The sequence below is a fragment of the Bombina bombina genome, chromosome 6 (genome assembly GCF_027579735.1).
Source record: "Bombina bombina isolate aBomBom1 chromosome 6, aBomBom1.pri, whole genome shotgun sequence".
Lineage (NCBI taxonomy): Eukaryota > Metazoa > Chordata > Amphibia > Anura > Bombinatoridae > Bombina > Bombina bombina.
The window spans coordinates 756,452,740-756,596,918 of NC_069504.1; positions in this window are offsets into that span (position 1 = coordinate 756,452,740).

The following is a 144,179-nucleotide window of genomic DNA, read 5'->3' on the forward strand; positions in this document are numbered from 1 at the left end:
CTATCAATAAATTCAATAAACACAATTGCTACAAATAAATACAATTAAATAAACTAGCTAAAGTACAAAAAATAAAAAAGAACTAAGTTACAGAAAATAAAAAAATATTTACAAACATAAGAAAAATATTACAACAATTTTAAACTAATTACACCTACTCTAAGCCCCCTAATAAAATAACAAAGCCCCCCAAAATAAAAAATTCCCTACCCTATTCTAAATTAAAAAAGTTACAAGCTCTTTTACCTTACCAGCCCTGAACAGGGCCCTTTGCGGGGCATGCCCCAAGAATTTCAGCTCTTTTGCCTGTAAAAGAATAAATACAATACCCCCCCCCCAACATTACAACCCACCACCCACATACCCCTAATCTAACCCAAACCCCCCTTAAATAAACCTAACACTAAGCCCCTGAAGATCTTCCTACCTTGTCTTCACCATCCAGGTATCACCGATCGGTCCTGGCTCCGATATCTTCATCCAACCCAAGCGGGGGCTAGACATCCACTGAAGAAGTCCAGAAGAGGGTCCAAAGTCTTCCTCCTATCCGGCAAGAAGAGGACATCCGGACCGGCAAACATCTTCTCCAAGCGGCATCTTCGATCTTCTTCCATCCGGAGCGAAGCGGCAGGATCCTGAAGACCCCCAGCGCGGAACATCCATCCGGACCGACGACTGAACGACGAATGACGGTTCCTTTAAATGACGTCATCCAAGATGGCGTCCCTCGAATTCCGATTGGCTGATAGGATTCTATCAGCCAATCGGAATTAAGGTAGGAATTTTCTGATTGGCTGATGGAATCAGCCAATCAGAATCTAGTTCAATCCGATTGGCTGATCCAATCAGCCAATCAGATTGAGATCGCATTCTATTGGCTGATCGGAACAGCCAATAGAATGCGAGCTCAATCTGATTGGCTGATTGGATCAGCCAATCGGATTGAACTAGATTCTGATTGGCTGATTCCATCAGCCAATCAGAAAATTCCTACCTTAATTCCGATTGGCTGATAGAATCCTATCAGCCAATCGGAATTCGAGGGACGCCATCTTGGATGACGTCATTTAAAGGAACCGTCATTCGTCGTTCAGTCGTCGGTCCGGATGGATGTTCCGCGCTGGGGGTCTTCAGGATCCTGCCGCTTCGCTCCGGATGGAAGAAGATCGAAGATGCCGCTTGGAGAAGATGTTTGCCGGTCCGGATGTCCTCTTCTTGCCGGATAGGAGGAAGACTTTGGACCCTCTTCTGGACTTCTTCAGTGGATGTCTAGCCCCTGCTTGGGTTGGATGAAGATATCGGAGCCAGGACCGATCGGTGATACCTGGATGGTGAAGACAAGGTAGGAAGATCTTCAGGGGCTTAGTGTTAGGTTTATTTAAGGGGGGTTTGGGTTAGATTAGGGGTATGTGGGTGGTGGGTTGTAATGTTGGGGGGGGGTATTGTATTTATTCTTTTACAGGCAAAAGAGCTGAAATTCTTGGGGCATGCCCCGCAAAGGGCCCTGTTCAGGGCTGGTAAGGTAAAAGAGCTTGTAACTTTTTTAATTTAGAATAGGGTAGGGAATTTTTTATTTTGGGGGGCTTTGTTATTTTATTAGGGGGCTTAGAGTAGGTGTAATTAGTTTAAAATTGTTGTAATATTTTTCTTATGTTTGTAAATATTTTTTTATTTTCTGTAACTTAGTTCTTTTTTATTTTTTGTACTTTAGCTAGTTTATTTAATTGTATTTATTTGTAGCAATTGTGTTTATTGAATTTATTGATAGTGTAGTGTTAGGTTAATTGTAGGTAATTGTAGGTAGTTTATTTAATTATTTTATTGATAGGGTAGTGTTAGGTTTAATTATATCTTAGGTTAGGATTTATTTTACAGGTAAATTTGTAATTATTTTAACTAGGTAACTATTAAATAGTTCTTAACTATTTAATAGCTATTGTACCTAGTTAAAATAAATACCAAGTTGCCTGTAAAATAAATATTAATCCTAAAATAGCTATAATATAATTATAATTTATATTGTAGCTATATTAGGGTTTATTTTACAGGTAAGTATTTAGCTTTAAATAGGATTAATTTATTTAATAAGAGTTAATTTATTTCGTTAGATGTAAATTATATTTAAGTTAGGGGGGTGTTAGTGTTAGGGTTAGACTTAGCTTTAGGGGTTAATACATTTATTAGAATAGCGGTGAGCTCCGATCGGAAGATTAGGGGTTAATAATTGAAGGTAGGTGTCGGCGATGTTAGGGAGGGCAGATTAGGGGTTAATACTATTTATGATAGGGTTAGTGAGGCGGATTAGGGGTTAATAACTTTATTATAGTAGCGCTCAGGTCCGCTCGGCAGATTAGGGGTTAATAAGTGTAGGTAGGTGTCGGCGACGTTGTGGGGGGCAGATTAGGGGTTAATAAATATAACATAGGGGTCGGCGATGTTAGGGCAGCAGATTAGGGGTACATAGGGATAACGTAGGTTGCGGCGGTTTACGGAGCGGCAGATTAGGGGTTAAAAGTGTAATGCAGGGGTCAGCGATAGCGGGGGCGGCAGATTAGGGGTTAATAAGTGTAAGGTTAGGGGTGTTTAGACTCGGGGTACATGTTAGAGTGTTAGGTGCAGACGTAGGAAGTGTTTCCCCATAGCAAACAATGGGGCTGCGTTAGGAGCTGAATGCTGCTTTTTTGCAGGTGTTAGGTTTTTTTTCAGCTCAAACAGCCCCATTGTTTCCTATGGGGGAATCGTGCACGAGCACGTTTTTGATGCCGGCCGCGTCCGTAAGCAACTCTGGTATCGAGAGTTGCATTTGCGGTAAAAATGCTCTACGCTCCTTTTTTAGAGCCTAACGCAGCATTTGTTTGAACTCTCGATACCAGAGTTAAATTTATGGTGCGGCCAGAAAAAAGCCCGCGGAGCGTTAACAGCCCTTTTACCGCCGAACTCCAAATCTAGGCCTCAAAAAAGGGTCTAACGCTCACTTTTCAGCTGCGACTTTTCCATACCGCAGATCCCCTTGCGTCAATTTATCCTATCTTTTCAATGGGATTTTTCTAACTACGGTATTTAGAGTCGTGTCTGAAGTGAGCGTTAGAATTCTAACGACAAAACTCCAGCCGCAGAAAAAAGTCAGTAGTTAAGAGCTTTCTGGGCTAACGCCGGTTCATAAAGCTCTTAACTACTGTGCTCTAAAGTACACAAACACCCATAAACTACCTATGTACCCCTAAACCGAGGTCCCCCCACATCGCCGCCACTCGATTAAATTTTTTTAACCCCTAATCTGCCGACCGCCACCTACGTTATCCTTATGTACCCCTAATCTGCTGCCCCTAACACTGCCGACCCCTATATTATATTTATTAACCCCTAATCTGCCCCCCTCAACGTCGCCTCCACCTGCCTACACTTATTAACCCCTAATCTGCCGAGCGGACCGCACTGCTACTATAATAAAGTTATTAACCCCTAATCCGCCTCACTAACCCTATAATAAATAGTATGAACCCCTAATCTGCCCTCCCTAACATCGCCAACACCTAACTTCAATTATTAATCCCTAATCTGCCGACCGGAGCTCACCACTATTCTAATAAATGTATTAACCCCTAAAGCTAAGTCTAACACTAACACCCCCCTAACTTAAATATAATTTAAATCTAACGAAATTAATTAACTCTTATTAAATAAATTATTCCTATTTAAAGCTAAATACTTATCTGTAAAATAAATCCTAATATAGCTACAATATAAATTATAATTATATTATAGCTATTTTAGGATTAATATTTATTTTACAGGTAACTTTGTATTTATTTTAACCAGGTACAATAGCTATTAAATAGTTAAGAACTATTTAATAGCTAAAATAGTTAAAATAATTACAAAATTACCTGTAAAATAAATCCTAACCTAAGTTACAATTAAACCTAACACTATACTATCATTAAATTAATTAAATAGAATACCTACAAATAACTACAATGAAATAAACTAACTAAAGTACAAAAAATAAAAAAATATTTACAAACATAAGAAAAATATTACAACAATTTTAAACTAATTACACCTACTCTAAGCCCCCTAATAAAATAACAAAGCCCCCCAAAATAAAAAATGCCCTACCCTATTCTAAATTACTAAAGTTCAAAGCTCTTTTACCTTACCAGCCCTGAACAGGGCCCTTTGCGGGGCATGCCCCAAGAAGTTCAGCTCTTTTGCCTGTAAAAAAAAACATACAATACCCCCCCCAACATTACAACCCACCACCCACATACCCCTAATCTAACCCAAACCCCCCTTAAATAAACCTAACACTAATCCCCTGAAGATCATCCTACCTTGTCTTCACCTCACCGGGTATCACCGATCGGTCCTGGCTCCAAAATCTTCATCCAACCCAAGTGGGGGCTGGCGATCCATCATCCGGTGGCTGAAGAGGTCCAGAAGAGGCTCCAAAGTCTTCATCCTATCCGGGAAGAAGAGTAGATCCTGACCGGCAACCATCATCTTCCAAGCAGCATCTTCTATCTTCATCCGATGAGGACCGGCTCCATCCTGAAGACCTCCACCGCGGACCCATCTTCATCCGGCGACGTCCAACTGAAGAATGACGGTTCCTTTAAGGGACGTCATCCAAGATGGCGTCCCTCGAATTCAGATTGGCTGATAGGATTCTATCAGCCAATCGGAATTAAGGTAGGAATATTCTGATTGGCTGATGGAATCAGCCAATCAGAATCAAGTTCAATCCGATTGGCTGATCCAATCAGCCAATCAGATTGAGCTCGCATTCTATTGGCTGTTCCGATCAGCCAATAGAATGCGAGCTCAATCTGATTGGCTGATTGGTCCTCATCGGATGAAGATAGAAGATGCCGCTTGGAAGATGATGGTTGCCGGTCCGGATCTACTCTTCATCCCGGATAGGATGAAGACTTTGAAGCCTCTTCTGGACCTCTTCAGCCACCGGATGATGGATCGCCAGCCCCCGCTTGGGTTGGATGAAGATTTTGGAGCCAGGACAGATCGGTGATACCCGGTGAGGTGAAGACAAGGTAGGATGATCTTCAGGGGCTTAGTGTTAGGTTTATTTAAGGGGGGTTTGGGTTAGATTAGGGGTATGTGGGTGGTGGGTTGTAATGTTGGGGGGGGTATTGTATGTTTTTTTTTACAGGCAAAAGAGCTGAACTTCTTGGGGCATGCCCCACAAAGGGCCCTGTTCAGGGCTGGTAAGGTAAAAGAGCTTTGAACTTTAGTAATTTAGAATAGGGTAGGGCATTTTTTATTTTGGGGGCTTTGTTATTTTATTATGGGGCTTAGAGTAGGTGTAATTAGTTTAAAATTGTTGTAATATTTTTCTTATGTTTGTAAATATTTTTTTATTTTTTGTAACTTAGTTCTTTTTTATTTTTTGTACTTTAGTTAGTTTATTTCATTGTAGTTATTTGTAGGTATTGTATTTAATTAATGTATTGATAGTGTAGTGTTAGGTTTAATTGTAGGTAATTGTAGGTATTTTATTTAATTCATTTAATGATAGTATATGTAAAAAACAAGGTAACAGCACCACAGCACACAATCTTCTTTTAAAGGTGAAAAATCTTTATTTGAGGTTTAGCAACCAGTAAAAAGCGACGTTTCGGACCTACATAGTCCTTAATCATGCATAAGTTAAAATCAAACAAACAGACTTTAAAAAGGGTATCTGGACCAATCATGCTTCAATTCTCAGTGTTAATTGGTTTAACCCATACCTATCCAGGTTTGTAAATTTCAACAACACAGTGACCTCTAGTGGTACCAGAATATATTCCATCATTTAAAACCATTATAAAAACAAATACAAATCATAATCTCTATTCAGACCATATGGATGTAATGTGTTCAGACGTTTAATCCACCATACTTCTTTCTGTTTTAGTTTTAGTTCCCTATTACCCCCTCTTCTATGATGGGGGATATGGTCAATCACTTGAAAGCGAAACTGGCTTACTGTATGGCCCATATTTGTAAAATGTGCTGATACTGGAAGTGACATATCTTTTGATTTAATGGATGCTTTATGTTGACTAAACCTATCCCTGGCGGCTTGGGTGGTCTCGCCAATGTAACAAAGGCCACATGGGCATTTAAGTAGGTAGATTGCATAGTTAGTTTGGCATGTATATAACCCATTGATTGTATATTGCTTTCTTTTGTCATTTTGTGCTAAGAATTTCCCTTTAATAACTGAATTACATTGAGCACAGTGTAAGCAGGGGTAACAGCCTTTATTAGGGGTAGTTAAGTAATTTACATCAGACATTTTAGTTGTACCTATGTCAGCTTTTACTATGTGATCCCTAAGATTTTTTACCCTTCTACATGATGGCATAGGAGGGAGTTTAAATGATTCTATCTCTGGATTATATTTTGACAAAAGGTGCCAGTGTTTTCTTACTATTCTAAAGATGTCATTACTCTTGTCACTGTATTCCATTGAAAGCACTAATCTATCTGTTCCTTTCTCTGTTGGTTTTTTATCATGTATTCTATCCAAATCCTGAATGTTTTTAGCGATATTTTCTTTTGGATATCCTCTTTGGATAAATTTATTGCCCATAGACACTAGTCTTTCTGGCAATACTTTTTGATCTCTAACTATTCTTTTAGTACGCAAAAGTTGACTCCTGGGTATGGATTTAAAAACAGTATCAGGATGGAAACTTTCATATCGCAGCAGAGTATTTCTATCTGTGGGTTTTACATATAGATCTGTACTTAATGTATTTCCATGTCGATATACAGTTGTATCCAGAAAGTTAATCTTTTGGATAGAGTAAGTAAGGGTAAATCTTAGGCCTGTCATGGAGGCATTGATATCCTCAACAAACTGTACCAGGGACTTTAATGATAGTATAGTGTTAGGTTTAATTGTAACTTAGGTTAGGATTTATTTTACAGGTAATTTTGTAATTATTTTAACTATTTTAGCTATTAAATAGTTCTTAACTATTTAATAGCTATTGTACCTGGTTAAAATAAATACAAAGTTACCTGTAAAATAAATATTAATCCTAAAATAGCTATAATATAATTATAATTTATATTGTAGCTATATTAGGATTTATTTTACAGGTAAGTATTTAGCTTTAAATAGGAATAATTTATTTAATAAGAGTTAATTAATTTTGTTAGATTTAAATTATATTTAAGTTAGGGGGGTGTTAGTGTTAGGGTTAGACTTAGCTTTAGGGGTTAATACATTTATTAGAATAGCGGTGAGCTCCGGTCAGCAGATTAGGGGTTAATAATTGAAGTTAGGTGTCGGCGATGTTAGGGAGGGCAGATTAGGGGTTAATACTATTTATTATAGGGTTAGTGAGTCGGATTAGGGGTTAATGTCTTTATTATGATAGCGGTGCGGTCCGCTCGGCAGATTAGGGGTTAATAAGTGTAGGCAGGTGGAGGCGATGTTGTGGGGGGCAGATTAGGGGTTAATAAATATAATATAGGGGTCGGCGGTGTTAGGGGCAGCAGATTAGGGGTACATAAGGATAATGTAAGTGGCGGCGGTTTACGGAGCGGCAGATTAGGGGTTAAAAATAATATGCAGGGGTCAGCAATAGCGGGGGTGGCAGATTAGGGGTTAATAAGTGTAAGGTTAGGGGTGTTTAGACTCGGGGTACATGTTAAGTTGTTAGGTGCAGACGTAGGAAGTGTTTCCCCATAGCAAACAATGGGGCTGCGTTAGGAGCTGAACGCGGCTTTTTTGCAGGTGTTAGGTTTTTTTTCAGCTCAAACAGCCCCTTTGTTTCCTATGGGGGAATCGTGCACGAGCACGTTTTTGAGGCTGGCCGCGTCCGTAAGCAACTCTGGTATCGAGAGTTGAAGCTGCGTTAAATATGCTCTACGCTCCTTTTTTGGAGCCTAACGCAGCCTTTATATGGACTCTCAATACCAGAGTTATTTTTATGGTGCGGCCAGAAAAAAGCCAGTGTTAGCTACGCGGGTCCTTACCGACAAAACTCTAAATCTAGCCGTAAGTCTGCACCTAACACCCTAACATGTACCCAGAGTCTCTAAACACCCCTAATCTAACACTTATTAACCCCTAATCTGCCGCCCCCGCTATCGCTGACACCTGCATTATCTTATTAACCCCTAATCTGCCGACCGGATATCGCCGCCACTATAATAAATGTATTAACCCCTAAACTGCCGCACTCCCGCCTCGCAAACACTATAATAAATTTCATGAACCCCTAATCTGCCCCCCCCAACGTCGCCGCAATCTAACTACAAGTATTAACCCATAATCTGCCGACCGGACACCGCCACCACCTACATTATAGCTATTAACCCCTAATCTGCTGTCCGTAACATCGTCCGACCCCTACATTATAGTTATTAACCCCTAATCTGCCCCCCAACGTCGCCGCAATCCTAACTTCAAGTATTAACCCCTAATCTGCCGACCGGACATCGCCGCCACCTACATTATAGCTATTAACCCCTAATCTGCTGTCCCTAACATCGCTGACCCCTACATTATAGTTATTAACCCCTAATCTGCCCCCCCCAACGTCGCCGCAATCTAACTACAAGTATTAACCCCTAATCTGCCTACCGGACACCGCCGCCACCTACATTATAGCTATTAACCCCTAATCTGCTGTCCCTAACATCGCCGACCCCTACATTATAGTTATTGACCCCTAATCTGCCCCCCCCAATGTCGCCGCAATCTAACTACAAGTATTAAGCCCTAATCTGCCGACTGGACATCGCCGCCACTATAATAAATGTATTAACCCCTAAACCACCGCACTCCCGCCTCGCAAACACTATAATAAATGTTATTAACCCCTAATCTGCCCTCCCTAACATCGCCGCCACCTACCTACAATTATTAACCCCTAATCTCCCGCCCCCAACGTCGCCTCTGCTATAATAAGGTTATTAACCCCTAAACCTAAGTCTAACCCTAACACCCTCTAACTTAAATATAATTTAAATAAAACTAAATAAATTTACTATAATTAAATAAATGAATCCTATTTAAAACTAAATACTTACCTGTAAAATAAACCCTAATATAGCTACAATATAACTAATAGTTACATTGTAGCTATTTTAGGATTTATTTTTATTTTACAGGCAACTATGTATTTATTTTAACTAAGTACAATATTTATTAAATAGTTAATAACTATTTAATAACTACCTAGCTAAAATAAATACAAATTTACCTGTAAAATAAATCATAACCTAAGTTACAATTACACCTAACACTACACTATCATTAAATAAATAAATGAATCCTATTTAAAACTAAATACTTACCTGTAAAATAAACCCTAATATAGCTGCAATATAACTAATAGTTACATTGTAGCTATTTTAGGATTTATATTTATTTTACAGGTAACTTTGTATTTATTTTAACTAGGTAAAATAGCTATTAAATAGTTATTGACTATTTAATAGCTACCTAGTTAAAATAATTTCAAAATTACCTGTAAAATAAATCCTAACCTAAGTTACAATTAAACCTAACACTACACTATCATTAAATAAATTAATTACAAGTACCTACAATTATCTACAATTAAATAAACTAAATTAAAGTAAAAAACAAACACTAAATTACAAAAAAAAAAAAACACTAAATTACAAAAAAAAATAAAAATATTACAAGAATTTTAAACTAATTACACCTAATCTAAGCCCCCTAATAAAATAACAAAGCCCCCCAAAATAAAAAAATGCCCTACCCTATACTAAATTACAAAAGTTAACAGCTCTATTACCTTACCAGCCCTTAAAAGGGCCTTTTGCAGGGCATGCTCAAATAAAACAGCTCTTTTGCCTGTAAAAAAAAAAACACAATACCACCCCCAACATTATACAACCCACCACCCACATACCCCTACTCTAACCCAAACCCTCTTAAATAAACCTAACACTACCCCCCTGAAGATCTCCCTACCTTGAGTCGTGTTCACCCAGCCGGGCCGAAGTCTTCATCCGATGGGGCAGAAGAGGACATCCAGACCGGCAGAAGTCTTCATCCAAGCGGGGCAAGAAGAGGTCTTCCATCCATCAGAAAAGTACCAAAATACAAACAAACACTAAATTACCAAAAATAATAAAATATTACAAGAATTTTAAACTAATTACACCTAATCTAAGCCCCCTACTAGCTATTAATATAGCTACAATATAACTAATAGTTACATTGTAGCTATTTTAGGATTTATATTTATTTTACAGGCAACTTTGTATTTATTTTAACTAGGTACAATAGTTATTAAATAGTTAATAACTATTTAATAACTACCTAGCTAAAATAAATACAAATTTACCTGTAAAATAAATCCTAACCTAAGTTACAATTACACCTAACACTACACTATCATTAAATTAATTAAATAAATGAATCCTATTTAAAACTAAATACTTACCTGTAAAATAAACCCTAATATAGCTACAATATAACTAATAGTTACATTGTAGCTATTTTAGGATTTATATTTATTTTACAGGCAACTTTGTATTTATTTTAACTAGGTACAATAGCTATTAAATAGTTATTGACTATTTAATAGCTACCTAGTTAAAATAATTACAAAATTACCTGTAAAATAAATCCTAACCTAAGTTACAATTAAACCTAACACTACACTATCATTAAATAAATTAACTACAAGTACCTACAATTAAATACAATTAAATAAACTAAGCTAAAGTACAAAAAAAACCCCCACTAAATTACAAAAAATAAAAAAATATTACAAAAATGTTAAACTAATTACACCTAATCTAAGCCCCCTAATAAAATAACAAAGCCCCCAAAATAAAAAAAATGCCCTACCCTTTACTAAATTACAAAAGTTAACAGCTCTATTACCTTACCAGCCCTTAAAAGGGCCTTTTGCAGGGCATGCCCCAAAGAAAACAGCTCTTTTGCCTGTAAAAAAAACACAATACCCCCCCCCCCCACATTACAACCCACCACCCACATACCCCTACTCTAACCCAAACCCCCCTTAAATAAACCTAACACTACCCCCCTGAAGATCTCCCTACCTTGAGTCGTGTTCACCCAGCTGGGCCGAAGTCTTCATCCAATGGGGCAGAAGAGGACATCCAGACCGGCAGAAGTCTTCATCCAAGCGGGGCAAGAAGAGGTCTTCCATCCATCAGAAAAGTACCAAAAAACAAACAAACAAACACTAAATTACCAAAAATAATAAAATATTACAAGAATTTTAAACTAATTACACCTAATCTAAGCCCCCTACGAGCTATTAATATAGCTACAATATAACTAATAGTTACATTGTAGCTATTTTAGGATTTATATTTATTTTACAGGCAACTTTGTATTTATTTTAACTAGGTACAATAGTTATTAAATAGTTAATAACTATTTAATAACTACCTAGCTAAAATAAATACAAATTTACCTGTAAAATAAATCCTAACCTAAGTTACAATTACACCTAACACTACACTATCATTAAATTAATTCCAATTGGTTGATAGGATTCTATCAGCCAATCGGAATTAAGGTAGGAAAAATCTGATTGGCTGATGGAATCATCCAATCAGATTCAAGTTCAATCCGATTGGCTGATCCAATCAGCCAATCAGATTGACCTCGAATTCTATTGGCTGATCGGAACAGCCAATAGAATGCAAGGTCAATCTGATTGGCTGATTGGATCAACCAATCGGATTGAACTTGAATCGGATTGGCTGATTGAATCAGCCAATCAGATTTTCCTACCTTAATTCTGATTGGCTGATAGAATCCTATCAGCCAATCAGAATTCAAGGGACGCCATCTTGGATGACGTCACTTAAAGGTACAGTCATTTAGTCGTCGGATCAAGAAAGAAGAGGATGCTCCGCATCGGATGTATTCAGGATGCTGCCGCTCCGCTCCGGATGGATGAACATAGAAGATGCCGCCTGGATCAAGACTTCTGATGGATGGAAGACCTCTTCTTGCCCCGCTTGGATGAAGACTTCTGCCGGTCTGGATGTCCTCTTCTGCCCCATCGGATGAAGACTTCGGCCCGGCTGGGTGAACACGACTCAAGGTAGGGAGATCTTCAGGGGGGTAGTGTTAGGTTTATTTAAGGGGGGTTTGGGTTAGAGTAGGGGTATGTGGGTTGTAATGTGGGGGGGTATTTTGTTTTTTTTTACAGGCAAAAGTGCTGTTTTCTTTGGGGCATGCCCCGCAAAAAGCCCTTTTAAGGGCTGGTAAGGTAATAGAGCTGTTAACTTTTGTAATTTAGTATAGGGTAGGGCATTTTTTTATTTTGGGGGGCTTTGTTATTTTATTAGGGGGCTTAGATTAGGTGTACTTAGTTTAAAATTCTTGTAATATTTTTTTATTTTTTGTAATTTAGTGTTTGTTTTTTTGTACTTTAGTTTAGTTTATTTCATTGTATTTAATTGTAGGTACTTGTAGTTAATTTATTTAATTTATTTAATGATAGTGTAGTGTTAGGTTTAATTGTAACTTAGGTTAGGATTTATTTTACAGGTAATTTTTTTAATTATTTTAACTAGGTAGCTATTAAACAGTAAATATCTATTTAATAGCTATTTTACCTAGTTAAAATAAATACAAAGTTGCCTGTAAAATAAATATAAATCCTAAAATAGCTACAATGTAACTATTAGTTATATTGCAGCTATATTAGGGTTTATTTTACAGGTAAATATTTAGTTTTAAATAGGATTTATTTATTTAATTAATTTAATGATAGTTTAGTGTTAGGTGTAATTGTAACTTAGGTTAGGATTTATTTTACAGGTAAATTTGTATTTATTTTAGCTAGGTAGTTATTAAATAGTTATTAACTATTTAATAACTATTGTACCTAGTTAAAATAAATACAAAGTTGCCTGTAAAATAAATATAAATCCTAAAATAGCTACAATGTAACTATTAGTTATATTGTAGCTATATTAATAGCTAGTAGGGGGCTTAGATTAGTTGTAATTAGTTTAAAATTATTGTAATATTTTATTATTTTTGGTAATTTAGTGTTTGTTTGTTTTTTGGTACTTTTCTGATGGATGGAAGACCTCTTCTTGCCCCTCTTGGATGAAGACTTCTGCCGGTCTGGATGTCCTCTTCTGCCCCATCGGATGAAGACTTCGGCCCAGCTGGGTGAACACGACTCAAGGTAGGGAGATCTTCAGGGGGGTAGTGTTAGGTTTATTTAAGGGGGGTTTGGGTTAGAGTAGGGGTATGTGGGTGGTGGGTTGTAATGTTGGGGGGTGGTATTGTGTGTTTTTTTTACAGGCAAAAGAGCTGTTTTATTTGGGGCATGCCCCACAAAAGGCACTTTTAAGGGCTGGTAAGGTAATAGAGCTGTTAACTTTTGTAATTTAGTATAGGGTAGGGCATTTTTTTATTTTGGGGGGCTTTGTTATTTTATTAGGGGGTTTAGATTAGGTGTAATTAGTTTAAAATTCTTGTAATATTTTTTTATTTTTTGTAATTTAGTGTTTTTTTTTTTGTACTTTAGTTTATTTAATTGTAGATAATTGTAGGTACTTGTAGTTAATTTATTTAATGATAGTGTAGTGTTAGGTTTAATTGTAACTTAGGTTAGGATTTATTTTACAGGTAATTTTGTAATTATTTTAACTAGGTAGCTATTAAATAGTCAATAACTATTTAATAGCTATTGTACCTAGTTAAAATAAATACAAAGTTGCCTGTAAAATAAATATAAATCCAAAAATAGCTACAATGTAACTATTAGTTATATTGTAGCTATATTAGGGTTTATTTTACAGGTAAGTATTTAGTTTTAAATAGGATTCATTTATTTAATTAATTTAATGATAGTGTAGTGTTAGGTGTAATTGTAACTTAGGTTAGGATTTATTTAACAGGTAAATTTGTATTTATTTTAGCTAGGTAGTTATTAAATAGTTATTAACTATTTAATAACTATTGTACCTAGTTAAAATAAATACAAAGTTGCCTGTAAAATAAAAATAAACCCTAATATAGCTACAATGTAACTATTAGTTATATTGTAGCTATCTTAGGGTTTTTTTTATAGGTAAGTATTTAGTTTTAAATAGGATTCATTTATTTAATTATAGTAAATTTATTTCATTTTATTTAAAGTATATTTAAGTTAAGGGGTGTTAGGGTTAGGGTTAGACTTAGGTTTAGGGGTTAATAACCTTATTATAGTAGCGGCGACGTTGGGGGCGGGAGATTAGGGGTTAATAATTGTAGGTAGGTGGCGGCGATGTTAGGGAGGGCAGATTAGGGGTTAATAAAGTTTATTATAGTGTTTGCGAGGCGGGAGTGCGGCGATTTAGGGGTTAATACATTTATTATAGTGGCGGCGATGTCCGGTCGGCAGATTAGGGGTTAATACTTGTAGTTAGGTTGCGGCGACATTGGGGGGGGCAGATTAGGGGTTAATAACTATAATGTAGGGGTCGGCGATGTTAGGGACAGCAGATTAGGGGTTAATAGCTATAATGTAGGTGGCGGCGATGTCTGGTCGGCAGATTAGGGGTTAATACTTGTAGTTAGGATTGCGGCGAAACGTTGGGGGGGGGGCAGATTAGGGGTTAATAACTATAATGTAGGGGTCGGCGATGTTAGGGACAGCCGATTAGGGGTTAATAGCTATAATGTAGGTGGCGGCGATGTCGGGTCGGCAGATTAGGGGTTAAATAATTTTATTATAGGGTTTGCGATGTGGGGGGGCCTCGGTTTAGTGGTTCATAGGTTGTTTATGGGTGTTAGTATACTAAATGGGTGTTAGTGTACTAAAACATACCGAATTTCGGAACCAAATCGAACCAAATAGAACCGAATTCAGCCGAATTTATTCGAATCCGAATAAATACGAAACAAATTTATTCAAATTTTGCTGAATTTGATTCGATCCGATCCGAAATTGGAAAAGTCCGAATCGATCCGAACCGAATTTTTTAGCCATGCACATGTCTACTACAGATGTCAGCCGGAAGATCGTCATTATTATTGCGATTTTAAAGGGACGCGTACAATATTGACATCTCGCAAATCACTTATATACAATACTAGAGATGGCAGCCGGAAGATCTTCAGTATTATTGCATTTTTAAAGGGACGCGTACAATATTGACATCTCGCAAATCACTTATATATACAATACTACAATACTACATATACGTAAACGAGAGTTTGGAACATCATTATTATTGCGATTTTAAAGGGACGCGTACAATATTGACATCTCACCAATCACTTATATATACAATGCTACAGATGGCAGCTGTTGCTCTATTGTTTACAAACAATATTGCAGCAACATTGATCAATCAGATTCTACAGGGAGTGCAGAATTATTAGGCAAGTTGTATTTTTGAGGATTAATTTTATTATTGAACAACAACCATGTTCTCAATGAACCCAAAAAACTCATTAATATCAAAGCTGAATAGTTTTGGAAGTAGTTTTTAGTTTGTTTTTAGTTATAGCTATTTTAGGGGGATATCTGTGTGTGCAGGTGATTATTACTGTGCATAATTATTAGGCAACTTAACAAAAAACAAATATATACCCATTTCAATTATTTATTTTTACCAGTGAAACCAATATAACATCTCAACATTCACAAATATACATTTCTGACATTCAAAAACAAAACAAAAACAAATCAGTGACCAATATAGACACCTTTCTTTGCAAGGACACTCAAAAGCCTGCCATCCATGGATTCTGTCAGTGTTTTGATCTGTTCACCATCAACATTGCGTGCAGCAGCAACCACAGCCTCCCAGACACTGTTCAGAGAGGTGTACTGTTTCCATCCTTGTAAATCTCACATTTGATGATGGACCACAGGTTCTCAATGGGGTTCAGATCAGGTGAACAAGGAGGCCATGTCATTAGATTTTCTTCTTTTATACCCTTTCTTGCCAGCCACGCTGTGGAGTACTTGGATGCGTGTGATGGAGCATTGTCCTGCATGAAAATCATGTTTTTCTTGAAGGATGCAGACTTCTTCCTGTACCACTGCTTGAAGAACGTGTCTTCCAGAAACTGGCAGTAGGACTGGGAGTTGATCTTGACTCCATCCTCAACCCGAAAAGGCCCCACAAGCTCATCTTTGATGATACCAGCCCAAACCAGTACTCCACCTCCACCTTGCTGGTGTCTGAGTCGGACTGGAGCTCTCTGCCCTTTACCAATCCAGCCACGGGCCCATCCATCTGGCCCATCAAGACTCACTCTCATTTCATCAGTCCATAAAACCTTAGAAAAATCAGTCTTGAGATATTTCTTGGCCCAGTCTTGACGTTTCAGCTTGTGTGTCTTGTTCAGTGGTGGTCGTCTTTCAGCCTTTCTTACCTTGGCCATGTCTCTGAGTATTGCACACCTTGTGCTTTTGGGCACTCCAGTGATGTTGCAGCTCTGAAATATGGCCAAACTGGTGGCAAGTGGCATCTTGGCAGCTGCACGCTTGACTTTTCTCAGTTCATGGGCAGTTATTTTGCGCCTTGGTTTTTCCACACGCTTCTTGCGACCCTGTTGACTATTTTGAATGAAACGCTTGATTGTTAGATGATCACGCTTCAGAAGCTTTGCAATTTTAAGAGTGCTGCATCCCTCTGCAAGATATCTCACTATTTTTGACTTTTCTGAGCCTGTCAAGTCCTTCTTTTGACCCATTTTGCCAAAGGAAAGGAAGTTGCCTAATAATTATGCACACCTGATATAGGGTGTTGATGTCATTAGACCACACCCCTTCTCATTACAGAGATGCACATCACCTAATATGCTTAATTGGTAGTAGGCTTTCGAGCCTATACAGCTTGGAGTAAGACAACATGCATAAAGAGGATGATGTGGTCAAAATACTAATTTGCCTAATAATTCTGCACTCCCTGTATACCATTATACACAAGTATGCACTTTCATTCATGTTAGCGTGGACGTGTGCTTTTTACTATAAGATCGCGTTTAATAAGTATTTATTACGCATATGAACAAACATTACGAAGATGCACTGTATATGTCACATTTTACACTTTCACATTGCGATTCATTGGAAGAAAACTAAATTTCAGCAAACACCTAAAAAAAAAACGCCCACTTTGAAAGCATTCACGCTGCTCACATGCAAACAAGTGAATACAATCAGCAATCATTACGAACTCCCTACCATTGGACTAATTGCACTATAAATCCCACAAACAACATGGCCAAGACGTCCCTTGTGATCAACATTGTATCAATTTTCTTCTGTGTTTTTGCATACCTTGTTACTCCTTGTGTTGTGTTTGCTCTGCTGTTTGGCTTTGTGCTGCTTAGCTTGGCAAATATGGATGATGATTTGTTAGACGTTGCTGCTGGTGCTGCTGCACAAGTAGAGATTCAGAGAATCAGGCAGGCTTGGCGGCTCCGAGTGAGACAAAGGGCTCGTTTGGTTCAAGGTCCTCATGTTTACAGGGTGAGACCCACCTTGGAAAACATGAGTGACTACGAGGTTTATGACAAGTATGGGCTCAATCGCGAACAGCTCATTGGCCTTTACGATGTTCTTAGACCTCATCTGGAGCCACATATACGAATAAGGACTGCTGTCCCTGGCATCACCAAGATGCTAAGTTGTATATACGTCCTGGCCTCCGGGAGTTTTCAATCTGGAGAGATATACATTTATGGCCTGTCTCAAGGTACATTCTCGGTGGTTTTTGATAACTTTCTGGACGCCATGGTATGTGTTAGTAAGCGTTACATAGGATTCCCTCAGAATGATGGTGATTGGAGGCGCCTGAAGAGGGAATTATTTGCAATAGCTGAATTGCCCAATGTCTTGGGAGCAATAGATTTCACCCACATTGCGCTGCATGCTCCAGCTGATGACATGCCCTTTCCGAAATCGCAAAAATTTCCATAGCCTCAACGTGCAGTATGTTTGTGATGCACGGATGCGGATTATGCACGTGTGTGCGAATTTCGGCAGGGCTTGTCATGATGCCTGCATCCTCAGACAGTCGCCCCTGTGGTGGCCGTTTGAGAAAAGACAGTTTCCACCTGGGTGGCTCGTTGGTGAGTACTTGTGCACAACATGGTTAATTAGTTAGACAATTGCCACTGTAGTCTTAAAAAAACATTTCTTTCTCTTTCCACAAATGTCTAGTTTTACTTTAAAACAGATATGTAGCATGTCTTAGCTTAAATGGGCAGATAGAGAATGCAATTTAACCATGTCATTGTCTCTTTCCGCAAATGTCTAGTTTTACTTTTGAACAGATATGTAGCATGTATTAGCTTAAATGGCAGATAGAGAATGCAATTTAGCCATGTCATTGTCTATTTCCGCAAATGTCTAGTTTTACTTTAAAACAGATATGTAGCATGTCTTAGCTTAAATGGGCAGATAGAGAATGCAATTTAACCATTTTGTTTTTAGTTTAGCAAATGTCTGGTTTATGTGAAATACGCATATGTAGCATGTCTTAGCTTAAATGGGCAGATAGAGAATGCAATTTAACCATGTTATTGTCTCTTTCCGCAAATGTCTAGTTTTACTTTAAAACAGATATGTAGCATGTTTTAGCTTAAATGGGCAGATAGAGAATGCAATTTAACCATGTAATTGTCTCTTTACACAAATGTCTAGTTTTACTTTAAAACAGATATGTAGCATGTCTTAGCTTAAATGGCCATATCGAGAATGCAATTTAACCATTTTGTTTTTAGTTTAGCAAAGGTCTGGTTTATGCGAAATACGCATATGTAGCATGTCTTAGCTTAAATGCGCAGATAGAGAATGCAATTTAACCATGTCATTGTCTCTTTCCGCAAATGTCTAGTTTTACTTTAAAACAGATATGTAGCATGTCTTAGCTTAAATGGCCATATTGAAAATGCAATTTAACCATTTTGTTTTTAGTTTAGCAAAGGTCTGGTTTATGCGAAATACGCATATGTAGCATGTCTTAGCTTAAATGGCCATATAGAGAATGCAATTTAACCATGTCATTGTCTCTTTCCGCAAATGTCTAGTTTTAGCTCAAAACAGATATGTAGCATGACTTAGCTTAAATGGCCAGATCGAGAATGCGATTTAAACATATGAAAAGTATTTTAATATAATAATTATAAATAAATTATTAATATTTGTCATTTTGTTATGTTCATAATTTATAGGTGATTCTGGTTACATGAGCCGGCCTTGGCTCATTACGCCTATACGTAACCTCACTGATGAGGCCCAGGAGCGCTACAATAGGGTGCACAAGCGGACTAGGGCTGTAGTCGAGAGGATGTTTTGGCTCCTCAAAATGAGACTCCGATGCCTTGACAGGTCGGGAGGAGCCCTCCAATACAGCCCTAGTAAGGTGGCGAAGATTGTTATAGCCTGCAGCGTCATGCATATTATTGCAGAGCGGGCTGGGATGCTGCAGGCCGTCCAGGCACCCAACACCTCCTCAGAGATGAGGAGGACGAGCCTATTCTAGAGGGGCCATTCCAGCACGAGGGGCTCAATGTCAGAGCAGACATCATCAACCGCCACTTCAGACGGTAAATAATAGAAGTTAGATAGGAGTATTGCCAAAATATGTGAATTCTAGGGAAATGACAAGTAGAGAATTGTGCAAATATGTTAGGATTGTTCATCAAATGATTAAAATTTTTACATTTATTACTATAGGTGATGCTCTGGTCATTGGGTCCTGTAACGACTTTGCCACCTGGTTTTTAAAGACAACATCAGCTGGTAAGTATAAATAATGCATGCACTGTGGCTGGCGGGAATTTGGAACAAACAGACATCATATGTCATACATTTTACAAACTAGTATTTATTTTACACATTACTTGAATTTTGGATACTCAGAAAGGGATCCTCTAGCAAGACTGTGGTTCAAAGTCAGATTCAAAGTCACACATTAGAGGTTAGGTCTGCTCAATATATGACTCATCTTCACACTTGATTGATAGAACATAACACAAGATGCTACGCACGCTTAGTAAGCTAGTGACAGAAATCGTTTCAGAAATAGGGGGTGGGAGAGGGGTGCAGAAATAATTAACACACTTGTATTAATTGTTTGTGTCTCACTTTCTCTGCCATTAGGGAGATGACTTCATCTAAAGACTGAAAGTGAAGAATCCCAGACTGAAAGTGAAGAATCCCAGACTGAAAGTGAAGAATCCCAGACTGAAAGTGAAGAATTCCAGACTGAAAGTGAAGAATCCAAGATTGAAAGTGAAGAATCCAAGATTGAAAGTGAAGAATGTGATCATGTTTGGCATTGTCTTTCAAATGTGCTGACCTTGAAAACCATACAAAGACACGTTCACATGGTAAGTGGCAACAATTTGATGGACTAAGGCTGTGAATGCATCCTATTGGAGACACTTAGATGTTTTTTTTTAATTTTAGATGGTATTTCACAATCCTCTCATTTGAAAATGATGAATAAGACACCTAATAAGGATAAACTGTTATTTTCAAGATAATTGACTTTCAAAGACCATGCATACAGGTTGGTTTGCACAATGCATGCTTGTTACGAATCACAGGAGGAAGAATGTTAAGAATTAGGAATAGTTACATGTCCTAGATAAGAATATTTTAATTTTACATACATTACCCCTACTTTGTGCTACAGAGGAATCACATTCTGACCAATCAGACAAAGGAATATATTTTATAGTTGATATAGAGGTATTTTATTAGAAGGGACATGAAATATTACATTTATGTTCAGCATACTATATAAAAAATATTGAAAATGTTATATGCATTATTTTGTCTAATTTAAAATGCTGACATTTAAATGTAATATTGATGAGACAATATAATGGTATTTAAAATTATGGATAGGTATAGATGTAATGTATGAACCTTTTTTATTTTAAATATCTTGCAAAAAAAACATGTTAGAGCATAGACACAAGATGAAATTTAATTTGTTTTACTGAATATTTTAAGACATATGTTCATTAAATTTTTTTTATAAATAATCTGACAAGTAAAAAAAAAATTACTCCCATGACAGTTAGTTGTCTATTTGACAAGCACATGCCTGATCTAAAATTTTTCATCATGTATTGAATTAATAATATAAAAACAGCTTATTCAGATAATGTTAAAGTCAAGTATCTTTTAAAAATTAATTTGGAGTTAAATCCATTGATGTTTTTATTGTGTAATTTATAGATGTTAAAATTAGAAAATGTTTATGACGAGGATATGTAGTCTAAATTAGACAGAACAACTTTGTTCTTTTCACTTTTAAGAAAGGAAAGTGGTTAACTTACATTAAAGAGACAGTGTAGTTGAATGTAATTTTTTTTTGATAATATCATGTATCTTCCTTAGGTATCCAAAAACATTATTATAATAAATATAAATATAAATATATATATATATATATATATATATATATATATATATATATATATATATATATATATATTATATGTTTAAAATTGTTAGGAAATGTAAATTCATTTAATTTCATATTTAGACTAAGCTAGTTATTGTATGCCATATTGATGACTTTTCTGTTCTAGTGGAGTCATTTGAAGGCTCATTTAACTATAGCTAGCTCGTAATATAATTTCTAAAAATTATTCATCTTACCTCTTACATATCTATATGTATTTTCATTCCCCTTTAGTTTCTTTCTACAATGTTAAAGGGACACTAAACCCATTTTTTTCTTTTGTGATTTAGATAGAGCAGGCAATTTTAAGCAACTTTCTAATTTACTCCTATTATCATTTTTTCTTAGTTCTCTTGCTATCTTTATTTGAAAAATAAGGCATCTAAACTTTTTTTGGGTTCAGAAGTCTGGACAGCATTTTTTGATTATTGGATTAATTTATCCAACAATCAGCAAGGACAACCTAGGTTGTTCACCAAAAATGGGCCGGCATATAAACTTACAATCTTGCATTTCAACTAAAGATAGCAAGAGAATGAATACAATTTTATAATAGGAGTAAATTAGAAAGTTGATTAAAATGTCATGCTCTATCTGAATCACAAAAGAAACAATTGGGGTTCAGTGTCCCTTTAACTCCACATATCCCTAATGGTTTGGTCCTTAAAGGGACATTCCAAAAATATATCATTTAGTGAATTATAGACAATACAAATTTAATTGAAACAACATTTAAATGTATTATTAGTATCTAATTATATTCATTCTTTAAATATCCTTGGTTAACCCCCTTAAGGACCAAGGACGTACACCATACGTCCTAAAAAAAAGACACTTAACGACCAAGGACGTATGGCGTACGTCCTTGGTCTTGGAAAGCAATGGAAGCGATCCTTATCGCTTCCAGCCACTTTCCGGTTATTGCAGTGATGCCTCGATATCGAGGCATCCTGCAATAACACTGCTTGGCCATCCGATACAGAGAGAGCCACTCTGTGGCCCTCTCTGCACCGGACATCGATGGCCGGTATCGTTGGTGGGTGGGAGCCGACGTGGGAGGAGGGTGGGCGGCCATCGATGGGCCCAGTGACGTGGAGGGGCGGGATTGGGGGCGGGACAGACAGGGGCATGCACGGGAGTGGAAGAAAGGGGGGGTGGGAATATGCTCTAAATCATACGTTAGGGTACTTGGAGGGGGTGCGGGGTTTGGCGGGGGGAAGCTACACTACAGAAATTTTCTTTAAAAAAAAGAAAAAATATACATTTTATTCTAAACTGGGTATTGGCAGACAGCTGCCAGTACCCAAGATGGCATCAATGGATGGCCATCCATCCATTAAGGTAGAGGGGGACGGTTAGAGAGCTATTTGGGGGGGATCCTACAGGTTGGGGGCTAAAGGGGGATCTTACACAGCAGCATATGTAAATATGCTCAAAAAAAGCCACACAAAAAAAACAACTATACCTTTTATTTTAGTACTGGCAGACTTTCTGCCAGTACTTAAGATGGCGGGGACAATTGTGGGGTGGGGGAGGGAACAGAGCTGTTTGGGAGGGATCAGGGGGTCTGATGTGTCACGTAGGAGGCTGATCTCTACACTAAAGCTAAAATTAACCCTGCAAGCTCCCTACAAGCTACCTAATTAACCTCTTCACTGCTAGCTATAATACACGTGTGATGCGCAGCGGCATTTAGCAGCCTTCTAATTACCAAAAAGTAATGCTAAAGCCATATATGTCTGCTATTTCTGAACAAAGGGGATCCCAGAGAAGCATTTACAACCATTTGTGCCATAATTGCACAAGCTGTTTGTAAATAATATCAGTGAGAAACCTAAAGTTTGTGAAAAAGGAAACGATTTTGTTTTATTTGATCGCATTTGGCGGTGAAATGGTGTCATGAAATATACCAAAATGGGCCTAGATCAATACTTTGGGTTGTCTACTACACTACACTAAAGCTAAAATTACCCCAAAAAGCTCCCTACATGCTCCCTAATTAACCCCTTCACTGCTGGGCATAATACACGTGTGGTGCGCAGTGGCAATTAACGGCCTTCTAATTACCAAAAAGCAACCCCAAAGCTATATATTTCTGCTATTTCTGAACAAAGGGGATCTCAGAGAAGAATTTACAACCATTTATGCAATAATTGCACAAGCTGTTTGTAAATAATTTCAGTGAGAAACCTAAAGTTTGTGAAAAAATTTGTGAAAAAGTGAACTATTTTTTATTTGATCGCATTTGGCGGTGAAATTGTGGCATGAAATATATCAAAATGGGCCTAGTTCAATACTTTGGGATGTCTTCTAAAAAAAAAATATATACATGTCAAGGGATATTCAGGGATTCCTGAAAGATATCAGCGTAACAATGTAACTAGTGCTAATTTTGAAAAAAAGTTGTTTGGAAATAGCAAAGTGCTACTTGTATTTATTGCCCTATATCTTGCAAAAAAAGCAAAGAACATGTAAACATTGGGTATTTCTAAACTCAGGATAAAATTTAGAAACTATTTAGCATGAGTGTTTTGGGAGTCAAAGTTAGAAAAAGTGTGTTTTTTTCCATTTTTTCCTCATATTTTATAAAAAAAATTTATAGAAAATTATAAGATATGATAAAAATAATGGTATCTTTAGAAAGCCCATTTAATGGCGAGAAAAACGATATATAATATGTGTGGGTACAGTAAATGAGTAAGAGGAAAATTACAGCTAAACACAAACTCCGTAAAAATGTAAAAATAGCCTTGGTCCCAAACGGACAGAAAATGGAAAAGTGCTGTGGTCATTAAGGGGTTAAAGAAATATCAATGCACATGGCTTAGATAATGATATAAGGCATCTATGTGTAAACAACAATCAGCATCAAAAGAGCCTATCTAGCTATGCTTTTCAGCCAAGAATATAAATTTTGAAAAGATAGTGAGAGAATAAAAACAAATATAACGTTGTTTTAATATTCTATTATCCCTCGAAATCATTAAAAACATATAGCTTAATGTCCCTTTAAGGGGAAGATGGCTAAATACAGCCATTACAAGATATTTCAATCACAGTGGGGCAAACAATCCAGAAGTTTGAGAAAGGGAGGTGCATAGTTTTATGATCATCAAAGCATTATTTTGAAATATCTACTTAAAGGGACATGAAACTCTAATCTTTTCTTTTGTGATTTAAAAAGAGTATGCCATTTTTAAAAATCTTCAATTACTTCGATTATGTCATTATCTTAATTCTCTTGACATACTTTTCTTGAAAAGCATAGCTAGATAGGCTCAATAGTTGCTGATTGGTTGCTGCACATAGATGCCTTGTGTGATTGGCTCACCCATGTGCATTGCTATTTATTCAATAAAGGATATCTAAAGAATGATGCGAAATAGATAATAGAAGTCCATTTGAATGTTGTTTAAAATTGTCTTCTCTACTTGAATCATGAAAGAAAATATTTGTGTTTAGTGTCCCTTTAATTGTGGCTGGCCAACAATACATATTTACAATGTTTACACAGATTTATTTAGAGCAAGATTGCATATCAGCCCATGAAAGGGACGGAAAATTAAAAAGCTTTTATTTCTGGAATATGAAATAAAATATAATTTTAAACATTAACATTTAATTCTATCATCTATTTTAAATCATTATTTTGTGATTATTTGCTTTCAAAACATATCTAGATATGCTCAGTAGATGAAGATTGGGGGATGCACAGAGATGCCTTGTGTGATTTGCTCAACCATGTGCATTGCAATTTCATCTGTTAAGGATATCTAAATAAAAAGAAAAATTGAGTTATATTTCAAAGTCTAAAAATGTATTCTTTCTCCGGTTTAATTTTTGAAAATATTTTGGTGTAATGTCTCTTTACAAATAAAGACGCCATTGCACAATAACAAATTCAGACAAATACAAGCTCAATGTTTATTTACTAATAAGAAACAAACGTGTATTTTAACATTTATAAACAGATTATCCAAGTTACGGACATTAGAACCAGAAATTACGCATTTCAGAAATGTCGCGTGGGAAACGTATCTTGCAACACGAGAATGGCATCTTTAAACATTCTAGTCTAATGTCACGCAATAGCACACATTAAATGTGCATTAAAAATACATTTAATAGAGCAATGTCAATACTTCACAATAAGTCACAAAATTGATTTAATGAACAATAAATACATACAATTTAAAATTTGTATTACTAAAACGTATTTGTATTAAAGAAACAGAACGATATTAAATATAGAAATGTCTACAACATTTAATAATGTGACTGGATTAGATTTTTTGAAAATTCAAACATCAATATTTAATGGATCACGTATATTAAATCTGTGTTACACATATCCGCATAACAGCCCCATGAGTTACAAATAAGTCTACATGAAAAATGTAGTAACAGCACCCCCAGGAGGTATGTGTATGGAAGTTACTAAGATATGAAACATTAAGGAACGGCCAATCAGAGTTCATCACACAAACACAACTTGAGTATGGATGGTCTCACAGACATTATAACAATATTTCTATATTTTATCCAATCAGATGTACAGATACCATGTCCCATGATGCATCTCATGTTTACTTCACCATATAAAAGTCCATTACATGTTGCCATCTTTGTCAGTTCTCTAATGCCTGCTGGCAGATATATATATAGCTTTATATATTATTATATATTATAAGGACTAGCAGGCATGACACCTCCCAGGTTCACCAAGCTGGAGAGTGCTGCACTGGTCAACCCCATCCAGGACTTTGATCCGCAGCTGTTTGGGAACAAGAGGACGTCGACAGATGTGAAGGTTAAGAAGGCCCTCTGGGTGGCTATCACCAATGAAGTTCAATTGGTGTTGGGCGTCCAGAGGAGCCAGTATCAGATCATGCGGAGGTTTGGAGATATGAGGTTGTGACTGCACAAAAAAGTTTACCTCATAAGGGAGTGGGTACAAGCCTGTAAGAGAGATGGCAAGAAAACTAAGCGCAAATGGAAACTCTACCTACTCCCTTATGAGGTGACTTTATGCAAGCTCCTCAATATCCGGGTCCCCAAAAGATTTCGATCCTCTCCATCCTCAGCCTCCTCTTCTTCCCTCCCAGCTGCTGGATCACAAAGTCCGGACCCGGGGGCCAGTGCAGCTGCTTCTCTGTCCGGTGGCCTGGGAGGAGCAGAAGGAGAATCTGAATTAGGTAACTATCCAACTTCATATAATATATTAATATTTGATTAGACTTTTAAGAAATGTGTATATAGTCATATATTCAACCTATATAGATCTCGCAACATACGCTACATATGATGTTTAGATATATGAATTTAGATTACTCACACATGAAATAGGAGTGATGTTTTTTGCGCTCTCCAGAATATGCGTCAAAGAGCGAAAAGGGAATTGCGCATCCGTGAAATCACTATCATCCGCCATTTCATACATTGACTATCGAATCATAAACCAGTTATAAATATTATTTGTTATTGTTCAATATTACCAAATATACAATTTCAATCTCGTAATACACCCAATTGCAAATATATTTTAAGTCTTTATGAAATGATACTCATCACACTACTATATCCAAATTAATTCCGATTCACGGATGCGTAATTCCGCTTGGAATCATTGCGCAATGATCACGAAAAATAAAATTGCGCACACACGTGAACATGTGTTTCCTGTAACTGGCATCGCTTTACACATGTTGGTCAAATGTATATGTTAATTAGTATATATGTGAAGAATACAGTATCCTTATTTACAATCTTCTACATTCTAAAAACTATACTAGCAAGATCAAAATAAACAATGAACTATCTCCATCAATTGATGAGAATGCAAGAACACAACAAATGAATTAAAGCTGCAGCCAACAACATAACAGATTGAAAATAAGAGTACAGGATATATTTTTGAATACATTTATTGAGGAAACAATGAACTCATGTGAATAAAAATAGATTATTAGTTTGTCAATGTAAATTTTTACAAAATATCACCTAGATTTAGAGTTCTGCGTTAGCTGTCAAAAGCAGCGTTAAGGGGTCCTAACGCTGCTTTTTACCGCCCGCTGGTATTTAGAGTCAGCCAGGAAAGGGTCTACCGCTCACTTCCCTAACGCGATTCCAGGCTACCGCAGATCCCCTTACGCCGATTGCGTATCCTATCTTTTCTATGGGATCTGCCTAACACCAGTATTTGGAGTCTTGGGAGAAGTGAGCGGTAGAGCCTCTACCGACAAGACTCCTAACGCCAAAAAAAGTCAGTAGTTAAGAGCTTTATGGGCTAACGTGTGAATATAAAGCTCTTAACTACTGTGCTCTAAAGTACACTAACACCCATAAACTACCTATGTACCCCTAAACCGAGGCCCCCCCACATCGCCAGCACGATAAAAAAAATGTTTAACCCCTAATCTGCCGACCGGACACTGCCGCCACCTACATTATAGCTATGAACCCCTAATCTGCTGCCCCTAGCATCGCCGACCCCTATATTATATTTATTATATTTATTTATTAACCCCTAATCTGCCCCCCCAATGTCGCCGATACCTAACTACACTTATTAACCCCTAATCTGCCGACCAGACCTCGCCGCCACTATAATAAATGTATTAACCCCTAAACCGTCGCACTCCCACCTCGCAAACACTAGAATAAATAGTATTAACCTCTAATCTGCCCTCCCTAACATCGCCGCCACCTACCTTCAATTATTAACCCCTAATCTCCCGCCCGCACCATCACCGCTACTATAATAAAGTTATTAACCCCTAAACCTAACTCTAACCCTAACACCCCCCTAACATAAATATAATTTATATTAAACAAAATAATATTCCTAAAATTAACTAAATTATTCCTATTTAAAACTAAAAACTTACCTATAAAATAAACCCTAATATAGCTACAATATAATTAATAACTACATTGTAGCTATTTTAGGATTTATATTTATTTTACAGGCAACTTTGTATTTATTTTAACTAGGTACAATAGCTATTAAATAGTTAATAACTATTTAATAGCTACCTAGTTAAAATAAATACAAAATTACCTGTAAAATAAATCCTAACCTAAGTTACAATTAAACCTAACACTACACTATCATTAAATTAATTAAATATGGAGACTCCAACAAAAAAGACTAAGCAGTTAATTAGGAAGGTTAAAGCTCATGCAGAAGAGAAGATAGCACAGTCAGTAAAACATGGGGACAAAACATTCTTTAGATATATCAGTGAAAGAAGAAAAAATAAGGTAGGAATAGTAAAATTGAAATCAGTTGATGGTAGAAGAATAGAAGGAGATAAGCAGATTGCAGACTGTCTCAATGAGGTTTTGTTAGCATTATCAAAAATAAATGTTACAAAGGCAGTGGGTCCTGATAATATTCATCCAAGGGTTTTAAAAGAACTTCGATCAGTGCTAACTGTCCCATTAACTGATCTGTTTAATCAGTCACTATTAACAGGAGCTGTCCCAGATGATTGGAGAATAGCAAATGTAATACCTCTTCATAAAAAGGGCAGTAGAGAAGAATCTGGCAACTACAGGCCAGTTAGTTTAACTTCAGTAGTAGGGAAATGAATGGAAAGCCTCTTAAAGGAAAGAATTATGACTTACATAAAGACAAACAATTTAGAGGACCAAAATCAGCATGGTTTTACTTCAGGGAGATCATGTCAGACTAATCTAATTGACTTCTTTGATTATGTAACAAAAGTATTAGACAAGGGAGGAGCAGTTGATGTAGCATATCTAGATTTCAGCAAAGCATTTGACACCGTTCCACACAATAAACTTATTCACAAACTATATCTCCTTGGTCTAGATTCAAAAATTGTGAACTGGGTGGAATGCTGGCTTAAAGACATAAAACAAAGTGTCTTAGTAAATGGAGTTCATTCAGCAGAGGGGCCTGTTACTAGTGGTGTTCCTCAGGGGTCAGTTCTGGGGCCTGTTTTGTTTAACATATTTATCTGCGATATCAGCAAAGGGCTACAGGGGAAAGTATGTCTCTTTGCAGATGATACAAAAATTTGCAACAGAGTGGATGTTCCAGGGGGGTAGACAAAATGAGAAGTCATATACAACAATTGGAGGATTGGACAAACGACTGGGGGGTCGATCCGATATAAATCGTCGCCCGCAAAAGCCGGCGACGCCAATATTTGCGCGGGTTTGGTATCACATATACGGCGTAACCTAGAAGTTACGCCCGTATATTTCTGCCGTCGCCCGCAGTTTTTTGGGCCATAGGCAGGTATACCAAACCCGCGCAGTTTGGTATCCAATATGCAGCGTAAGGACTTACGTGGCGAAAATGGAGAAAACTTACTCCATTTTCACCTCGCCACAAAAAGCAGCCGTAAGAAGCCTTACGCTGACTATTGGAGCCCCGTAACTCCCTAAACTGGTTGCTAAAATAAACCTAACACCTAACGCATGCGCAATGTCTATCTCCCTGTCAACCGCGATCTGCTAAAATAAACCTAACACCTAACGCATGCGCAATGTCTATCTCCCTGTCAACCGCGATCCCCCCCCCCCCGAAATCCCTAATAAAGTTATTACCCCCTAAACCGCCGCTCCCGGACCCCGCCGCCATCTACATAAACTAACCCCCTACTGTGAGCCTCTAAAACCGCCGCCATCTACCTTATCTATCCCCTAATCTGACCCCTTACACCGCCGCCACCTATATAAAAATTATTAACCCCTAATCTAATCCCCCTATACCGCCGCCAGCTATATTAATATTATTAACCCCTAATGTAAGCCCCTTACACCGCCGCCATCTCTATTAAAATGATTAACCCCTAATTTAATCTACCTACCCCGCCGCCAGCTATATTATCTATATTAACCCTAAGTATATTATAGTTAATATAGGTATTACATTATATATATTAACTATATTAACCCTAATTATATTAGGGTTAATATAGTTAATATAGTTACTATAGTATTTATATTAACTATATTAACTCTATCTAACCCTAACACCCCTAACTAAATTTATATTAAATTAATCTAATTCATTTATAAACTAAAATATTCCTATTTAAATCTAAATACTTACCTATAAAATAAACCCTAAGATAGCTACAATATAATTAATAATTACATTGTAGCTATGTTAGGGTTAATATTTATTTTACAGGTAAATTGTTAATTATTTTAACTAGGTATAATAGATATTAAATAGTTATTAACTATTTAATATCTACCTAGTTAAAATAATTACCCAATTACCTGTAAAATAAATCCTAACCTAAGTTACAAATACACCTACACTATCAATAAATTTAATAAACTACAAACATCTATCTAAAAATACAATTAAATTAACTAAACTAAATTACAAAAAAAAACAAACACTAAATTACAAAAAATAAAAAAAAGATTACAAGATATTTAAGCTAATTACACCTATTCTAAGCCCCCTAATAAAATAATAAACCCCCAAAATAAAAAAAATTCCCTGCCCTATTCTAAATTAAACAAATTTCAAAGCTCTTTACCTTACCAGCCCTTAAAAGATTGGCTGTTCGGATCAGCCAATCGGATTGAACTTGAATCTGATTGGCTGATTCAATCAGCCAATCAGATTTTTCTAACTTAATTCCGATTGGCTGATAGAATCCTAGCAGCCAATCGGAATTCGGCGGACGCCATCTTGGATGACGTCATTTAAAGGTACCTCATTCCAAGTACAGCAGTCGGCCAGGATGGATGCTCCGCGGCGGCGGAGCGAAGAAAGAAGATTGAAGATGCCGCCGGAAGAATGAAGACTTTGCTGCCGCTTGGAGGAAGACGTCGCCGGAGGAAGAATTCTTCTTTGCCGCTTGGAGGAAGACATCGCCGGAGGAAGAATTCTTCTTTGCCGCTTGGAGGAAGACATCGCCCGGATCGGATCAGGAGTTCGGCCCGGTGTGGTGAAGACAAGGTAGGGAGATCTTCAGGGGGGTAGTGTTAGGCTTTTTTAAGGGGGGTTTGGGTGGTTTTAGAATAGGGGTATGTGGGTGGTGGGTTGTAATGTGGGGGGGGGATTGTATTTGTTGTATGCAAAAGAGCTGAATTCTTTGGGGCATGCCCCACAAAAGGCCCTTTTAAGGGCTGGTAAGGTAAAGAGCTTTGAAATTTGTTTAATTTAGAATAGGGCAGGGAATTTTTTTTATTTTGGGGGTTTATTATTTTATTAGGGGGCTTAGAATAGGTGTAATTAGCTTAAATATCTTGTAATCTTTTTTTATTTTTTGTAATTTAGTGGGTTTTTTTTTTTGTAATTTAGTTTAGTTAATTTAATTGTATTTTTAGATAGATGTTTGTAGTTTATTAAATTTATTGATAGTGTAGGTGTATTTGTAACTTAGGTTAGGATTTATTTTACAGGTAATTGGGTAATTATTTTAACTAGGTAGATATTAAATAGTTAATAACTATTTAATATCTATTATACCTAGTTAAAATAATTAACAATTTACCTGTAAAATAAATATTAACCCTAACATAGCTACAATGTAATTATTAATTATATTGTAGCTATCTTAGGGTTTATTTTATAGGTAAGTATTTAGATTTAAATAGGAATATTTTAATTTATAAATGAATTAGATTAATTTAATATAAATTTAGTTAGGGGTGTTAGGGTTAGATAGAGTTAATATAGTTAATATAAATACTATAGTAACTATATTAACTATATTAACCCTAATATAATTAGGGTTAATATAGTTAATATATATATAATGTAATACCTATATTAACTATAATATACTTAGGGTTAATATAGATAATATAGCTGGCGGCGGGGTAGGTAGATTAAATTAGGGGTTAATCATTTTAATAGAGATGGCGGCGGTGTAAGGGGCTTACATTAGGGGTTAATAATTTTAATATAGATGGCGGCGGTGTTAGGGGCTCACTTTAGGGGGTTATAGATATAATATAGCTGGCGGCGGGGTACGGGAGCGGCGGTTTAGGGGTTAATAACTTTATTAGGTTGCGGCGGGGTACGGGAGCGGCGGTTTAGGGGTTAATAGCTTTTTTATTGTTAGGATAGTGAGGGGGGATAGCGGATAGAGGGTTAGACAGTGCGGGCTATGTTAGGGAGGTGTGTTAGACAGTGCGGGCTATGTTAGGGAGGCGTGTTAGACAGTGCGGGTGTTTTAGACTTTAGTCAGGTTTTATAGGCGCCGGCAGATTCTAACGTGCCGCAAGTCACTGGCGACGCCAGAAATTTGTACTTACGCAGATTTCTGGACATCGCTGGTTTGTCAGACTTACGGCACGTTAGCATCTGACGGCGACCTATATGGGATAGCTCGAGTTGCGAGCTGAAACTGCGGGCGACGCCGGTTCCCTCGCTTGCGCCGCAAACTGCGATCTATATCGGATCGCGCCCTGGGATCTAAAGTTAAACACAGCAAAGTGTAAAATAATGCATTTAGGGAAGAAAAATCCAAATGTTAATTACAGACTCAATGACACTTTACTGACTGTTACAGACGAGGAACAGGACTTGGGAATTATTATTTCAGATGATTTAAAACTTAGTAAACAATGTAGTAAGGCAGCGAGTAAGGCTAGCAGAATGCTTGGATGTATTGGTAGAGGTATTTGCAGCAGAAATAGTAAGGTTCTTATGCCACTTTATAGATCATTAGTTAGGCCTCATCTTGAGTATTGTGTGCAGTTCTGGAGGCCATATCTTCAGAAGGATATTAACAAATTTGAATCTGTGCAAAGGAGGGCTACCAAAATGGTACATGGTCTAAAAAATAAAACTTACCAAGATAGGCTCAATGACCTAAATATGTATAGCTTAGAGGAGAGAAGGGAAAGAGGTGATATGATAGCAACTTTCAAGTACATTAAAGGGTTTAGTAAAACTGAGGCTGTGGGTATTTTACATAAAATGGAAAATTCAAGAACAAGGGGTCATGAGCTCAAGCTAAAGGGTAGTAGATTCAGGAGTAATTTGAGGAAGCACTTCTTTACAGAAAGAGTGATTGATTTATGGAATAAACTTCCTCAAGAGGTAGTAGCAACAAACACTGTGGGGGACTTTAAAAATGCATGGGACAAGCATAGGGCTATCCTACGAACTAGATAAGTTTATACTGTTAGGTAAGGTGGGGCAGACTTGCTGGGCCTATGGCTCTTATCTGCCGTCAATATCTATGTTTCTATGTTTCTAAATAAATTACCTACAATTACCTAAAATAAAATACAATAAAATAAACTATTCTATAATACAAAATAAAAAATTCCCTACCCTATTCTAAAATACAAAAGTAATCAGCTCTTTTACCAGCCCTTAAAATGGCTTTTTGCGGGGCCTTGCCCCAAAGTAATCAACTCTTTTGCCTTAAAATAAAATACAATACCCGCCAACATTACAACCCACCCCCACATACCCCTACTCTAACCCACCCAAACCCCCCTTAAAAAAACCTATCAGTAACCCCCTGAAGATCATCCTACCTTGAGTCGTCTTCACTCAGCCGAGCCGAATTCTTCATCCAAGGTGCGCAGAGGAGGTCCATCATCCGGTAGAAGTCTTCATCCAAGCGGGGCAAGAAGAGGTCCTTCATCCGGTAGAAGTCTTCATCCAAGCGGGGCAAGAAGAGGTCCTTCATCCTGTAGAAATGTTCATCCAGACCGCATCTTCAATCTTCATCCATCCGGAGCGGAGCCATCTTCAATGGAGCCGACGCGGAGCCATCCTCTCCTACTGACGGACTAACAACGAATGAAGGTTCCTTTAAGGGACGTCATCCAAGATTGAATTGAACTCGCATTCTATTTGCTGATCGGAACAGCCAATAGAATGCAAGTTCAATACGATTGGCTGATTGGATCAGCCAATCGGATTGAACTTCAATCTGATTGGCTGATTGCATCAGCCAATCAGATTTTTTCTACCTTAATTCCGATTGGCTGATAGAATTCTATCAGCCAATCGGAATTGAAGGGACTCCATCTTGGATGACGTCCCTTAAAGGAACCTTCATTCGTCGTTAGTCTGTCGGTAGAAGAGGATGGCTCCACGTCGGCTCCTTTGAAGACGGCTCCGCTCCGGATGGATGAAGATTGAAGATGCCGTCTGGATGAACACTTCTACCGGATGAAGGACCTCTTCTTGCCCCGCTTGGATGAAGACTTCTACCGGATGATGGGCCTCCTCTGCGCACTTTGGATGAAAAATTCAGTTTGGCTGAGTGAAGACGACTCAAGGTAGGATGATCTTCAGGGGGTTACTGATAGGTTTTTTAAGGGGGGTTTGGGTGGGTTATAGTAGGGGTATGTGGGTGGTGGGTTGTAATGTTGGGGGGGTATTGTATTTTATTTTCAGGCAAAAGAGCTGATTACTTTGGGGCAAAGCCACGCAAAAAGCCCTTTTAAGGGCTGGTAAAAGAGCTGATTACTTTTGTATTTTAGAATAGGGTAGGGAATTTTAAATTTTGGGGGGCTTTTTTATTTTATTAGGGGGCTTAGATTAGGTGTAATTAGTTTAAACTGCTTGTAATTCTTTTTTATTTTTTGTAATTTAGTGTTTGTTTTTTTTGTATTATAGAATAGTTTATTTTATTGTATTTTATTTTAGGTAATTGTAGGTAATTTATTTATTTAATGATAGTGCAGTGTTAGGTTTAATTGTAACTTAGGTTAGGATTTATTTTACAGGTAATTTTGTATTTATTTTAACTAGGTAGCTATTAAATAGTTATTAACTATTTAATAGCTATTGTACCTAGTTAAAATAAATACAATGTTGCCTGTAAAATAAATATAAATCCTAAAATAGCTACAATGTAATTATTAATTATATTGTAGCTATATTAGGGTTTATTTTATAGGTAAGTATTTAGTTTTAAATAGGAATAATATAGTTAATTTTAGGAATATTTTTTCGTTTAATATAAATTATATTTATGTTAGGGGGGTGTTAGTGTTAGGGTTAGAGTTAGGTTTAGGGGTTTATAACTTTATTATAGTAGCAGCGATGGTGCGGGCGGGAGATTAGGGGTTAATAATTGTAGGTAGTAGGTGGCGGCGATGTTAGGGAGGGCAGATTAGGGGTTAATACTATTTATTCTAGTGTTTGCGAGGAGAGAGTGCGGCGGTTTAGGGGTTAATACATTTATTATAGTGGCGGCGAGGTCCGTTCGGAAGATTAGGGGTTAATAAGTGTAGGTAAGGTAGCGGCGACATTGGGGGGGCAGATTAGGGGTTAATAAATATAATATAGGGGTCGGCCGTTTTAGGGGCAGTAGATTAGGGGTTCATAGCTATAATGTAGGTTGCAGCGGTGTCCAGAGATGCAGATTAGGGGTTAAAAGTATAATGCAGGTGTCATCGATAGCGGGGGCAGCAGATTAGGGGTTAATAAGTGTAAGGTTAGGGTGTTAGGTGCAGACTTAGAAAGTGTTTCCCCATAGGAAACAATGGGACTGCGTTAGGAGCTGAACGCTGCTTTTTTGCAGATGTTCGTTTTTTTTCAGCCAGTTTTTTTTTTGACAACAATCACACATTTTTGTATATGTTTCGATTTTAAAAATATACATTACATACATTTTTTGTTTCTAGTCATTTAAGGGACATGAAAACTAACTTTTAAATTTACTGATTTAGACACGTGATTTGCAGGAATTTTTTAAACATTTGATTAGCTAAATTTCTTCAGTCTATTGTTATCATTATTCTAAAATCATATCTAGGTCGGTTTAGGTTAAGCAATGCATTACTGGGATTAACCGGCTATTTTTTTTATGCAGAAATTTGCCTATTTTCATAGGTTCAACTCATGTGTTCAGATAACAGTAGTACATAGTTGCTCCTTTAAAAATAAAATATAACACAATGAAGCAAAAAAGTCCAAAATAAGTCTATTATCAATTTTGGATAAATCACAGGCTTGATTTTAATTAAAAAATAATCCAATTACACATTTTGAGCTTCATATCCCTTTAAGAGAGGATAATTAAAGAATCTTGATGACATCCTTAAATAACATATTAGAGTGTAATTGCATGCTCCATCCCATTCATTACATCAACATGGACTCGACAATTCATTAACAGCGACATTGTCAAATCCAGATATTTTAATATTAAAGGGACACTGACAACAAATTATTTCTTTTGTCATTCAGATAGAGCATACAATATTAATCAACTTTATAATTGACTCCTATAATCATATTTTCTTTATTCAATTGGTATCTTTATTTGAAAAGCAAGAATGTAAAGTGATGTCGCGAATTTTTCGCCGGTGAATAGTTCCCGGCGAACATAGCATGTTCGCATTCACCACGGCGGGCGAACATATGCGATGTTCGATCCGCCCCCTATTCGTCATCATTGAGTAATACTTTGACCCTGTACCTCACAGTCAGCAGGCACATTCCAGCCAATCAGCAGCAGACCCTCCCTCCCAGACCCTCCTACCTCCTGGACAGCATCCATTTTAGATTCATACGGAAGCTACATTGTTAGTGAGAGGAGGGACAGTGTATCTGCTGCTGATTTAGTAGGGAAATCTATAGCTAGGCTAGTGTATTCAGTGTCTACTACAGTCCTGAAGGACTCATCTGATCTCTGCTGTAAGGACAGCACCCCAAAAAGACCTTTTTAGGGCTGCTTTTTTTTTTTCCTTTGTAATCTAATTGCAGTTGCCTGCCTGCCAGCGTGTGTGTCAGGCTCATAGCGTATACTGTGCCCACTTGCCCAGTACCACCACTCATATCTGGTGTAACAGTAGGGTAGATTTAAAAAAAACAACACTTTTTTGACTGTGTTAAATAATAGCAGTCAGTTTCCTTCACACATGTGCGTTTAAGTGCCTGCCTGCCAGGGCACAGTGTCACCCCACTGCAACTCATATCTGGTGTTAACAGTAGTGTAGATTTAAAAAAAACAACACTTTTTTGACTGTGTTAAATAATAGCAGTCAGTTTCCTTCACACGTGTGCGTTTAAGTGCCGGCCTGCCAGGGCACAGTGTCACCCCAGTGCAACTCATATCTGGTGTAACAGTAGTGTAGATTTAAAAAAAACAACACTTTTTTGACTGTGTTAAATAATAGCAGTCAGTTTCCTTCACATGTGTGCGTTTAAGTGACTGCCTGCCAGGGCACAGTGTCACCCCAGTGCAACTCATATCTGGTGTAACAGTAGTGTAGATTTAAAAAAAACAACACTTTTTTGACTGTGTTAAATAATAGCAGTCAGTTTCCTTCACACGTGTGCGTTTCAGTGCCTGCCTGCAAGGGCACAGTGTCACCCCAGTGCAACTCATATCTGGTGTAACAGTAGTGTAGATTTAAAAAAATGGGGAGTTTGCGGTTGTGCAAATGGACTGTTTGCGATTGTTTGCGGTGCGTTAAAGGGACAGTCTAGGCCAAAATAAACTTTCAGGATTCAGATAGAGCATGTAATTTTAAACAATTTTCCAATTTACTTTTATCACCAATTTTGCTTTGTTCTCTTTGTATTCTTAGTTGAAAGCTTAACCTAGGAGGTTCATATGCTAATTTCTTAGACCTTGAAGCCCACCTCTTTCAGATTGCATTTTAACAGTTTTTCACCACTAGAGGGTGTTAGTTCACGTATTTCATATAGATAACACTGTGCTTGTGCACGAGAAGTTATCTGGGAGCAGGCACTGATTGGCTAGACTGCAAGTCTGTCAAAAGAACTGAAAAAGGGGCAGTTTGCAGAGGCTTAGATACAAGATAATCACAGAGGTTAAAAGTATATTATTATAAATGTGTTAGTTATGCAGAACTGGGAAATGGGTAATAAAGGGATTATCTATCTTTTAAAACAATACAAATTCTGGTGTAGACTGTCCCTTTAAATGGGGAGTTTGGTCTGTCACTGTGAAGCGGGCGTAACCCTTACACTACCTGATCGATACAACATCATACCTGATGTTTTAAAGCACGTTGTTCCAAACAATTTAGCAATGTTAGGTGATTTATGCCCTTTATGGATTAAAACCAGACTCTGCATCAACTATGTAATTTTCCATGGGAGTTTTGCCATGGATACTCCTCCGGCATGCCACAGTCCAGGTGATAGTACCCTTGAAACAACTTTTCCATCATTATTGTGGCCAGAAAGAGTCCCTGTGGATTTTAAAATTTACTTGCCTATTGAAGTCTATGGCGGTTCCCTGGTTCGCCCGTTCGCGAACAGTTGTGGAAGTTCGCATCCGCCGTTCGCAAACGCCAAATCTTAGGTTCACGACATCACTAAAGTTTAGCTGCAGGTCCATTTTTGGGGACCAACCTGGGTTGTTCTTACTGATTGGTGGATACCTTCAACAACCAATATTTATTGCTAAAAAGAATTGCTTAGCTGCCTTTAAAAAAAAAAATAATTAAAATTAAAAAAAAAATTATAATAGGAGTCAATGTAAAATGCTAATAAAATTTTTTTTACAAGTGAAATCAATGATTTCTAAAATTGATGTCAGTGTCCTTTTAATAAGCAATAGATTCATTCATCTTTACATTGTTTGGATGAAACAATATTGATATATATATCACATATTCACTCTTGGACTTACTCTTACTCTAACAGCACCATGATTACATATTTTGAATAATACTTCTGTTTGGTATTGTGATCAATATGTGTTGTGTCCTAAACAAGATTACTGTACATTGCACAAATGGATCAATGTGTCACATGGCTTTGTTTAGATTTGTCACCAGTTGTTATTCCAAATGTTGTTTGTGTGTATTCTTTTCAAAACATTGATCAATGGGTATATTTAGATATGCAATAGAATCATATGAGATGAATTGTCTGTCTAATATAGTCAGAAATTAAACATATGTTAAAGACATCTTTTTATTCAGAATCACCTTGATTCACTCATGCATTTATTCTTCAGATTAGTGCTCTATTCTTCAAATTTCTAAGTATATTATTCTTAAAAATCGATACTGATGTGATTTAGTGATGTCCAAACTGTGTTCACTAATATATATCTATATAATTCATAAATATAGTTGTTGTGGGGAGCCCAGAGGGATCCAGCACCGACACTAAGCTGCCTTTGCAGTCTTCTGGTAAGTCCATTGACTCATTCATATGTCATTGAAGGTGTATTTGTAATCAATATTATGATCATGATTCTGATGAAGCATTACATTTGACTAAAACATATAATTTACTCCTCTGATTATATATCGATTTTATTTTAATATTGAAAGATTAAGATCTCAAAGCTTCTTAGTCTACACCTTTGTTCTTCAGAAGATGGATAGCATATGTTTGTTTTGATTTTCAATTTTTGACAACAATAATCAAGTGATACACACATGAGAACTCTTAAATGTTCCATGTACTCTGCTTTTGTGATTTCAAAAATAATACAGACACTAAAATGAAATTCTTACTCATTGAGAATAACAAATCTAATGTCATTTGTATGCTCCATCAAAATGATGTAAATCATAACTTTGGCTGTGTATATCTTTAATGCATCATTGATGTGTGTCTTTGAGCAACAGTAACATATGTTATAATATCTGATCTTAACGTGTACACAACATGTTATGTTTTACAGAGAATAATGTAACATGTGGGACGGAGGAGGAAGAGGCTCTTTTGGAGTCTGATGGTATGTGAAATATATCTAACATGTATCCAACATGTATTTTTTTTTGTAAACATTCTCTGGAAGAAAATCACAGTCTACAGCCTTGGCACTTTAAAAAAGTATTATTCTGTTTCTTTTAGAATGCACTACTGCCCCCTTTCTATATCACAGCATGAACATATGCTTGGATTATTCTTTCATTTATGTATGATTTGTAATTCATGACATCATGATGTCACATGCATATTCCAGGCCAAACCACAATAATCATTTTCTTATTGTACAGACAGTCATTGCTATTCATCTGAGTGCCTATATGCATACCATATCCTTATGTCATCATTGTTTATAAATTCAAAACCCCTTCTAAGTATATCTAAAACATAATCATGTTGAAATGCCTTGATTTGATTTCATGATGTATGAGATGTTAATATAGTTTTATTATATATTTCAGATGGAACCTCCACTTCTGGGCCTCATTTTCCCACCCCTGCCCAGGCCCCTCCCCAGGCCCCTGCCCAGACAGAAGACCCTCCACAGGCCCAAGACCCTCCCCAGACAGAAGACCCTCCCGGCCCTTCCCATTCCTCCTGTCCTGTCCCTCAAAAAAAATGCCCCTTAGCCCCCCTTCGCCACTCTCCCCGTCTTTTGACCCGTACAGCTCCCCCACCTGCCCAGCCCCCAACTCACCAGGCCCCTGACTCCCCAGCTGTATGGGCTACCCCAGAGCGGCAGCCCATCCCTCCCCAGCCCAATCCCATCCCTCCTCCCTGTCCCAACCTTCATTGTCCTGGGTGTCGGATTGTCCTTCCCAGGCACAGCTGTAAGTATCATTCTAAATCAACATTATAAGATATTTAAAGGGACACTGAAGGCAAATTGTTTCTATTGTGATTCAAATAGAGCATGCAATGTTAAGCAACTTTATAATTTACTCCTCTTATCAATTTTTATTCGTTCTCTTGCTATCTTTATTTAAAAAAAGAAAGGCATCTAATTTTTAAAACTATTCTGAACTCTGGACATAACTTTTTTATTGGTGGATGAATTTATCCACCAATCAGCAGAAACAACCAAGGTTGATCACCAAAAATGGGCTGCCATATAAACTTACATTCTTGCATTTCAAATAAAGATACCAAGAGAATTAATTAAATTTGATAATAGGAGTACATTATAAAGTTGATTAAAATACCATGCTCTATCTGAATCACAAAAGAAAATATTTGGGTTCAGTATTTTAATTCATTCAATTTAATTTACTTTAATATCATATCACTCCATATACCAATCACCACTACTTGGATACAACAATTGGAAAAAAAAAATGTCATACCTTATCTCTTCTATAACCCAGTGGGAGTGTAATTTCTTCTGCTTGATGTGTTTACACAGCTTGGCCTCAAGGCCAAAAGGTTTAAGGATAGGTGTGGATACCACAGGATAAATAAACTATTTAAATTGCCAATGTAAGGACAATGGAAATCCTTTTACAAAATTTTATACACTCAAGCTGGAAAAGTGGATCATTGAAAACCAATTAAAGGGGAGAACATGTTTGACTAAACTGTCCCTTTAATGGTTATGTCTGAAGAACATATTTAATGTGTAAATAATCAATCTCGAAAATTTAATTTTAAGAATGATTTGTCTTTATTATTACAATGTATCTTTGCTCAATTTTTATTATGTTGTGTAATTATCATTAATATTTTTTAATTTATTTATTTTAGGTTGTGACTCAACATGGCTCATGCTAGAAGCTCTAGCACATATAGAGCAGGCCATGTTGAGGAACATGCTGTTCCTGGGAAGGATGCAGGACACCATGCATGCCCAGCTACAGGTTCAGTGTTCAACTCTACAATGTATGATGCGTGTAGAGTCAACTCTTGAATCTGGAGCTGGACATGCACAGGACGATGAAGGTGATGCCCAATAAGTGGAGGATCTGGAGATGCTCCAAGGGCGCAGATACGAATCTTCCGTCCACATGTTGCTGTTTTTTATTTTCTTGTTGCCATTTGGCCTTTTTTGTTGATTGTTGTGCCTGTTGCACTCTTTTACCTTGTCAAATGGCTCCAATGGGGCTGTGCTGACCTTTGTTGGCCCTTGTGTCAACTCCCTCCAAGGACTGTGATGCACTCTTTTACCTTGTCAAATGGCTCCAATGGGGCTGTGCTGGCCTTTGTTGGTCCTTGTCAACTCCCTCCAAGGACTTTGATGCATTTTTTTACCTTGTCAAATGGCTCCAATGGGGCTGTGCTGGCCTTTGTTGGCCCTTGTCAACTCCCTCCAAGGACTGTGATGCACTCTTTTTACCTTGTCAAATGGCTCCAATGGGGCTGTGTTGGCCCTTGTCAACTCCCTCCAAGGACTGTGATGCACTCTTTTATCTTGTCAAATGGCTGCAATGCGGCTGTGCTGGCCTTTGTTGGCCCTTGTCAACTCCCTCCAAGGACTGTGATGCACTCTTTTACCCTGTCAAATGGCTTGAATGGGGCTGTGCTGGCCTTTGTTGGCCCTTGTCAACTCCCTCCAAGGACTGTGATGCACTCTTTTACCTTGTCAAATGGCTCCAATGGGGCTGTGTTGGCCCGTGTCAACTCCATCCAAGGACTGTGATGCACTCTTTTACCTTGTCAAATGGCTCCAATGGGGCTGTGCTGGCCTTTGTTGGCCCTTGTCAACTCCCTCCAAGGACTTTGATGCACACTATTACCTTGTCAGATGGCTCCAATGTTTCAGATTTTTCAACATGTTTTTGGTCAACGTTATCTTATTTCTTTATGTTTTATGACATAATAATAAAATACATGTCATTCCACTATTCTTTGTCCTCTTTATTCATGTCATTTATTGAAATCTATAGTTTATGTGGTTAATCCTTAAAGGGACCTGAAACCAAATAATGGTCTTTCCTGATTCATAAATATAATACAATTGTAAATGACTTTAATATTTACATCTCCAATTTAATTTGATTCATTTTCTTGATATACTTTTCATCAAGGTTTATCTTTGCAAGATTAGGATTATCATAGGAATGAATTTATATATATATATATATATATATATATATATATATATATATATATATTGCTGTTTGTGTGTATATATATATATATATATATATATATATATTTATATGTATATTTTTATTTTCACATCTATGTGTTCATTTGTAAACTATTCGTGAATTGATGCACCTTTAACAAATGATCCCAGGGTTGATACAATGAGATAATTTCTGTAAATTATAAATTTGATGTAAATAGTATCCTCTCTGTGAATCCTGAAACTGAATTGTTTGCATTTCATGTCCCTTTAAGTGATGCTGAGCACAATTGTTAAGGAATAGATATGCATTTCTAATGCGTTTTTGTCCTTTTTACATGAACATGGACATATAATCTTTTTAAAAAAAAGACTATTTGAATGTTGACAGCACATGTATTCCAATTTAACTTATATCTTATTGTAGTAGTGTAACAAAATCAATCACTGTGCGTAATGCGCATATTTTAGATGATTAATATCTTTCTCTTATTAATTTTTATATTTAATTATGCAACAATATATGGCCATAGATAGGCTGACCATATTTAAACATGAACATGATCAATACATGTGTCATTATTGTTATTCCCAAAAAATATAAACATATCTGAAAACATCAACGACATATGTATTTCTCATGTGTACCTTTTAAATGGTAAAGATGGACACCATAGCTATAGGTAACATAATATATAACACATCCATATTTTCCTAATGCATCTCCTAGCATTATTTCTCAGTTAAAGGGAGATGAAACACAACAATCCAAAGATTTACATTGATTTTTAAAATGTATTTCAAATTGCAATGTCGTACATAATCGTGTAACCTAAAATGTTGTTTTCATGTCTATTTAAACCATACTGCTTGCTAAATAGTTTAGTTAATAATCCTCTGCTTCTACTGAAATATCTCTTTATTTTCAATAATGGATTCTATTTCATATATCACAGCATTACGCTATCTAGCGTGACATTCATAGCTAGCAATATAGCACATACTAGTTAAGAAAATATAAATACGTTTCTTATTGATATGCCAAGCTGTCAAATGAGTCCTTGTATTGGCTGACGTTTTTACTCGATCTCGGATGCGCCATGTTGCTTAAGACGTCACCTCCCAGGCTGTCCAATGAGTCTTTGTATTGGCTGACGTTTTTACGCGATCAACGATGCGCCTTTTATTGTATGACGTTTTTACGCAATCAAAGATGCGCCTTTTATTGTATGACATTTTTACACGATCATGGATGCGCCTTTTATTGTATGACGTTTTTACCTGATCAAGGATGCGCCTTTGATTGTATGGCGTTTTTACGCGATCAAGGATGCGCCTTTTATTGTATGGCGTTTTTATGTGATCAAGGATGCCCTTTTGATTGGATGGCGTTTTTACGGGATCATGGATGCGCCTTTGATTGGATGGCGTTTTTACGCGATCAACGATGCGCCATGTTAATTAAGATGTCACATGCCAAGGTTGAAAAACCATCTGATTGGATTACGTAGTCCCGCAATATTTGAATTTGCATGTAACCCATGTTTGTGAATGAGAAGCCAAGTTTAAAACCATGGCGAGTATGGATTGTGTGAATCATGTACATTGTTGACCCATAGCTGATAAAGAACACAACATTCTCTTTTGATGGCTGTCTCGTTGAATAAACGAATGAAAGCAAAATGTTTTCCTGCATAAGATATTTTGAGGCAAGTGCGAATCCATGGATATAGTCCATCTTGTTTAATATGTTTATCAACAATATGTTCCTTTATATGAATAATGACTTTGTTGTGTATAATTTTCAACATATCGAATTCCGAAAGATGGGCTATTGTATTTGAATCAAGTAATCAATATGCATTGACCTTTATCATATGCTAAATATATGAGATGCCTACTTTTTAAGATGTTATGTTTTTATTAAAGGGTTATTATACACTCATTTTTAAAACACATATATGTTTTTTCTATCTATTTCTATATTGTTTTTTTTAATAATAAATGTCTATTTTTGATTATGTTTAAATAACATTTCAGTAATTTTCTGACTCCTCGCCAAGCCTCAAAGTTTGATTTGAGTACCATCAGCTACCTTCTCCAGCTTGCTCCTGTTTGTGTAAAGGGTCTTTTCATATGCAAATGAAGGGGTATTGTCTTATTTCCCACTTGGAATGGGCTTTCCAGCTATCTTTTCAACATAGCTAAACAGATTTTATAAGTAAGTCTTTAAACTGTTTTCTCATGGATTTTGATATCAGTATGTGGTCATCTGGTTGTTTATAGTAGTATCTATTACATGCAGTTGTCTGAAAATGATTGTATACTGTCCCTTTAAAGTAAATGTTGAGTATTGTGTCATGTATGAGTTCCACATTGTTTAATCTCCAAATATATTAGTGTGAGCATATATTTCTAAAGTAACTCATAAAAGGACCTGAAACCATATTCCTTCTAAATTAAATGTCTTACTTAAAAAAAATCAAACACAATAATGTCTCTTTAAGAAAATAGACTTTATTTAACACGTCATTAGAAATCCTATTCCAATATTTTCTTGTTTGAACAAGTACATGTAGATATACCAACAATCAAAGAATTAGCATATGTTAGCATATGTAAGTTTTTTTTTTTTTTTTTTTTTTTTTTAACAATACAGTATATGGAGCAATAACGTCCCTTTTTTTTTTTTTTTTTTTTTTTTCCAAAAGAGCTTTATTCAAAGATATTCAAATGGTTACAAACTTTTCAATTTTTCATGAGATGTGCAAATACAGGTTCGTTGAAACATTGCTTTACAAATTGTGATATGTGAAATTGATATAAAGAACATTCTTCCTTTGGCCCCTTAAAGCATAGTAAGCTGTAAACTGCTCATAGGGCAGGTAAAGTTAAAGTCCTGGGGGATCAAAACGCAGTTCTGAGTGCACTTATATATTGAAAGTCCAAAAGTCCATTGGTGCACTGTCTCTGGCACTCTACGGCCAGTCCTTCTAAGCTATACAGTTACAGATCCAAGTTGCTGGAGAATGGGAAAGAGGAAAGAGGAAAAAGGGGGGGGGGGTGTACAGGGGATCTATCTGCCATGTGCAGTAGCAGGGGTTGTATGGTGTCATTCATTCTCCGTGCTCCCATTGTTTGGGATTGTGTGGGTCTTGCTTACTTGTGTTTCGTGAGAGGTAGGTGAAGGGGGTGGAGAAAGGTGGGGGGGGCGGAGGGAGGCGAGAGGGTTGGGGAGGGGAAGTGTCATTGATGGTTTCAGTAGTCAGTGCCATCAGCTGTATTGTCTTACATTGTCTATTGTCTGTGTGTTGCCCAGCGCTCCAGCATTGTCTCATGCGTGTCTACCGTACCATGTTGGGTGTGGTGGTATCTTTCTAGTCGTAGCAACGTGTCTACCTGTTCTTGCCATTCTTTAAAGGTCGGTGTGATTCTAGACTTCCAATGTTTTGTGATCAATAATTTGGCTCCGTTCAGCATAAGTAGTAGTAGAGCCCTGCTCGCCTTACAGGATAATTTGGGCAGAGATAGGTATAGTAATGTTTTTGGGCTGTTTTGTAGAGGTCTCCCCAAGACTAGCTCCATGTGGTTAAGAATTGCGACCCAATATTCATCATATTGGCAGTCCCACCAAATGTGTGTAGGTGTACCTGGTTCTCCGCAATCTCTCCAGCATTTGCCAGAGGCCTGTTTGTAAATCTTCTGCAGCCTACTAGGTGTGAGGTACCACCTCACCATGCATTTGTAACTAGATTCTTGCACTCTCATAGATATTGAGGATGTTTTGGTCACAAGAAAGGCATTCTGCCAGTCCTCATATCCTATCTCAGTCTGCCACTCCCTTTCCCATGCTTTTGTGTAAGAGGGAAGTGTCTGGGCTTCATCTGTCAATAAAAGTTTGTAGAGTAATGAGATTGCATGTGCTGTTGGTGTGTCTTTCAGCCATAGGGTCTCAAATGTGGTAGGTGGTCTGGTAAGGCAGGATCTGTGTTTGTGTGTCATGAGATAGTGATTTAGCTGCGTATGTGAGTACCAACTCATCATCAGGTTAGGCAGTTCTTCAGAGATAGGCGCATGAGTCTTGAGCTTATGTCCATCAGTCAGTGTCATGATGGTGTAGTCTTTAAAAGGTGTGTCGGGGGTGGTTCTATTGTCTGGGTAGTTCCATGGCAGCTCTGCATTGTGAAAGATGGGAGTCAAAGATAGGAGTCAGCGGAGAGTGTTTATTCGTGATATGTGTCGTGGTGCATGTTATCTTGTCCCATACTGAGTAGAAGTCCATCAACAAGGGATATTTTGCTATGGCTGTATGTCTATCCTTCTCCAGAGTCCAGGCACCCAGTCCTGCGTTGTTTATGTCCAAGATGTCACAGTCTAGTCGTACCCATTCTTTGTTGGGGTCATTGGAGCACCAGTCTAACAGTCTGCCTAGCGTGATTGCCTGTTTGTACCTTTGTATGTTTGGGACTCCCAGTCCCCCTCTGTCCCTAGGTAGATACAAAGTTCTCCTGGCTACTCTAGGTCTGACCCCCCCCAGATGTATTGCTCGATTAGGCTTTGTAATTTTAGTAGGTAGTTCCCCGGGAGGGGAATTGGCGTTGTCTGGAGTATGTAAAGCAGTCTGGGTAGCACATTCATCTTAATGACATTTATTCGTCCAAGCCAAGAGATAGACTTGTTCTTCCATCTGGACAAGTCTGCTATCAGAGTGGTTTCTAGGCTTTTATAGTTTTCTTGAAAGATAGTCTGAACGTCCGGGGAAATATATATCCCCAGGTACTTCAGCCTATCTTGCTGCAATTTCAGGGGACAGTCACCTAGTGCTGTAATTAATTCCTCTGGGTTGTATGTAATGTTCAGTATTTCTGATTTGGTGACGTTAAGATGGAAGTTAGAGAGTCGTCCGTATTCTCTGAAAGTATCTAGAATTCTGGGGAGGGAAGTCCCTATGTCGTTGAGTGTCAATAGAACGTCATCGGCATATAATGCCAGCTTGTGTGTGCGCGATTTAGTCTTTATGCCCGAAATCTGGGGGTCCTCTCTAATTTTTTGCGCCAGCACCTCTATGGCGATGGCAAAAAGGAGCGGTGAGAGTGGGCACCCCTGCCTGGTCCCGTTTCTGATATGGAATCTGTCAGATAACAGGCCATTAACTTTCACTCTAGCCGTGGGGTTCTCATAGAGGGCAAATATTTGTTTGATAAAGGCTTAGCTGAACTGCATTTTGGCCAGGACTGCTTTAAGAAAAGGCCAGTGTACCCGGTCAAACGCCTTTTCTGCGTCTGTAGAGACCAATATTAGGGGTGTGTTCTGTTGCTGGGCGTGCGACACAAGTTGTAGCACTTTCAGCGTGTTGTCGCGAGCTTCTCTCCCTGGCACGAACCCCACCTGGTCCGGGTGTATCAGCGCGGGGAGAATCTTATTGATTCTATTAGCTAGCACCTTGGCGTAGATTTTTACATCCACGTTGAGGAGCGAGATCGGGCGGAAGTTCTCCGGTCTATCCGGGGTTCTTCCCTGCTTGGGAAGGATGGTAATATTTGCCTCTAGCATCTGGTCAGGGAACCCTCCCTCTCGTAGCAACGAGTTAAATAAGGAGGTGAGGGGTGTGAGTAGGTGATGTGTAAAGTCTTTGTAGTATTTAACCCCTAGCCCATCTGGCCCTGGGCTCTTACCGTTTGGCATGCTTTTGATGGCTAACTTGATCTCATCAGCTGTTATTGGTCTGTCTAGTTGCTCCATGTCCTCTCGTGAGAGGGAGGGCAGTTGAATGTCCCTTAAATAGGCATCTATGTGTGACTGTGAGCTATTGTTGGTGATGTTGTATAGAGCCTCGTAGTATCGTCTGAAAGTCTCAGCTATTTTCTCACTCTCTTTCTGTGCGTTTCCTGATGTGTCAGTCAGAGTGTGTATGTGCGTGTTTAATTGTTTGCGCTTCAGCGCCTTAGCTAGTGATGAGCCTATTTTGTCGCTCATCTCAAAATATTTTTGTTGTAGCATTGATGCCTTCCTCTGATACTCTTTAATAAGGTGATTGTTCAATGCAGTCTTTACTGCAGTCAGGGATTCTAATATTGTAGAAGATGAGGTATTCTTTTTTAGCTCAGTTTCCCAATATCGAATCTGGGATAGGGATGAGTTCAAAAACTGTCTATTCTGCTTGGTTTCATTAGCTTTGAGTCTTATGAACTCACCCCTAATCACACATTTGTGTGCTTCCCATGTCGTGGAGGTGGGTAGGGCCTCCAATGGGTTTTCAATAAAGTAATGCCGTAGTGTTGTGTCAATTGTCAGTTTGCGCAATGAGTTGTCTAAGATATGTTCATCAAGTCTCCACAAATGTGGTTTTGCGGGCATGTCTGGCCAGTCCAATGTGCACTGTACAGGAGCGTGGTCTGACCAAGTGATTGGTAGTATAACAGTGTTGTTTATGAGAGAGAGGCCAAGTTGGTCTGTTATGAGGTAGTCAATTCTAGTATATACGTGGTGTGGATGTGAGAAAAAAGTATAGTCTCGTCTGTCTGGATGGAATGATCTCCATATGTCGTGCAGTTTTAGTGAGCGAAGCTGCGAATTAATGGCTTTAATTACTTTGTGTGGTATGTTGGTTTTTCCTGTCGAGGTGTCATGAGTGGGGTCCAATGGTAGATTAAAATCTCCTGCCAGAAATACTATGCCTCTTGCATGTTCTAGTAATAGTTGTGTCAGCTGTTTGAATACGGTGTACTGGCCCTGATTTGGTAAGTAAACATTAGCAATTGTGATATGCGAACCAAACAGTGTCCCCACCACTAAGAGATATGATCCATTGGGGTCCTTGAGTACCAGGGTAGGTTGGAAGGGAACTGTGTTCTTGATGAAGATGCCCACCCCGCCTTTTTTTGAACAGCCTGAAGCTAGATAAAAGGTGTTATACCTATGAGTGACATACCTAGGTTCCCTCCCTTTTTTGAAATGTGTCTCCTGGATACAGACAATGTCCCCTCCCGCTCTATGTAGTTGTGTGAAAGCAATTGATCTCTTTTTGGGGCTGTTAAGCCCTTTAGCGTTTATGGTTATGAGTTTAATGGGGCGTGACTGCATGTCTCCAATGTTCAGTGTGCTTAGCTGGACAATGTCAGAGATATTTCGCTGTCTTTATACCTGTCTGTTAATGTGTTAGCGTGCTGGAGGCTGGGCAATGTCCGACTACTCTTTAGGCTCTACTCCTTCTGTGAGTCTGTGGATTGTATGATTTTTTAGGACTCTCAGTCCCTGTGTGTTAAAGGAGGGGAGGGGGTGGGTGGGGGAAGGTGGGGAGAGGGGGGGAAGGGAGGATAGGAAGAGGAGAAAGTTGCAAATAGTTATTATACAACAAAGGTGCAGCTACCCAGTTGCGGGTGCCAATGTCAGGTGAATGTATAAAACTCTAGGAAGCTATGAAAACAGTAGTCAATAATAACAATATACTAAATAAGTAGGGTAGTATCCCCGTTCTCAAACCCAGCATTTGAAAAACAAATTTAAAGATAACATTGCATTATATACGACCTGTAGTCTCGGGTCAGGAACTGATCCCCGGCCAGGGCCGTGGGAGCGAGCAGTCCATTAATTGATGTGGTTCTTCCACATCATCAGCTACAGTCACCAGTGAGGGGTGTTTATGATTGTCCCGTTCAGTGTTGGTTGTATTTGCGGGTCGTGCCCTGCTCCCTAGCGGGAACCTTGGTGCAGGGCCTCCTTTCATTTGTTCCTCTGTCGGGATGTGTATCTGTAGAACTTCACAAAAGCGGGATAAATCATCTTGAGTTTTGTAGATAGCTGTGGTGTTGCCGGTAGTTGCGATGAAGCTAACTGGGAACCCCCAGCGATAGGCAATCTTCTTCTCTTGGAGCACTGTGGTTATATGATTCAAATCTCTTCTTTTTTGGAGTGTTGTGGGGCTCAAATCTGTGAAGATTTGGATGCGAGTGCCAGCATGGGTGAGGTCTTGTTTTTGCCTTGAGTGCTTGAGGATATCTTCTTTGTCTTTAAAGTGCAGTAGCTTTAGGATCACATCTCTGGGGGGTGCTTTGGGTGGTGGTTTCGCCCTGAGGGCTCTATGCGCTCTCTCAATAACCACTTCAGGTGCATTTTCGTCTCCCCTTACTGTGCGGAACAGCGCCTGTAGGCAGCCCTCCAAAGCTCCTTGTTGGATGGTTTCTGGTATCCCGCATACTATCAGGTTGTTCCTCCTGCCCCTATTATCCAAGTCCTCCACTTTCTCTAATAAGTTGTATATGGTTTCTTCCTGATCATAGAGTAAGCGGGACATATGATTGATGTCGTTGCTAGCTGTATTGTGGTTTTCCTCTAGGTTAGTAACTCTTTGCGTTACTCTTGATAAGTCTTTTTTCAAATCACCATACCATCCCTTCACTTCAGTGAGCATTTCTTTAAAATCTTCTTTAGTGCACAGAGATTTAAGGTCCTCTTTAGTAATTGTTGGATTGTTGGTGGGGGCAGGGCTCTCAACCTGGGTATTAAGCTGTGGGCTAGATGCAGGCATATTAATGTCAGAAATAGGTTGTGCCGATTTTGAGATGGGTTCATGTTGCTTTAAAAATTGCTGCATGGTCCTGGGTTGTGGAGCACCATCTGGTTTAACTGATTTTTTCCCAGGCATATTTGCGTGGGTTGGGGAAGGCAGGTGTTAAAGGACAGATGATACCACTTCTTGAGGTATTATAAGTCAGAAGTGAGGCTTGTGTCTTAGATGTGATTAGTATAGTGCTTTGGCTGTTTCACCCTTCACACTGTGTAAGCTTATGCAGGGCCTGTCTTAATAAAGATACATGAGATAATAAAGAAAAGTCTAAGAAAGTCCTGTTACCTCAGAGGAGCTGTGTAGAGATGCTGCTCCCTGTGTCTGTGACCCTTGTGGCTTTTATTTTGCTGTCTGATGCAGCAGGGAGAAATCACCCAAAGTGGCTGTGGTGTGGGTGCTTCACGTGTGCCGTTGCAAGCTGTGTATTTTATGCTCTTCTCCTCAGCAGTACTCCTTTGAGGTGCCTGACCCCCCTTAGCTGTAGCTGGTGTGGCAGCCCTTGATGACTGGCTGTGCTGTGCTGTGGTGCTGCGTGCGGCCTAAACTGTTAGCTTCCGTGACCTTGGGCGTGTGACACCTTACCGCAGGGCCTCGGTATTTGCAGCTATGGCATGCGGCAATGGGCTGTAGATGCGGCCGCGGTCGATGGTATGGTCATCAGGTGGTAAGTGCCTGCAGCCGCCAGTCTGTCATGCTGCTCCCCAGTGAGATAGACACTGCCCTGGAGCCGTTGAGGCCTGACTGCGTGATGCCCCCTGAGTCCCGGACCACGCCAGATGGTTTGAGCGGGTCCGGGGTAGATAGAGCGCACTAACGGCTATCGGAGGGTAAGACCAGGGTAGGGAGGCATTCACCTTCGATGTGGGGCAGTTGTTAGGGCTTGGGTCGAGGATGGCTGCTGGATTTGATGACTTAGGGCCTGGGAGCTGTTTCTCTACGCAGCCATTTCCCTGAACGGCCAAGCTCCGCCCCAGCATATGTAAGTTTTTAAAGGGACAGTCTTGAAAACCAATAATGATTTTAATGTTGAAAAGAGCAATTTTTAAAAAATTTTTTTTATCTCAAACGTTTCTCACCAATTTATCATAGTTCTCTTGTTATTCTTAGTCGATAGCTAAACCTAGGAGTTTTATCGGCTCATTTCTTAGAGCTTGAAGAGTGCATGTAATCTGAATAAATTTTGACCACTAGAGGGCATTTTGTTATAAATTTCATATAGAAAACATTGAGCTCATACAGCATAGTTACCCTGGATTGATCAGTGATTGGCTAAAATGTTGGTCTATCAAAAAAACATAAATAAGTGGTCATTTTTCAGAGGCATAGATACAAGGGTAATCATATAAGTCACACGTGTATTTCTCTATTTTTTTTTTCAAAACTTGATAATGTGTAATACAGTGTTTTCTTTGTAAACAACAATAATGTTCTGACTGTCCCTTTAAGCTGTGTTATTGGCATTCAAACCGTAATATGCCATCATGTATAATTGTAATGGTCATTTTGTTTGAGATTAGGGAAACAGTTTGGACATCACATCACAGAAACCAATCAATGGAATGAACAAGGATGTGATGATGTGGTGTCCACACACTTGTAACTCACACTCTGCAAACAATCTGCCTTCATGGACCCGGTCCCATAGAAGCAGATTATATGCAGAGTGTGGTCCACAAGTGTAAGAAGACCACATCATCACATACCTATCCAATACACATTAAATAACCAAAAATATATATACCAAAAAATACTTACTTCCTCTTCCTTCCCCTCTTCCCATGAGACTGAGGCTCTGGGGGGGGGCAACTGCCCCCTCTGACGAGTTCTCATGGGTAATGTTTGGGGAAGAGGGGAAGGAGGAGTAATGGGATGACCATGCTGAGGAGGAGATAGAGGAGTACCAGGAGCAGATGGCCCAGTAGCAGATGGACCAGGTTCAGATGGCCCAGCAGCAGATGGCCCAGCAGCAGATGGCCCAGCATGTGCCTCCCGGAGGAACTGAAATAGATCTTGGAGAATCTGCACAAGCTGGTTTTGGCCTTGTATAACTTCTCTTTGGCCTTGTATAGCTTCTCTTTGGCCTTGTATAACTTCTCTTTGGCCTTGTATAATTTCTCTTTGGCCTTCTTGAATGGCACGAATATCTTCTGACATCTGGACTCGAGTTTGAATATTTTGCTTCCGGGAGGCACACATCTGTTCTTGAAAATCCAGCAATACCTGCACCTTGGCTATCTCCTCCTCAGGTACTGCTGGTGCACGGCGGGATGCTGGTGCACGGCGGCCTACTGGTGCACGGCGGGCTGCTGGTTCAAGAGGGGCTGCTGGTTCAAGAGGGGCTGCTGGTGCAAGAGGGGCTGCTGGTGTGTCAGGGTTTTACCATTCTGTACCTTTAACTACTAATTACCATACTGCTATTTAAGGCTCCACCTAGTGTTGAACGTTGCTTGGTAATTTGTTCAGTCACTCACTGTTCCTGAACGCTACACACCCAGCCATTCCCTCCTGTCTAAGTTGGGATTCCCTGCTACTGATACTAATTTCTGTTACTCAAGACTTGCGGTATTGCAGCACCTCATCTCTGTTCCTGTCTCTCTCGCTGCTGCTTGCTTCCTGCTCACTCGCATGCTGGTCCGTGGGCGTGTGACGTCACGCCCGACTTGTCTCTAGGTGAAACCGCAGCCGCCACACACACTCACTGAATCTCTGCACACGCTGTCTGCATTACTTCTCCGGTAACTCCGCTTTTGCTCCACGCTGAGGATACTATTTGGGAAGTCGGTTTGTATATACTACCATCAGGATTACCGGTCTGTATTACCAATATACAAATAAGGATATCTTGCCTCTCATGTCATTTGTTGCTGCTTGCCTCAAGTAATCAAGTAATCAAGTTTACCTGCCATACTAAGCTATTAACCAGTTTATTTCATGTACTAACTGTTACATCAACTCTTCCGCTTGTGATTAATTTCATTGACTTGCACAGTGACTTTTGCTACATCTAACATTATGCTTCAAGGTACTGCTCCCTTTTGCATTAACCATTGATGTACTTTTTGTGCTTAAACTGACTTTAACCCAGCAACTACTCACAACTGCAAATCTTGTATCCGGTTGTAAATGACCAATGAACCTACCTTGCACAACTCTAACTAAAGTGTGTGTGTGTGTGTGCAAGCTATGTAAATATTTTATATGTGTGTGATGCGAGTCTGCAACTATTTTGGAAGTGAATAAGTTTCTTTCTAAACTCTGGAATTCGAGTTATCCTACATCACCATACTATATTGTTGTTTAGCTCATTCCATTCCTCTTGTATACCATCTTCACACTGTATCCTACAGTAGTGACCCTCAGATCTATGAGCATAACAGGGTTCACACAAGTTAGATCTTAGTGAACTCGAGGTAAGGTGTGAGACTGAGTGGTCCTGCAAGAACAAGGGTACTAGTTCATACTTAAACATAACATATTACCAAGCCTATAAAAATAACTAGTACCTTGTTTAATGGATATAACAGAGCTTTACAATAGGGTTGGCTCCCTAGCTCAAAGTATGGATCACATGATACAGGGACTAAGGGAGATACAATTGGAGAACCAAAACATCAGAAAATTCATAAATGACCATCTTGCCAGTAAGCCTCCTGTAGCTGAAAACTCAGCTGAACCTTTAATTAGCCCTCCTGAAAAATTCTCTGGGGAGAGAGCTTTGTTTAGGGATTTTAAGAACTCTTGTACACTGATGTTTACTTTGAAACCTAAATCATACCCAACAGATAGGGTCAGGGTATTAACTGTTATCTCATTCTTACGTGGTGAGGCCAGGTCTTGGGCTAATGCCTATTATGAGAAAGATGATCCCATCTTAAATTCTCTTGATGCATTCTTTTCTGCCATGTCTCTGCTGTATGAGGATCACAATAAACAGAACACAGCAGAAACAGCTTCTTACGTCAAGGGAAAAGAGTCGTGGAAGAATATATCACGGATTTCAAACGTTGGGCACCGGACACTCAGTGAAGCAATAAAAGATGAGCTTGCACGTGGTATCATTCCTGATGATTTAGAAGCCCTCATGACACTCAGCATAGGTATAGACCAAAGATTAAGGGAAAGAAAATCTGAAAGATCCTTCAGTGATGCAAGCTACAGAAGATTATCCACTTATCAAGCTACGCCTTCAACCTTACCAGCAAGGTCCTCTGATGAATCTATGGATGTAGCAGTGATTCGTGGTCCTCTAAAACCCGAAGAAAAAGCTAGGCGCAAATTATTGAACCTTTGTTTATACTGTGCTGATAAAGATCACACTGTTAAGGATTGTCCATTACTTCTTCGCCAAAAGAAGGGTAAGACACCTCCTAGTTATCATATAATCAATATGGTACATGATTTCAATTCTCATTTGTCCCTTCCGCTCTCCCTACAGTGGCATCATCGGAAGATAGACGTACAGGCCGTAGTTGACTCTGGGGCATCTGGGAATTTTGTAGATATTTCCTTTGTTGTTAAAAATAAGATCCCACTAATAAAAAAGAGTGTTTCACTTGCTATACGTTTGGTTGATGGCTCACTATTCAGTTCAGGTCCCATAACACATCACACCATCCCTATTACTGTAATAACCAAGTCTGGTCATATTGAGCAGTTGTCTTTCGATGTACTTCCCACTTCAGTATATCCTATGATACTTGGTTTAAACTGGTTAATAAGACATAACCCCACTATTTCATGGTGTGAAGGGTCTGTGATCTTTGATTCTGCATTTTGTAAACATTCATGTTTTACCAAACACTCTTTATACCATTTATCTGTCAATGGCCTACCTGATTGTTACAAAGAATTTAGTGACGTTTTTGATAAGGTTGAGGCAGACACACTACCACCACACAGGTCGTATGATTGTCCTATTGATCTCATACCAGACAGTACCATACCTATAGGTCATATATATCCGCTTTCAGAGCCAGAATTAGCTCATTTGAAAGACTATCTGGATGATAACTTGAAAAAAGGCTTCATTAGACCCTCCACATCCTCGGTTGAAGCGTCTATGTTTTTTGTTAAGAATAAGGATGGTAGCCTCCGTCCAATCATTGACTATAGGCAACTTAACAAATGCACAAAGAAAAACAGATACCCCCTGCCTCTCATTCCTGAACTAATTGAATGGTTACGTGGTGCTGTTATTTATACAAAACTGGATCTTAGAGGTGCCTACAATTTGATTAGGATGAGAGCAGGGGATGAGTGGTTAACAGCCTTCCGTACACGTTACGGCCTTTATGAATACACTGTAATGCCGTTTGGTTTATGCAACGCACCGGCGACATTTCAGTGTTTCATAAATGATGTGTTTCATGATCTCTTAGATGTATGTATTGTCATCTATCTGGACGACATTCTTATATTCTCAGAGTCATACGAAAAACATGTGTCTCATGTGAAGCAGGTTTTACTACGATTAAGAGTCCATCGTCTTTTCGCTAAGCTTGAAAAGTGTATATTCAATACAGATACAATTTCCTTCTTAGGATACAACATATCACCTTTAGGTATCTCCATGGAATCTAACAAGGTGGATGCTATAACCAATTGGCCTGCTCCCCGTAACAAGAAAGAAATCCAGAGATTTTTAGGGTTTGCGAACTTTTATCGCAAATTCATTAAAGGGTTTTCACATATTGTTCAACCATTGACTTACTTAACACGTAAACATATAAAATTTGTTTGGAATCAGTCAGCAGAAGATTCTTTCATTAGTCTGAAACAGAAATTTATTACAGCTCCGATTCTACAATTCCCAGATCCCAGTTGTCAATACACCCTGGAGGTTGATGCTTCCGAATATGCTCTTGGGGCAATCCTTTCTCAAAGAAAGTCTCCTACGGAACCTCTTCACCCAATATCTTACTACTCCAGAGTAATGACCTCTGCAGAAATGAATTATGGTATTGGTGATAAGGAGCTTCTTGCTATCAAATCCGCCCTAGAGTTCTGGAGACAACTTCTGGAAGGAACACAACACCCTATTCTGATATACACTGACCATCGGAATCTTGAATTTCTGAGATCTAACAAAACCTTGACTTCACGTCAAGTCAGGTGGAGTCTTTTCTTTTCACGATTTGATTATATCATAACATATAGGCCCGGCTCCAAAAATCTCAAGGCAGACTCTCTTTCTCGAAAGGATCCGAAACCTTTGCATATAGAAACACCTGAATCTATCATACCCTCAGATAGAATAATCTGTTTGACTACCGGCTTCAAAACCACCTTAAAACAACATCTGTCTCAGGACTCTTCTTTACAGCAACTTGGATTAAGCAAACATCAGGATGGTTTGTACTACCATGAGAATCTACTGTATATACCTGAAGTTCTCAGGGAAGAGATTGTTGGTTATGCTCATGACTCACTATTAGCAGGTCATCCTGGAGTTCATAAGACATTGCATTTTTTAAAGAGAGATTATTGGTGGCCCAAAATGATTGACACAGTCACTCGATATGTACAAAGTTGTCCCACATGTACCACCAAGAAACACCCACATAATCGCCCTTATGGTTACCTTCTTTCGCTTCCAATCCCAGACAGACCTTGGACAGATATCGCCATGGATTACATAGTGGACTTACCATCTTCATCAAATTTCAACACCATATTAGTGGTGGTTGATTTGTTTTCTAAAATGGCTCATTTCATCCCCCACAGGGGTCTTCCAACAGCTTCAGAAACTGCCTCTCTATTCTTAAACAACATAGTGAAACTTCATGGATTGCCCAAATCTGTCACTACGGATAGGGGGTCACAATTCACATCTAGGTTTTGGACCCAGCTATGTCGTACCCTCAACATCTGTAGAAGACTCAGCTCAGCCTATCATCCCCAGACGAATGGGCAAACGGAGAGAACTAATCAGTCACTTGAGCAGTATCTCCGCTGCTACTGTACTTTAGAACAAGATAATTGGCACTCACTGTTGGCCACTGCCGAATTTGCTCATAACAACTCACTACACTCCTCTATGAGAACCACACCATTTTTCGTCAACTATGGGTTTCATCCATCATATCATCCTACCTGTACATCTGATTCTACACTACCAATGGTAAACGATACAGTCAATTCAATTGCTAATGGTTTTGCCTCCTTAAAAACAGTTCTACAAGAGGCACAAACCACCCAGAAGCATCATTATGACTTGCGCAGATCTAAACCTCCGGATTATGCTGTTGGCGACAAGGTCTGGCTTAGTACAAAAAACCTACGTTTAAAGATCCCCAGTAAAAAATTAGGTGCTTTGTATTTGGGTCCATATGAGATTATTAAAGTAATCAATCCTAATGCTGTGACTCTTCAATTACCATCTACTCTGAAGATACATCCAACGTTCCATGTGTCCTTGTTAAAACCCTACTCCTTGGTCAGGGGTAACCTGCAGGGTTCTTCTGTTGTTCCTCAAGTGAGTGATGATGTTGAATATGAAATTGATTCTATCTTGGACTCCAGATACCTTCATGATCAGCTACAGTATTTGGTAAGATGGAAGGGTTATGCTCCTGAGGAGGATTCGTGGGAGCCGTCCTCTAACTTCTCTGCCCCCCAACTCCTATCTTTGTACCACCGGAGAAATCCTGACCGTCCTGGTCCTTGATCCGCGGAGCGGCTCCTTGAGGGGGGAGTTCTGTCAGGGTTTTACCATTCTGTACCTTTAACTACTAATTACCATACTGCTATTTAAGGCTCCACCTAGTGTTGAACGTTGCTTGGTAATTTGTTCAGTCACTCACTGTTCCTGAACGCTACACACCCAGCCATTCCCTCCTATCTAAGTTGGGATTCCCTGCTACTGATACTAATTTCTGTTACTCAAGACTTGCGGTATTGCAGCACCTCATCTCTGTTCCTGTCTCTCTCGCTGCTGCTTGCTTCCTGCTCACTCGCATGCTGGTCCGTGGGCGTGTGACGTCACGCCCGACTTGTCTCTAGGTGAAACCGCAGCCGCTACACACACTCACTGAATCTCTGAACACGCTGTCTGCATTACTTCTCCGGTAACTCCGCTTTTGCTCCACGCTGAGGATACTATTTGGGAAGTCGGTTTGTATATACTACCATCAGGATTACCGGTCTGTATTACCAATATACAAATAAGGATATCTTGCCTCTCATGTCATTTGTTGCTGCTTGCCTCAAGTAATCAAGTAATCAAGTTTACCTGCCATACTAAGCTATTAACCAGTTTATTTCATGTACTAACTGTTACATCAACTCCTCCGCTTGTGATTCATTTCATTGACTTGCACAGTGACTTTTGCTACATCTAACATTATGCTTCAAGGTACTGCTCCCTTTTGCATTAACCATTGATGTACTTTTTGTGCTTAAACTGACTTTAACCCAGCAACTACTCACAACTGCAAATCTTGTATCCGGTTGTAAATGACCAATGAACCTACCTTGCACAACTCTAACTAAAGTGTGTGTGTGTGTGTGTGCAAGCTATGTAAATATTTTATATGTGTGTGATGCGAGTCTGCAACTATTTTGGAAGTGAATAAGTTTCTTTCTAAACTCTGGAATTCGAGTTATCCTACATCACCATACTATATTGTTGTTTAGCTCATTCCATTCCTCTTGTATACCATCTTCACACTGTATCCTACAGTAGTGACCCTCAGATCTATGAGCATAACAGGGTTCACACAAGTTAGATCTTAGTGAACTCGAGGTAAGGTGTGAGACTGAGTGGTCCTGCAAGAACAAGGGTACTAGTTCATACTTAAACATAACATGGTGCAGGGATCTCTTCAGCAGTGGGGGCGGCTTCTTCTTCTGAGTATAGAGGTATGTCTTTGATGTCTCCCTGAGGTGGCAATTCATCCCCACCACTCTCATACCTGGGTGAAGGAGGAGCCTGTGGTTGCTGTGCTGGCTCCTCCCCAGACTCTGTATATTGTAAAAATAAAGAAATGTAGCATAGTTCCAAATAAAGATGTAAATGCTTTTGCTTACAATAGAATTACAAATGCAGCCTCATTAATCCACTTTGAAATAAAACAATCAATACGATTTCTGCATTTTCCAAACCGTGTTTGTGATATCTATCTGGTCAATCTGAATGTTTTTGATTTTGTTTTCAGTCTGTTTAAATGCACACCTAACCTGTAGCCTAGATACTAATGTAATCGCAAAGTAATTGTGAATGCATTTACGTAATAATGTGAAAAAAAGCGTAATAGCATTAATCATATTCTTGTAAAAATAAAGAAGAGTGTGTATGTGCGCTGACAGCTGTGGGGATTAAGTCCAATATTGATTAAAAGACACTATATAGTGTGTATGCAATTGTAATATGTAAAAGACTCAAAGCTGGCAAATTATATTCACCACTATATAAATTTATATGCAGTTGTATAATTAGTTAGGTAGACACAAAACACAGAATGAGTGATCTTATGAATAAAACAGTGTTTAAATTTAATCTATTTATAAACGATGATTAAAATAGTACATAGGAAATAAATAATAAAAAAATAAAACACAAAAAATTTAATAAAATATATGACCGGTCATGTACATACAGATATACAAAACAGAAATATATTGAAATCTGTGTTCAAATATCTGACAATTTTGGAACAGTTAAACTTTGTGCAGCAGGAAAATTAAACTCTGTGCAACAAGGGGTTTGGTCTGCATTAGACTATGAAATCAATGGTGTAGCGTTAAGTCTAAAAGACTTTATTCACAGTGATGAAGACTGTAATCCACCTATATGTTCGTTCATTCAAACGTGCGATCCTTAAAACAGAAAGTTCCGTTCTTAGTGACGATAACCAATCACCAGACAGTTCCGTTTTTAAAAAAAAGTTTATTCGGCAACTAGTGCTATGCTAGTATGTGTCCCAGAATATTGTCCTTTTCAATGAAAGAGTGACAAATACAACCTTGCTGTAGGGCTACAACACCTCTACAGTGCCTACCTGCTTCACTTATGAGCTGAATCGTCCGTCGGGGTCAGGCACAGGTGTCTGGAGTGGCTCCTAACAGCTGGTGGTGTCACTGAACTTCTCGGAAGTAGATCCGGCTAAGATGAGAACTCTGCGCAGAGTGTGTTGGAGAGAGGTAAAGTAGTTCCAAACAATCTCTCGTAATCCTTGACAGCAGTGCTATTTTGACACTTTGTGGTTATCTGTCTGAGTCCTTCAACGCGTTTCGCCATGTACCATGGCTTTATCAAGATGGTTCAGACATGTTTTTAGCTTCTTTATGTACATGTACTTCGTCCGTGATTGGTCTGTTAATTCTGATGACGTCCGTTATTTAAGGTGGATTCTGAATAAGGTGGATTATTGTGATTGTCAAATAGGTTATTCAAAGCTGCCGTATCTCTCTGTTTTATTCTATTTTCACAAAGTTTGTACTCAATTAAAAATATATAAAAAAAAAAATATAAGATGTTGAAAAAACAATATTAATGACCTCAAATATTGGGGCATATGTCAAATCAATAAACCATGGAGAGGAGGAAATTTTGATAAACTGCTCCTTAGAAAAGAAGCAGAATTGATCTTTGAGCTCCAAACTCTATATCCCCAAGGATTAAACTCAGAACTAGACCTACACTCATTTATTTTAGAGTAAAGTTAACATGAACCTCTTCCAGAATATTAATCCCATTTTTTTAAGTATTTAATTAGGCATCAAAGATAAAACTAGTTTTAGGGGATTTTAAAGTATCCATATATACATTTATTCTCATATTGGGACTGTATAAGGTATTTGTTTTCTAATATACAGTTTTTTATTATTAATAATTTTTTAATATTAAGATTTTTAATATTAGGATTTTATAATAAGATTGTAATAACCTGCCAAAATATAGTGACATAGCCACATTTTACTAGGAACAGATCCCTCATTGCATATACACAGGGTAAATATACAAATAACCCCATGTATAGAAAAGGAATATATATATATATCCAAGCAACAGTTAATTTTAACCTAGAGCCACAAAGGATCAAATGATATGTATTAACAAACAGAGACAATATCAGTTTAACAACATTGTTGTATAATTTTTGTCCCTGTAGTTTTTATATTAATAATAAAAAATATGGATATTAGACTTCTCATATATTTATAATTAGACCTTTTTAATAAGCTCCTATTAAGTGGTATTATCTAAACTGTTTATGTATTTTATATGTATATCACACTATTTATCATTTTAACAGTAACCTTATAGTTTTTCAATTTACAACATCTTATATATATATATTTTTTTAATATTTTTAATTGAGTACAAACTTTGTGAAAATAGAATAAAACAGAGAGATACGGCAGCTTTGAATAACCTATTTGACTATCACAATAATCCACCTTATTCAGAATCCACCTTAAATAACGGATGTCATCAGAATCAACAGACCAGTCACGGACGAAGTACATGTACATAAAGAAGCTAAAAACATGTCTGAACCATCTTGATAAAGCCATGGTACATGGCGAAACGCGTTGAAGAACTCAGACAGATAACCACAAAGTGTCAAAATAGCACTACTGTCAAGGATTACAAGAGATTGTTTGGAACTACTTTACCTCTCTCCAACACACTCTGCGCAGAGTTGTCATCTTAGCCGGATCTACTTCCGAGAAGATCAGAGCTGAATCATTCATCGGGGTCAGGCACAGGTGTCTGGAGCGGCTCCTAACAGCTGGCTGTTAGGAGCCGCTCCAGACACCTGTGCCTGACCCCGATGAACGATTCAGCTCATAAGTGAAGCAGGTAGGCACTGTAGAGGTGTTTTAGCCCTACAGCGAGGTTGTATTTGTCACTCTTTCATTGAAAAGGACAATATTCTGGGACACATACTAGCATAGCACTAGTTGCCGAATTAACTTTTTTTTAAAAACGGACTGGTGATTGGTTATCGTCACTAAGAACGGAACTTTCTGTCTGTTTTAAGGATCACACGTTTGAATGAACAAACATATAGGTGGATTACAGTCTTCATCACTGTGAATAAAGTCTTTTAGACTTAATGCTACACCATTGATTTCATAGTCTAATGCAGACCAAACCTCTTGTTGCACAGAGTTTAATTTTCCTGCTGCACAAAGTTTAACTGTTCCAAAATTGTCAGATATTTGAACACAGATTTCAATATATTTCTGTTTTTTATATCTGTATGTACATGACCGGTCATATATTTTATTTAATTTTTTGTGTTTTATTTTTTTATTATTTATTTCCTATGTACTATTTTAATCATCGTTTATAAATAGATTAAATTTAAACACTGTTTTATTCATAAGATCACTCATTCTGTGTTTTGTGTCTACCTAACTAATTATACAACTGCATATAAATTTATATAGTGGTGAATATAATTTGCCAGCTTTGAGTCTTTTACATATTACAATTGCATACACACTATATAGTGTATTTTAATCAATATTGGACTTAATCCCCACAGCTGTCACTGCAAATACACACTCTTCTTTATTTTTACAGTATTTCATAACATATCTGCTTTATGGGAGCAGATTAGTGTATGTGCAGGGGATAGATTTGCGCACCTTATACCTTTTCTTTTAACGCATTAATCATATTCTTAAATACATTCTTTAGTTTTGATGTTGAGAAATTATTAAATGAGCTTACCATCAGATGAGAGTGGCAGGTTCCCGGTATCGACTCCTCCGATACCGACTATGGCCATCTCGGAGATGCTGGGACGCAACATTTCCTCCTATCGGGTATACTCCACGGTCATTGGAGGCCCGCCACCGGTTGCTGTTGCATGTTGGTACTCCCAAGACATTTTTATTTTCAGCTCCATTTTGCAGTCCCGGTAGCAATGTTTAATGGATTCGACATCCCTGTTTTGGCCCCCTACTGCATTAACTGCATCCCTGATCTCCAGCCAGAGATTCCTCTTCTCCCTTGGGATGGCCTTCTGAGCTTGCAGCCTCCTAGCCCTCGGCATATATGCCTTTATGAGGGCCTCCTTCTCCTCCATAGTATACCTCGCCTCCCTAGTCAGCTTGGCCTTCCCCTGTGATGGTGTCCTCTGTTTCCCAGACTGTGAAGCCCTACTCTGTCCGCCACGGGGCCCAGCCACTTGTTCATCTTGAACTAAGTGGCTGGGTCCACCCACCGCTTCCTCCCCCGCTTCCTGCCCCCCTTCCTGTCCTGTTCCTCTCCCTCTCCCCCTCCCCAGACTAATCTCCTGCCTGTCCTCTTCTTCCATGTCTTCCCTACACTGATCCCTAACTCCTACAACAAAAAGTGAATGTGCCCAAATGAAAGGGGGTCAAAATAAATAAATAAATAAAAAGACAAAAAAAAGTGCCCAAAGTGTGAAAGGGATATAAATAAATGAGGGTAAGGAGTATTTAACAAACAAAAACGTACAAGAAGACTAAAATGAGGATATGTAAACTAAATGTAACGATGGGATGGGTATGGGCTTAAAAGGAATGGCGTATGGGATGAAAGGGAATGGGGTATGGGATGAAAGGGAATGGGGTATGGGATGAAAGGGAATGGGGTATGGGATGAAAGGGAATGGGATTACAGGGAACGGGGTATGGAGTGTAGTATGAGAGGGGATGGTGTATGGAGTGTATGTAGTTCAAGAGGGGCTTGTTCATCTTGAACTAAGTGGCTGGGTCCACCCACCGCTTCCTGCCCCCCTTCCTGTCCTGTTCCTCTCCCTCTCCCCCTCCCTCTCCCCAGACTAATCTCCTGCCTGTCCTCTTCGTCCATGTCTTCCCTACACTGATCCCTAACTCCTACAACAAAAAGTGAATGTGCCCAAATGAAAGGGGTTCAAAATAAATAAATAAAAAGACAAAAAAAGTGCTCAAAGTGTGAAAGGGATATAAATAAAAGAGGGTAAGGAGTATTTAACAAACAAAAACGTATAAGAAGACTAAAATGAGGATATGTAAACTAAATGTAACGATGGGATGGTTATGGGCTTAAAAGGAATGGGGTATGGGATTACAGGGAATGGGGTATGGGATTACAGGGAATGGGGTATGGGATTACAGGGAATGGGGTATGGGATGAAAGGGAATGGGGTATGGGATTACAGGGAATGGGGTATGGGATGAAAGGGAATGGGATTACAGGGAACGGGGTATGGAGTGTAGTATGAGAGGGGATGGGGTATGGAGTGTATGTAGTGTTATTGATAAGTGTATGTATGTATTGAATGTGTTTGCTTGTAAATTTGTTACATATACAGAAAAAGCACTCACACACTCAACAAAACCAACTTTCGCTCACTACCCCTCTCTTACTATCTCACACTACAAATAACTAACTCACACCACCACTAACTAACTCATGCTACCACTAACTCACGCTACCACTAACTCATGCTACCACTAACTCACTCTACCACTAACTCACTCTACCACTAACTCACGCTACCACTAACTCACGCTACCACTAACTAACTCGCACAATAACACTAACTCACTCACAATAACACTAACTCACTCTCTCACACTAACACTAACTCTCCCAATAACACTAACTCGCACTAACTCTCACAATAACTCACTAAATCTCTAATCTCCAAAACCCCACCAGCAACACAGTCAAAGAAGCCATGCTTGTGTCGTGCTTATATACCCTGTGTAAATGATTAATGATGTACCGGTTTGCCTTGTAAATTGTGTTCAGGTGTGCTTTGTTAGTAATTAGTATGTGTGCAATGTGTATTAGTTGTGTGAATTAGAGTTAGTATTTGTGGAATGTGTAGAATGCGATGATGTCATAGTGATCGTTTTCCATAACATTGTCCAATAGTATTATGTGTAAATGTAAATGTTGATTTGTGATGGTGTCGTATTTGTGAAGTGTTGTAAATGTTTGTTTGTACTAATATTTCGTAATGTTGAATGCAAGTGTTTTGCTTGTGTATGAGTGTGCATTTTTTTTTCGTTTTGTTTTGTTCCGTGTTTCCGGATCGTAAGGTATATATGTATTCCTCGTTTAGTGTAATGTTTGATTTTCCCCGCTTGTGAATGTGTAATGCGTGTGTGCTATGTTTTGTGATTGTTGTTGTTACATTTTCATTTTGTTTTTATTGTGCATTATGTGGTATAGGTCATATGACCGAGCAGTGCGTATTTCTCGCGAAATCGAGTGTTAGTTGAAAAAAGCGTGCTTTTCTGATTTCTCATTGATCTCTATGGGAGACTGTCTAACGCGGGCGTGATTACGCGTATAAAATATACGTGTTAGGAGTCATGTTAGGAGCTTGTTTTGAAACTCTTAATACCAGCGTTAAAAACAGTGCGCGTTAAAATAATAAGACGCGTAGCTAACGCACCCCTTCTAACGTAAAACTCTAAATCTAGGCGTAAGACTTTTAATTTTAAGAAAGCAAATTCAATGATTAAAGGAAATAAATGAATAACATATAAATTGGGACAACGTATCTCTAATAAAAATACAGAGGATAAATGGATAACATTTAAAACTTGTTAAATACGGGGGCGTGTCCGGATGGCGGCCATGATGGTCTGAATCTTCAGTAGCTCTGTAAGCTGCAGAAGATATACATTAAATATTACCAGAATTCTTCATCATCAAAGCCTGAAAACTACATATTTTTATGAATGAGAGGGTACTGAGCATAACCATATAATTATTTTACCAATTTACCGCAAGTGACCTAGAATGGACAGGCAGAAGCACGGCATGGGCCTAATACGCAGCATTCATATACCCTCCCCCCGGTTTACCGGGTAAGAGAACTACAACTGAGCAAGCTGATACATTCTTTCTCAAAGGCTCACGTAACGACTCAGCATGTCTCTGAATTATGAAATACAAGAACTGGCTGCCCTACAACCTGTGATCATCTTAGATAAATGGGAGGCCCGTGTGCAACGGTTGCTTGACGACCACTTCAGCAGTATGAAATGCCTTCTTCTCCAACTCCTAGGGAATCAGCTGCCGGAAAATAATCTGGAAGGAACCGCTGTCTGCCTACCTCAGTCCTATGATCAAGAAACTGCTGGGATAAGCGAATATAATAACGAGAGCACCAGAGGCCTACTTATACCATCCATAGATCCGGGTGAAGCGGAGATTGCGCATCGATTCCGGCTCTCTCAGCCCTCAAGAAGCGACGCAATGAAATTTCATAGAACGCCTTCTACGGTAATCACAAGGATCCACACTGAAGACCCTAGACACATAAGTTCCCCAATGTCCCCTAACCGTAGGAAGCTTCTATTAACCCCAGAGAATCCGGACATGATGATGGGACTCTTCACTTGGAGACAATTTCCAACGTTAGACCCCAGCTCCTGGATCACACGCAGCGAACTTCACTCTGACACAAGCCTCAATTCCCTAGACATGGTATTGGGGGTTACATGCCTTATTTGCAGGTCTAATCATAGTCCACATTTGGGGCCCTGGAAAATCAATTTATGAAACTCCCCTATAGATGTAATAGCAGAGTTGGGGTCGGCTAGTTATGATATGTATGTGCTGTGCGATGCTATGTTCTAAAGTATCCAGGGTTTTGAAACACTTCACATATTCTTCTGAGGACACTCTAAGGAGGACAGTATTACTTTATGATGATAGCTGACAGCCTGAGATATACCCTCATTCTTGTTATATGCTAACTTGTATATATGTTACATACATTAAGAGGGGATTTATTATGCTCCAGTTTTAGGGGTAATTTGATGTTTGTTCTCACAAGTTCCTTATCTTCCTTTTTCACCAGTTTTTCTTTTAGACTACCTAAATCTAGACTCCCCATATCATCACTAATATAAGGATTTACCAGGAGTCACATGTTTGAAAATTCCTCAAGATTTGTTAGTATTTATTAATCCTATAAGGTTTTTAGTACATAAGATTGTTTCTTTAAGTTAAATTTCAAAAATTGACCTTCAGAACTGTTTATCTTACTGCTTACTTAACTTTTGGGTAACTCTACTTGGGATATTTGAGCCCATAGGAAAACACAACTCCCATATTTTCATAGTGAAGCTCATTTTATACAGAGCTGTTCTTTGCCTCAATGACACTGCCTTTTACTTTAAATGTGTTAAAACACTTCAATAGAGTAATAATGAGCCCTGTGTTATTGCACTGGTAATCCTAACTCTCTAAAATATTACTACACTACCGCTAACTAGCGTTGTACTGATCTTTATAATATTTATATGTAAGCTCTAAAAACCATTAGGAACACTACTGTAGCTTCCTATATATTTTAACACCATTCTCCTGTTTTATGGCAGCTTGTTAAAAGCTTTATAATTACACTGTATGGGCAGATGGGACTACTAAAGAATATGGTTATGCTCACGCATATATATACACATCTATATAACTAATTACTCCGATATTTCATAAACTTGCTTTGGGACTTAGATCTCTTCTGTGCCATGGAGGTTGCCTAACAAAAATTGGAGATCTCATGTTTATTACCCGTGTACAGAATTACCCTTAGGTTTCAAATGAATGTGGTTTTGTGTGAAATATTTACATGTCCCTTATCTCTATTTTCCCATGCTAGTGAGTGCTGTATTCATATTTTGTCACCACTTAGGGTTCGAAATCACATATGTTACAACCCCAATTTTGCCTTCCAGTATCCTATCTCCAGGTTAAGCTCATCCTAGTAGTTTGAGTTATAAGTCATCATTACTTCATCTCTTTTCCTATATATCACATTATTATGACCACATTCACATCCTAGCCAGTCCATATAAAGCCAAACACACATGCAGCTTCCCTTCCTCCATAACTATACTTCATATGCTCCTCTCCCACTACCACTCTCTATACCCCCTCCCAGATAGCATATACACTATATCAGGACTTGCTAACACTCCTCTAGCCTTATCTACCACTCATTATATTTAGGTTCTATTGGCTCTCTATATGAGCGGTTTTGTTTAATGCTATTTTACATTGTCATAAAGTTTATGTTGCACACTAATAATACTATAGGTTAGAATGACCACGCTCTTAGGCAACCGTGACATACATATCTCATTATGGAAAATTATCCCTTTAAGCCTTAATATCCATATGCTTTTATATTTTTCCCCATCTTAATAATTATGCTCCAGGCAATACATCAGAATATTACATACAGCAGATACAAGTCCCATGCCTAGAATAATGGAGGGTAGTTTTTGTATATCAGCCACTCTTTTACTCACCCCATTAAGTTCATAATGTCCCCAGTAGAGACCCTACAAACCCATACCATAATAACACCATTATGCCTCTAAACTTCCGTACACGTCTCCCCCCTCCTCTAAATATAAAGCAGCTCTGGTCTGCTGACTTACCCTATCACTCATTCACCATTCCTGGTCCATAGGGGCCAGGTTAATGGTTCCCAACTGAGTCAATGTGGACAGGACAAAACAAAAACAAGACAAACAAACAAACAAGCAGCACAAAACAAAACAAAGAAGAGAAAGAAAAAAAAAAAGGGATAGAAAAAGTAAACTTATTACCATATGCCAAGCAATACAATTTCTGAGTTTCGAAATGGGTAGATTAAATGATCGATTTCTCTCGGAGGGAAGGATTTAATAAAGACCGACCACCTCATAAAGAATGAAGTAACATCGCGTTCTTCATTTAGGTTAGTATCAATCTGTTCAAGAATGCATTGTTTTTTTAAGACAGTTTTTAACCTCTGGAATACTGGGGGCCGTCCCTCCCTTCCATTTTTTGAGAATTAAATATCTAGCTGCTAATATGGCCATGTTAACAATTTTAGTGTTTACCTGCCGTGCCTCCGGATCCTTCCAAAGATATACTATATGTAGTGCCTTTAATATCAGGGGAGAGATCCCTAACGTTTTATTAAGCCAATATTGTAATTTGAGCCAAAATGGTTTAATCTTTGGGCAGTCCCAGAACATATGTACAAGATTGGCCGAGGGAGAAGAACACCTAGGGGAAGAGTCAAATTTAAGGTTACCACACCAAGAGCCTTTCTCAGGGGTGAAAAATGTCATTAATAGTAATTTGATATGTGATTCTCTCCATGTAGAGGAAAGGGTCATTCGCTTTACTTCCAAAATTGAGGATTGGATAAGACTAACATCCACATAATCTTGTGGTAATGCTACGGCCCATTTAGTAGAGATCTTTTCCAAATTAGAGGCGCCCTTTATGGAACTCAGATCTTCATAACTAGGGGAAACTGACATAAATCCATTCTTAACTAAAATAAGCCATGTCTCTATACTCCCCAAGGTCCAGTTCCAGCCGTAGTTACTTATTATATTAAGTGCGTAATGCCTTGCTTGTAGGTACGCAAAGAAATCTTTTTGGGGGAGGTTAAACTCCCCCCTCAAAGAACCAAAGGTTTTGATGCATGTCCTCTCAAAATCCAGCATTTGGGTAACATAGACTGTTCCACCTCTGAAAGGGTGATAGCTGGAGTCCAGCTTGAAATTGAGGGTTACCTAATAGTGGCATGAATTTGGAGACCCTATACTCTAGGTCGAGAAGTTTACATACTCTCCACCAAGCCTGAAGTGGGTTATAGATAGTTCTTATCTTTTTTCACCTCTCTTGGTAGTAGACCTGAGTTACAATGGATAATTGCTAAAGGTAAAAATTGATACGTTACACTTCTCTCTAGCTCATTGTTAGTGACATAGTCTCTCTCAGAGATCCAATCCATAATTAGGCGCACCAAAAAAACATAGTTATATATCTTTATATCCTGTAGAGCTAGCCCCGCAAATTTTCTAGGAAAAGAAAGTTTAAATAAGGAAATTCTGGCTTTTTTATTTTGCCAGATACATTTTCTCAGAGTGGCGTTAAATATTAACATGTCTTTTCCTTTTAGTATCAATAGGGTGTTCTGTAGGACGTAGAGTAATTTAGGGAGACAGACCATCTTATAAAGAGCTATGCGACCTGACAGAGAGAGGGGGAGATTCTGCCAATTTTTCAGGCTCTCCTTGATTTTTTTCAGCACTGGGATAATGTTAAGACTATACCACGTATCTGGGTTGGAAGAGATTGTTAGGCCCAAATATCTAAAAGATCCAGAGACTATTCTGAATGGTATATTTACAAAAGATTCCTTGGGTTGTTTGATCCACAAGAGTTCTGATTTTGTGGTATTCACCCTATATCCAGAGAAGGAGCCGAACTGATCAATTATAGATAGAAGTTTAGGAATATTAGTAGTAATATTTGTAATATATATAAGGATATCATCAGCATATAAAGCTATTTTCAACTCCTTTGTACCAATCCTGATCCCTTCGAGATGCTGCCTAACACAAATAGCCAAGGGTTCAATAGAGATAATGAAGAGGAGAGGGGAGAGAGGACATCCCTGCGGCGTTCCTCTTCTAAGTAAAATATCTGAGGAAGTCAGACCATAAATTAACATCCTTGTGGAGGCTACATTGTAGAGGTTATTGACGAAATTGAGAAATCCGCCGTGGAAGCCAAATCGTTGTAGGGAATATAGTAAATGGTCATGGTGAACTGAATCGAAAGCTTTTCGGCATCTATTGCAATAATTGCTGAGTCAGGGATGTCCCTCTTCCCTCCGCTTCCCAGTTCCTCCCTAGTTTTAAAGTAGTCAATGGTAAGAAACACCTCCCTTATCTTGGCTGAGGAATTTCGCTTAAACATAAAGCCCGCCTGATCCTTATGGATAACACTAGGAAGAAGCATTTGGAGCCTAAATGCTAGGATAGAGGTAAGTATCTTATAGTCCGAATTCAACAAGGCTATAGGCCTATATGATTATTTCTTGTTGGGGTCCTTCCCCTGTTTAAGAATTAAAGTAGTGTATGAGGCAGCAAAACTGGGAGAGGGGGAGTTACCCTTTATGTATATATCATTATAAAGTGAAGTTAGATGTGGCGAGATTACCGGGGCTGCTATCTTGTAAAATTCATTGGGGAGGGCATCCGGACCTGGAGCTTTATTCATAGATAGATCTTGAATTGCTCTAGACACTTCAAGCTCAGAAATAGGAAGATTAAGATTTTTCGACCTGATCAAATGATAATGTCGGTAAAGAAATCTTGCTCCAAAAATCTTCACGCTCATGCGCATTTGAATTTTTCAGGGAATACAGATCCTGGTAATAATTTGAGAGAATTTGCATTAGTTCTTCCTTTGTTGTTAGCATTTTATCTTCTTCAAGCAAAGAATCAATGAAGGATGCACCTTTATCCCTTTTAACTAATCTTGCGAGGAGTTTACCTGTTTTGCTTCCATGCCTATATAATTTGGCCTGAAATCTCAGATCTTTCTGTGATGTTCTATAAGTAAGAAAAGATCCCTTTCCTTTAGTGCTTGAGTATATTGTGCCCAACTCTCAGATGTTTTCCCTAAAAGGTAACAATTATATGCATTAGAGACTGACTTCAGAATTTCCTTTTCCCTGAGTTTAAATTTCTTTGTCCTACTTATACTATAAGCCAAAATCTCTCCCCTAAGTACTGCCTTTGCAGTTTCCCAGAAAATAGTGGGGCGATTAATATATTCATAATTAAAGGAAAACATAATTTATGTAAGAACTTACCTGATAAATTCATTTCTTTCATATTAGCAAGAGTCCATGAGCTAGTGACGTATGGGATATACATTCCTACCAGGAGGGGCAAAGTTTCCCAAACCTCAAAATGCCTATAAATACATCCCTCACCACACCCACAATTCAGTTTAACGAATAGCCAAGAAGTGGGGTGACAAAAAAGTGCGAAAGCATATAAAATAAGGAATTGGAATAATTGTGCTTTATACAAAATCATAACCACCACAAAAAAAGGGCGGGCCTCATGGACTCTTGCTAATATGAAAGAAATGAATTTATCAGGTAAGTTCTTACATAAATTATGTTTTCTTTCATGTAATTAGCAAGAGTCCATGAGCTAGTGACGTATGGGATAATGACTACCCAAGATGTGGATCTTTCCACACAAGAGTCACTAGAGAGGGAGGGATAAAATAAAGACAGCCAATTCCTGCTGAAAATAATCCACACCCAAAATAAAGTTTAACGAAAAACATAAGCAGAAGATTCAAACTGAAACCGCTGCCTGAAGTACTTTTCTACCAAAAACTGCTTCAGAAGAAGAAAATACATCAAAATGGTAGAATTTAGTAAAAGTATGCAAAGAGGACCAAGTTGCTGCTTTGCAGATCTGGTCAACCGAAGCTTCATTCCTAAACGCCCAGGAAGTAGAAACTGACCTAGTAGAATGAGCCGTAATTCTCTGAGGCGGAGTTTTACCCGACTCAACATAGGCAAGATGAATTAAAGCTTTCAACCAAGATGCCAAAGAAATGGCAGAAGCTTTCTGGCCTTTTCTAGAACCGGAAAAGATAACAAATAGACTAGAAGTCTTACGGAAAGATTTCGTAGCTTCAACATAATATTTCAAAGCTCTAACAACATCCAAAGAATGCAACGATTTCTCCTTAGAATTCTTAGGATTAGGACATAATGAAGGAACCACAATTTCCCTACTAATGTTGTTGGAATTCACAACTTTAGGTAAAAATTCAAAAGAAGTTCGCAACACCGCCTTATCCTGATGAAAAATCAGAAAAGGAGACTCACAAGAAAGAGCAGATAATTCAGAAACTCTTCTAGCAGAAGAGATGGCCAAAAGGAACAAAACTTTCCAAGAAAGTAATCTAATGTCCAATGAATGCATAGGTTCAAACGGAGAAGCTTGAAGAGCTCCCAGAACCAAATTCAAACTCCAAGGAGGAGAAATTGACTTAATGACAGGTTTTATACGTACCAAAGCTTGTACAAAACAATGAATATCAGGAAGAATAGCAATCTTTCTATAAAAAAGAACTGAAAGAGCAGAGATTTGTCCTTTCAAAGAACTTGCGGACAAACCCTTATCTAAACCATCCTGAAGAAACTGTAAAATTATCGGTATTCTAAAAGAATGCCAAGAAAAATGATGAGAAAGACACCAAGAAATATAAGTCTTCCAGACTCTATAATATATCTCTCGAGATACAGATTTACGAGCCTGTAACATAGTATTAATGACAGAGTCAGAGAAACCTCTTTGACCAAGAATCAAGCGTTCAATCTCCATACCTTTAAATTTAAGGATTTCAGATCCTGATGGAAAAAGGGACCTTGTGACAGAAGGTCTGGTCTTAACGGAAGAGTCCACGGTTGGCAAGAGGCCATCCGGACAAGATCCGCATACCAAAACCTGTGAGGCCATGCCGGAGCTACCAGCAGAACAAACGAGCATTCCTTTAGAATCTTGGAGATTACTCTTGGAAGAAGAACTAGAGGCGGAAAGATATAGGCAGGATGATACTTCCAAGGAAGTGATAATGCATCCACTGCCTCCGCCTGAAGATCCCGGGATCTGGACAGATACCTGGGAAGTTTCTTGTTTAGATGGGACGCCATCAGATCTATTTCTGGAAGTTCCCACATTTGAACAATCTGAAGAAATACCTCTGGGTGAAGAGACCATTCGCCCGGATGCAACGTTTGGCGACTGAGATAATCCGCTTCCCAATTGTCTATACCTGGGATATGAACCGCAGAGATTAGACAGGAGCTGGATTCCGCCCAAACCAAAATTCGAGATACTTCTTTCATAGCCAGAGGACTGTGAGTCCCTCCTTGATGATTGATGTATGCCACAGTTGTGACATTGTCTGTCTGAAAACAAATGAACGATTCTCTCTTCAGAAGAGGCCAAAACTGAAGAGCTCTGAAAATTGCACGGAGTTCCAAAATATTGATCGGTAATCTCACCTCCTGAGATTCCCAAACTCCTTGTGCTGTCAGAGATCCCCACACAGCTCCCCAACCCGTGAGACTTGCATCTGTTGAAATTACAGTCCAGGTCGGAAGCACAAAAGAAACCCCCTGAATTAAACGATGGTGATCTGTCCACCATGTTAGAGAGTGTCGAACAATCGGTTTTAAAGATATTGTTTGAGAAATCTTCGTGTAATCCTTGCACCATTGCTTCAGCATACAGAGCTGAAGAGGTCGCATGTGAAAGCGAGCAAAGGGGATCGCGTCCGATGCAGCAGTCATAAGACCTAGAATTTCCATGCATAAGGCTACCGAAGGGAATGATTGTGACTGAAGGTTTCGACAAGCTGCAATCAATTTTAGACGTCTCTTGTCTGTTAAAGACAGAGTCATGGACACTGAATCCATCTGGAAACCCAGAAAGGTTACCCTTGTCTGAGGAATCAAAGAACTTTTTTGTAAATTGATCCTCCAACCATGATCTTGAAGAAACAACACAAGTCGATTCGTATGAGATTCTGCTAAATGTAAAGACTGAGCAAGTACCAAGATATCGTCCAAATAAGGAAATACCACAATACCCTGTTCTCTGATTACAGACAGAAGGGCACCGAGAACCTTTGTAAAAATTCTTGGAGCTGTAGCTAGGCCAAACGGCAGAGCCACAAACTGGTAATGCTTGTCCAGAAAAGAGAATCTCAGGAACTGATAATGATCTGGATGAATCGGAATATGCAGATATGCATCCTGTAAATCTATTGTGGACATATAATTCCCTTGCTGAACAAAAGGCAAGATAGTCCTTACAGTTACCATTTTGAACGTTGGTATTCGTACATAACGATTCAATATTTTTAGATCCAGAACTGGTCTGAAGGAGTTCTCCTTCTTTGGTACAATGAAGAGATTTGAATAAAACCCCATCCCCTGTTCCGGAGCTGGAACTGGCATAATTACTCCAGTCAATTCTAGATCTGAAACACATTTCAGAAATGCTTGAGCTTTTACTGGATTTACTGGGACACGGGAAAGAAAAAATCTCTTTGCAGGAGGTCTCATCTTGAAACCAATCCTGTACCCTTCCGAAACAATGTTCTGAATCCAAAGATTGTGAACAGAATTGATCCAAATTTCTTTGAAAAAACGTAACCTGCCCCCTACCAGCTGAGCTGGAATGAGGGCCGCACCTTCATGTGGACTTAGAAGCAGGCTTTGCCTTTCTAGCTGGCTTAGATTTATTCCAGACTGGAGATGGTTTCCAAACTGAAACTGCTCCTGAAGATGAAGGATCAGGCTTTTGTTCTTTGTTGAAACGAAAGGAACGAAAACGATTATTAGCCCTACTTTTACCTTTAGATTTTTTATCATGTGGTAAAAAAGTTCCTTTCCCACCAGTAACAGTTGAAATGATGGAATCCAACTGAGAACCAAATAATTTGTTACCCTGGAAAGAAATAGAAAGTAAAGTTGATTTAGAAGCCATATCAGCATTCCAAGTTTTAAGCCATAAAGCTCTTCTAGCTAAAATAGCTAGAGACATAAACCTGACATCAACTCTGATAATATCAAAAATGGCATCACAGATAAAATTATTAGCATGTTGTAGAAGAATAATAATATCATGAGAATCACGATGTGTTACTTGTTGCGCTAAAGTTTCCAACCAAAAAGTTGAAGCTGCAGCAACATCAGCCAAAGATATAGCAGGTCTAAGAAGATTACCTGAACACAGATAAGCTTTTCTTAGGAAGGACTCAATTTTCCTATCTAGAGGATCCTTAAACGAAGTACCATCTGACGTAGGAATAGTAGTACGTTTAGCAAGGGTAGAAATAGCCCCATCAACTTTAGGGATTTTGTCCCAAAATTCCAATCTGTCAGACGGCACAGGATATAAATGCTTAAAACGTTTAGAAGGAGTAAATGAATTACCCAATTTATCCCATTCTTTGGATATTACTGCAGAAATAGCATTAGGAACAGGAAAAACTTCTGGAATAACCACAGGAGCTTTAAATACCTTATCCAAACGTTTAGAATTAGTATCAGGAGGACCAGAATCCTCTATTTCTAAAGCAATTAGTACTTCTTTAAGTAAAGAACGAACAAATTCCATTTTAAATAAATATGAAGATTTATCAGCATCAACCTCAGAGACAGAATCCTCTGAACCAGAGGAGTCATCAGAATCAGAATGATGATGTTCATTTAAAAATTCGTCTGTAGGAAGAGAAGTTTTAAAAGATTTTTTACGTTTACTAGAAGGAGAAATAACAGACATAGCCTTCTTTATGGATTCAGAAACAAAATCTCTTATATCATCAGAAACATTCTGCACCTTAGATGTTGAAGGAACTGCAACAGGCAATGGTACTTTACTAAAGGAAATATTATCTGCTTTAACAAGTTTGTCATGACAATCAATACAAACAACAGCTGGAGAAATGGCTACCAAAAGTTTACAGCAGATGCACTTAGCTTTGGTAGATTCAGCACTTGACAGCGATTTTCCTGTAGTATCTTCTGACTCAGATGCAACGTGAGACATCTTGCAATATGTAAGAGAAAAAACAACATATATATAAAGCAAAATTGATCAAATTCCTTAAATGACAGTTTCAGGAATGGGAAAAAATGCCAAGAACAAGCCTCTAGCAACCAGAAGCAATAAAAAATGAGACTTAAATAATTGAGACTAAAGCGACGCCCATATTATTTGGCGCCTAAATGCTTTTGGCGCCAAAATGACGTCACATCCGGAACGCCGACATTTTTGGCGCGAAATAACGTCAAAAAATGACGTAACTTCCGGCGACACGTATGACGCCGGAAACGGAAATAGAATTTTGCGCCAAAAAAGTCCGCGCCAAACATGACGCAATAAAATGAATCATTTTCAGCCCCCGCGAGCCTAATAGCCCACCGGGAAGAGTCAAATTTTTGAAGGTAAGAAAAAATGAATAAATCAAAAAATGCATTATCCCAAATATGAAACTGACTGTCTGAAAATAAGGAAAGTTGAACATTCTGAGTCAAGGCAAATAAATGTTTGAATACATATATTTAGAACTTTAAAAACAAAGTGCCCAACCATAGCTTAGAGTGTCACAGAAAATAAGACTTACTTACCCCAGGACACTCATCTACATATAGCAGATAGCCAAACCAGTACTGAAACGAGAATTAGCAGAGGTAATGGTATATATGAGTATATCGTCGATCTGAAAAGGGAGGTAAGAGATGAATCTCTACGACCGATAACAGAGAACCTATGAAATAGACCCCGTAGAAGGAGATCACTGCATTCAAATAGGCAATACTCTTCTCACATCCCTCTGACATTCACTGCACGCTGAGAGGAAAACCGGGCTCCAACTTGCTGCGGAGCGCATATCAACGTAGAATCTAGCACAAACTTACTTCACCACCTCCATCGGAGGCAAAGTTTGTAAAACTGAATTGTGGGTGTGGTGAGGGGTGTATTTATAGGCATTTTGAGGTTTGGGAAAATTTGCCCCTCCTGGTAGGAATGTATATCCCATACGTCACTAGCTCATGGACTCTTGCTAATTACATGAAAGAAATATACTCCTCTAACTTAAGTTTAAGCCAATTTTTAAATTTGAGATCTGATGTCAGGTACGTTGGAAAATAAAATCAACTGCTTCTAGGAGCAATATCGCTAGATTGAAAGTCAAGAAAGATAGGGGCATGATCAGAGATGCATATGGGAAGGATTCCGGCGGAATAGATCGATCCTTGAAAGTGATTTATGTGCCTTAGAAAGGCATGTGAAGTCTCTAGAATCCGGATATTGTGGGGGGGGGGAAATAAACACAAACCATAGGCCTTCCAAGGCCCCGAGAACCACCCTTACAAGGACTGGCATGTATAAAAACTGAATTAGATTTTGACTAAGTAGGTAATTACTAACTGTAGTCCCTGTCTTATCCTGAGGGGAACATCTGGGCTATAAATTTTTCTGCCTCCCTGGCTGAATCAAAAAAGTGGGTATCATTTTCAATTATTATTTTCAATCTAGCTGGGTAAATAATGGTAGCTTGATAGCCCTGCCTTATTAATTTGGTGCAAATTGGGGCCAACTGATGTTTCGGCTGAAAAATCTGGAAAAAGCATTATTTTAGCTTCCCCAAGAAATATGGGTTGGTTTTTCTTATAAAGTTGTAATAATAAGAGTTTGTCTTGATAGTTTAGTGCTTTAGCTATGATTGGTCTTGGTCTAGAATTCTCTTTCTCAGGGGTTTGCCATCCCAGCCTGTGCGGCTCTCTCTAGAACTATTTGTGGATGGGATTGTGGGATTTGTAATAATTGTGGTAATGTTATAGTTAATAGTTTAATTGGCGAATTTCAGTTGTTAATGACAGTATATCTTGTTTAATTTCATTCTTGAGGACATCAAATTTGGGTGTCAGGGCTTCGGATATACTTGTAACTAGTGCTTGTTAATCTATTGGTTAATTTATCTGTGAGGTATTAGTAGTAGTTGAGTGAATATCAGCCAGGGTCTCTGATGTAGCCTTATTCTTTTTATCCCTTTGCCTCGCTGCCACATTTGAGGGAGGAGTTTTGGCGTGTGTATTAATAAATTTATCCATGTATCAGTGATTGTGAGGTGAGAGTATGGGGTAATTGCTACCCTTAGTGAAGGACTTGACTAGTTTGTTTTGCCATAACGGATCATTTTGGAACAACCGGATGACTGACTGAATCATCCGCAGCTGTCAGACGGACACCTAATCGGTCGGTTTCCTCGGAGTTCAGGGTGCTCTTGCGTACACTTTTCACCAGGTGCCCAACTTTCACTAACAGCCTATTAATGTTGTCATGCTTGTTAACGGCGTCTTTGATCGCCAGCTGAAGCATGTGAATGGGGCATCTCAGATGTAAATTAGACACAGTAAAGTACTGATTTATCATAGTTTCTACATTGGTGGTTATCTCTTCCACTTGGACTTAAGAGGGTGCAGGTGGTCCTTCATCCGCCTCTTCATGTTCAGCGCTGCTGCTGGCATCTGCGGCCACTTCAACCTTGGCCTCCTGTTCAGTGCCTGGGAGGAGGTTAAACGCCTTGATCAAGTTGCTGGCACTGTCAGTGACAACCCTAATCACACGTCGTTGCACGTTCCAATATTTCAGTACACTTTCATACTTTTGGTAAATACGATTTGCGGTATGGTGCCCCTGTATGTGCTCACAGCCCAACAAAACTGTATGCCCTCTGAACATCCAATCGATGAAACTGGCTACGATGCCAAGGAAACTTTGCCCTCTTCTACTGGTCCAGATATCCGCTGACAGAACAAACCCATCACCATTTTGCAGTAGTTCTTGCAGTTTGGCTTCCATCTCTTCCAGAAGAATAAAGATAGATGTGGGATAAGCGCTCTAAAGATAGAGCTAACCAACAGATAATTTAGATTATACAATGAAATAACTGGAGAAACAAAATGTTACTAAGAACAAAGTATTTTTATATATAATAAATTTATATAGCGGTTTAGGCAAATATCGTGTTAACACATACACAATTTACTAAGGATGCCGGCATCTAAAAACAATAATAAAATATCATAAATGTATTAAAAAATGCATTAAAAACAAAGGTAATCGGCCGATACTAGAATTCTAAATAATATAAGATAGACAGTAGAAATATATCTATCTATAAACTTGTTAAGGCAGATAACTTTGTCACAATAATCTTAACTCTATGTATATTACCAGTACTTAGATTAGACAGTTAGTATGTCAAGGCACAGTACATGAAGAAAGCGTCTAATTTGTTAGCCGTTAGGAGTGACTGTGGGTGATGAGACGTGAAATTGAACGTCACGTCACCTGACTAATAGTTTTCCTCCAATCCCTGGATTCAGTGGTTATTTGAAAACATATATTTCTTTGAAAAAATATATATGTATATATATGTCCCAGTTGAGGAATATACAATTGTATCAAAGTGTGATTAGATTATAGCAGTTAGTAACAATACTTGCAAGTGTCCGATATCCAATAATCTTTTCCAAATTGTAGCGAGTTGTTGTATCCACGGCTTTAGATTATGTGAAATGTTGATCTGTTCTTTTTCATCCGTTCTTTTTCATCCGTTTTTTATCTGTTTTTTCAGTGAAGCTCCTAAGCACTTAGTTGTTATCCGTACTGTAGTTTTGATTAAGGTCCATAAGATGTATCTATTCAGCTGGAAGAGGATGTAACATCAGATGGCAAGAGCCCACAAGATCCTGGTGTCAAATGGTAATTTTCCCAAGGGTATCCAAAATTTTAAATTTAACAGAGAATCAATACAGCAACCCTTAAAGAGCTCTTTAAGGGTTGTTGTATTGATTCTCTGTTAAATTTAAAATTTTGGATACCCTTGGGAAAATTACCATTTGACACCAGGATCTTGTGGGCTCTTGCCATCTGATGTTACATCCTCTTCCAGCTGAATAGATACATCTTATGGACCTTAATCAAAACTACAGTACGGATAACAACTAAGTGCTTAGGAGCTTCACTGAAAAAACAGATAAAAAACGGATGAAAAAGAACGGATGAAAAAGAACAGATCAACATTTCACATAATCTAAAGCCGTGGATACAACAACTCGCTACAATTTGGAAAAGATTATTGGATATCGGACACTTGCAAGTATTGTTACTAACTGCTATAATCTAATCACACTTTGATACAATTGTATATTCCTCAACTGGGACATATATATACATATATATTTTTTCAAAGAAATATATGTTTTCAAATAACCACTGAATCCAGGGATTGGAGGAAAACTATTAGTCAGGTGACGTGACGTTCAATTTCACGTCTCATCACCCACAGTCACTCCTAACGGCTAACAAATTAGACGCTTTCTTCATGTACTGTGCCTTGACATACTAACTGTCTAATCTAAGTACTGGTAATATACATAGAGTTAAGATTATTGTGACAAAGTTATCTGCCTTAACAAGTTTATAGATAGATATATTTCTACTGTCTATCTTATATTATTTAGAATTCTAGTATCGGCCGATTACCTTTGTTTTTAATGCATTTTTTAATACATTTATGATATTTTATTATTGTTTTTAGATGCCGGCATCCTTAGTAAATTGTGTATGTGTTAACACGATATTTGCCTAAACCGCTATATAAATTTATTATATATAAAAATACTTTGTTCTTAGTAACATTTTGTTTCTCCAGTTATTTCATTGTATAATCTAAATTATCTGTTGGTTAGCTCTATCTTTAGAGCGCTTATCCCACATCTATCTTTATTCTTCTACCAACAGTCCGAAATTTGAGATTTTTCAGACAACATAAGGGATTTAAGCATTAACCATTTGACTAGCACTCACACCACCCTTCTTTTTCTTGCTGTTCCATCTCTTCCAGGGCATGTGGCATGAGCGTGTCCCGGACAGTGTTGTAGCAGGGGGGGTGTAGCCCAGTTGAGCCGCGCTGGCAAAGTGTTGCATCCCTTCCCGTTCTCCCGTATTTAGCAGTTCATAGTCCATGTAAATCATTTTAAAAAATGCAACATCCAGCTCTCTATTTCTCTCCCTTGTTATGGTTGGGCCTTTGCGAGCAGTGAAAAAACCTTTGAAATCCTCACCCCTTTTTATCTTGTAGCTGCTGCTCCTCTCTCTCTCTATAAAATAAAAATTAAACACAAATTAAATTAAAAGAACCATATTAGGCCTACTTTAAAAGGGACAGTCAACAGCACCAGTATTTTGTTGTTTTAAATGCCTTTAAATATCCATTCCCCCACAGTTTTGCATAACTAACACAGTTATAATAATAATATACGTTTTACCTCTGTGTGATTGATTGCAAACTGCCCTCTTATTTCAGTATTGTTTTGACAGACTTGCATTTTAGCCAATCAGTGCTCAGTAGTGATGTCGCGAACCTAAAATTTTGAATTGCCATTGAATTCAATAGGCAGGTGAACTTTAAAACCTACAAGGACTCTTTCTGGCCACAATAGTGAGGGAAAAGTTGTTTCAAGGGTACTAACACCTGGACTGTCGCATGCTGGAGGGGGATCCCTGGCAAAACTCCCATGGAAAATTACATAGTTTATGCAGAGTCTGCTTTTAAGCCATAATGGGCCTAAATCAACTAACATTCCCAAAGTGGCTGTCTCAAAACATCCCGGACAGAAGATAGATTGATAGATAGGATAGATAGATATACATAGATTGATAGTTAGATAGAATTGATAGAAGAGAAATAGATAGATTTGTTAGATATATAATTACCCTAATAAAGTCTAATAATTAAACATGCGTTCTTGGACCCAACTAGCTTGTGTTAATTAGTACTTTTCTTAGCACTTTAATCCCTGTTCCCCCCCCTATCGGGGGTGTTCTATATGGCCTGCCTGATTACCCTGAAAAAATATAATAATAAGACATGCGGTCTGGTACCTATTTTAACTAGGTTGTGTTTTAAGTACTACCATTCTTAGCACTTTAATCTCTGTAACTCCCCCTATTTGGTGAGGTCTATATGGCCTGGATGATTACCCATACAAAATATAATAATAAGACATCTGCTCTTGGTCTGCGACCCATGGTAACTATGTTGTGTTAATTAGTAATGTCCTTCGCATTTTAATAGCTGTTACTCATACTCACCCTATCGGTGGAGGTCTATATGGCCTGCATGATTACCCTTACAAAATATAATAACCAAACATATGCTCTGGGACCCATGGTAAGTAGGTTGTGTTAAGTAGTACTGTTCTTTGCAGTTTAATACCTGTTACAACACCAAATATTGGCAGGTCTATCTGGTCTTCATGATTAGCTGCACCCAAATCCAAAAAAAATCCGAGTGGTGTTAGACTAACACCCATGGCTAACTCGGTTGTTTCAAGTAGTTCTATTCTTAGCACTTTCATCCCTGTTACGGGTGGTCTACATGGCCATCATGATTAGCCGAACAAAATACTACAATCCAACCTTTGCTCAGTCTTCATAGGCCCTTCATTGGCTGTATTTTGATAGTACAGTTCTTATTATTTTTATAGCTGATACAACACCGAATGGTGGCAGCTCTATATGGCCTGCATGATTAGCCGCACCCAATACAAAAATAAATCCAAGCGGTCTTGGATTAACACCCATGGCTAACTCTGTTGTTTCAAGTAGTACTATTTTTAGCACTTTCATCTCATCATCCCTGTTACTTCCAGGACTCTCGGTGGTGGTCTACATGGCCATCATGATTAGCCTAACCAAATACTACAATCCAACCTTGGCTCAGTCTTCCTAAGGCCCTTCATTGGCTGTATTTTGGTAGTACTGTTCTTATTAGTTTAATAGCTGATATTACACCGAATGGTGGCAGCTCTATATGGCCTGCATGAATAGCCGCACCCAAAGCCAAAAAAAAGCCAAGCGGTTTTGCACTAACACCCATGGCTAACTCTGTTGTTTCAAGTTCTACTATTCTTAGCTCTTTCATCTCATCCCTGTTACTTCCAGGACTCTCAGTGGTGGTGGTCTACATGGCCATCATGATTACCCTCACCAAAATATAACAACAATACGTGCGTGCAGGGAACCATGGTAAGGTTACTTCCTTTCACAAAATCGAGTATAACAGTTGCAAGCAGAGGTTCTGACCCTGCATTATGGCTGCACCTCTCCCTAAAAGAGGCATGCGTTACAGAGTCTGTGGGCATGTATGCAAAGAGCTGGCCTGCCTAAAAAGAGGAGCAAGGCTGTACAGGTTGTTCTCCTTCAGCCGTTTTATACGCTGTCCCACGGCCACGACCCTCAACAACCACAACAGAATGAAACACCACATATGCCATCCTTTTGAACAACAGAGTACAGGTATGGCATTGATTTTAGTTACACGGCGATATTTATTATGAACCGTGAAATTTAAAACAAAAACATGATTGGACACCAAGTACAGTACAGGTCGTTCTGCTTCGGCCTTTTTAGAATAGTGTTCCGGACCCCCAACAAAAACAACAGCAGGAAAGAGGACATATGGCATCCTTTTGAACAATAGATGACAGGTAAGGCATAGATTTTACAAAGCCATAGATAATTTTTTGGCAACTGTGAAATAAAAAAAAACATTGATTGGACACCCAGAACACTTCTTTATCCTTCGGCCTTTTTATAAGAGGCTCCCGGAGCCTCAACCGAAACAACAGCATGAAAGAGGAGATATGTCATCCTTTTGAATAATAGATTACAGGAAAGGCATTGTTTTTAGAATCCCAGAGATTATTTATATGACCCGGGAAATAGAAAAAAACATTGATTAGACACTCAGTACACTTATTTTTCCTCAGGCCTTTTTAATAAGAGGGTCCCGGAGCCTCAACCGAAACAACAGCATGAAAGAGGAGATATGTCATCCTTTTGAATAATAGATTACAGGAAAGGCATTGTTTTTAGAATCCCAGAGATTATTTATATGACCCGGGAAATAGAAAAAAACATTGATTAGACACTCAGTACACTTATTTTTCCTCAGGCCTTTTTAATAAGAGGGTCCCGGAGCCTCAACCGAAACAACAGCATGAAAGAGGAGATATGTCATCCTTTTGAATAATAGATTACAGGAAAGGCATTGATTTTAGAATCCCAGAGATCATTTATATGACCTGGGAAATAGAAAAAAACATTGATTAGACACCCAGTACACTCATTTATTCTTAGGCCTTTTTAATAAGAGGGTCCCGGAGCCTCAACCGAAACAACAGCATGAAAGAGGAGATATGTCATCCTTTTGAATAATAGATTACAGGAAAGGCATTGTTTTTAGAATCCCAGAGATTATTTATATGACCCAGGAAATAGAAAAAAACATTGATTAGACACTCAGTACACTTATTTTTCCTCAGGCCTTTTTAATAAGAGGGTCCCGGAGCCTCAACCGAAACAACAGCATGAAAGAGGAGATGTGTCATCCTTTTGAAAATTAGATTACAGGAAAGGCATTGATTTTAGAAACACAGAGGTCATTAGTTGCAACCGGGAAATAGAAAAAAACATTGATTAGACACCCAGTACACTTATTTATCCTTAGGCCTTTTTAGCAGAGGCTCCAGGACCCTCCACAAAACCAGCAGCACGAAAGAGGACATATGGCATCCTTTTGAAATTTAGATTACAGGAAAGGCATTGATTTTAGAAACACAGAGATCATTAGTTGCAACCGGGAAATAGAAAAAAACATTGATTAGACACCCAGTACACTTCTTTATCCTTAGGCCTTTTTAATAAGAGGCTCCCGGAGCCTCAACAGAAACAACAGCATGAAAGAGTACATATGGCATCCTTGTGAATAATAGATTACAGGAAAGGCATTGATTTTAGAAACCCGGGGATAATTTGTTCCAACCGTGAAATCTAAAAAAACATAGATTAGACACCCAGTACACTTCTTTATCCTTAGGCCTTTTTAGCAGAGGCTCCAGGACCCCCAACAAAACCAGCAGCAGGAAAGAGGACATATGGCATACTTTTGTAAATTAGATCACAGGAAAGGCATTGATTTTAGAAACACAGAGATAATTTATATGACCCGGGAAATAGAAAAAAACATTGATTGGACACCCAGTACACTTCTTTATCCTTAGGCCTTTTTATAAGAGGGTCCCAGAGCCTCAACAGAAACAACAGCATGAAAGAGGACATATGGCATCCTTTTGAAAAATAGATTACAGGAAAGGCATTGATTTTAGAAACACAGAGATAACTTGTTACAACCGGGAAATCTAAAAAAAACATTGAATAGACACCCAGTACACTTATTTATCCTTAGGCCTTTTTAGCAGAGGCTCCAGGACACTCAACAAAACCAGCAGAAGGAAAGAGGACATATGGCATCCTTTTGAAAAAAAGATTATAGGAAAGGCATTGATTTTAGAAACCCGGAGATAATTTGTTGCAACCGGGAATTTGAATCATAAAAATGATTTGATGGACACCCAGTACAATTCTTTTTCCTTAGGCCTTTTTATAAGAGGGTTCAGGACCCTCAAACAAAACACCAGCAGGAAAGAGGACATATGGCATCCTTTTGAAAAATAGATTACAGGAAAGGCATTGATTTTAGAAACCCAGAGATAATTTGTTGAAAATGGAAATTTGAATCCAAAAAATGATTCGATGGACACCCAGTACACTTCTTTCTCCTTAGGCCTTTTTATAAGAGGGTCCAGGACCCTCAAACAAAACACCAGCAGGAAAGAGGACATATGGCATCCTTTTGAACAATAGAGTACAGGAAAGGCATTGATTTTAGAAACCCAGAGATAATTTTTTGCAAATGGAAATTTGAATCAAAAAAATGATTCGATGGACACCCAGTGCACTTCTTTCTCCTTAGGCCTTTTTATAAGAGGATCCTGGACCCTCAAAAAAAACACCAGCAGGAAAGAGGACGTATGGCATCCTTTTGAACAATAGAGTACAGGTACAGCATTGATTTTACAAACCCAGAGATCATTTTGGTCAAATGTTAAATAGAAAAAAAAAATGAGTGGACACCCATTACACCTCTTTCTCCTTAGGCCTTTTTATAAGAGGGTCCAGGACCCTAAAAAAAAACACCAGCAGGAAAGAGGACGTATGGCATACTTTAGAACAATAGAGTACAGGTATAGCATTGATTTTACAAACCCAGAGATAATTTTTGTCAAATGTTAAATAGAAAAAAAAATGAGTGGACACCCAGTACACCTCTTTCTCCTTAGGCCTTTTTATAAGAGGGTCCAGGACCCTAAAAAAAACACCAGCAGGAAAGAGGACATATGGCATCCTTTTGAACAATAGAGTACAGGAAAGGCATTGATTTTACAAACCCACAGATAATTGTTTGGAAAAGTGAAATATCCCCAAAAACCATGCTTGGACTCCAGGTCGTTCTCCTTCAGCTTTTTTTATAAGAGGGTCCAGCACCCTCAACATAAACAACTGCAGGAAACACCACCACATATGCCATCCTTTTGCACAAGCGAGTACAGGTATGGCATCCATTTTAGAAGGCCAGAGATAATTGAGAGCAACCAGGAACATTTTTAAAAAAATTTGCTGGGGCACCCATTACAGGTCGTTCTCCTTCAGCCTTTTTATACCATGGGCCATGACCCGCAACAGCCACAACAGCATGAAACACCACATTTTGCCACCCTTTTGCACAATAGAGTACAGGTATGGCATAGATGGAACACAGAGATAATTTAGAGCAACCAAGAGACGGATAAAGATGCTTGGTCGGTCCTACTCTTTCAAATTTGTGGCATTTTGCGTTCAATTTAATGGTCCACCAGATATGAGTGGTGCGCTAAGTTGTACAATTCGTAACAGTTTAATCACTAGTGTTATGTGCCTTATTTTTTTTATTTTAGTTTTGTACCCACAGAGCTGCAGCAGAGGCCAGAAAAATTCGGAATGTACAAATGACTGAAAAATTGGGGTATTGTTGTAGCAACTGCTGTAGCAGCGGCCAGAAAAATTGATGTTTGTAAAACATTTATAAAGTGCCCTAAAAGCTTGTGGCTTGAACACTAGTTGTTGGCGGATAAGTCAAGCAAGTCCTCCGGCTTTATAAAAAAAAAAAAAAGGCCAGCCTGTGTACCAGTTGTAGCCCAAGCCAGCTCATCTCATCATCAGGCCTTTTTTATTCAAATGTATCGCCCAATGTCAGTCCCTTCGGGATCCAGCCCTCATTCATTTTTATAAAAGTGAGATAGTCAAGGCTTTTTTGACCTAGGCGACTTCTCTTCTAAGTGACAAAACCTCCTGCTGCACTAAAAGTCCTTTCGGACAGGACACTTGAAGCGGGGCAGGCCAGAAGTTCCATTGCAAATTGGGATAGCTCAGGCCACAAGTCCAGCCTGCGAGATCCGCAGTTAAAGCTAGGTAGTCTGCTACCTGTCGGTTGAGTCTTTCTCTAAGGCTGGATCCCGAAAGGCTCTGATGGTGCATGGGAGTTAAAAAGGTACGCATGTCCTCCATCAACAAGATGTCAGGAAAGCGTCCGGTCCTTACCGCCGTGGTCATGGGAGGAAGAGGAGGAGGATTAATTTCATCTCTTCCCCTGTTACATTCCCGTGGTGCTGTGACATCACCCTTATACGCTGTGTAAAGCATAGTTTTTAATTTATTATGAAAATGCTCCATCCTTTCCAACTTGCGGGAATTTGGTAACATTTCAGGCACTTTATGCTTATACCTGGAGTCGAGGAGCGTGGACACCCAGTACAGGTCGTTCTCCTTCAGCTTTTTTATACGAGGGTCCCTCAACAGGCACGACAGCATGAAAGAACCCATTTGAACAAGGTTGGATGCTGAGCTAATCATGTCGCGTTCCTCCTCCTCACTGATCTCACTGATGGTATCTTCTTCCCCCCAGCCACGTACAACACCACGGGTACCAGAGAGGTGACAACAACGAGCACCCTGGGATGACTGTTGTGCTCGGTCTTCCTCCTCTTCCTCCTCAAAGCCACATTCCTCCTCTGACTCCTCTTCCTCACAATCCTCTTCCTGCGTTGCCGCAGGTCCAGCAAGCGATGCTGATTCGGCTGTTTGTGGTGGTGATGGACACCACAACTCTCCCGCTTCCTCTTTACGCTCATCTACTGCCTGATCCAGCACTCTTCGCAGGGCACGCTCCAGGAAGAAAACAAATGGTATGATGTTGTTGATGGTGCCTTCGGTGCGACTGACAAGGTTTGTCACCTCCTCAAAAGGACGCATGAGCCTACAGGCATTGCGCATGAGCGTCCAGTAATTTGGAAAAAATATCCCCAGCTCCCCAGAGGCTGGCCTAGCACCCCGGTCATACAAATACTCATTAACAGCTTTTTCTTGTTGGAGCAGGTGGTCAAACATTAGGAGTGTTGAATTCCACCGTGTCGGGCTGTCGCAAATCAAGCGCCTCACTGGCAGGTTGTTTCGACGCTGGATATCGGACAAGTGCGCCATGGCCGTGTAGGAACGCCTGAAATGGCCACACACCTTCCTGGCCTGCTTCAGGATGTCCTGTAAGCCTGGGTACTTATGGACAAATCGTTGTACAATTAGATTACACGCATGTGCCATGCACGGCACATGTGTCAACTTGCCCAATTTCAATGCCGCCACCAAATTACTTCCATTGTCAGAAACAACCTTGCCAATCTCCAGTTGGTGCGGAGTCAGCCACTGATCCAACTGTGCGTTCAGGGCGGTCAGGAGTGCTGGTGCGGTGTGACTCTCCGCTTTCAGGCAAGTCAACCCCAAGACGGCGTGACACTGCCGTACCCGGGATGTAGCATAGTACCTGGGGAGCTGGGGGGGTGCCATAGATGTGGAGCAAGACGCAGAAATTGAAGAGGACTCAGCCGAGGAAGAGGTTATGGAAGAAGATGGAGTAGGAGGAGTAGAGGAGGTAGCAGCAGGCCTGCCTGCAAATCGTGGCGGTGTCACCAACTCTTCTGCAGAGCCACGCATTCCATGCTTGTCAGAAGTCAGCAGGTTTACCCAATGCGCAGTGTAGGTGATATACCTGCCCTGACCATGCTTTGCAGACCAGCTATCCGTGGTCATATGGACCCTTGCCCCAACGCTGTGTGCCAGACATGCCATAACTTCCTTTCTCACAACAGAGTACAGGTTTGGGATTGCCTTTTGTGAAAAGAAATTTCTGCCAGGTACCTTCCACTGCGGTGTCCCAATAGATACAAATTTTTTGAAAGCATCAGACTCCACCAGCTTGTATGGTAAAAGCTGGCGGGCTAAGAGTTTAGACAAGCCAGCTGTCAGACGCCAGGCAAGGGGGTGACTTTGAGAAATTGGCTTCTTACGCTCAAACATGTCCTTGACAGACACCTGACTGTGGGCAGATGACCAGGAACTGCTACGTAAGAGAGACTGAGTGGAGGATGGTTGAGGGGGGCAAGGAGGACAGCACTGGTTGATGTGGCTGAAGATGCTGGAGCAGGAGGAGGAGGGCGGCTTTCACTTTGTGTGCTGCTTCTACTCATGTGTTTTCCCATCGGCCTTTGTGATGGGAGACCATGTGCCTTCGCAAAGCAGTTGTACCTAGGTGGCTGTTGGACTTCCCACGACTCAGTTTCTTTTGGCACAGGTTGCAAATGGCATCGCTGTTGTCAGAGGCAGACACACAAAAAAAATGCCACACTGCTGAGCTCTGCGATGACGGCATTCTGGTGGTGGCAACAGCATGCGTTGATGGGCGTCGGCGTGCTGTCTGGCTGACCCCTGGTGATGATGCATGCTGTCTGACTGTGCCACTAGCTCCTTGAGACGACCTCCCCGTGCTTCCAAATCATCTCCTCCTCCTTCTCCTCTCTGTCTCCCCATCTGAACTTTCCCCCTCTTCTTCTTCTCTTCTAGCAGGCACCCACGTGACATCCACCGACACATCATCATCAACCGCTTCACTTGTATCTGAAACATCAAGAAAGGAAGCAGCAGCGGGTACAACATCATCATCATCATCACACCGTACCTCCATGCTGCCTGACTGAGACTGATCACTATTATCTACATCCTCTGTCAATGATGGTTGCGCATCACTCATTTCTTCCAAATGATGTGCCAATAACTCCTGTGACAGATCAAGTGAAGCGGCTGTGGTGCTAGTGTTGGTGGTGGCGACAGGCGGGGGAGTGGCACTGGTCACTTGAGACCTGCCCAAAGCACAGCTGGACTTAGATGGTGCATCAAGGTTAGGAGGACTAGCAGCGGAAGCTGAAGAAGATTGGGTGTCCTGTGTTAGCCATTCAACTAGGTCCTCCTCAGAACTTTTTGCATCCCCCCTGGCACCCGGCGTCTGAACAATGTGCATATTTGTAGGGTCTAAAGGAATCACAGCACCACAACCACGACCACGGAACCTGCGGGGTGGCCTGCCTCTGCCTGTCATTTTTTTTAAAATGGACACTAACAATACTATTACACCAATTGAGTGGTGGCACTGTGAAAGTGGGCACAGTATACGCTGTGAGACTGACAACAACAAAAAAGACAGATGTTTTAAAAATCACAAATTGTTAATTTTTTAAAATATTACAAATAGTGTGGCAACAAATATGATTGTTTGGCACTAGTTGGCAAATGGGCCTGTCTGGCACACACGCTGGGAGAAAGGAAACTGCAATTCAATGGCACTAGGAGACTGAAGAATCACAGTCAAAACAGTTATGATTAACAAAAATTCCAATCCTGTTACAATAAATATGAGTGGTGGCACTAATTGGCTAGTTGGGACTGGCACACAGGCAGGCAGGCAGGAGGAAAATGCAATTCAAGGGCACTAGTAGACTGCAGATTGACAGTCAAAACAGTGATGATTGACAAATTTTGCAATACTGTTAAAAGAAATATGATTGCTGGCACTAATTGGATAGTTGGGCCTGGCACACAGGCTGGCAGGCAGTAGAAAAGTGCAATTCAATGGCACGAGCAAACTGGGGATTAAGATCAACAATCAAAAAATGTTTAATTTTAATTAGTAACTATACTGTAGACAACAATTATGATTGGTGTAAATAGTTGGCAAGATGGCCTGGCACAAAAGGCTGGCAGGCAGGAGGTAAATGCAATTCAAGGACACTAGGAGACTGATTACTGACAGTCAAAACAGTGATTATTGACAATTTTTGCAATACTGTTAAAAGAAATATGATTGCTGGCAATAATTGGCTAGGTGGGCCAGGCACACAGCAGGCTGCAAGGCAGGAGGAAAGTGCTATTTACTGGCACCAGCAAACTGAGGATTCACAACAACTATTAACAAAAAAATTTATTTTTAATTACTAAGAATTCTGTCACAACAAATATGATTGGTGTAAATATTTTTCAAGTAGGCCTGGCACACAGGCTTGGAAGGCAGTAGAAAAGTGCAATTCTAGGGCACGAGCAAACTGCGGATTAAGATCATCAACAATCAAGAATTTTTTAATTTTAATTAGTAACTATACTGTGACCAATAATTATGATTGGTGTAAATAGTTGGCAAGACGGCCTGGCACAAAAGGCTGGCAGGCAGGAGGTAGATGCAATTCAAGGACACTAGGAGACTGATTACTGACAGTCAAAACAGTGATGATTGACAATTTTTGCAATACTGTTAAAAGAAATATGATTGCTGGCAACAATTGGCTAGGTGGGCCTGGCTCACAGCAGGCTGCAAGGCAGGAGGAAAGTGCTATTCAATGGCACCAGCAAACTGAGGATTCACAACAACTATTACCAAAAATTTAAATTTTTAATTATTAGAATACTGTCACAACAAATATGATTGGTGTAAATATTTTTCAAGTAGGCCTGGCACACAGGCTTGGAAGGCAGTAGAAAAGTGCAATTCTAGGGCACAAGCAAACTGAGGATTAAGATTATCAACAATCAAGAATTTTTTAATTTTAATTAGTAACTATACTGTGACAAAAAATTATGATTGGTGTAAATAGTTGGCAAGACGGCCTGGCACAAAAGGCTGGCAGGCAGGAGGTAGATGCAATTCAAGGACACTAGGAGACTGATTACTGACAGTCAAAACAGTGATGATTGACAATTTTTGCAATACTGTTAAAAGAAATATGATTGCTGGCAACAATTGGCTAGGTGGGCCTGGCTCACAGCAGGCTGCAAGGCAGCAGGAAAGTGCTATTCAATGGCACCAGCAAACTGAGGATTCACAACAACTATTACCAACAATTTTAATTTTTAATTATTAAGAATACTGTCACAACAACTATGATTGGTGTAAATATTTTTCAAGTAGGCCTGGCACACAGGCTTGGAAGGCAGTAGAAAAGTGCAATTCTAGGGCACGAGCAAACTGAGGATTAAGATCAACAATCAAAATTTTTTTAATTTTAATTAGTAACTATACTGTCTGTGACAACAATTATGATTGGTGTAAATAGTTGGCTAGACGGCCTGGCACAAAAGGCTGGCAGTGGCAGGCAGGAGGTAAATGCAATTCAATGGCACTAGGAGACTGAATATTTGCAGTCCAAAAAATTATGATTTTTATTTTTTTATATACTGTTACAAGAATTGTGATTGGTGCCACTAATTGGCTAGTTGGGCCTGGCACACAGGCTGGCAGATATGAGTCGTGGATGGTAGGTAGGGCAGCAATTTAACACAGTATGCTGTGTAAGTGACAAAAACACAGGCCTGATAGAAAATTAAGTTAGATTACACTAGAAAAATATTTTAAAATTTTAGATTTTAATATTAAAATTATGTTAAGAAGTGCAATGCACATATGACTCTATGAGTGGTCGCACTGGCTGGCTGCTACGTAGGGCAGCAATTAACAACAGTATGCTGTGTAAGTCAGATAGACAGTTAGACACAGGCCTGATAGAAAATACAATTAGATTACACTAGCATAATGATTTAAAGACTTTTTTTTTGGAAATTTTAAGAAAAAGGTTAAGCACATACATATGAGTCGTGGCTGATAGCCTTGGAAGGGCAGCTATTAAAAACAGTATGCTCTGTAAGTCGGATACACACACGCCTGATAGAAAATACTATTAGATTACACTAGAAAAATGATTGAAATTATTTTTTTGGGGGGGGGAATTAAAAAAAGGTTAAACACATATGAGTCGTGGCTCATAGACTAGGGAGGGCAGCAAGTAAACACAGTATGCTCTGTATGTCAGAAAAACACACAGGCCGGATAGAAAATTATATTAGATAACACTAGCAAACAAATTTAAACTTTTTTTTTTATATATTAAAATTAAGGTGAAGAAGAATAGATATGAGTGCTGGGTGGCTGCCTGGCACAGACCAATTAACCAAAAGACTGAAAAAAATGAGGTATATTAATGCTGAGTGAGCCTGACAGACACAGGCCTGATAGTAAATGTAATTAGATTACACTAGCAAAATATTTTTTTTTTTTTTTTTTTTAATTTAAAATAATGTTATAAACGGATATTAACACTGGTGGATGCTGGCTGGCACAGAACAATGAACCAGAGTATATGCTGTGTGACACTGGCCTGATAGAAAATGAAAAAAAATTACACTAGAAAAATAATTAAATTTTTTGGTTAGTTAAATTTAAACTAATGTTGTTAGGGAGATATCAGTGGTGGCAGTAGTCACAGCATATGCTGTGAGCCTTAAACACACAGCTGAAAGCCAGGCAAATGCTAATAAAAAAAAAAACGGAAAAAAAAAAAAAAAGGCACGAAATATAGCCCTAAAAAGGGCTTTTTGGGGTGCTGTGCTTGCAGCAGAGATGAGTGGAGTCCTTCTGGACTGTAAATACACTAGCCTAGCTATGTTTTTCCTATTAATGTCAGGAGCAAAAACACAACACGTCCTCTCATTAAGAAAGCAAGGTCATTATGAGTCTAAAATGGCGGATTCCGAGTAGCTGGGAGGGTCTGTGAGGGAGTGTCTGATGCTGATTGGCTCTAATGTGTCAGGCGGCTGTGACATAAAGGGTCAAAGTTTCCACAATGATGACACATAGGGGCGGATCGAACATCGCCATGTGTTCGCCCACAAACGCGAATGCGAACAAGCTATGTTCGCTGTGAACCGTTCGCGGGCGAACAGTTCGGGACATCACTAGTGCTCAGTCACTCCTCGGAAAATTCACATGCATGAGGCCATGAGCTCAATGTTATCTATATGAAACACATGAACTAAATTACTAACACCCTCTAGTCTAGTCGACTAGTCACGAAAAACTTTCAGATTAGAGAGGCGGCCTTCAAGGTCTAAGAAATTACCATATGAACCTCCTAAGTTAAGGTTTAGTTTTCAACTAAGAATACCAAGAAGAACAAAGCAGGTGGTAAAAGTAAATTTTAAAGTTTTTTACAATTATTACATGCCCTTATACCCTATTACTTTGATGAATCCTGAAATTATTTTTGGAGTTGAGTTGACTGTCCCTTTATGACAAAACTAATTTGTGCTAGAAAATAGAAATGAATATACTAGGCTCATATTTTGCTAACCTTTTGCTTTCTTCCCAGCGTGTTCACGTAGCACACTTTAGTGTTTTCAATAGAGGTGTCTTTTTAGATTCCAAAATGAATCTTTACTGACTGAAACGATATTACCACATTCTTTTTCTTCTACAACATTATCGTTGTTAGTTATTTTTGTATTTATTGTACACCTGTATGACTTCTCACTTTCTTTTTTAAATACTTGGTGAACTTCATACGATTTATTTTACAGAAAATAGTCTACTTTTGATGACAACTTGCAGTTGCAAGAAGACAGATGGATTCTGGGTTGGCTTTGGGTATGCTTCAGAGTGTGGCGCCGTGTGTTGGAGCGAAATCAGAGTGAAATTGGAGCGGGATATAGGGCAACGCTCTGTCCTTTTAGAGGTGCCGTGTGTTTGAGCGAAATCGGAGTGAAAAGGAGCGAAATTGGAGCGTGACATAGGGCAACGCTCTGTCCTTTTAAAAATAATGCTCTGCGCTCTGTCCAAAATCGGCACGCTCGCGCTCCCCGCTCGCTCTGCTCACATGCTCTGTTATAGACAAACCTCTACTCTTTATTTTTCAAGACGGAGCTTGAAGGGTCGTGTTTCTGGCGAGTCTTCAGACTCGCTTGAAACACCAGTTATGAAGCAGTGGTCTAAAGACCGCTGCTCCATAACCCTCTCCGCCTGCTCTGATTAGGCGGACAGGAATCGCCGGAAATCAACCTGATTGAGTGCGATCGGGTTGATTGACACCTCCCTGCTGGAGGCCGATTGGCCGCAAGTCAGCAGGGGGCGGCGTTGCACCAGCAGCTCTTGTAAGCTGCTGGTGCAATGTTAAATGCGGAGAGCATATTTCTCTCCACATTCAGCGAGGTCTTACGGACCTGATCCGCACTGTCGGATCAGGTCTGCAAGACCTTTGATAAATAGGCCCCATTATCCTCAGGCATAGTACCCCATGACTGGAAGCAGGGCTGATCCAGGAAGGTATAGACCAGTTAGGCTTACATTAATAGTGGGGAAGATGTATGAAGGGATTATATTAATGAGTATATTCGTGTAAACAAGATTGTGAGTTTAAATCAGCATGGTTTTATGAGAAATAAATCACGTCAAACTAATCTATTTAGATTATACAAGGAAGAAGTAAAAATATAGATAAAGGGGAATCGGTTGATATCAGTGATTAATTTATTCAAGATGTGCAACTATGCTGCACTGAGAATAGCAAAAGACAGGTAAAATACGTCAAGGGTAGTACCTTCTTTGTCGGAGTAGGCGTTTCGTCCTCACACGCCAAACTCACCTCCTGCAATTATATAAGATCCTTCACATTGATTGCAGGCAGGTGTGGATCAAATGCAGTTAAAAGAGGAACTCCTGAGTGAAATTTTGAAAATCACGCCTTAGCGTATTAATGCAGAAATACTATGCACAGCCCAAATAGGAGTTAACAATTTAAAAGTTCATCATTTATTGGAAATCAATAGTAAAAACAAGCGGAACACTCAAATAGCGGTTAGCTTGTGGCGAGTAGTAGAGTGCCTACGTCATCTGACACGTTTCGTGCGTGACTTGTGCTTTTTCAAAGATGGGATGGGAGCTGGTATCGCATAGGTACATATCACCTGAGTGAGACCGCCCCTAACCGTGACGTAATACGCTAAATTTGTATCTAACCGAAATCGAAACATGTATTGCAAAGATACTTATCAGATTTATTACATTGTACTCCTAAGAAAGAGCCATTTTACGTGTTTCGGTAAGTATACAAAGTAGCAAAACCTAAATTAGAGTAAGAACACAATATAGGGAAAGGGATCATTGAAAAAGGGAAAACCAATAAAAAAGAAGAATATATATATATTTACCAGTACATGTTATGTTTTAAGCCTAGGCTAACTTTATGAATATACGCCAACAGTATACTAGGTATGTAATTTTTAGAACTAATTACTAGTGATGTCGCAAACCTAAAATGTTGCGTTCGCAAACAGCGAACGCGAACTTCCGCAAAAGTTCGCGAACCGGTGAACCGCCATAGACTTCAATAGGCAGCCGAATTTTAAAACCCACAGGGACTCTTTCTGGCCACAAAAGTGATGGAAAAGTTGTTTCAAGGGGACTAACACCTGGACTGTGGTATGCCCGAGGGGGATCCATGGCAAACTCCCATGGAAAATTACATAGTTGATGCAGAGTCTGGTTTTAATCCATAAAGGGCATACATCACCTAACATTCCTAAATTGTTTGGAAAAACGTGCTTATCGTTCAGGTAGTGTAAGGTTTTTTTTTTTTAAATGTACACTACTGTTTTAGCAGATATGACTTGCACTGGTGTCACACTGTGCCCTGGCAGGACCTGGAACGCACACGTGTGAGGGAAACTGACTGCTATTATTTCACAGTAAAAAAAGGTTGTTGTTTTTTAAATGTATGTACACTACTGTTTTAGCAGATATGACTTGCACTGGTGTGACACTGTGCCCTGGCAGGACCTGGAACGCACACGTGTGAAGGACACTGACTGCTATTATTTCACAATAAAAAAAGTTTTTTTGTTTTTTTAAATGTACACTACTGTTTTAGCAGATATGACTTGCACTGGTGTCACACTGTGCCCTGGCAGGACCTCAAACGCACACGTGTGAGGGAAACTGACTGCTATTATTTCACAGTAAAAAAAGGTTTGTTTTTTTAAATGTATGTACACTACTGTTTTAGTAGATATGACTTGCACTGGTGTGACACTGTGCCCTGGCAGGACCTGGAGCCAGGGGCGGACTGAGACCAACCAGGGCCCCCGGGCAAAAGTGTGGCAGGGCCCCCCACCCACCTACCTCCTCTGCCCCTCCCCCACCCTAATGCCCCTCCCACCTATTATGCCCCTCCCACATTATGTGCTTCTCCCATCCCATATGCCCCTCCCCCTCTGTCATGAATTCATGTTTACTTCACTCTCTGACCGTCCTTTACTGATTATGTCCTTGCACCTTCTGGAAACTCCCTCTCACATACAACGTATAAAACATCAACCAACCTATTGCTTAGTGCTTAGAATTCTGTCTCCTACCGCAATCAATCTCCTAAGGATTCACACTCCTCAGCAGCTGTTGCAACTGACACAGGATCTCTGCTCAACGGAGCCGGCTGTGACGTCACACGCCACCGGAACACTCCTAGCAACTCTCAATTCTCCTTACAGATTGTTACCGGTACCGGCCTCTCTGTTATCAACAGAAGTAGTTAACTAAAACGGACTTACACCTTCTACCTACTTGGTAAGATTCAACTTTATATCTTACCTACCTTTCACTGCAATCCTGAATGTATCAAATCTGTTCAAATGTTACACAGCTGTTTCTAAAAGCCTCCTTGCAACTTATAACTAAATTAGGAATACTTTTCACAGAGACTTATAGATTTTGTGACTCATTCAATTGCTTAAGTCTTACTACTGAAGTTTTCTCTTTACACTAACATTAGACAGTTTACAACACTGATACTATTTCCTTCCCTGTTAAAGTGCTGTCTTGTCAAAATAGCTTCTACATCTTTCACTATCACAACTTTATTATTGCTTATGGTTTATTGAATTGCACTTTGCATTTCCTCTTTTGTTTGCTTAGTTGCAGTATTCAGATTCAAACCAATATTAATTGCCAGACAGATATCCTCATACATATTAAACAAAAGCTGCGCCGTTGTTTCATATTTGTATCAGATAACTGTCTAACTACATTCATATTAATTCTTAAGGCTGCAGTTGTGGTTCAAAGTTGTTACTTTGTTGTTCTTTTTCTGCCTTGTAGGAAAAGCAGAATTAATTCCTGACATTAATTCTAAGCCACAAAAATGGACCCAGCAGCATTATTATCTCATGTGGAAGCCCTGACTCAGACTGTAGATAATCTAACTGCTTTACAGTTAGAAAATACTACTCTAAAAAAATACATTGACGAAAAGACTGATAACTTACGATTAGCATTTAGTACTCATGAACCCCAACCATCCCCCCCTCCACATTTCTCTGGCCTTAGGCATGAATTTAGAGAATTTAAGAATTCTTGTTATCTTTACTTTCAACTAAAACCAAAAACTTATGCCACTGACAATCTGAAGGTTCTTACTACCATCTCCTACTTAAAGGGTGAACCCCGTATTTGGGCAAATCTGTTTTTTGAAACTAATGACCCAATATTACACTCCCTTGACCAATTTTTCAAAGCCATGGGTCAACTTTATGACGACCCCTACAAACAATTATCAGCGGAAACTGCTATGCGCTCACTCCGCCAACTTAAGAGACCAGTTGAAGAATATATAACTGATTTTAAAAAATGGTCATCTGACACCATGTGGAATGATCTCTCTTTGCGAAATCAATTTCGCCTAGGGCTCTCAGATCCCCTAAAAGATGAGCTTGCCAGACAACCCCTACCTGACACTCTAGACCAACTAATTGATTTAAGCATTACTTTAGACAGACGTTTGAGAGAAAGACGCTCTGAAAAACAACACTCAGACACCCTCATGAAAGCCTCTCATCTTAGTACATTACCCACTCAAAACAAAGCACTGACTAAGACCACTACTACCCCCATGGAGCTCGGATTTATCAGAGGTCCATTAACCCCTCAAGAAAAGTTGAGACGTAGAGCTAACGATCTCTGCATGTACTGCGGGGGGTTGGACCACTCCGTCAGAGATTGTAACCAACTTCTGCGCAGGAATGGTAAGCTACCAATAATACAAACTTGTTTATCAGCCAAACAAACGCTTACTAATCATTGTTCCCTTCCAATTCTGTTACAGTGGGAACACCACCGAATAGAATCTTAAGCAATCCTTGACTCTGGGGCTACTCACAATTACATTGACCAACACTTTGTGCTAACAAATAAAATACCACTTGTTAAAAAGTTAAATCCCAGTGTCCTCCGTTTTGTAGATGGTAAAGAAATAAGCTCAGGTCCCATACATCATCACACTATACCCTTACGAGTCACTACACAGACACATCATTCTGAATTTGTCTCTTTTGATGTCATTCCATCACCACAGTTCCCTGTTATTTTAGGTATTCAATGGCTAAAGAAACATGATCCTGATATTACTTGGTCCTCATCAACAGTACAATTTAAATCTCAGTACTGTATAGATACCTGTTTATTCCATGAAAATTTACTATTAATACACCCTGATACTGTACCAAAAGAATATTGGTCCTACTCAGATGTCTTTGACAAAAAAGAATCTGAGACGTTACCCCCTCACAGGGTTTATGATTGTCCGATAGATCTACTGCCAGGAGTAGATATTCCATATGGACATATATTCCCTCTCTCAGAACCCGAATTAGTACACCTTAAAGCTTATCTAAAAGAAAACCTACAGAAAGGATTTATACGTCCATCCACTTCTCCTGCAGGGGCTGGGATATTCTTTGTGACCAATAAAGACCAATCTCTTAGGCCCATAATTGACTATAGGGAATTAAACAAGCGTACCATAAAGAATAGGTATCCATTACCTTTAATTCCCCAACTCATAGATAGGTTAAGAAGCGCAACTTATTACACTAAATTAGATCTTAGAGGTGCATATAATTTGGTACAGATAAAGTCAGGACATGAATGGTTGACTGCTTTTCGAACAAGATATGGCCTATATGAATACACTGTTATGCCATTTGGACTTTGTAATGCTCCCGCTACTTTCCAGTATTTCATAAACGATATCTTCAAGGATTTGTTAGATCTGTTCGTGATCATATACTTAGATGACATACTCATATATTCCTCCACTATCGAAGAACATATAAAACATGTCAAGATCATTCTATCTAGACTTAGGGATAATTCTTTGTATGTTAAGCTAGAGAAATGCATCTTCCACACTCAACATATTAAATTTCTTGGTTATGAAATCTCCCCAGAGGGTATCCAAATGGAAAACAACAAGGTCACTGCCATTCTGGACTGGCCAACTCCTAAAACAAAGAGAGATGTACAAAGGTTCATGGGCTTTGCTAATTTCTATAGGAAATTCATAAAGAATTTTGCACAATTGACTAGACCTCTTACTAATCTCACTAAAAATGTTGGACGTTTCTCCTGGGATAATAGTACACAACAAGTTTTTGACTACCTAAAAACAGCATTCACAACAGCTCCCATCTTGCGATATCCAAATCCTGACTTACAATATGTCTTGGAGGTGGACGCTTCTAATTATGCACTTGGTGCAATTCTTTCCCAGAGGTTAACGCCTATGGATCCTCTACATCCTGTCGCATTCTACTCCAGAATTCTTAGTTCCCCTGAGATAAACTATCCCATAGGTGACAAAGAATTATTGGCAATCAAGGCCTCCTTGGAACATTGGAGGCATTTACTCGAGGGTAAAAAGATTCCGGTATTGATATATACTGATCACAAAAATCTAGAATACCTAAAAACCAACAGAACCCTTAGTGCCCGTCAAGTACGCTGGAATTTATTTTTATCCAGATTCAACTTTCTCATTACATATAGACCTGCACAAAAGAATAAAAAGGCTGACGCTCTTTCTAGACACCTTGAAAATCCATTTACAACCCCAGAAGACAATTCTCTGATACCCGCTGAGAAATTTTTAGCGCTGACAATAGATCAAACCCAAGACTTTATAAAAGAACAAAATCTAGATGACTTTAAACCCAGTGCTGAGCTTTCCCTACATTCTGATGGGTTGATGTATCATCAAGAACAAATCTATGTACCTCCTACTCTCCGTCAAACTGTGTTAAGTTCTCTTCATGATTCAGCTCTGGTAGGACATCCGGGTATCACTAAAACACATGAATTAGTAAAAAGATACTTTTGGTGGCCTACACTATCACAAGACGTCTCAGAATTTGTAAGGACCTGCAAAACTTGTACTATATCAAAGACGCCTAAAACCTCTCCTACTGGGAAACTTATTCCCCTACCGACTCCAACCCGTCCATGGACCGATATAGCTCTGGATTTCATAGTCGATCTACCTCTCTCCAATAGAAAAAACACTATTCTAGTAGTGGTTGATCTTTTCAGCAAAATGGCTCATTTCATTTCGTTTCATAAATTACCCACTTCAGCAGAAACCGTAAACTTACTAATAAATCACGTCTTCAAATTACATGGCATACCCCAATCTATAACTTCTGATAGAGGAACTCAGTTCACTTCCAAATTTTGGAAACAGTTATGTCAAGCATTAGGTATCTCAAGGAGGTTGAGTACTTCTTTTCATCCTCAAACTAATGGCCAAACCGAAAGAACGAACCAGTGGATTGAACAATATCTTAGATGTTTCGTAACTACTAGGCAAGATAATTGGGTGGACTTATTACCCTTTGCCGAGTTTGCATTCAATAACTCCTACCACACCTCTACAAAATCAACTCCTTTTTTCATTAACTATGGATTTCATCCCTCCTTCCATTGGGATACTTCTACTGCCAATTCTTGTCCTGTAGTTAATGAGGTAATAAACACCATCTCCGATTCTTTTTCTGTAACTGAACAGCACCTAAAATTGGCTAAAGATCGCTACAAAAAGTATTTCGATAGAAAGAGGATTCCGTCTCCTAAATATCAGATAGGGGATTATGTATGGTTGTCTACGCGTAATCTAAGGTTGCCCTTCCCAACTAAGAAGTTATCCTCGACTTTTATTGGGCCTTTTCCCATCCTCCGGATCGTGAATTCCAATGCTGTCACCCTTGACTTGCCAGCTTCTATGAAGACTCACCCTACTTTCCACATAAGTCTCCTCAAACCCTACCGGACTCTACGTGACCATAGTGTCAGTGACCTGCACCTACCTTCTATTCCGATACCTCAATCTGAATATGAGGTACAGAAAATTTTGGACTCCCGTACGGTGGGAACTGGCGTTCAGTATTTGGTTCATTGGAAGGGTTATCCGGATTCAGAAGACTCTTGGGAGCCGTCTTCCAACCTCTCTGCTCCTCGCCTCTTGGCTCAGTTTCACCGCCGTCATCCGGACCGTCCTCGCCCTGATCCCCGGAGTTGATCTTTGGGGTGGGGGTTCTGTCATGAATTCATGTTTACTTCACTCTCTGACCGTCCTTTACTGATTATGTCCTTGCACCTTCTGGAAACTCCCTCTCACATACAACGTATAAAACATCAACCAACCTATTGCTTAGTGCTTAGAATTCTGTCTCCTACCGCAATCAATCTCCTAAGGATTCACACTCCTCAGCAGCTGTTGCAACTGACACAGGATCTCTGCTCAACGGAGCCGGCTGTGACGTCACACGCCACCGGAACACTCCTAGCAACTCTCAATTCTCCTTACAGATTGTTACCGGTACCGGCCTCTCTGTTATCAACAGAAGTAGTTAACTAAAACGGACTTACACCTTCTACCTACTTGGTAAGATTCAACTTTATATCTTACCTACCTTTCACTGCAATCCTGAATGTATCAAATCTGTTCAAATGTTACACAGCTGTTTCTAAAAGCCTCCTTGCAACTTATAACTAAATTAGGAATACTTTTCACAGAGACTTATGAATGTATCAAATCTGTTCAAATGTTACACAGCTGTTTCTAAAAGCCTCCTTGCAACTTATAACTAAATTAGGAATACTTTTCACAGAGACTTATAGATTTTGTGACTCATTCAATTGCTTAAGTCTTACTACTGAAGTTTTCTCTTTACACTAACATTAGACAGTTTACAACACTGATACTATTTCCTTCCCTGTTAAAGTGCTGTCTTGTCAAAATAGCTTCTACATCTTTCACTATCACAACTTTATTATTGCTTATGGTTTATTGAATTGCACTTTGCATTTCCTCTTTTGTTTGCTTAGTTGCAGTATTCAGATTCAAACCAATATTAATTGCCAGACAGATATCCTCATACATATTAAACAAAAGCTGCGCCGTTGTTTCATATTTGTATCAGATAACTGTCTAACTACATTCATATTAATTCTTAAGGCTGCAGTTGTGGTTCAAAGTTGTTACTTTGTTGTTCTTTTTCTGCCTTGTAGGAAAAGCAGAATTAATTCCTGACACCCTCATATGCCCCCCACCCTAATGCCCCTCCCACCTCATATGCCCCACCCCCACCATAATGCCCCTCCCATGTTTTTAATTGCAATATAAATAGACATTTTGTTACCTTAATCAGAGTAAAATATTTGTTCTCTGACCTCCTTGTATTAACCATACATAATAACATTATAATGGCCGCCATTACCCCATTTTAATGCCCATTGACCATATATCACTAACCTGTCTTTATAATATACAACTCTACATCGCCCTTCACATTATATTATCTGTCTATGATCTATCACCTCCTGCCATTAATAGTACACATAGTTGGTTCATTACCACTTTAGTTAACTATATTATGTTAATTATAAATCTTATCCTACTTAAATTTGTTTTGAAATGCTGAAAAAGTTAAAGGGACATTAAACCCAAGATTTTTCTTTTATGATTCAGATAGAGAACACAATTTTAAGAAACATTCCAATTTACATCTATTATCTAATTTGCTTTATTCTTTAGATATCCGTTGTTGAAGAAATAGCACTGCACATGGGTGAGCCAATCACACGAGGCATCTATGTGCAGCCACCAATCAGCAGCTAATGAGCCTGTATAGATATGCTTTTCAGCAAAGGATATCAAGAAAATGAATCAAATTAGAAAGTTGATTTAAATTGAATGTTATTTCTAAATCATGAAAGAAAAAATATGGGTTTCATTTTCATTTACCTTTAAGTGATTAAGTAATCATTTTAGTTAGAAAAAATAAATAAAATAGATTTAGCATTTACACTGGTATTATTTACAACATCCTATAGTAAAGGGTATTATCAAACATTTGGAACCATTTTTAAATATTTATCAGTCTTATAAAATGTTAGTTAGTTGTTTTCAGAGCTCTGGGGACACCACAGCTATAATGTTTTACTTTCCTCTTGGGACAAAGAAAGCACAATTTTGCAAAAAAGGAAGAGTTGTTTATTTGTTCTTTTAAACATCAGGCTGCTTTGACAGGCAGAACGATTCTACTATATTTTCAAGTTTTATGTATCAGAAATTATGAAAGCAAATACTTTGTTTTTGCCATTCTTATCTCAGTTTTGTGTAATATGTCCTTATTTGGAATAGTTAATTTCTAGCAAAGCAAGGAATATTTGCACTTACAGCGTTTTTTTCACCAAGACTAAAATAACAGAATATAATTTAAAGGTTGCCATGCGGCATGCTGCTACAGTGCTACATATTTTCATAAGGAGAGTATGAACTTAGTCTGCTAGACTGCTAGTGAGTGAGAGAGACAGAGAAAGTGAGAGACTATGTGTAAAGGTGGCACCGTGGGAGTCTAGGATGTGTGAAGGTGTGTGGTAGAGTACCTTATTTGCATGCAAAAGAATGCAAGTGTACCTAATGTGTATGCATAAGAGTAGGGGAGTGCCTTGTTATATAAGGATGGGAATTATATGCAACAGCAAGCATGTAACTGTATATAATACTAACTTGTAATTTTTTACTATCCACATTTTAAGTGAAAGTATTCCTAACTATGTTGTAAAATCTAAATAAAATAACTGTAATACAAATACACAAATTTTATTTTATTGTTTATTAAATTAAAGGTAAGCAATTGAGGATTAATACAGCAATACATGTTGTTAATTTATGTTGCTACAAAAAGATTGACATAGACCCATACAGTATAAGTATATATATATATATATATATATATATATATATATATATATATATATATATATATATAAAAGCATTTCAAGACTAAAATTGTCTGCATGTAAATCATGGCAGCAGTGATTTCAACCTCACACATTTCAACATCATGAGCCTTCTAATCAACTCATTCTGACAATGCAATGGTGCACCCAGTCCCCCAGCCCCATGAAAATATGCAGTATTGCAGTTGGTAAAAATTTTGACTGTACAATACTTTGAACTTTCCCATTGCCTAATAAGTTATCAAAAGGCATAAACAAGGTGAAATTTGGCATTTCTGTCTTGAACTGGTAGTACTTGGTAGTACTAGTATTAAGAACTAATTATTAACAAGATCAGTTTTCCCCTGTAGGCTGCAAAATTTGCATGAGCTGAGGTCAAAAGAATAAGAAGAAATTAAATAGAATGGTTATTAAGTATTATGATAATACTCGCTTTTTGATGACCTTTTCCATGTATAGTACTGAGGGAACAGTACTGCAGACTTAATAACCATTCTATCCATTTCATTTCTTCTTATTATTGACCTCAGCTCAGGCAAATTTTGCAGCCTACAGCTAGGGGAAAACGGATCTTGTTAAATAATTAGTTATTTTTGGTACTACCAGTACACTACTACCAGTTCAAGACAGAAATGACAAATTTGATTTGATTTCACCTTGTTTATGCCTTTTTTTGATAACTTATTAAGGCAATGGCCTGGGCTGGGAAACTATCACATATAATAAGCTTGCACTTGCAGATTTTGATGAGTTGAATGATATGATATCAATATCATCATTAAAAAATTAGAAGTTCTGTCACACTGTGCACGGCTGCGTAAATTGCAACCAATCTGCAATGCCAATATGCCTTGCCTGCCAATGCCATTGCCATCTGGCCCTCCCCTGGCCCCCCTCCGACAGCAGCCGGCTCCGTCTATCACTGACACACTGTAACTTACCACCAAGTTACCGGTCCCGGTCTGTAAGTATCAGGTCCGTGACTCTGTCCGTCCACAGTGGGTCCACTCGTCTTTGTCACCTGCTCAGAGTCAGTAGTCCACTTCTGCTCCAGCCTCCAGAGCAGCTCAGCTCAGCTCGACTCTTCCTTCACTGTTGGAAAATCACGTGCCACACAGTGCAGCTGCCGCCTAACTCTAGCCTCTGCTGCGCTACGCAGTTAAAATTGTGTGCGGAGGCGGAGCTGAGCAACTGAGTGCTGACAGAGCCAGGGCAGCTGGGCAGGCAGGTCATTAAAATATGTGGACCGGACTTGGAATGGATATACACACTGACACACACCTGACTGGCAGTGGCCGGTCCACATATTGCAGGCTGTCGCTTACTTGTTAGTTGTTTTACACCGCGGTCCGGCTCCTCCACGATGCTCCTCTCCAGACTCCGCCAGTCCAGTCTTTCAGTTTCTTTCCTGCTACACCACTAGTCACATGTGTCTCCTCCACTCCACCATTGCACCCAGCTCCCCCCCTCTGCCCCCCTGCAAAAAAAAAAAAAAAAAACCATCATGGCAAAATATATATATTAAAAAAAAGGGGAAAAAAATGCAGCATCAGTATTATGCATGGGGCCCCTTTAAGAAGCAGGGCCCTCGGGCCAGGGCCGATCTGCCCGACTTGTCAGTCCGCCCCTGCCTGGAGCGCACACGTGTGAGGGAAACTGACTGCTATTATTTCACAATAATAAAGGTTTTTTTTTTTAAATGTATGTACACTACTGTTTTAGCAGATATGACTTGCACTGGTGTGACACTGTGCCCTGGCAGGACCTGGAACGCACACGTGTGAGGGAAACTGACTGCTATTATTTCACAGTAAAAAAAGGTTTGTTTGTTTTTAAATGTATGTACACTACTGTTTTAGTAGATATGACTTGCACTGGTGTGACACTGTGCCCTGGCAGGACCTGGAGCGCACACGTGTGAAGGAAACTGACTGCTATTATTTCACAAAAAAAGGGTTGTTTTTTTTAAATGTATGTACACTACTGTTTTAGCAGATATGACTTGCACTGGCGTGACACTGTGCCCTGGCAGGACCTGGAACGCACACGTGTGAAGGACACTGACTGCTATTATTTCACAGTAAAAAAAGTTTTTTTGTTTTTTTTAAATGTACACTACTGTTTTAGCAGATATGACTTGCACTGGTGTCACACTGTGCCCTGGCAGGACCTCAAACGCACATGTGTGAGGGAAACTGACTGCTATTATTTCACAGTAAAAAAAAGGTTTTTTTTTTTTTTAAATGTATGTACACTACTGTTTTAGCAGATATGACTTGCACTGGTGTGACACTGTGCCCTGGCAGGACCTGAAACGCACACGTGTGAAGGAAACTGACTGCTATTATTTCAAATTAAAAAAAGGTTGTTTTTTTTTTTTTAAATGTACGCTACTGTTTTAGCAGATATGACTTGCACTGGTGTCACACTGTGCCCTGGCAGGACCTCAAACGCACACGTGTGAAGGAAAATGACTGCTATTATTTCAAATTAAAAAAAGTTTTTATTTTAAATGTACACTACTTTTTTTTAGCAGATATGACTTGCACTGGTGTCACACTGTGCCCTGGCAGGACCTCAAACGCACACGTGTGAAGGAAAATGACTGCTATTATTTTAAATTAAAAAAAGGTGTTTTTTTTGTAAATGTACACTACTGTTTTAGCAGATATGACTTGCACTGTTGTCACACTGTGCCCTGGCAGGACCTCAAACGCACACGTGTGAAGGAAAATGACTGCTATTATTTTAAATTAAAAAAAGTTTTTTGTTTTTTTTAAATGTGCACTACTGTTTTATCAGATATGACTTGCACTGGTGTCACACTGTGCCCTGGCAGGACCTCAAACGAACACGTGTGAAGGAAAATGACTGCTATTATTTCAAATTAAAAAAGTTTTTTTTTTTTTTTAAATCTACACTACTGTTACACCAGATATGAGTGATGGCACTGGGCAAGTGGGCACAGTATACGCTGTGAGCCTGAGCTAACAGGCAGGCTGCAATTAGATTACACAGGGAAAAAAAAAAGAAAAAGAACGGTTGTTCTAGCCCTAAAAAGGGCTTTTTGGGGTGCTGTCCTTACAGCAGAGATCAGATGAGTCCTTCAGGACTGTAGTGGACACTGAATACACTAGCCTAGCTATCGATTTCCTTATTAAATCAGCAGCAGCTACACTGTCCCTCCTCTCACTAAGAATGCAGGCTCTGAATGAATCTAAAATGGATGCTGTCAAGGAGGTGGGAGGGTCTGGGAGGGAGTGTCTGCTGCTGATTGGCTGGAATGTGTCTTGTGACTGTGAACTACAGGGTCAAAGTTTACTCAATGATGACGAATAGGGGGCGGATCGAACATCGCATATGTTCGCCGTCCGCTGCGAACGTGAACATGCTGCGAACTATTCGCGGCAGAACTGTTCGCGACATCACTACTCATTACTAGTTATGCTAATATTCGTTATCAGTTACAATGTATATATTGGTGTTCAGAATTTAGTACCTAAACAGCTGGAGAAAAAAAACAATATCTACAGACTAACACTTTTCACTTACATATAAATTCATGTGCAGATTAACTGAAAGTCAATACCATAATATATTTTGTACACTTTATGAAAGGTCAACTCATATATCAAATACAACAGGGGCAAATATATATTTTATGGGAAAGAGAAATAGTTACATACCCTGATATAGATATAGATCCCACCTTAAATGTATGCCCATTGGTACCAAGTTTGAAGATCCATTAGACCTCCCTATCTAAAAATTGCCAATATCTATCACCACCTCTTTTTTCTGTATGGTAAAAGAAATGTTTAGCAACAGGGGGTTTTGGGATATCTTTCTCAATCGATGTAAGATGTTCACAAATTCTGTCCTTAAGATTTCTACTTGTGGATCCTGTACTGTATATTGTTTTCCACAAATGCTGCAAGTTATTAGATAAATAACATATTTCGAGCAGCAGTCTAATCTATATTTTATGTGATGAACATAATTGGTGGATGATGAAACTACCTCTGTCCCCACAGTACAGTGTGCACATACATTGCAATGTCTGCCACCTCTGAAAAAACCTTTCCTGGTTAGCCAATTTTCTTTACATTTCGATGTCTGGTTATACACTCAGCTGCCTATAGTTGGTGCTCTTCTAGAGACATATTTAACACCATCATTTACAATCTCCCTGCACTGTGGATCTAGTGATCGGATACCCAAATTGTTTTTGATAATATTTCGTATAGAGCCAAATTGGTTTGGTGTGACAAAATTGACTCTTTTCTGATTGTGAGTTATATTGGTTGTTGTCCTTTGTTTTTTCTGTTTCAACAGGATTTGTCTATCTAATCTCCCTTTATTGGTTCTTATTTGCATCAGTTTTTCTTTATTGTAACCTCTATCCACTAGTCTGTCAATAAGCTCCATAGAGTGTTTATTGTAACTGGAGTTGTCAGTACAGATCCTCCTAATTCTTACAAATTGTCCTCTCGGAATCCACTTTTTAAGGTGGCAAGGGTGACACAAATCTGCCCTTAGGATAGTATTGCTGGCAATTTCCTTTCTATATAATTCTGCATGGATCCTTGTACCCTCTAGCCTCCTTAATATTTTGGACAACTATTGATCCACCTTTATCTTCTGGGGTAATAGCTAGATCTGTGTTGGCCTCTAAGTTATTCAAAGCCTCTCTCTGTTTATACATCAAATTTTATTTAAACCGGTTTGATTTACACTTACTTATATGTATGTGAAAAGTGTTAGTCTGTAGATATTGTTTTTTTTCTCCAGCTGTTTTAATATTAGGTACTAAAGTAAGAACATCAATATATACATTGTAACTGATAATGAATATTAGCATAACTAGTAATGAGTTCTAAACATTACTTACCTAGTATACTGTTGGCGTATATTCATAAAGTTAGTCTAGGCTTAAAACAAACATCTACTGGTGAATATATATATATATATATATATTTATATTCTTCTTTTTTATTGTTTTCCCTTTTACAATGATCCCTTTCCCTATAGTGTGTTTTTACTCTAATTTAGGTTTTGCTACTTTGTATACTTACCAAAACATATAAAATGGCGCTTTCTTAGGAGTACAAAGTAATAAATCTGATAAGTATCTTTGTGATACGTTGCGATTTCGGTTAGATTCAAATTTAGCGTATTACGTCACAGTTAGGAGCGGTCTCACTCAGGTATATGTACCTATGCGATACCAGCTCCCATCCCATCTTTGAGAAAGCACAAGTCACGCATAAAACGCGTTAGATGATGTAGGCACCCTACTACTCGCCACCCGCTTACCGCTATGTGAGTGTTCCGCTTGTTTTTAACTATTGATTTCCAATAAATTATGAACTTATAAATTATTGACTCCTATTTGGAGGGGTAGTTTTAACTTAAATCTATTTTTAGATATAAGAGTTCTGTGGCGCCACCCAGTGGCTAAATCTATATAGGATTAACTGAGAATGCAAATACAATGAATTTTTCAAAGGTTATATTAATCTATAGGGTTTTGGGTTTGTTCAAAGAGAGAGAATATATAGATGGACTTAAGAAAATCCCTCTTTCTTATATATTATAGAGTCCTGAAAAACGTGAGGTTTAGCTGAAAATGACGGGGGATATTGCCCAAAAATGTGTTGCAAAATAAAACTGATCTTATATATCAGGTGCCACAAATAAGTGTCTCACTTAAATCAGTGAATAAAACGAGAAATGGTTATGCTACCTGTCTAATTTGAAGTGTAGTATCAGAAATACTCAGCGCTAGTTCAGTCTAAAAGTTTAAAACTCTCTTAATGTTTCACAAAAAAAATATATATTTGATTACATATACACCAATAGAATGTTACAATACATGAATATGCATATACACAATTTAAAAACAATTGTTGCAGTTAGCCGCAATAGCGGTAATAAAATTACCCTTTTCTTATTTCAGGGTTACTATTTAGATCGATCTGAGAGTCCACAGATATGGAGTATAAAAGGAAATCTTCTTTCTCCAATTTTACTAAAAAGATAAACAAAGAAGGACAAGGAATCCTTGTCAGATGTATGGCGAAGTTTTAAACATAAGGTGTCTTCAGTTACTTACACCATAAACTTGGTGCTGACGGGTGGATAATGATGTCCTCGTAAGACCTTATCATCCTCCTTCCTTATCGTTCTTTTTCTGTTATACCGATCTTCAGTGGACTTGTTTTTTTTTAAACCAGAGGGATTCCGGCTTCTTTTTCCTTTCTCGCCACATTTTCTTATTTCAGGGTTACTATTTAGATCGATCTGGGAGTCCACAGATATGGAGAATAAAAGGAAATCTTCTTTCTCCGATTTTCCTCAGGAACATTTCAACAACAGGAAACAAGAATTGAAGATACACTTCAAATTAGTCAGGTAGCATAACCATTTCTCTTTTTATTCACTGATTTAAGTGAGACACTTATTTGTGGCACCTGATATGTAAGATCAGTTTTATTTTGCAACACATTTTTGGGCAATATCCCCTGTCATTTTTAGCTAAACCCCACATTTTTCAGGACTCTATAATATATAAGAACAAGGGATTTTCTTAAGTCTATATATATATATATATATATATATATATATATATTCTCTTTGAAGAAACCCAATCAAGCTATAGATTAATATAACCTTTGAAAAATCTATTGTACTTGCATTCCCAGTTAATCCTATATAGATTTAGCCACTGGGTGGCACCACAGAACTCTTATATCTAAAAATAAATTTAAGTTAAAACTACCCGTGCAGTCTACAGGTATTTAAGGAGATATACCTATTTGTGTGTTTTCTATATAGGTTTTACATATTAGCGCTGACACACTTCCCCTTGTTTTTGTAATATAATCGAATTGTAGTGACTCCTATTTGGACTGTGCATGGTATTTCTGCATTAATACGCTACGGCGTGATTTTCAAAATTTCACCAGGAGTTCCTCTTTTAACTGCATTTGATCCTCACCTGCCTGCAATCAATGCGAAGGATCTCGTATAACTGCAGGGGGTGAGTTTGGCGTGTAAGGACAAAACGCCTACTCCGACAAAACAAGGTACCTGTATTTTACCTGTCTTTTGCTATACTCAGTGCAGGAGGATAGTTGCACATATTGAATAAATTGATGTTTTTCCATCCTAGTATAGCATTTGGTAAAATATGCTTACGTGTTCTTTGAAATGAGACTTGAGACTGTCTTGCTTTTTTGAACTGTGCTGAAATGAGTTCTGGGGGTAGTAATTAAACCACACTGTTTTTCTATACGACTGACCCTTTGTTACACACTTCTGCAAGGTTCATGTAACAAGTAAAAAGCTAAACAAATTTTAGTAGTAATTTCGACCACACAGGATTCTATTATACAAGAAGAAAGTTACAAAAAAGAACTTGCTTCCTAGAAATTTACCTGTTAAGACACATAAATGAAAAGTGTTTTTTTTTAACCCCTTAATGACCAAGGACGTGCAGGGTACGTCCTCAAAAAAAAAGGCAGTTAACGCCTGAGGAGTGAGGATGTACCCTGCACGTCCTCGGTCTGGAAAGCAGCTGGAAGCGATCCTGATCACTTCCAGCTGCTTTCCGGTTATTGCAGGATGCCTCGATATCGAGGCATCCTGCAATAACATTTTTCAGCCATCCGGTGCAGAGAGAGCCACTCTGTGGCCCTCTCTGCACCGGAGATCGGTGGCTCTGTTCGTTGGTGGGTGGGAGCCGGCATGGGAGGCGGCCATCGATGGCCCTTCTGATCTGGAGGGGGGCGGGCGCATGCACGGGGAGGGAGCGGGTGGGAACTGCTACACTACAGAAAAAAAGTGTTGAAAAATGAAAAAAAGGGTAGAAAAATAAACAAATAATTTAAAGGGGAGGGTTAGAGAGCGGTTTTGGGGGGATCAGGGAGATTGGGGGCTAAGGGGGGATCCTACACAGTAGCATATGTAAATATGCTAAAAATAAATTTAAAAAAAAAAAAAAAACCTTTTATTTTAGTACTGGCAGACTTTCTGCCAGTACTTAAGATGGCAGGGACAATTGTGGGGTGGGGGAGCTGTTTGGGAGGGATCAGGGGGTGGGATGTGTCAGGTGGGAGGCTGATCTCTACACTAAAGCTAAAATTAACCCTGCAAGCTCCCTACAAACTCCCTAATTAACCCCTTCACTGCTAGCCATAATACACGTGTGAGGCGCAGCAGCATTTAGCGGCCTTCTAATTACCAGAAAGCAACGCCAAAGTCATATATGTCTGCTATTTCTGAACAAAGGGGATCCCAGAGAAGCATTTACAACCATTTGTGCCATAATTGCACAAGCTGTTTGTAAATGATTTCAGTGAGAAACCTAAAATTGTGAAAAATTTAACTTTTTTTTTAATTTGATCGCATTTGGCGGTGAAATGTTGGCATGAAATATACTAAAATGGGCCTAGATCAATACTTGGGGTTGTCTAATACACTACACTAAAGCTAAAATTAACCCTACAAGCTCCCTAAAAGCTCCCTAGTTAACCCCTTAACTGCTGGGCATAATACACGTGTGGTGCGCAGTGGCATTTAGCAGCCTTCTAATTACCAAAAAGCAACACCAAAGCCATATATGTCTGCTATTTCTGAACAAAGGGGATCCCAGAGAAGAATTTACAACCATTTATGTCATAATTGCACAAGTTGTTTGTAAATAATTTCAGTGAGAAACCAAAAGTTTGTGAAAAAATTTGTGAAAAAAATGATTTTATGTATTTGATCGCATTTGGCGGTGAAATGGTGGTATGAAATATACCAAAATTGGCCTAGATCAATACTTTGGGATGTCTACTAAAAAAAATATATACATGTCAAGGGATATTCAGGGATTCCTGAAAGATATTAGTGTTCTAATGTAACTAGCACTAAATTTGAAAAAAAAAATGGTTTGGAAATAGCAAAGTGCTACTTGTATTTATGGCCCTATAACTTGCAATAAAAGCAAAGAACATGTAAACATTGGGTATTTCTAAACTCAGCTTTTACTTAGCTTTTTATTTATTGATTTATTTGTAACATATGGTAGAGGAGTAACCATGTTTAATTGTAATATGATTGGCCAATAGGGCACCAATGGTAACTTAGGCCCCTCCTGATACCATGTGATACTGAGTAAGACTAATTAGATGTATGGTATATATAGCAAGTGTTCTTTAATGTTTTATGAAGCCTGATGAAACAGCTTATAGCTGAGAAACGCGTCGCCTTGTTTTTATTATTTTAATAAAGTAATTTTTATTCTGAACACTTGCTACCATCTATCTTGCCATATTTATCCCTCTGGCTGAGAGGGAATTATTTTTGGGTCTATACTGACCACTGGTGTATCCTGGGTCTATCCTGACCATTGGTGTATCGGGAGTTCCATCTGTGTCCAGCTGGCCTATGATTAAGTCTGGTGGGTGACCATATTGATCCCATCCTACCTCTATAGCATCAAAGGAGATGCTACAACTATTGTGAGTACCATTCTCTTCTATTGCATTGATTCACCTGTGTTAAGGCAATACTAGGCCATATAGGCACCTGTGTTTCTTTTTGTCATTCTGATACAGACACTACATCATTACCGGCAGTTGGTCTTCTGGGTGACTGTAATAGACCCCCCGACTGTCTCCATAGCACTAATTGAGGTGCTTTCACAAATGTGAGTTCACTCCCTTATACATATCAAATTGTTTCTGGACCAAACAATATTGGGCCATGTGGCACTTCTGTCTTCTCTTGTCTTTGCAGATTGCTGCTCTGGATCCCAGCCTGGATCTCCACAGATAGCTGCCTCGATCTCCCTTCAGAGACTTATTATTTATTTCTGAGACTCTCAATCATTTATTGTATTGCTATTGTTATCTACATATTTATATGATTATTATTGTATGATCTACCATCTTATACACTCTATCACATTTCATTATACTACATCATCATACTGCATTTATGCATCTTGGTGCTAATAACTAATAGCATAATTATATCTATATCTATCTACAAACCATTTTGAGGTATTGTATACTGAGGTATAGTTACCTATCTACTATTTTGCATTTTTACCCCTTCTTTCTCTTTTGAGGTTGATATATATCTATCATGTTTCCATAAGACCGTATAGTTCTTATACCTTATATTTATCAGGTTTATAGATTATCCCCCAAATAGGGCGCCCCCTCCCTTGTTGTTGTTCTATTCAAGATACATTGTTCTCAGTGTGTCTGGTGTTGGCCACTAGGGGCTGTCGACCTATTACACTCCTTTAAATATGCTATCTACGCTAGAGAGATCTAACAGGAGGATAACTAATGGTGGTTCTTATTCCTCTGAGCCAACCAATGAATTAAATAGCTCTGTACCCTCTATGAGTAATCTGTTCAACAGATTGGAGAATCTGTTGAAGGTTGAACACCGACATTGGTGGGACTCTGAGACCCTTAAAAAATATAAAAATAAAAATAAAATCCCAAGAGGCCTTAGAGTGTTGAAAAACTGCTCTTTTAAAGATGACTCTGAGGTCCAAAAAGAATGGGAAGAGGCCCTCAATGTCTGTGGTCAGACTTTTCTAGATATTTTAATCAAACACAGACAGAAACTATACACTGAAGTAGGTGTAGAGATTGATCAAATTCAAAAAGACCTAGAAAAATTCATTGGTCATAATGATTTTGAAAAAGAAAGGAAACTAGCTTATGATAATGCAGAAGAATACCAAAAAGAAATTATAAAATTTTTTTTTTTTATTAGGGATGATGGAGATTATACCAAGGGTGAGGTATATACTTTTAATCGTACCTCAAATAGGAGGACTCATGTACATTCTACAGATATAAATACTAAGAGTAATATGTATAGATATCCAAATGAGAGATCTAACAACAACCATCCACATACGAATTATAATATACAGCCCAGATTTCATCATTCTGAACAGAACACTCATAAGGATGAGAGAAAAACACATTTTTTCAATAAATCAAGACAACATGATCAAAATCCCATGAGGGATAACACTAGACATCAACAAATATATAATGATACACAATCTAATCATAACAGATTACATAACAATAGAATTGATCTAAATGACTCGCACCATAATAGATCCAACATCTGGAACAGGACTATGGGAAGAGATACAACAACCACAATAGTGAACAGAATTATGGGAATAGATACAATAATCATACTTCCCATCAAGATTATAATTCACCTAATCACTATCCTACTAGATATTCCAATCACTATAATGCCCCACGACATACATCGACCCGTACACATGTGGATAAATATACACCCAAAGAGAGGTCAAATTACAATTCACAGAGAGCCCATGATTACAACTATGAAGTCCCAAGACATATATCGACCTCTACACATGTGGATAAGCCTATACCCAGAGAGAGGTCAAATTATGATCCACATAGAGCCCAAGACCACAATTACCAGCCTAGAACTACCTTTAGGCCATATGAGTCAGAAAATAGATATCAATCACTAACTAGTGATGATCGACAACTTATTAATAACCCCTCCACCTCACACGATGAGGAGCATTGCCGCACCCCTTTTTTAGAGGTGGGCCAAAACCATCCAATAGAGCAGTGGTCTATGTCCCCCCGACCACCGCGACAAAAAAGAGCACACGGAAACGGGGAAGCAGAGGAAGATCTACAACTGCCAAAAAAGAAAAATTATTAAAATTTAGGAAGGGTATTTTTAATCTGTCCAATCACAAGCTATCTAATGATGAGATCAGGGTATTGGGAAAAGGGTTATCATTTTGTCCTTCCAATAATTATAATATGTTCCAGTTATTTGTAGATGTAAATAACTTTACTAGGAAATTATCCCTACAAAAATATTTTGCGGAGAAACGACTTAAAAATACTGCTAATAAGCCTATCATTGTAGACACCATGAATGAGCGCTTGAATGATGGTGTACTTGTCTATGAACCTGACACTCTTTTGGAACAACTAACTGAGAAATACATACATACAGATTTTAAACCGAGATCTAACTTCAACCCTCCCAGGACAAAAAATTCACATATCAGCATCTACCAGTCAATTGGTCCTAAAGGACCTTGAAAGACTGCCCAAGAAATCTAGATATAAGAGCAATCTAAGTCCGGGTGAACACCATGCCCTCAATTCCCTGAGTACCAATAAAGATCTTGTAATCTGTCAAGCGGATAAGGGAGGGGGACGGTGATTCAAAATATTCAAGATTATATTCTGGAGGCAGATAGAATTCTTAATGATGCCAGCCACTATAGGGTTCTACCTATTGATCCGACCCTTATCTTTTCTAAACAACTTCTATCTCTTCTATCAGAAGGATTTGATGAAGGAATTATTTCTAAAAAGGAAAAAGAGCATTTGTATCCTAAGAATCCCTGTGTTGCCTTTTATTATCACCTTCCTAAAATTCATAAGGATACCTCCAATCCCCCTGGGAGACCTATAGTGGCTGGCATTGACAGTTTAACCGACCATCTTTCTGCCTATGTGGATTCATTTTTACAGAAGCATGTGGTCACCTTATCTTCTTATATTAAGGATTCCACTGACCTACTCAACAAATTGACAAGTTTAGGAATTACTAAAAATAACTCTAATATTTGGTGGATAACGAGCGATGTGAGCTCGCTGTACTCTAACATTCCCCATGATAAGGGTCTGACAGTGATCCAATCATATTTGGAAACCGATATCTACATGCCCTCTAAACAACAACTATTTATCACTGATCTAATACGTTTCATATTATATCATAATTATTTTATTTATCAGGGACAGTATTATCTCCAGACCAAAGGTACGGCCATGGGCACCAGATTCGCACCCAGTTTTGCCAATCTTTACATGGGCAAATTTGAGGAGACCCATGTATATGGGTCTCCTATGGGTGCGAGTCTGGTGTTCTATGGCCGATACATAGATGATCTTATCTTTAGGGGAACATACGAAGAGGCTCTATTATTTTCATCATCTCTAAATATTAATGACTTTGGTCTTGAATTCACTAGTAATATCCAACCATCGAGGATTGAATATCTAGCTCTATCACTATATTTTTCAGAAACTGGAACTATAATGTCTGAAACTTTTTAAAAAAAAAGTAGATTGCAATAGTTTTCTCAATTTTAGGAGCAACCATTACCACAGCTGGAAGAAAAATGTGCCATATGGGCAATTCAGGCACATCAGGCGGAATTGTAGTACAGTAGAAGGATATATCAAACAGTCTATCATATTAAAAGATAGATTTTTGGAAAAAGGTTATCCGTTAGATTTGGTGCAAAACGGGTATCTTAGAGCTCCAAATGATTATAGAGATAAATATCTAATACCTATTAGTAAGGATAATAAAGAAACAAAATCACAATCATCTGATATGCTTAAAACACCTTTGTTTATAACAGGTTATAGTAACCAATTTAGGGAAATTAAGCAAATTATCCACAAATATTGGCCAATAATCTGTGATGACCCTTTCCTTAAAAATTACATCTCTTCTAAGCCACGTGTTGTCTATAGGAGGGCCCCTACATTAAAAAATAAATTAGCTCCTAGTAAAGTAGTCAGAGACAAAAACAGGAGCCACCAACAGAATTTGGGGCTCAACAGGACCTTTTTGGACAATTTCTTACCCAAATATGGGCTATTTAAATGCTAAAATCTAGATGTAACATGTGCAGGTCAGTTAAAAGTGGAACCAATTCTTTTATCTCCAATCAAACAGGGGAACATTTCAAAATTAATAAAAGGCTGTCATGTGAATCCACGTATGTAGTATACTTGATTAGCTGTGTCTGTGGGGTCCAGTATGTGGGACGCACAGGACGTACCATAAAAAAACGGTGGAGTGAGCATGTTTATAACATCAAAAGGAAATTCCTGAAACACAGTCTGTCTAGACATTGCGCATATGCGCATAAAGGTAGTTCAAAATCACTCTCCATACTACCCATCGAACAAATATCTCGGAATGTTGACTCTGCGTCGCAGAGAGACCTATTGGATTAATAAATTACACACTCTAGCCCCTGATGGCCTTAATGAATGTGTCAATCTAGCGGCTTTTGATTTATGAGATATATCACATTAAAATATATGATATCTATTACATTATGTGTATATTGATATCTACACCACTTAATAATTTGCTATCAATTAATTTGCGCATCTGAATTTCAAAGTGAGCCAGCAAGGTCTGTATCGCATGGTAAGTCCCTTCCATGGCTGGATTCTTCAGTATTGCTCTCGATAGGGTATAATTAGGTAGATACTGTCTCCATATAGCTCTATTAACTGTGTTTCAGAGATTTAAGACAGCTCATATAGCTGTTAAACCTGATATATCAGGAATTAGGGAGGGTAAATGAGGGCCCAGGCCTCTTCTGTGTACCCCATTTATTCCAGTCTGCTAGGCTCGAATTCTAAGGGAAAAAACATATAAATCCGTTCCTTAGGTATTATTTTGTGAATCAACTGTGAGGTAGGATTTGGATTGTAGGTCAGGGGAGCGATATACAGTGGCTCTAACTGCTCCAGAACTCAGCTGAAATGGAAAAGCAGCCATCTTGGTCGGTGTCCGGACCCGTCTCCCCATGAAAAGTGTTTTAATACATATGAAAAAATTGATAAAGAAATTAGTTCTTAATCAATTTTTTCATATGTATTAAAACATATACCATGGCACATTCTAAAGCCCTAGAGGACATTTTCAATTGGAAACTCACTTATGGAGAGCGGCAGAGTGAACTAACACCGAACCAAACACAAACTTATGACCTCCAACAATTGTTTCTGAGCATGGAGAATCTAAGAATTAAAGAACTCAAACTCTGGTATAAGATAATATATCTGGAAAAATATATAACCTCAGCTATTATTCCAAGGGGACTAAAAATGAAAAAGTTTCCAAATGTGGATAAAGAGGAGGATGAATAATTCATGAAGGAGTGGAATGAGACACTCAGTGAATGTTTCTTGAAGTTAAGGAACAAACTGCTGACAAATAAAAAAGCTAAGAGAGAAAAAGTTTTAGCTGACATTAAAGATCTACAGCAAAGGATTGACCCCCTTTCAAAAACATTAGAAATATAAAAAGTTTGATGAAGAACTTGCCAAACACCTGGATGATTTGGAACAGAAGCTAACGACAAGAAAGGATAATAAAATGCTAAGAGATGAGCACGATTATCTATTGGATGTGGTTTACAACTGGAATACTTCCACACAAAGAAAAAATTATCATGGTTCAAAAAATAAGTCCAATACCATCCAAAAAGACCAATCAAGTGGTAAAAATAAGAAGACAGGGAAATCGCATAAACAAAATCAACAACTAAGAGAAAAGAAAGTAAGCTTCTCTGAATCAAATTTCTTAGTTCACAGTAATACAGCATCAACTCCAATAAATAGATCTCCGGAAGTGGCTGGAACATCTGAACAAATATTACAGACCACAGTGGAAGAATTGGGAGCCAGACCTAAAATAAGAGGAAACCAGGGAGAAAATGAATGTACCAACTCAAATATAGATTCGTATGATAAAAACAACGGAGAGCACAAACCGTCAAAAAAGTCAAAGAAGGGGGCATTTCCTAGCTGCTGCCATGGTCAGTCGCAAACAGAGAGGCTCCTCACAAACTTGAGAAAATTGGTTGTTTACCGGTATATATATCTACTTATCCTTACTACAATAGCATCTACTGTTAGAGAACACTTAGCTGGATCGATTGCTACTAAATAATACCACCATTCCTACTACTATCAACATTATCCTCAAGAGGAGCATTTCAATTATGGCGGCTTAGAAGGAAGAAACATCTACAATACCCCCCCCCCCCCCCCCCGTTCTCCGGGGTCAGCAGGTCTAAACAGCAGGTCTAAGCTGATCGGAGTTGGAGCTTCATTTGGGGGCTATTTGGAAAACGACTTGCACCGCAGCTATTATTTGTGGGAAAGATTGGAGGGTACCTTGGAACACACCATGGAGGCTCTAGTAGCCGTAGATGCATGGGAGCGCACAATACGCACCATGATCGCACAAAGCTATAACCAGCTGCTGAAGGATCTTTGCTCACTAATCTCGGCTGTTACGGCCCAGCGTGTCGCTCCCTCCCTGGAGTTTCCTGAGCGCTACCTCAGGTCAGATAAGAACTCTCCTTACCCGGAGCTGCCGGTGGAGAATGGATGTCTTCCTACTCACTGTTTTAAGGCCTGTGGGATTGCTGCATCACAGCGCCCTACTCTTGGTCCTGTTGGCATAGAACCTAAGACGGCCGGTCTGTCTAACACAATGGAGACTTTGACCTTTACCAAAAAGTACCCAGATACATACCAGGACTGTGGAAATCAAGATAATTTGGTAACTTTTCTTTCCGACCGTAACAGGTCTGGTCTGCCAGTTCAGGGGAGATCCATCCTCAATCTGCAGCTTGAGAACTCTATCACCCCAATAGAGCTTGATTGTGAAGGTGATCCTTCACAGTATTCCTGCTTCAGTGTTGTGACAAGCTTGCTTACTCAGCTGGACATTATCCTTAATTACATAAGGCTGGGTATCGGCTAAAACTAATAATGGACACAGAGGTTAAGTCACCCGGCTCAAGACAAGATCGACGCTAGTAACTATTTTTGTCTTATTCTGGATTGAGATTTCTGATCTGTTATGCTAAATGTTTCTCTGTTATAATATAGCTACACCTTGCCCCATATATTCCTCAACTGTTCATACATACCAGTTCAATGTACAATATTAAGTTATGGATAATGTGGTTTTATGTTTACTTTATTTCTAGCTTTGTTAGATGTCCCCTGGAGGTTGACTGTGGATCAATATGATTCACCTCATTTTCCAATAAGGCTTAGGTATACAGAGATACATATATCTATGTTGCTTAGATCATACATAATATACGACCCTGAATTGTTGTAGCACTTATGTTAGTGTTAAGGGGGTCTTCATATATCTCACTAGTTATTCCTATCCTTGGATGCGTATGACTTATGTTTTAAGAGGCTGACAACTGTGGGATCACATGTTTTAGCATTACTATACTTGGGTTGACATGATTTGGCATCCTTCCGCACTGCCAGCGGCCGAGGTAGTGTGGCATGCTGAGAAATTTTTGTAACTTAAATTAGTAGTGCTTTAGTTTCAGTTAAATATTAATACGGTCCCTTTATGATTTTATGTGCAGTTCACCACGTATATAGCCTACAGCTATTATTCCGGATTTAGTATAATATGATCCCACCTATCAGGTAATGTCATCAGTTATCTCAGCTCCTTATTCCTATAGAAATCTTTGGGACCTAACCATGTTTAAGCATTTTTGTTTCTTATTTTCAACTCCATACTATTGGCAGATTTAGCACTTGCATTATACCAGCTTAACGATTCAGTATTAATGAGATCCCCTTATGGCATCATGTTTAGGTCATTGAGTATATGGAGTGCTGATGTTGTTACAGAACTAGTTTAGTATGAGCCTAGCTACCACAGTTCTTTTATTCCTATTGAAATCCCTGTCACCTAACCATAGTTAAGCACTTTTCTTGGTTTCAACCCCATACTATTGACGGCTCCTATAAACATATATATCTGGCGTCAACCTGCTGTGAAGTAGATATAGCATTAATGAGGTCTTCTTGTGGCATTATGTTTAGATCACTGAATATATAGCTTACTGCAGTTCTCACAGGCCTAGTATAGTATGAGCTTGCATGTTAGGTAACAAGCTACCACAGTTCCTTCAACTCTATAGAAATTCCTGTTACCTGACCATGTTCAAGAATTTTTTTTTTCTTTAAGTATCAACTCCATGCTATTGGCAACCTTGGCACTCATTCTATATCAGCTTTGAATGGCCCCTATAGACCTGTAACCCTAGACTACACTTGCTATGAGGAAGATACAATGACCAGATATCACAGACTCCTTAACACTATGTTATCTATGTTTTTCGTACGCTGTTTAGCCTGCTATTCATAATAAACCTCCTATACCAGGAGGGTTAAATATGCGGTTTGTCTCGTCTATACCACACCCTAACTGCCAGGGTGCCAGGAATCAGACTGAGACGAGATGTGCAAAAATAATCACACCTTTATTAATAACAAAAAATAATAAAAAGTCCAAAAGTCAAATAACAAGCCAGGAATCAAAACCAGAGCTGGTAGTCAGACAAGCCGAGTCAGGAGCCAAAGCGAGTAGTCAGACGAGCCGGAATCAGGAACAAGGAGAACAGCAGAGTCAGGAACAAGCCAGGGATCAGGAACCAGGAAGGACGTCAGACAGCCAGGTACTACACAGGAGCTCTCACAAACAGGTCTGAGACAATGCAAGGACAAAGCATACTGAACAGAGGCCCTTTAAATAATAAGTGATGACATCACAATTCTGAGACTGCATCCTGTCTCACATGGATGATGTAAACCAGTCTGGCCATAAAAGGAAGTGCAGGAAGTGAGCAGCATCCCCCACAATGCACCAAGTCAGGAAGAGAGGTGAGTAAAATGGCTGCCAGCAGCACATGGTAAACAAGTCAGGAAAAAACCCTGACAGTACCCTCCCCTCAACTACCCCTCCCCCGCGGGAGGACAAAAGGCTTATTGGGGAAACGGGCATGGAAGGCACGGAGGAGGGTGGGAGCATGAACATCAGAGGAGGGAACCCATGAATGCTCCTCTGGACCATAGCCCCTCCAATGAACCAAATACTGTACGTGGTGACCTCCTCTCTTTACGGGTCATGTCTGTGATAGGCTGACCTCATACTCCTCATGGTTGTCAACAAAGATAGGACGGGGACGAGGCAACACAGTGGTAAACCGATTACAAATCAATGGTTTCAAGAGGGAGACATGAAAAACATTGGAGATGCGCATTGCAGGAGGAAGGTCAAGAGCGTAGACCAGATTGAGGGTGATATGCCGAGGAGAAGGAGAGCTGGATCCCCATTTGAGCACAAAAGGAACACCAAAATCTGGAGACAAACAGGTTCCCCCGGTCCGACACTATCTCCTTGGGTAACCCATGTAAACGGAAGACCTCACGGGCAAAAATTGAAGCAAGCTCCTGAGCGGTAGGCAACTTCTTCAAGGGAATGCAATGTGACATTTTAGAAAAACGGTCAACCACCATAAGGATAACAGTATTGCCATTGGAAACAGGGAGCTCGACAATGAAGTCCATGGAAAGATGTGTCCAAGGACCCTCACCATTAGCAATAGGTTGAAGAAGACCCACAGGAAGACGTCGAGGTGTCTTATTCTGTGCACAAACTGAGCAGGAGGCAACATACGCAGCAACATCAGAACGAAGACCTGGTCACCAGAATTGTCGAGTGACAGACCAAATCATTTGGTTCTTGCCTGGGTGACCTACGGCTTTAGGATAGTGGTAAGTGTGCAAAAGTTTAGTTTGAAGATTCTCAGGAACAAAACACTTACTACTAGGTTTCTCAGGAGGTGCATTGGTTTGTGCAGCCAGGATCTCCTCCCCCAAGGGAGAAGTCAAATTAGTACGTATGGTAGCCAAAATATGGTCAGGAGGTATAACTGGAGTAGGTACAGACTCCTACTTGAACAGAGGTGAAAATTGTCGAGAGAGGGCATCAGCCCTAACATTCTTACTACCAGGCAGGTAGGAGACCACATAATTAAATCGAGACAAAAATAGCGCCCATCTGGCATTTTGCTTCAGATAGATAAGTTAAATTCTTGTGGTCAGTAAGAATGAGCACTGGCACGCTAGTACCCTCAAGAAGATGCCTCCATTCCTTGAGTGCCAAAATTATGGCCAGTAATTCCCTGTCGCCAATTTCATAATTGCACTCCGCTAGAGACAATTTCTTAGAGAAGAAACCACACGGATGCAAGGAACCGTCAGGCGTAGGACGTTGAGACAAAGAGGGCACCTACTCCAGTCTCAGACGCATCGACCTCAAGAACGATAGGCAGGACAGGGTTAGGATGAGCCAGAACTGGAGCGGCAGCAAAGGCAGTCTTAAGACTATCAAAGGCCTCAATGGCAGTAGGTGACCAATGGAGTGGATCATTCTCTTTACGGGTCATGTCTGTGATAGGTTTGACCAAGGAAGAAAAGTTTTTAATAAACTTTCAATAGTAATTGGCAAACCCCAAAAAAGTTGAATAGACCAAAGACCAACTGGGCGAGGCCACTGCAGAACTGCAAATAACTTGTCATGGAGAACTCTGCAATGGAGATAACATAACCTAGGAAGGTTACTTGAGTCTGATAGAACTCACATTTCTCAAGTTTACAAAACAGACCGTTCTCACGTAGTCTCTGAAGAACCTGTGTAACATCAGAACGATGAGCCTCAAGTGTGGATGAGTGTATGAGGATGTTGTCTAAGTACACCACAACACACTGTTGCAACATATCTCGTAGGACATCATTAATAAATTCCTGGAAAACAGCAGGAGCATTACATAGGCCAAAGGGCATTACAAGATACTCATAATGCCCGCTCCTGGTGTTAAATGCTGTTTTCCATTTGTGGCCCTCCTTGATCCTAACGAGATTGTACGCTCCTCTCAAATCAAGCTTAGTAAAAACCGTAGCTCCCTTGAGGCGGTCAAAGAGTTCCGTAATGAGCGGAATAGGGTAAGCATTCTTAATGGTAAGACGATTAAGACCCCTATAATCGATGCATGGTCTTAACTCGCCACCCTTTTTCTTCACAAAGAAGAAGCCAGCCCCTGCAGAAGAGCAGGATTTGCGGATGATCCCCCGCGACAGAGCATCGGAAATGTTACGGTACCAACAGGATACCAAGGTTAATACCAGAGAACAATGTCCTGCATAGACAATCAGCAATTCACAACCCCGATCAGTTTCCCCTCAAACATGAGACCAAGCTCCACATTTCAGGTTTAAAACAGAATGAACTTTTTTTAAAAGGCCATGACTAGTATTTATGCAGCTCTGACCCCCCCCCCCCCAGATGGGGGTTGAAAGAATGTTGTACATTCGATAAAAGGAGAAACCGCCCTGGGACATGATACAATAGAATTATATTACTTAACACTTTAAACACAAGACACTCTTGGCTCTTCTTATCACTAGGCGTCTTCTCTCTGAGGGGGATCAAACAATGGAAAGCTTATCACTAACTAGATTATAGCTGGAGCCAGCAACTTGTCTTTAGAAATTAGCTTCTTAAAGCTAAACACAGTTAACTCCTTCAGTCCTGACAGAAGGGTCTGTCACATAGCTCCTAAACACAGTTAACTCCTTCAGTCCTGACAGAAGGGTCTGTCACATAGCTCCCCCCTTGTGGAACACTCCGGCAGACCCGGCTTGACCCTTTGGCGGGTCAACTTGGGGATGACCGGACTAGGAGGTGGTAGGCATGTCAGTTTGCCGGGACAATCCATCTGCATTTCCGTTTAGCTTACCGGGCCGGTAGCTGATGGTGAAGTTATAGGGCTGAAGGGCTAAACTCCACCTCAGCAATCTACCATTGTCTCCTGAGACCCGGTTAAGCCAGACTAAGGGATTGTGGTCCGTTATGAGGGAAAATTCTTGTCCGTATAGATAAGGGTTCAACTTCTTCAGTGCCCAGACCAGGGCTAAACATTCTTTCTCTACTGCCGCATAACTTACTTCCCGAGGTAACAACTTTCTGCTTAGGTATGCGACAGGATGCTCTCCTCCATCCTCCCCGACTTGGCTCAGTACAGCCCCCAGTCCATACATGGAAGCATCTGTATGAATGAGAAAACGTTTGTTAGGGACTGGGGCAGCCAAGACAGGGGCATTCACAAGGGCCTGCTTCAGTGCCTGAAACGAGGCTTCACAAGCTGGAGACCACAGGACCTGTTTGGGGAGGTTCTTTTTAGTCAGGTCAGTCAGGGGCTTGGCGATAGTACTGTAGTCTGGGACAAAACGCCGGTAATACCCAGCCGTCCCCAGGAAGGCTAGTACTTGGGTCTTAGTGATAGGTGTGGGCCAGTTAGCCACAGCCTCTACCTTGGCTGGCTCCGGTCTCTGGCTCCCACACCCCACTCGGTGCCCCAAGTACTGTACTTCAGCCATACCTAGATGGCACTTGTCCGGTTTCAAGGTCAGGCCAGCGGCCCGAATCTTGTCCAGAACCATCCCTACATGGGTAAGGTGTTCTTCCCAGGACTCACTGTAAACCGCAATGTCGTCCAGGTATGCACAAGCAAATTCCTGGAAGCCATCAAGGAGTCTATCCACCATACGCTGGAAGGTAGCCGGAGCATTCTTCATCCCAAAGGGCATGACCTTAAACTGGTACAGGCCGAATGGGGTGACGAAGGCCGACTTGGGGATAGCATCCTCGGCCAGGGGAATCTGCCAGTAGCCTTTACACAGGTCTATGGTTGTCAGATAGCGTCCCCTAGCAATACGGTCTAGTAGTTCGTCTACCCGGGGCATCGGGTAGGCGTCAGTGGTGGTCCTCTCGTTGAGCCGCCTGTAGTCCACACAGAACCGGGTGGTTCCATCTTTCTTAGGTACCAGGACTACAGGTGAAGCCCAAGGACTATCGGAGTGCTCGATCACTCCCAGCCGAGCCATCTCCTGTATCTCCTTCCGCATTCCTTCTCGGACTGCTTCGGGTATACGGTAGGGATTCTGTCGCAGGGGATTCTGTCCAGGAGTCTCTACCTTATGTACAGCTAGGGTAGTGTAGCCGGGCTCTTGGGAGAATGTCGCCTGCTTCTCCCACAGGAGCTGTCTTGCCTGTACCCTCTCGGTAGGGTTTAACCGGTCCCCTAGCTGCACAAGACTAGTGAGGTCAGTCTGGGGGTCCTTCTCTAATAAGTCGGGTAGGGGTAAATTCTCTGGGTCGTCTGCAGCAGGGGCACATACTGCAGCTACATCCTCTGGCCTCTCCTGATACTCCTTCAGCATGTTCACATGAAAGGATCGCTGGATCCTCTCATCTGCACAGCTGGCTATAATATAGGTAGTATCACACACCTGAGATAACACTTTATACGGGCCCTGCCACGATGCTTGCATCTTGTTGGCCTTTACAGGCTTGAGCACCAAAACCTTCTGTCCAACCTGGAAGACCCGCTGCCGGGCACCCTGATCGTACCACCCCTTCTGTCTTCCCTGGGCCACCTGGAGATTCTCTCTTGCCATCAGAGACAGTTTCTCCATGCGGTCCCGGAGTTCCAGAACATATGGCACGATGGGGGTTCCCTCCTGCTCTATCTCTCCCTCCCAGTGTCCTCTAATGAGATCCAGGGGGCCGCTGACTCTTCTCCCATAGAGTAACTCAAAGGGAGAGAACCCAGTAGATTCCTGGGGCACCTCCCTGTACGCAAATAGCAGATGAGGCAGGAATCGTTCCCAGTCTCTGCAAGTGTCCGTGAAGGTCCTCAGCATCTGCTTGAGGGTGCCATTAAAGCGCTCGCAGAGACCGTTAGTCTGGGGGTGATAAGGCGAACTGAGCAACGGTTTAATGCCGCACACCTTCCACAGCTGCTGGGTGAGCACAGCGGTAAACTGGGTCCCCTGATCAGAGAGAATATCCTTAGGGAACCCGACCCTAGTAAAAACCTTAACTAGGGCATCAGCGACTGTCTCTGCCTCTATATTCGACAGTGCTACTGCCTCTGGGTAACGAGTGGCATAGTCCACCACAGTGAGAATATACTTCTTACCTGATGGACTAGCCCTGGCCAGTGGACCCACAATGTCAACGGCTATGCGGGAAAAGGGTTCCCCAATGACAGGCATAGACATAAGCCTAGCTTTGGGGTGGTCCCCCCGCTTACCCACCCGTTGACAGGTGTCACAAGTACTACAATATACCCGCACATCTCGGTTAAAATTGGGCCAGAAGAAATTCTGGGTGATCCTATGAGCGGTGCGGCGGGACCCTAGATGTCCAGCTAACGGTACATCGTGCCCAATCCGCAGAATCTCTTGCCGGTATTTCGCAGGCACTACCAGCTGCCGATTTTGTGGAAGGGCAGTACTTTTCTGGGCAGGTTTGGGGATTCTATATAGCCTATCCCCCACCCACTCATAACGTTCCCCATCTACTCCCTCTTCTCCAGTGTCTGCCCTAGCCCTGTACTTCTGAAGGGTTGGATCCTCCCGGGTTTCCCTCCCGTACGTCTCTGGGGTATCCCAACTCAAGGGGGTCTGGTTTAGGGTATAAGTCGGGGAAGAGAGTCTTACCTGGGTCTCAGCAGCAGGTGGGTCGGTCTCGGTGGCACGGGCCTGGGCACGGGTAGTCACTGGGTTAACATCAACGGGACCCATGGGAGCGTAGGCCGAAACAAGGGGGGGCCAAGTCATTTCCAAGGAGAACATCAGCTGGTAAATCCTTCATGACCCCCACATTCACATGTCTAGCGCCCACTCCCCAATCCAAATGTACCCGGGCAACAGGTAGGCGGAACACAGTGCCCCCTGCCACTCTCACAGCCACAGTGTCTCCAGTGTGCTGTTTCTCAGACACCAGGTTCTTTTGAAGCAAGGTCATAGTAGCACCAGTATCCCATAGACCACTGACCTCCTTCCCATTCACTTTAACCAGTTGCCGGTCCTGTTGCCGGTTATCCCGGTGGACAGCTTGCACGGGGTCTGCTTCATGTAGGATGCCCCAGCATTCTTGTTCCTCTACGCAGTGGGCAGCAGGCTGAGGGTTACGTGGGATTCCGCCGGCGGGTCTCCTCCAGGACTGTGCTTGGTTTGCCGTGTTGAGGGGACACTCCGACCTTTTGTGTCCTAAGCACCGGATAGGCTGGGAGTAATCCCGTGAGGTGAACCGGGCTGTCTGAGGGTAGTTCGTGACCGGAGGCTGTGTGGCATAGTGGTGCGCCACCAATTGTTACGGTACCAACAGGATACCAAGGTTAATACCAGAGAACAATGTCCTGCATAGACAATCAGCAATTCACAACCCCGATCAGTTTCCCCTCAAACATGAGACCAAGCTTCACATTTCAGGTTTAAAACAGAATGAACTTTATTAAAAGGCCATGCCTAGTATTTATGCAGCTCTGTACCCCCCCCCCCAGATGGGGGTTGAAAGAATGTTGTACATTAGATAAAAGGAGAAAACGCCCTGGGACATGATACAATAGAATTATATAACTTAACACTTTAAACACAAGACACTCTTGGCTCTTCTTATCACTAGGCGTCTTCTCTCTGAGGGGGATCAAACAATGGAAAGCTTAACACTAACTAGATTATAGCTGGAGCCAGCAACTTGTCTTTAGAAATTAGCTTCTTAAAGCTAAACACAGTTAACTCCTTCAGTCCTGACAGAAGGGTCTGTCACATAGCTCCTAAACACAGTTAACTCCTTCAGTCCTGACAGAAGGGTCTGTCACAGGAAACATACACCTCCATAGCACAATTCTCTGCAACAGACAGAGGGTAAACCTGGCACCGAGGAGGAATGGCACCGGGTTGCAGCTCTATGGCACAATCGTAAGACCGGTGAGGAGGCAACATACCGACACGCACCTTGTCAAAAACATCTAGGAACTCTCGGTACTCCTCTGGCAATTGAGATACTGAAGAAGTGCACAAGGCTTTAACTGGTTTCTGAAGACAAGTGGAAATATATTGCGGAGACCACGACAAAATTTCGGACCTGCGCCAGTCGAGACTGGGATTGTGCTTTTGGAGCCAGGGATAACCCAGAACAACCGCAAAATGCGGAGAGTTTATCACCTGGAACTGGAGGGTTTCAAAATGGAGAGCCCCAACAGCCATGGACAACGGAGCGGTTTCGTGAGTAACGAGTGCGGGCTGAAGGGGCCTGCCATCAATGGCCTCAATAGCAAGCGGAACGGACCGAGGCAAAACAGGAATGGAGTGCTTCGATACAAAAGCACTGTCAATGAAATAGCCCGCAGCACCGGAGTCAACAAGAGCCTGAGTGACTATGGAGGAGTCCACCCAGGAAAGGACAACCGTGACCAAAGGTTTCTCCTTTAGCGGTTCCGGGGACAAGGATAAACCACCTAAGGTCTGCCCCCGACAGGACCTTAGGTGTGAGCGTTTCCCGGCTGTGTAGGACAAGACTTCAAAAAGTGGCCCTGTAACCCACAATAGAGGCAGAGCCCCTCCCTCCTCCTAAAGGTCCTCTCCACCGCGGAGAGATGTGTGAATCCCAACTGCATCGGCTCAGCAGTACCTGGTGACTCGGGACCAGGAGGCATGGGAGGAGAGGGAGGCATGGGTGGGAACGAACACGTAGGAGACAACGGTACAGGAGGCTTCCGCAAGCGCTCCTTGAAAGAAGGCCTCTCACTTAGTCTGATGTCAATTAGGATCAAAAAAGACACCAATGCCTCGATATCCTCTGGTAAATCTCTGGCAGCAACTTCGTCTTTAATCACATCAGAAAGCCCATGAAAGAATGCGGCAACAAGGGCTTCATTGTTCCAGCCTACCTCTGATGCAAGCGTATGGAGCTCAATGGCATACTGAGCAACCGATCTTGTACCTTGCTGAATGGACATGAGTAGTTTAGCAGCAGAGGAGGAGCGAGCTGGAACATCAAATACCCTTCGAAAGGAGGCCACAAATTCAGGGTAATTTGAAATCACAGGTTTATTAGTCTCCCACAAGGGATTAGCCCAGGCAAGAGCTGTGTCAGAGAGTAACGAGATGAGAAATCCCACCTTAGCTCTGTCAGAGAGAAACGCCTGAGGTAACATCTCAAAGTAAATGCCCACCTGGTTAAAAAACCCTCTGCACTGATTAGGATCGCCTCCATATCGCTGAGGTAGAGGTGCAGAACTGGACATGCTCCTGGTAGGCATAGGTGCAGCGCGAGTCAGCAGGGTTTGCAGGTCTAGTGCAAATTGATCCAAGCGGTGATCCTGTTCATCCATCCTGGAAATTATGGCAGGTAAAGGTGGATTATTAGCACCATCAGGATTCATGTTCCTTGCGTAATGTCAGGGTGCCAGGAATCAGACTGAGACGAGAAGTAAAAAAATAATTAATAATAACTTTTGAAAAATGAGGTTCTAACTCTAATACATACTGCAACATTTATGCTGTTCTAATGCGTTTTGTTTTTATTGTTCAGATATTATTGCAATGTAACAGCTAGCAATATGTTATTTCTCACATTGTATGTACATGTACATTATATTGTTTGAAAACCTCAATAAAAATATTAAATACAAAAAAAAAAGTCAAAGAAGCCTCAGACAAAGAACAAAATAAAAAGAATGAGATATGAACAGTAGTTAACCTTTCCACTCATAATTTGGATAAGGGAGAACTGCAAGTCCTAGAAAATGGACTGGGTTTTGCCCCTACTACTGACTTTGACTTATTTCGTACCATCACGGATGTGAATTGTGTTATGCGAAAAATTGTATTAAAAAAGTATTTTGCACATATTGTAAGTAATGATATGGTAGACACAGGTGTTCAGTTCTTACCAACACAGACCAACACACCGATAGCTACAGACATACATACAGGATTTCATGATGTACAGAAAGAACAGTCTAGCCAGTGAGTCAAAAAGAAAAATTGTAGATACAAGCGTACATAGAAACATTAACAAACATCTTAGGAGCAAAAGTACATTCTATCCTATACAATCTAGAAACACATATATTGATATGTTTTAGGAAAAAATGCACAAAAATCTAATTACATTACAACAGAAAATGTAAGGACAACAAGAGTAAATCAAACAGGTTTAAATTAAATCAAATTTGACGTATAAACAGAGAGAGGCTTTGAAGAGCTGAGAGGCAAACACAGACCTAGCTATTACCCCAGCAGATAAAGGTGGATCAATAGTTGTCCAAAATATTAAGGACTTCCACCAAGAGGCTTTCAAACAGCTGGGTTAGAGTGGCACTTATAAAAAATTAGAAAGGGAATCCTACCACAACTTATCAAAAAGAACTAATCCAACTATTGGATTGGGGAGAACATCTAGGCATCATTGATAAAAAAAAAACAGCTAGAATATCTATATGTAAAGAAACAAATAATTGCCAACTTTCGTTTGGTGCCCAAAATTCATAAAAATCCAAATAGTCCCCCGGGAAGACCCATAATATCTGGGGTTGGCTCTATGAATGAACATCTAGGAGATTGGTTGGATAACATCCTTCAGCCATTTGTAGTGACACTACCAAGTTATGTAAAAGATACCACCCATATCCTAAATATTATGGAACAACAAACTTGGACATGCCACTCCAACTGGTTGATGGTAGATGTCTCCTCTATGTATTCATGTGTCCCCCATGAATTGGGGATAGAAGCCGTAGAATACTATCTGCTCTTAAAGAGTCAATTTTCACATGAAGTAATTGAATTTGTTCTAGAAGTCCTTCGATTTTTATTAACACATCATTTTTTTTCTCTATGACTGTACTCATTATTTACAAGTATGTGGCACTGCAATGGGGGCAAAAATTTTCCCCTCGTATCCCAAGTTGTTTATAGGCTGGTTTGAATCTTTTTACATCTATGGAGACAAACCCCTTCCAAATGTGTATACAGGTCTATGCAAGGTATATTGATGACCTAATAGTGATATGGAATGGTACTGACCCCCAAGCAGGTGAATTTTTCTCCTATCTAAATTCAAATGACATGAATTTGGAATTTACATACACTTTTGATAACTACAAAATTCAATACTTGGATATGCTTTTGATGGCAAGGGGTTCAAGAATCCATGCAGAATTATATAGAAAGGAAGTTGCCGGCAATACTATCCTAAGGGCAGATTAGTGTCACCCTCGCCACCTTAAAAAGGGGATTCCAAGAGGACAATTTGTAAGAATTAGGAGGATCTGTGCTGACAACTCCAGTTACAATAAACACTTTATGGAGCTTATTGACAGACTAGTGGATAGAGGTTACAATAAAGAAAAACTGATGCAAATAAGAACTAAGATAGGGAGATTAGATAGACAAACCCTGATGAAACAGAGAAAAACAAAGGACAACAAACAATATAACTCACAATCAGAAAAGAGTACATTTTGTCACACAATACAGTAACCAATTTGGCTCTATACGAAATATTATAAAAAATAATTTGGGTATCCTATCACTAGATCCACAGTGCAAGAAGATTCTAAAGGATGGTGTTAAATATGTCTCTAGATGAGCACCAACTATAGGCAGCCGAGTTATAAAATATGGGTATAACCAGACATCGAAATGTAAAGAAAATTGGCTAACCAGAAAAGGTTTTTTTCAGAGGTGGCAGACATTGCAATGTATGTGCACACTGTACTGTGAAGACAGAGGTAGCTTTATCATCCACCAATTATATTCATCACATAAAATATAGATTAGACTGCTGCTCAAAATATGTTATTTATCTAATAACTTGCAGTGTTTGTGGAAAACAATATACAGGATCCACCAGTAGAAATCTTAAGGACAGAATTTGTGTACATCTTACCTTGATTGAGGTAGATATCCCAAAAATCCCTGTTGCTAAACATTTCTTTTACCATACAGAAAAAAAGCACTGTTCTTTCAGGCAATAGATTACTTTCCTGCTAAAAAAGAGGGGGTGATAGATATAGGCAACTTTTAGATAGGGAGGTCCAATGGATCTTCAAACTTGGTACCAAAGAGCCAATGGGCATACATTTAAAGTGGGATCTAGATTTATATCAGGGTATGTAACTATTTCTCTTTCCCATAAAATATATATTTGCCCCTGTCATGTTGAATATATGAGTTTACCTTTCATAAAGTGTACAAAATATATTATGGTATTGATTTTCAGTTAATCTGCATATGAACTTTTATGTATGTGAGTTAGTGAGTGTTAGTCTGTAGATATTGTTTTTCTCCAGCTGTTTTAATATTAGGTACTAAAGTATGAACACCAATATATACATTGTAACTGATAACGAATATTAGCATAACTAGTAATGAGTTCTAAAAATTACATACCTAGTATACTGTGTTTATATTCATAAAGTTAGTCTAGGCTTAAAACATAGCATCTACTGGTGAATATATATATATATATATATATATATATATATATATATATATATATATATATATATTCTTCTTTTTTATTGTTTTCCCTTTTACAATGATCCCTTTCCCTATAGTGTGTACTTTGTATACTTACTGAAACATATAAAATAGCTCTTAGGAGTACAATGTAATAAATCTGATAAGTATCTTCGTGATACATGTTTCAATTTCGGTTAGATACAAATTTAGTGTATTACGTCACGGTTAGGGGCGATACCAGCTCCCATTCCATCTTTGAGAAAGCGCAAGTCATGCCCGAAACTCGTCAGATGATGTAGGCACCCTACTACTCGCAGCCCGCTTACCGCTATGTGAGTGTTCTGCTTGTTTTTACTATTGATTTCCAATAAATGATGAACTTTTAAATAGTTGACTCCTATTTGGGCTGTGCATGTTATTTCTACATTAATACGCTACGGCGTGATTTTCAAAATTTCACTCAGGAGTTCCTCTTTTAACTGCAAATATCAGTAATATACTTGGATTTTGCAAAGGCATTTCATACAGTACCAGATGAAAGATTAATGTACAAAATTAAGGGACTGAGAATAGCTGAAAAAATAGCTTATGGATAAATAACTGGATAAAAGACAGAGAGCAACGAGTAGTAGTAAACAGATCATACTCAACAAAGGTAATCAGTGGAGTCCCCCAGGGATCAGTACTGTGCCCTGTTATTTTTAATATTTTTATTAATGATTTGGAGCAAGGATTAAATAGCAACATCTCTTTTTTTGCAGATAATACAAAGTTGAGTAAGGTCATTAGGTCCGAGCAGGATGAACTTACTTTATAAGGGGATCTGCAAAAATTAGAAGAATGAGCAATTAAATGGAAAATTAGATTTAATACGTGAAAATGCAAGGTTCTACATTTTGGAAGTAAAAATAAGCAGGCAATCTATTATTTCAATGGGACTAGACATCCAAACAGAGGAGGAAAGGGAATAGTAATATATAACAAGCTAAAGATGGGTGCACAATGCAGGGCAGCAGCTTCTAAGGATAATAAGATACTAGCATGTATTAAAAGAGGCATTGATGCAAGGGAAGAAAGCATAATTCTAACACTTTATAAATCCCTGGTAAGACCTCACCTTGAGTATGGAGTGCAGTTCTGGGGACCAATCTAAAAAAAAGACATTGCAGACTTAGAAAAAATTCAGAGAAGGGCCACAAAGCTAATAAGGGGAAAGGAGAATTTAAGCTATGACAACAGGTTAGCCAAACGTGGGCTGTTTTCTCTAGAAAAAAGTGCTTGAGAGGTGACATGATTACTTTATATAAATATATTCAAGGAGATCACAATTTAAGGCTGGAGGAAAATAGATTTAATCTCCTGCAACAAAAAATGTTTTTTTCACTGTAAGAGCAATGGCTAATTATCAGAGGAGGTAGTGAATGCCAATACCTAAGATACATTTAAAAATGGTTTGGATACATTTCTGGCTAGAAACAGAATATATGGATATGATTACTTGTGTTATATGGGTTACATTTTTAACTGGGATTAATTTAAGATCTATTTGATCTTTTTTGTAAGTATATTACATTTGTATAGGTTGAACTTGATGGACTAAGGTCTTTTTTCAACCTCATCTACTATGTTACTATGTTATTTCTTAATCAAGTGCAATGAGCATGCTACCACTATCCATTAAAAGAATAGGGTGCACAACATTTTTTTTAGCAGGTTTAGATGCTTTGGTAAACATTTCTTTTACCATCCACTTATAATACCCCTGTGTTCCTTACTTGATTGCGCTCCACTTTTAATCTAGCCCATAGTGTCACAAAGTATATATATATATATATAGAAGAGTGTGAGACAAAACAAGCGCCCAGAGGCACACTTCGTGTAGTACGTTTAGATAAATAACTTATACTTTAACAGTTGGAAAAAATCCGCTCTCACCTGGTTCAACCTCAGCTTATGAGGTATGTAATAAGCGCTTCTGTTTATATACTTGTATCGTCCTCCTATAGGTCCTCAGGTCTCCAGTTCCTCCTTGAAGTCTGCAGAGTGTTCCTGGAGCTCTGCAGCCTATATTTAGAAGGGGACTAGGGCATAGGAGTACGGTAGTGTGTACTGTTTAAAATATACAACTACCAGGTGATAGAGATAAAAACAGGTGTTTATTTATATATATACAAAAAGATAGTTTTTAACAGTGCAAGATAAAAGCCCCTACAGGTATTTCTTTGTAGGAGAAGAGAGAGAAATATTCCACGTTTAGCAGAAAAACACTATAGAGCTGTAGTCATACAGGTGTTACATCCAGCATGCAGTGCTAGAAACACAAGTGACTAAATTGCTCTGATAAATATATAAACAAGTATGGAGCACCAAAGGATATTCGCAGATCTGCTTATATAAGTAGATATTAAAGCAGTCCAATCCTTTATGCAGCTCCGTGTAGATGTTTAGGCACAGCGTGCAATGTCAGCGTGTGGCGGGGGGCGGAGCCTAACGCGTTTCGTAACCAATGGGTTACTTCATCAGAGGTATATATATATATGGTTTAAGCAAAGAAGAAAAAATAAAATAAATTAGCTAAAATAGAATTTAATGTAAAATAAACACAGCACACATCACCTTTAATCATAGAAACCATATTGAATAAAGTTATGTCTTCACCTAACTCCAGACAAAAAAAAAATGGTAGAAAAGGAAGTACTACTCAATCCAATCCCTTTAGGTATAAAACCTAAGTATCTCTTAGATCCTGGTTCCTCAACAGCCGGGCTCTGCTTGTGAGTTTTGACCTGACATGCCCCTGCTGCACACTGTGACAAGCCCGCTGCTCTACACATAAGGAATATTGGCAGGCCTGTCAGAGTACCATTGCACATATGTGTGTGTATGGTGAGCATGTAGCAGCAGTACAGTGTAAGGACAGCATGGGACAAACAGCAGATGGGACTGGACCATGACACATCTGTCAGCTTTGCAAACAGACAACTACTATCAAACTGCTTCACCCTGTAAAAACGTAATTTAATTTCAGTTAAACCCAAACATAGCATGTTCTCCTTTGCTAAAACCTCACACTCACAAAACATACTGATATAATAATACACAATAAAATTTACATAACCTAGGGGGTGGAGCTGGAGTGGCAGACCGAGTTGTGAAGACAACTGCCACATTGTATTTATATAGAGTGTACTTTTTTTTTTAAATTTTGATATTTTCTCTGTCTTGCTATAATTACTTAATTGTTTTTTTTTTTTTACTATTCATTTTAAAGACTACTCAGCTAGTGTCTAGGGCATTCGTCAAGCAGCTTACTGAGGCTTGATATGTTTAATGTGCTAAATGTATACAAGGCATTGTTTTGTTCCCATTCTATATTATAGGCAATATGCTTGGTTACCAATATGCTATTTCCTTTGTATTACATGCAACTGTTTACAACATAGGGTTTATTTCCTGGTACGTATTTTATGCTTCTCACTTCTTTTACTTATTTAAGATTTGCATAAGGGTCATACAGTCATAAGCATCCAATTGTTCTGTTAGTTATTAGTTGGCAGTTAATACTTTTAGATTCCATAAGACTGATCCCCTGGACTTGTCGGACGAATGTTAATAGTAGGTTTTATTTGCATGCTATCCTTGACTAGGAATAATATAAATTAATGACTTTCATGATAGCTGGCTATATTGATATAGCGTCATTATGATGTCCATCCTTTTTCTTATCTTTTTCTGTTGGTCAGCTTACTAGTGATGTACTTATAGTACTTGTATTCCTCATCTTTGTTTGTATTTGTCTATTTATAATACTACAGAGTACTTATTAAAACTTAAAATTATAGCTATTTCCTTCACACTCAGTTATTGATATGTCCTAACTCCACTTCTAGGTGGGTATATATTGCACTTATATTATGTAGAGACATTACTGTTAATTGGAGCCAAATATAGCCTCCCCTTCACCTAATATAATTGCCTAGTTTGATATTAGAACTAACGCTGTGCTCCCAGTGGCTGGGGCAGCAGAGCATATATAATCTATATTTACTTGCCAGTAGTTTATTATAAATGGCATTATTCAAATTTGGCTCCTGCAGGATAGTGATCCTCTATTACCTGTCATCCGTCTACCTTTAGAAGCTTTTTTTCAGATGTCAGACTATTAAAGCCATAATATTAATTTAAACCCTCATTTACAGGAAGTACTTTAACCCCATAGGGAGTAGGACTAGTAGCAGGTTAGATCCTTTAGTGTACCAATTCTGCCTCTATTCTGACTCACTACTGTTTGCAAGATGACTGCCTTCTGATGGAAAGTTTAGACATGCAATCCTACTTACAGTTAGTAGAATCCAGCAGTAGCATAACTCAGACAAATTCCAAAGCAGAGATTTGTGAATACTTCATGCTTTATTGTTGCAGGAGAATGAATTCTGAGGTTCCAGAAATGGTAATGCCAGGTAAAAAGAATTTGGCTCTACAAAGCTATTAGCAGAAAGTTCTAGCAAACTTTACACACACAAAATGAAACTAAAATAGAGGCAGGAAGTGACCTCAAAAGGTCAGAAGTAGAACAGAGAATATACATTTAAATTAAATACAATAATAAAACATAACACTAGAGGGAGCAAAAGAACTAAATAGCACTTAAAGATGTACATATGAAAATTAATTATGGACAGAACAGCCTCCACTTAATGATATTGAAGTTAGTGGTTCTCTATTTTTCTATAAAACAAGGGAAGAACATTTTATGGCCAAATAAACGGTATATCTTAGAGTCTACACTATCTAGATTGCCTAAGGCTAGGTAAAAATAGTATGATATGTTCAAGTTTTTCTCTAGTTGATCAATAAAAGAACAAAAAGTTAAATATATTTTCAATAATTGGTATAAGCAGCTTTATTTATATTGTGGGCATATGTTTCAGTCCTAAAAGGCCATGGTATTCTGCTTTTAATTTTTTTTAATGGTTACTATATCAAAATATAAAAAATTGAGGTTTACATTATGAGGCCAAAGAGTGGTCTCCTGCCTACATGATACTTACTATTGTCATAGGCACAATTCTTTGAGGTTCAAGAGAGGCCTCATGAGTTAGTTAGAAGGTTTTAGTGCATATAGGCATTATATATTATTATCAGTTTTATTTACTACTTATGATTCTGTTGCACAGGTTTTAGACCTTTATTATTTTTGTATTGAAATGTGGAGTACACTATGTTTTAGGTCTGCTGTTAATCCTTTTTGTTAATCTGAACATTGTTTGTGTGCCTGCTTTGAAAAACCTCAATAAATATATCATAACATAGGCCTAGATTACAAGTAGAGCGCAATATTGTGCTTTCGCAAGCGTGATATTTGCGCTCCAATCAGTAACACAGCGTACGTAAATGTGTCAGTACAATGTGAATGCAACCTTGTGTTTGCATTGCCTGGAAGCCTTGCGCTCACTAGAGAGTGCTTCCATAGGCTCCAATGGGATTCTCATGCCGCAAGATACGGCAAAACACCTAGCACTGTAGATGGTGTAATTTGTTGGGCAGCAAAATAAAAATATTTATAACTCAATCCATCTAGGCATCTAGACATGGTGAAGACAACTTGCTGAAGTTCAAACCAAGCTTAAGATTGGGGAAGGGGGGAGGGGGTTAAGGGACTTTGAACGTGGCATAGTTGTTGGTGCCAGACGGGCTGGTCTGAGTATTTAAAAAACTGCTGATCTATTGGGATTTTAACGCACAACCATCTCTAGGGTTTACAGAGAATGGTCTGAGAAAGGGAAAACATCCAGTGAAAGACAGTTGTGTGGACAAAATGCCTTGTTGATGTCAGAGGTGAATGGGCAGACTGGTTCGAAATGATAGAAAGGCAACAGTAACTCAAATAACCACTTGTTACAACCAAGGTATGCAGAATACCATCTCTGAACACACAACACATCAATCCTTGAAGCAGATGGGCTAGAGCAGCAGAAGACCACACCGGGTGCCACTTCTGTCCGCTAAGAACAGGAAACTGAGGCTAATTCGCACAGGCTCACCAAACTTGGACAATGGAAGATTGGAAAAACGTTGCCTGGCCTGATGAGTCTTGATTTCAGCTGCGACATTCAAATGGTAGGGTCAGAATTTGGCGTAAACAACATGAAAGCATGGGTCCATCCTGCCTTGTTCAGACTGGTGATGGTGGTGTAACGATGCTGGGGATATTTTCTTGACTCACTTTGTGCCCCTTAGTATAAATTGAGCATCGTTCCACGGCCTACCTGAGTATTGTTGCTGACCATGTCCATCCCTTTATGACTATAGTTTACCCTTCTTCTAATGGCTATTTCCAGCAGTATAATGCACCATGTCACAAGCTCAAATCATCTCAAACTGGTTTCTTGAACATGGCAATGAGTTCACTGTACTCTAATGGCTTCCACAGTCACCAGATCTCAATCCAATAGAACACTTTTGGGATGTGGTGGAACGGGAGATTCACATCATGGATGTGCAGCCGACAAATCTGCCGCAACTGCGTGAATCCTATCTTGTCAATATGAACCAAAATCTCTGAGGAATGTTTCCAACACCTTATTGAATCTATGCCACAAAGAATTAAGGCAGTTCTGAAGGCAAAAGTGGGTCCAACCCGGTACTAGCAAGGTATACCTAATAAAGTGGCCCGGTGAGTGTACATATATATTTAAAGTGAAAACACAGTCCACCATTGACATCAATGTAAAGGCAATTTCAGTGCCATTTTTTTCTAACACCCCATATAACCTCACTTTAAACCTTTATAGAAGCTTCGTGCAATTTTTCTTGTC